We start from the raw sequence: 144,179 nt of genomic DNA on the forward strand, positions 1-144,179 counted from the left end.
CCAAAAAAAAGAATATTCATATCTTCTCTACAGCAAACGCTGCTGCAGAGAAGATATCAATGGCGGCTTCAGCACCAGATGCAGGGGACAGAGCTAAACTTTAGCGCTGTCTCCTGCACGGTGCGTGTGGTACCAAGTGGGCACACGGGTGGCACACGTGTGCCGCACGTGTGCCACACTGATGTGCCACAGAAACGCATGGGCACACGGACACGGATAATTCCGGTACCGATTTTTCCGGTACCGGAATTATCTGGACGTGTGGGACTGCCCTAAGCCACAGTATACCTGCACATGTATGGCATTACTGTTGTGGGGAGAACCCACTTAACAATTTTAATGGTGCATGTCTCCAGAAGCTCAGCTGGACACAATTTATTAGCCTTAAGCTGGCATATTTCCCATTTTCAAGCAGCAACACCAACTGCTTGCTTATTTCTGGAAAACACCTGTGTATTCAAAATAGTCCCTTCACCTGTGTACAAATTCATATAATGGTGTAATTTCCAAAAACAAGTCATTAGTGGGGGGTTTCTGCTGATCTGGTTTTTAGGAAGTGTGTAACTGGTGTTTTCAAACTATTTTAGGAAAATTTATATTCCAAAAATCAAATTGCACTCCTTTCTTCCGAATCCTGCCATGTGCAAAAACAGTAGTATTCAACAACATTTGCGGTATTGCCATGATTGGAATTGATTGGAACAAATTGCAGGTTCCATTTTTATCGACTACCTCTGATGAAACAAAAAAAAGCTGTGAATTAAACAACGTAGTGATAAAAATATTATATTTTCTTCACGCCTCAATTGACACTTGCGGTGTCAATATACTCACTATATCCTTAGATTAATTGAGCTCTGTAGTTTGTAAAATCTGGTCACTTTTGTGAAGTTCTGCTGATCATGTGCATCAAGGATTTTGTCAGTGTGGAATTACACCGATAATCCATTTCAGAAAAATCTACACCCCAAAATGGCGTTCTTTCTATTTGCATTGTGCTCAAGCAATACCTTCCAACCACACAGGTCTCTATTAAGGAGAAATTGTGTTACAATTTGTGATGTTAATTTTACTCCTACAACATATTGCACAAATTTATTGAATTGTCTCCGAGTTCAAGAGGTCAAGATGTTTGATACAATCGCAGATGAAATCCATGCAAAGTGTAATTTCCAAAAAGATTTCACTTGGGGGTTTCTGCTGTTTTGACACCTCAAGGGCTCTTCAATTGTGACATGGTGACCGCAGTCAATTTCAATCAAAATTGCACATCAAAAGTAGCAAATGTAAGGGTTTATTTAACTATGTTACCTTTGTAGAAATTAAACCTTTCGGGGCTAAAGTAACATTTTTGTGAAAAAAATTATTATTTTTTTTCATTTTTGATTCATTTATTCATTTATGCATTAATTCCAGTAAAGTAATTCCAGAAGGTTAACAAACTTTCTGAGTGTGATTTTGAATATTTTGAGAGCTGCAGTTTTAAACATGGGGTGTTGGTTGAGTGTTGTATGACATATAGGCCCCTAAAAGTCAATTCAAAAGGTAAGTAGTCCCTATAAAATTAAATTTTACACATTTTGTTAAAAACATGAAAAATATATTCTAAATGTTTAATCTTTCTAACATCCTATAAAAAAAAAACATTTCTGTAAAAGTTCTGATTAGTGATGAGCAAGTATACTCGTTATTTGGGTTTCCCCGAGCATGCTCGGGTGGTCTCTGAGTATTTGTGACTGCTCTGAGATTTCATTTTTGTCGCCGCAGTTGCATGATTTGCAGCTGCTAGACAGGCTGAATACATGTGGGAAATTCCTAACAAACAGGCAACCCCCTCATGTGTTCAGGCTGTCTAGCAGTCACAAATCATGCAGCTGCGGCAACGAAAACTAAATCTTTGAGCATGCCAAAATACTCAGAGACCACCCGAGCATGCTTGAGGAAACCCGAGTAACGAGTACACTTGCTCATCACTAGTTCTGATATTTTTATTATTAAATGCAATTCATAGTAACCTAAATTAACCCAACTTAACACAAACAAAAAGTACAATAAGGAATGAAAAACTGGCACTGATATAAACACTATCTTGAAACATTCCAAAGTAATTATCACAAAAATCGATGTGTTTCACAATTGAAAAACTTGGCCTGGTCAGGAAAATGAAATCTTCTGTATACATGGAGGGCTTGGGAAGGCACACATAATTTTCCTGGACACTCACAAACTCAAAGGTGCTGGGAAAAGTCTGTGGGGTAGATGGGGTAACAAGAAGGAGTGTTCTCCATTATAGTGATAATTTTGGCACGCATTTGCTCCTGATAAAATCAGGCATAGATTTTATTTTCTAACGTTAGGACAATCTAACCTGCGCCAAATTTATTATCAATGCGAATCATTTTATTTTCATAACTGCCTCAAAGATCTACCTTAACAACCTTTACACAAACTTTATTGTCTATCACCTGCTTTTATTTTTTTTTCTCTCTTACCAGGGTTTTTCAGATGTCTTCTCCAAGCAAAGAGCCTAAAAGAACCACATCAGCCCAGTCCAGATCCTCTGACCCTTGCAATGCCATGGAAGATACACCCTCGCAAGTAACTAAACCTAAAGGCAATCTTGCTTATAACGCTTAGTTTTTTAACTCTTTTCAAGTCAAACAGTTCATGCTTCTGTAAGAAGGCTTTTGGTCCTGTGGGTAGATGCTGTGTACTTAAAAAACATTAATGCTTCAATCTAGCTCAAGAGATTTCACACTAAGCATTTTTTTTTCTGCTGTCATTGCCTCATCTTGAAGGGGCCCTAAGGAAGTTAAACAACTGTCCTGAGTATCCTGGCCCCTGCTGTTTTCCCCTGGGTCCGTTGCCCTCAGTTGTGCTCCACATCAGGTTTTATAAATTGGAAGATAACAAACTGCATTACTGAGTTTAACTGCTGTTCTGTTGAACAATACCACTATCCTATATATTGTATAAAGAATCTGTGGGTAAACGCACACACAATAGGGTAACCCTATTTAAGGATGATAGAAAAAAGTAAAAAGGTACTGCTCATCTAGAGGATTACATGTGCTGTTTGGAATTCCATCTGCTGCTGCCTCATTGCTTGGGGATGCCTCCAGGTAAAAATTCTATGTATAGGGAAATAAAGGCACTTTGCAAATAGACATGTATTAAAATTAACTTTACCTTATATTGAATTTGACATGAAGAGACATAAAAGAAAAATAATTGCAGCTAGAATAAAATAAGGAAACAATGTAGTATATGTTGGTAAATAATCATGTTACCATAGATATTTTTTACTATGTGTCCTATATACTTTTTCTGTTTTATTTCTATGTAACACTCTATATTCCAAAAGTATTTTGTTATTTCTCTACAGACACAATTCCTATTGTCTTTTTCCTTTACTTCTATGATAAACAATGATTCTATTGTTTTTTATTTGTTGGTTGTTTTCTTCTCTTCTTCAGTCTCAAATTCTTTATTCTCTATATTCTCCTCTCCACATATTTAAACACTTGTGACAGAGTCACTGGCAAAGTACTGGAGTAGAAATATGTGTCACTTTGCTTTATAGCATCAGTAAGTTATAGCCAGAGTATTTTCCTCCAGCATTCTAAATTATTGTGAGGCTTAAAGGGACTCTGTCACCTGAATTTGGAGGGAACAATCTTCAGCCATGGAGGCGGGGTTTTTGATTCACCCTTTCCTTACCCGCTGGCTGCATGCTGGCTGCAATATTGGATTGAAGTTCATTCTCTGTCCTCCATAGTACACGCCTGCGCAAGGCAAGATTGCCCGTGCCCTCAACAATGCTGTTACTGGGAAATTCCACCTAACCATGGACACGTGGACAAGTGCTTGTGGGCAGGGATGGTACATCTCACTGACGGCACACTGGGTTAACATAGTGGAAGCCGGAACCCAATCAGACCTTGGGATGGAACACATCCTTTTGACGCCGATGATTGCGAGCCCTATGTCGATCAGAGTTGCCCCCACAGTTTACAGCTCCTGCACCTCCTTCTTCTCCTCCTCCTCAGCCTCCATCTCTGAAATGAGCACATCAGTCACAAGCTGAAAGCACTACAGCACTGCCTCTGCCAAGCAGCAACAGGCTATGCTGAAGCTAATCTGCTTAGGTGACAAACCGCACAATGCTGAAGAATTGTGGACAGCTCTGAAAGAGCAGTCAGATTTGAGGCTGACACCACTGAACCTATGAACCTACAGCCAAACATGGCCATGTGTGACAATGACTGGAACATGGTGGAGGCTCTGAGGTGAGCTCACATATTTACCATGCCTGGCCCATGTGCTTAACCTCATCGTTCAATGGTTTCTCAAAAGTTACCCGGAGCTGCCGGATCTGCTAGTGAAAATATGCCACCTGTGTGCCCATTTTAGAATGTCAGCTACAGCTTCAGCCGCCCTTGCCATGCTTCAGCAGCCTTTGCAGCTTCTGGCTCCAAGACTGGTGTGTGATGTCCCCACGTGCACAAATGCAAAAGAGGAAGACTTCAGGACAGCATTTGTGCACGTGGTGTCTGGTTAAAGACATTGATAACCCTGAGTGGGCTGATCCCCGCACTGATTCGAGTACTGCATGTAGTAATACCATTTTTGTTTTGCTGTTTTACCCAGAGGGCCATGGTTATTTTGGTGCTTAAAACTTGATTTATGCTGTAGCTAATAAACCAAGCGTATGCTTAAAGATGCAGTGTTCCTATCACTACTTCCATGTGCAGCCAAGTGTGCTGATCTACCACACACTCCATTTGACAAAATATTATATTTTTCTCTAGTAAATTTCCTTTCAATCTCAAAATATCCACTGACTGCGGGACTAGAACCATCTCTATTATTATAATTTTAATTCATATCTTATCTTATTAACTTTCCTGTCAATTTCTTCCCACCTGAAACATCCCTCCATCGGTTCCCCTTTTCTCCTATTTCTCCTTTTCTGTTTTATAATCCTACTCTGCTTTTTTCCTCTAAACACTGTGGCTTTATCTGACAAAATGACACTTTTTTACCATTTTCTGCTACTACTCCTTCTCTCTGTACACTACTTTTACACATTTTTATTACTCTTCTTGCATTTTGTATTAACTAGGGTTGAGCGAAACGGGTCGTTCATTTTCAAAAGTCGCCGACTTTTGGCAAAGTCGGGTTTCATGAAACCCGACCCGACCCCTGTGCGGGGTCGGCCATGCGGTACGCGACTTTCTCGCCAAAGTCGCGTTTCAATGACGCGAAAAGCGCCATTTCTCAGCCAATGAAGGTGGACGCAGAGTGTGGGCAGCGTGATGACATAGGTCCTGGTCCCCACCATCTTATAGAAGGGCATTGCAGTGATTGGCTTGCTGTCCGCGGCGTCACAGGGGCTATAAAGGGGCGTTGCCGCCGACCGCCATCTTACTGCTGCTGATCTGAGCTTAGGGAGAGGTTGCTGCCGGTTCGTCAGAAGCAGGGATAGCGTTAAGCAGGGTCCATTAACCCCCAAACCGCTTGTGCTGTAGCGATTTCCACTGCCCAACACCACCTTCGGTGTGCAGGGATAGTGGAAGCTACAATTTTTTTTTTCCTCAGCGCTGTAGCTCATTGGGCTGCCCTAGAAGGCTCCCTGATAGCTGCATTGCTGTGTGTATGCCGCTGTGCAAACCAACTGCTTTTTTCAAAGCACAAATCCTCTTGTTCCTTCCTTTCTGCACAGCTATCTTTTTTGTTTGTCCACACTTTTTATTTAATTTGTGCATCAGTCCACTCCTTATTGCTGCCTGCCATACCTGGCTGAGATTACTGCAGGGAGATTGTAATTGTAGGACTGTCCCTGTTTTTTTTTTTTTTTTGTGGGAGATTAAGATTGGCATTTCTGCTAGCGTGCCATCCCTGTGTGTGCCATCTCTCACTCAGTGGGCCATAGAAAGCCTATTTATTTTTTTGGTTGATTTGGGTTCTAAATTCTACCTGAAAAAATCACTAAATCAATCAGTGGAGAAAAATATTGGCCTCTGGGCTTGTGTGCCACTCTTGACTCCTGTGTGTGCCATCTCTCACTCAGTGGGCCATAGAAAGCCTATTTATTTTTTTGGTTGATTTGGGTTCTAAAATCTACCTGAAAAAATCAATAAATCAATCAGTGGGAGAAAAATATTGGCTTCTGGGCTTGTGTGCCACTCCTGACTCCTGTGTGTGCCATCTCTCACTCAGTGGGCCATAGAAAGCCTATTTATTTTTTTGCTTGATTTGGGTTCTAAATTCTACCTGAAAAAATCACTAAATCAATCAGTGGGAGATAAATATTGGCCTCTGGGCTTGTGTGCCACTCCTGACTCCTGTGTGTGCCATCTCTCACTCAGTGGGCCATAGAAAGCCTATTTATTTTTTTGCTTGATTTGGGTTCTAAATTGTACATGAAAAAATCACTAAATCAATCAGTGGGAGATAAATATTGGCCTCTGGGCTTGTGTGCCACTCCTGACTCCTGTGTGTGCCATCTCTCACTCAGTGGGCCATAGAAAGCCTATTTTTTTTTTCTTATTTGGTTTCTAAATTCTCCCTGAAAAAAATCATTTTATTTTATTTGGTTTCTAAATTCTTCCTGAAAAAATCATTTTATTTTATTTTGTTTCTAAAGTCTCCCTGAAAAAAAAAAAATCAGTGGGAGATTAATATTGCCCTTTCTGCTTGTGTGCCAGTCTTGACTCCTGGGTGTGCCATCTCTCTCTCTCTCTCTCTCAAATAGTGGGCCATAGAAAGCCTATTTATTTTTTGGCTTGATTTGGGTTCTAAATTCTACCTGAAAAAATCACTAAATCAATCAGTGGGAGATAAATATTGGCCTCTGGGCTTGTGTGCCACTCCTGACTTCTGTGTGTGCCATCTCTCACTCAGTGGGCCATAGAAAGCCCATTTATTTTTTTGCTTGATTTGGGTTCTAAATTCTACCTGAAAAAATCACTAAATCAATCAGTGGGAGATAAATATTGGCCTCTGGGCTTGTGTGCCACTCCTGACTCCTGTGTGTGCCATCTCTCACTCAGTGGGCCATAGAAAGCCTATTTTTTTTCTTATTTGGTTTCTAAATTCTCCCTGAAAAAAATCATTTTATTTTATTTGGTTTCTAAATTCTTCCTGAAAAAATCATTTTATTTTATTTTGTTTCTAAAGTCTCCCTGAAAAAAAAAAAAAAAAAATCAGTGGGAGATTAATATTGCCCTTTCTGCTTGTGTGCCAGTCTTGACTCCTGGGTGTGCCATCTCTCTCTCTCTCTCAAATAGTGGGCCATAGAAAGCCTATTTATTTTTTTGCTTGATTTGGGTTCTAAATTCTACCTGAAAAAATCACTAAATCAATCAGTGGGAGAAAAATATTGGCCTCTGGGCTTGTGTGCCACTCCTGACTCCTGTGTGTGCCATCTCTCACTCAGTGGGCCATAGAAAGCCTATTTTTTTTCTTATTTGGTTTCTAAATTCTCCCTGAAAAAAATCATTTTATTTTATTTGGTTTCTAAATTCTTCCTAAAAAAATCATTTTATTTTATTTTGTTTCTAAAGTCTCCCTGAAAAAAAAAAAATATCAGTGGGAGATTAATATTGCCCCTTCTGCTTGTGTGCCAGTCTTGACTCCTGGGTGTGCCATCTCTCTCTCAAATAGTGGGCCATAGAAAGCCTATTTATTTTTTTGCTTGATTTGGGTTCTAAATTCTACCTGAAAAAATCACTAAATCAATCAGTGGGAGATAAATATTGGCCTCTGGGCTTGTGTGCCACTCCTGACTCCTGTGTGTGCCATCTCTCACTCAGTGGGCCATAGAAAGCCTATTTTTTTTCTTATTTGGTTTCTAAATTCTCCCTGAAAAAAATCATTTTATTTTATTTGGTTTCTAAATTCTTCCTGAAAAAAATCATTTTATTTTATTTTGTTTCTAAAGTCTCCCTGAAAAAAAAAAATAAAAAAAATGGGAGATTAATATTGACATTTGTGCTTGAGTGACAGTCCTGAGTGTGTGGCATCTCTGTGATTTGGTGCCACAGAAAACAGAGTGTGTAACATTGTGCCTGATTTTCCTTGCGGTCTCACCAACCTGTAAAGGGATATCGAAATCATACTGAAGTTATAGCTCACCGTGTAAGTTGTTTGACAGCAACAAATAAAGTTACTTTGGTTAAGTTTTTACAACAATGAGGAAGTCTGGTGCAAGAGGTCGTGGCCGTGGGCGTTCATTGTCAGCTGGTAATGATGGTAGTGGTAGTGGAGCATCAGGTGGTCGTGGGAAAAAAAATATTCCACCTAAGTCTGGAGCTGTGGAGCCAGGTTCGTCGTCTGGCTACACAAGGCCACGAACGCTCTCTTTTCTGGGAGTAGGAAAACCGCTTTTAAAGCCGGAGCAACAACAGCAAGTTTTGGCTTACCTTGCAGACTCAGCCTCTAGCTCTTTTGCCTCCTCTTCTGAAACTGGTAAATGTAAAAGCAGCGCGTCGTTTGTGGATGTTCACGGTCAGGGACAAGTCGCTTCCTTGTCCTCTTCAGCAAAAACAACAACAAGAGAGAAGGATGCAGCAGGCGACACAACGGGTTACTCCATGGAGCTCTTTACACATACCGTCCCTGGCTTAGAAAGTGAAACAGTTAACAGGCCATGCCCATTACAAGTAAATTCTGACATGGAGTGCACTGATGCACAGCCACAGCCAGACTACTATGCTGGTCCTTTGACTCAGACCACAACATTGCCCTCTCAGGGTACTGATCCACAATCAGACCCTGATGAGACTATGTTGCCCCATCACGAACGCTATACCACCGACCGACACGGTGACACAGACGAAGTTGCACACGAGCTAGAAGAGGAGGTAATAGATGACCCAGTTGTTGACCCCGATTGGCAGCCATTGGGGGAACAGGGTGCAGGCGGCAGTAGTTCTGAAGCGGAGGTGGAGGAGGGGCCGCAGCAGGCATCAACATCGCAACAGGTTCCATCTGCCGGGCCCGTATCTGGCCCAAAACGCGTGGCAAAGCCAAAACCTGTTGGAGGACAGCGTGGCCATCCGGTTAAAGCTCAGTCTGCAATCCCTGAAAAGGGATCCGATGCTAGGAAGAGTGCAGTCTGGCATTTTTTTTAAACAACATCCAATTGATCAGCGCAAAGTCATCTGTCAAAAATGTTCAACTAGCTTAAGCAGAGGTCAGAATCTGAAAAGTCTCAATACAAGTTGCATGCATAGACATTTAACCACCATGCATTTTCAAGCCTGGACTAACTACCAAACGTCCCTTAAGGTTGTAGCACCCTCGGCCAATGAAGCTAGTCAGCAACGCAACATCCCTTCCGTCACTGTAAGGCCACCATTTTCCGCACCATCGGCAGTATCTGTGCAGGTTTCTTTGCCAGCCAAAAGCAGTCAGGGTCAGGGAATCACCAGTTTTGTAGGAGGAAATATTGCATCTAGGGCACTGGCGGAAACAATACCGTCTCCAACCGTCTCTCAGTCTGCCATGTCCACCGGCACACCCGCTAGTTCCACGATCTCCAGCTCTCCAGTCCAGCTCACCCTACGAGACTCTGGTTAGAAAAAGGAAGTACTTATCCTCGCATCCGCGTACACAGGGTTTTAACGCCCACATAGCTAGACTAATCTCGTTAGAGATGATGCCCTACCGGTTAGTTGAAAGTGAAGCTTTCAAAGCCCTGATGGAGTATGCTGAACCACGCTACGAGCTACCCAGTCGACCCTTTTTTTCCAGAAAAGCCATCCCTGCACCAGCATGTTAAACAGCGCATCGTCCATGCACTCAGGCAATCTGTGAGTACAAAGGTGCACCTGACTACAGATGCATGGACCAGTAGGCATGGCCAGGGACGTTACGTGTCCATCACGGCACACTGGGTGAATGTGGTGGATGCAGGGTCCACAAGGGACATCATTTTCGGGACAGTTGTGCCTAGCCCACGGTCTAGGAAACAGTTGGCTGTAGGCGTTCGCACCCCCTCCTCCTCCTCCTCGTCCTCCTGCAGAAGCGAGAGCTCTTCCACAGACCGCAGTCGCCCAACCACTCCATCGGCAGCTGACACTGTTGCACAACAGTTGTCCCATTATGGGCCAGCTACTGGCAAGCGTCAGCAGGCTGTATTGGCTATGAAGTGTTTGGGCGACAACAGACACACCGCAGAAGTTCTGTCCGAGTTCTTGCAGCAAGAAACGCAGTCGTGGCTGGGCACAGTAGATCTTGAGGCAGCCAAGGTAGTGAGTGATAACGGAAGGAATTTCATGGCTGCCATCTCCCTTTCCCAACTGAAACACATTCCTTGCCTGGCTCACACCTTAAACCTGGTGATGCAGTGCTTATTGAAAACTTATCCTGGGTTCTCCGACCTGCTCCTCAAAGTGCGTGGAATTTGCTCACATATCCGCCGTTCGCCCGTACACTCCAGCCGTATGCAGACCTATCAGCGGTCTTTGAACCTTCCCCAGCATCGCCTAATCATAGACGTTGCAACAAGGTGGAACTCAACACTGCACATGCTTCAGAGACTGTGCGAACAGAGGCGGGCTGTTATGTTTTTGTGGGAGGATACACATACACGGGCAGGCAGTAGGATGGCAGACATGGAGTTGTCAGGTGTGCAGTGGTCGAAGATACAAGACATGTGTCAAGTCCTTCAGTGTTTTGAGGAATGCACACGGCTGGTTAGTGCAGACAATGCCATAATAAGCATGAGCATCCCCCTAATGTGTCTGCTGATGCAAAGTTTGACGCACATAAAGGATCAGGCGTCTGCACCAGAGGAAGAGGAAAGCCTTGATGACAGTCAGCCATTGTCTGGTCAGGGCAGTGTACAGGACGAGGTAGTGGGCGAAGAGGAGGTGGAGGACGAGGAGGATGATGGGGATGAGTATATTTTTAATGAGGAAGCTTTCCCGAGGGCACTGGAAATTGGTTGCGTGGCAAGGCCGGGTTCTGGTTTTTTGAGGGACACAAGTGACGTAGATTTGCCTGAAACTGCCCCTCAACCAATCACAACCGCAGATTTGACAACTGGAACTTTGGCCCACATGGCGGATTATGCCTTACGTATCCTCAAAAGGGACACACGCATTACGAAAATGATGAACGATGACGATTACTGGTTGGCCTGCCTCCTTGATCCTCGCTATAAAGGCAAATTGCTAAATATTGTGCCACATGAGAACTTGGAACTAATATTAGCAACCAAACAATCAACTCTTGTTGACCGTTTGCTTCAGGCATTCCCAGCACACAGCGCCCGTGATCATTCTCACACGAGCTCCAGGGGGCAGTAGAACAGGAGTGTTAGGAGTGCACACATCAGAAGTGGCGTTGGACAGAGGGGTTTTCTGACCAGGTTGTGGAGTGATTTTGCTATGACCACAGACAGGACAGGTACTGCTGCATCAATTGAAAGTGACAGGAGACAACATTTGTCCAGTATGGTTACAAACTATTTTTCATCCCTTATCGATGTTCTCCCTCAACCGTCATTCCCATTTGATTACTGGGCATCCAAATTAGACACCTGGCCAGAATTGGCAGAATATACATTGCAGGAGCTTGCTTGCCCGGCAGCTAGTGTCCTATCAGAAAGAGTATTCAGTGCTGCAGGTTCAATATTAACCGAAAAAAGGACTCGTCTGGCTACCAAAAATGTTGATGATCTAACATTCATTAAAATGAACCACAACTGGATTTCGAATTCTTTTGCCCCACCTTGCCCGGCCGACACCAAGCTTTCCTATGAAAAGCTCTTGCCTGTGGACTACTGTGAATTACTTTTCTAATGTCTTAATTTGCTGCAGCTGATTGTCCATCATACGACATGTTTACACCTCCCTAAATGGCCAAACTCCCCACACGGGGCCGTGGTATCGCGACTTGGCGCAAGCACCCGTGAGAGTGCTGTTTGTCTGAAGAGGTGGGTGTGCCCGCTTTTGGTCGACAGCACTGCCACTGGGTCCCTCATAGTGCAATAAAGTGTCTCTGGCGGTGGTGGTGCGCACCCAACGTCAGACACACTGTTGTAACATGAGGGGCCCTGGGCCTGTACCGCCGGCCACAACAGAGTTCACCCACCCCCAGGTCAAACATTGCTCTACCACTTCCACAGTTATCTCTCACACTTCCACCAATGTTTAGTCTATGTGCTGACATCCTTCCATTCCTGCCACTGACAATACCATTGTGTTGACATGTATGATGGTACTTAACATAGTCAGGGGCAGTGTCCTCTATTTACCACAGTAAATACTTTGCGCTAAATTAGTAGGTCTGAAACTACGCAGAGGATCCCACTCCTGTACCTAATGATTGCACCCTTTAGTGTTTTCGTTTTGTTTTAATGCGAGACATTCACATTTATTTATTGTTTTGGACTACTAACTGGCAGACACTCATTACAGTTGGCCTCCGCTGACCAGACCACTGCTGCCCATGTACCCCTGGAACCAATTTTAAATTGCCTACAGCCAGCCCAATTTTATTATTTTAGGCCTTCGAAGCCTGTCTGCGGTCCCTCCTTCCACTAGGCCTCCACTGACCAGACCACTGCTGCCCGTGTACCCCTGGAACCAATTTTAAATTGCCTACAGCCAGCCCAATTTATTATGATAGGCCTTCGAAGCCTGTCTGCGGTCCCTCCTTCCACTAGGCCTCCATTGACCTGTCTACTGCTGCCCGTGTACCCCTGGAACCAATTTTAAATTGCCTACAGCTAGCCCAATTTATTATGTTAGGCCTTCGAAGCCTGTCTGCGGTCCCTCCTTCCACTAGGCCTCCACTGACCTGTCTACTGCTGCCCGTGTACCCCTGGAACCAATTATAAAGTGCCTACAGCCTGTCCAATTTTATTATGTTAGGCCTTCGAAGCCTGTCTGCGGCCCGTTCTTTCTACTACTACTACACTGACCAGACCACTGCTGCCTGTGTACCCCTGGAACCTATTTAAAAGTGCTTACAACCCAATATTTTTTTATGTTAGGCCTTCGAAGCCTGTCTGCGGCCCGTTCTTTCTACTACTACTACACTGACCAGTCTACTGCTGCCCGTGAACCCCTGGAACCTATTTAAAAGTGCCTACAGCCCAATATTTTTTTATGTTAGGCCTTCGAAGCCTATCTGCGGCCCGTTCTTTCTACTACTACTACACTGACCAGTCTACTGCTGCCCGTGTACCCCTGGAACCAATGTTAAAGTGCCTACAGACCAATATTTTTTTATGTTAGGCCTTCGAAGCCTGTCTGCGGCCCGTTCTTTCTACTACTACTACACTGACCAGTCTACTGCTGCCCGTGTACCCCTGGAACCTATTTAAAAGTGCCTACAGCCCAATATTTTTTTATGTTAGGCCTTCGAAGCCTGTCTGCAGCCCGTTCTTTCTACTACTACTACACTGACCAGACCACTGCTGCCCGTGTACCCCTGGAACCTATTTTTAATTGCATAGAGCATCCTTTTTTTAATAGTAGGCGTACAAAGTCTGTCTGCGGTCCACTATTGAAATTGTCCTCCACTGCCCAGAGCAATGCTGCCTGTGTACCCCTGTAACCTTTTTTAAGCTGCAGTGAGCCACATTTTTGGTTTAAGGCCTACTACCTGTGTCTGTCTGCGCCACTCAATACAGCTGTGTTCCTTTGAAAAAAGCTGAGCGTCAATAGTCTTGTTTTCAGCCTCTAGGAATTTTAAAACTGCATTGGGGCTACAACTTTGGTAGGGCCTACTAAAGGTGTCTGCCGCCCCAAGGTGTGCCCCAGGTTTCGTCCACATTGCTTCGATCTTCCTACTCTCGTTTAGTAGTTGTTGGAAACTACACTGCATTAGGCCTACAAATTTGGTATGGGGTGTAGAGAGACGGTGTGTTCCACTCCAAGGTGTTCCCCAGGTTTCCTCTCCATTGCTTCAATCTTAATGCTCTCGTTTAGTAGTTGTTGGAAACTACACTGCATTAGGCCTACAAATTGGGTATGGGGTGTAGAGAGACGGTGTGTTACACTCCAAGGAGTTCCCCAGATTTCCTCTCCATTGCTTCAATCTTAATGCTCTCGTTTAGTAGTTGTTGGAAACTACACTGCATTAGGCCTACAAATTTGGTATGGGGTGTAGAGACGGTGTGTTCCACTCCAAGGTGTTCCCCAGGTTTCCTCTCCATTGCTTCAATCTTAATGCTCTCGTTTAGTAGTTGTTGGAAACTACACTGCATTAGGCCGACAAATTGGGTATGGGGTGTAGAGACGGTGTGTTCCACTCCAAGGTGTTCCCCAGGTTTCCTCTCCATTGCTTCAATCTTAATGCTCTCGTTTAGTAGTTGTTGGAAACTACACTGCATTAGGCCTACAAATTGGGTATGGGGTGTAGAGAGACGGTGTTTTCCACTCCAAGGTGTTCCCCAGGTTTCCTCTCCATTGCTTCAATCTTAATGCTCTCGTTTAGTAGTTGTTGGAAACTACACTGCATTAGGCCTACAAATTTGGTATGGGGTGTAGAGAGACGGTGTGTTCCACTCCAAGGTGTTCCCCAGGTTTCCTCTCCATTGCTTCAATCTTAATGCTCTCGTTTAGTAGTTGTTGGAAACTACACTGCATTAGGCCTACAAATTGGGTATGGGGTGTAGAGAGACGGTGTGTTACACTCCAAGGAGTTCCCCAGATTTCCTCTCCATTGCTTCAATCTTAATGCTCTCGTTTAGTAGTTGTTGGAAACTACACTGCATTAGGCCTACAAATTTGGTATGGGGTGTAGAGACGGTGTGTTCCACTCCAAGGTGTTCCCCAGGTTTCCTCTCCATTGCTTCAATCTTAATGCTCTCGTTTAGTAGTTGTTGGAAACTACACTGCATTAGGCCGACAAATTGGGTATGGGGTGTAGAGACGGTGTGTTCCACTCCAAGGTGTTCCCCAGGTTTCCTCTCCATTGCTTCAATCTTAATGCTCTCGTTTAGTAGTTGTTGGAAACTACACTGCATTAGGCCTACAAATTGGGTATGGGGTGTAGAGAGACGGTGTGTTCCACTCCAAGGTGTTCCCCAGGTTTCCTCTCCATTGCTTCAATCTTAATGCTCTCGTTTAGTAGTTGTTGGAAACTACACTGCATTAGGCCTACAAATTGGGTATGGGGTGTAGAGAGACGGTGTGTTACACTCCAAGGTGTTCCCCAAGTTTCCTCTCCATTGCTTCAATCTTAATGCTCTCGTTTAGTAGTTGTTGGAAACTACACTGCATTAGGCCTACAAATTGGGTATGGGGTGTAGAGAGACGGTGTGTTACACTCCAAGGTGTTCCCCAGGTTTCCTCACCATTGCTTCAATCTCAATGCTCTCGTTTAGTAGTTGTTGGAAACTACACTGCATTAGGCCTACAAATTTGGTATGGGGTGTAGAGACGGTGTGTTCCACTCCAAGGTGTTCCCCAGGTTTCCTCTCCATTGCTTCAATCTTAATGCTCTCGTTTAGTAGTTGTTGGAAACTACACTGCATTAGGCCGACAAATTGGGTATGGGGTGTAGAGACGGTGTGTTCCACTCCAAGGTGTTCCCCAGGTTTCCTCTCCATTGCTTCAATCTTAATGCTCTCGTGTAGTAGTTGTTGGAAACTACACTGCATTAGGCCTACAAATTGGGTATGGGGTGTAGAGAGACGGTGTGTTACACTCCAAGGTGTTCCCCAGGTTTCCTCTCCATTGCTTCAATCTTAATGCTCTCGTTTAGTAGTTGTTGGAAACTACACTGCATTAGGCCTACAAATTGGGTATGGGGTGTAGAGAGACGGTGTGTTACACTCCAAGGTGTTCCCCAGGTTTCCTCTCCATTGCTTCAATCTTAATGCTCTCGTTTAGTAGTTGTTGGAAACTACACTGCATTAGGCCTACAAATTGGGTATGGGGTGTAGAGAGACGGTGTGTTACACTCCAAGGTGTTCCCCAGGTTTCCTCTCCATTGCTTCAATCCTAATGCTCTCGTTTAGTAGTTGTTGGAAACTACACTGCATTAGGCCTACAAATTTGGTATGGGGTGTAGAGACGGTGTGTTCCACTCCAAGGTGTTCCCCAGGTTTCCTCTCCATTGCTTCAATCTTAATGCTCTCGTTTAGTAGTTGTTGGAAACTACACTGCATTAGGCCTACAAATTGGGTATGGGGTGTGAAGACGGTGTCTTCCACTCCAAGGTGTTCTCCAGGTTGCCTTTCCTGAGCTTCTATCTTCAGGCTCTTGTTAAATAGTGGTTAAATGGAACAACTGCATTTGGCGTACTAGTTGGTTTGGAGCCTACTAACAGTGTCTGCCGCTCCTTGCTGTTCTCCTGGTTTCCTGTCCTGAAATTCCATTTTCAGGCTCTCGTTAAGTAGTTGTTAATGTTAGACTGCATTTGGCCTACTAGTTGGGTTGGGGCCTACTATCGGTGTTTGCCACTCCTTGCTGTTCTCCTCCACTGAACAAAGCTGTGCCGCCTGTTTTCTACGGTTGCCAATTTTGAACTGCATTTCGACTACTTACTGATTTGGGCCTATTCTCTGTGTCAGCCTCTCTGTTGTGAATTCAGTGGCCAAGCTCCCTCCTGTGGTCGTGAGTGGTACTTCGGCTGGTTCTGTCTATGAGCTTCCTTTGGTGGATGAGAGTGGTACTGCGGCTTCTGAGTTTCCTTCCTCAGGTGATGAGGTTAAGTCGTTAGGTGCTGCTCTATTTAACTCCACCTAGTGCTTTGATCCTGGCCTCCAGTCAATGTTCTAGTATTGGTCTTGCTTCCTCCTGGATCGTTCCTGTGGCCTGTCTATCCTGCATAAGCTAAGTTTTGCTTGTGTTATTTTTGTTTGCTATTTTTTCTGTCCAGCTTGCTATATTGGTTTTTCTTGCTTGCTGGAAGCTCTGGGACGCAGAGGGAGCACCTCCGTACCGTTAGTCGGTGCGGAGGGTCTTTTTGCCCCCTCTGTGTGGTTGTTTGTAGGGTTTTGTGTTGACCGCAAAGCAATCTTTCCTATCTTCGGTCTGTTCAGTAAGTTGGGCCTCACTTTGCTAAATCTATTTCATCTCTGCGTTTGTATTTTCATCTCAACTCACAGTCATTATATGTGGGGGGCTGCCTTTTCCTTTGGGGTATTTCTCTGAGGCAAGGTAGGCTTATTTTTCTTTCTTAGGGCTAGCTAGTTTCTCAGGCTGTGCTCGAGGCGCATAGGACTGTTCAGGAGCGCTCCACGGCTACCTTTAGTGTGGTTGGATAGGGTTAGGGATTGCGGTCAGCAGAGTTCCCACGTCTCAGAGCTCGTCCTATGTTTTTGGTAATTGTCAGGTCACTTTGTGTGCTCTGAACTTCAAGGTCCATTGTGGTTCTGAATGACCTGTTCATAACACCTCTCATTCCAGTTGTCCTCCACTGCAATGCCCCCTGGTTACTCCTGTGTTACCAATTTTGAACTGCATTTAGCCAACTTTATTCTTTGGGCCTATATCTGTGTTTCCTCCTCATCCTGCCCATTGCCCAGCCAGTGATAGATGAGTCTGCTGGTACATTGACCCATAACGCAACATTCCCCGTGCACGCTACACAACAAGATTGTGACCCTGCTGAAAGTCGGGTTCCTCTTCCCGCATACCATACCACCTTACACGGGGACAAAGAGGAAGGTGCAGATGAAAGTGCAGGTTCCTTCATCAGGTGGGGGGAGGAATACTAGTTGGCGACGTCACTGGCACAGGGCCTCTCATAGTACGCAAAAGTGTTGCTGCCGGTGGGAGGCGCCCCCGCCGTGCAAACACACCGCCGTACTTTGAGGGGCCCTGTGCCAGAGCCAATGCCAACGAGTGGGCCCCCCCTGCTTGCTCAGGATCACAGCACTTGGAAAGTTGAAATACTTACCTCTCCCTGCTCCACTGCCGTGACGTGGTCCAGATTTCCTGGGCCCACTAATTACTTGAACCAGCCCTACCCCCCACAACTTTAGCCAAATGACCCCCAATTTCAAATACCTTCCAATTATTATAAGGTAAATTACGATTGACAAGCTTCTGTAACAAGAATGGATGTTTTTGCCATTACAATGGGCAGTGTAGGTGTTTTCCTGGCCTCCACTCACTGCCGACTATGCTCCCCCATTGACTTGCATTGGGTTTCGTGTTTCGGTCGATACCCGACTTTTCGCGATAATCGGCCGATTCCACTCGACTCGACTTCTAAGATAGTCGGGTTTCGCGAAACACGGCTCGACTCTAAAAAGGTCAAGGTCGCTCAACCCTAGTATTAACTACTACTTTAAATGGTTCATTAGGAACTTTGTTTCCTACCAACTTACAAACATGTTTTTCCATTACTATTTTTATTTATTTTTGTACTCACCCCTAAATGGGCAGTCTGAACAAAAGAATCATTATTGAACTACCTTGCAGAAAGAGACTCTTTTCCATCCCCAGCTTTTATTCCTCACATTGAGACAGTTTTCTGTATAGCTACTGTTCACATGTGTGTCCACACACCTTGCTCTGCTTCATCAGTGCTACCTACTATGCTTGTCTGTGTTCCATACTGCAAACTCTGCTGTCCTGTTCTTTGCTGTTAAAAATGTTGTCTGTTGAAATATACTCCACTGCACTATCACCTATGGAATGTGCTGCTTACCCTGACCTATGTCTTAAGTCACTAGTTGAGCTCATTGTAGCAATCTTGTGGAGCACATTTCATTGCTGAGAAAAGCAGCTATTAGTAGGAAAATTGTTGTCATGTAAGAATGTACTTGGTTTGTAACAAAGTTTAGATCCCTGATGAAGGAAAGCATTCTTTCCGAAATGCATAGAAATGGATTGGTCCTCCCTGCTCTCCGTATTGTCGACAATCAGCAAACACCGAGTGGTCCCACATGATCTTCTACGTGATGCTAGGTCTTGTCCTGGCCATTGCTCACCACGAGGAGACAGAGACCAGTATCGGCACCTGAGATTCACTAGAGACCGCCGGACAAATCCGTGGCATGCATCATTGAGAAGGAAGTAGTGGCATCGTCGTCACAGGAGCGCCACGCCAGGTAACAGTGGCATTCACACAGCAGATTTCCAACCAAGCTAATCTGTCTCAAGAGTGCCACATCACCTTCCTAGTAGAAGCTCTGCCACCAGCCAGGGCAGCTTCTATGTGTTAATCTACAACAATCACAAGCATATTTCAGAAGTGACATTATGAGGATTTTCACCAAGGACCATGAGGGTCCCGAATTATAAAGGAGTGGGAACTTTTACACTAAGACTCTATTAATAACTTGTGGACTTTTTATAAGACTTTCATAGCACTGCTGATTTTACTTCATTGTCCTATTGTCTTTGTCCTATATGAGTATGTTTTTATTGAAGGTCTTCTAGCAATTTTTTCTAGGTGGCCATTAACCCTTTTTGGCTGTTTGACTGCATAAATATATATATATTTTTCCATCCACAGCTGGGCATGGTGCAACAACAAAATTGGGCAAAGTGCAATTATCTTATGGGCATAGTGCAATTTGCTTGTGTTTTCCCTGTGCTGACAGTTTTACTTATTACCCCCAGTAAACACATTTTTTTCTTCTAGCTCTCATTTAGCTCATACTTTTTACCAAATATTGGCTTATTCTACTGTTAACATTGTGGATACACATTTTTTCCTACAGGTTTCATTCTGCCCAAATTTATTACTAGAAAGTTTAGATAGATGTAATGAGTTAAAGCAACATCCACTTAAATTCTTGAAAAAAAGTGTTCAAAGCAGATCATTTTTCAAAGCATCACACTGCTTCCACTGGCTTTCCTTAGATCATCCTACTGTGAAAAGTAGAAACATTTTTGTGCAACCGGGAATTGCAACTTTTAGCATTTTCACATCAGTTTGAGTCAGTTCCACTAAAATGGATGGAGCTGGGGTGTAGACAGCGTGGGCAATTGCATGACATTAGGGTATCCGTGAGTCATAGTAGCTTAGATGTTAACTTAACTTTCTCGCCAACCAACCCCCTTTCTCCAAACTCTTTTCCAAGTACCTGTTGTGGTGACCATTGTTGAATAAAAAACTTTACACTGAAATTGGATTAAATGGCCACAGCAGCCTTTTATTAACATTTAACAAAACGATTTAACAATAAAGTCCAAAAAGGGGTGTGTGGTCCTCGAAGCCCCAAACGCCTAATCGTAAGTATCCAACAGCCCACCGTGGCCCCAGGTCAAGTCTTACCCCCAGCCGCTAAGTACCAGATCGGGGGCAGATGATAACCAACCTGTCAAAACAATAAACAATTGACGGATCCCTTGATTAACCCTTCCATAGGATTGAACAGACCCCGTCCAACCGAAATTCCTTAGGGGAGTCAAGGACCTCATGAGATCCCCCCCTGCCAATCCACCATTTCCATTTCCACCAACTTCGAGGACCTTCCCCCCATGCCACACTGCCATAACATGATAATGAAGTTTGCTAGCAAAGTGTACATACCCAACCAAATCGACTCTAGCTATCTCAACCTCCACATCAGCATGATCTAAACTGTAACTAAAAAAAAGACAAGCTGTTTCTGTCTGGTGAGTACCTGACTGGTTGACTCACCGATATGGCTACCCCCCTTTATAAGCCCGCCTTTTTCAAATTCCTCCATCCCCTCCCAATCAGTGACCTCATCACCCTGCATTCACATTAACCCCCTATTTACCCTCTGCACAAAATGCTCCTTATTATCCCACGTCTCCTTGTCATGTCGGCCTCCACTTGAAGGGCCGGTCGCCCAGTACGCCCTCACTTGACCTTGCAAATCAGCAATTTCATAAAAAATTATGGCATTTTGAATTCCAGAAGTATTACTTTCTGACTAGATTAGCATTTCTGGCACAACGTACAAGGGCACATGACACATGAGCTTGGCGATGTGTACTTTGGAAAGACAGGCATAGCACAAGGGTGAGTTACACCAGTCTTGATGATTTGGCCGCATTGTCTTTAAGAAATGTCTATTTGCTGTCTAATATATTCTTCCACTTGACTGGTGCCATAGTTGTAAAAATCGTAATGTTATACACAACGGTTTTACTCTTATAGCTAATCAGTTTATCTTGATATGCATTGATTTCTGCTCTGCAGGTTGTTCTGATGAGTTGAGATTTTTAAATCATATCTATATTTGTTGAATATGTAATAGAATAATATGTAATATTTTTTACTCCTTGTGTAAGAATTGCAGTTATTTTAAATGTCAAAACCATTTTCTAGATTTTCATCTTTTGAAATCATTACAGCTGTTATAATGAAAAATAATCTATGATATTCAGAAATATTGAGAAGCTGCCAATCATGGTAAAATTGGATAAATTAATTTGATTCTTTTGTGTTTACTTGCATTCTTTTAAGGGAAAATGCATTTGCGATAAGACTTAATACTTTTTCAAAGTGACATTTTATTTATTGAATGAGTCTATTATAGTAACAGTTATTTCTGTCCTTTATCATAAGTTAGTTGGATGCACATTTCAGTCAGAATTTAATTAATGCATATAAAAGAATTTTGCTTTTAATAACAGCTTAGCTTTACTATGTAAAACACTAATTATAATTAAGCAAAGTAGTAGAATTAATTTTCTTTATTCTCGGGCCGTTGTTTGAATTGTAGACATTTAGGCATAAATTTAAAGGTAAATGCTACAATTTAATAGCTTATACAAGCTATCTTGATTACCCCGTATTTATGTTGCACAACACATAATAGAACAATATACACAATTAAAAACGTTTTAATGTTTTTTGGTCCCTAATAAGTTGAAGTCCACAGAAACATTATGAAGACTTTTTTTCATAATATAACCAGGTATCTAAAGTATTTTTTTTATAGTAGCAGAATTTTAATGACTCATCAGCATAATGTGATTTTGCACAAAAAGCATTTGCTTAAAATATAGATGTATTTTGTTTTTCAAGAAACAACTATGCTTTTGCAGATGGACTGGGCTTGGATTTGCAACTTGTTCCATTCAACTATTTTTGGAAATAAATCCAGATTGCTTCATTCTACTTCTAGACAATCCCTTATGAAGACTGCTACAGGCCATTGACACCAATAGACCATTTGCTTTAGTGGTGACTTAAGTCACATTGTATCGCTTTTGTATGACTTGAAACACTCAAGGTTACAAGTATGCTCTCCAATCTTCCTCTTATAGTGACTCTTTAAACATCCTCCCTCAATAATTTTTGGTGTTCATGCTGATTATTCTGCATTCTCTACAATTTCATGGCTGTGCGCATGGGGACAAGGACTACTGTGAAAATGAGGAGGGCCACTGTTTATTACATACACAGGGTGGGTGGAGGATGGTTTTATTTATAGTTTGAACTGGAAATAGACAGTAAAGATAGCAAAATTAGTAAAAACAAAATTGATTGAGAAAGATTTCTGATATTTATCCCAAACAGGACTACTAATCCCAAGAACAGGGCAAATTTCCATTAAAGAGCAGTCCCAAAAACAAATTACACTTTATTTAATAGATCGCAGAATGAAATTAAATTCCACAATTAGATTGGGGAAAAAATGGTTCTGTGCTGGGTTAGTTTTATAAATGTGCCCCTGCTGTGTACTGCATAATGAATGTGTCATGGTTAGGACATGGTTAACGTTCTGTTCTCTCAGGGTTAATGTTGTTGGCCTCTCTTTCAAGATCTGAGGAGTACTTATACTCACTCCAAATTGAGTTTTTCTGTCAGCTATACGTTCTGCTTTAGTCTGTGTGCTTGACCCCTGGAGTGTGTGCTCGGTTTGCATTGTGTTTCTCTTGCTCTCCATGCATTACTCTGTTTGTTATTCTGGATTATTGAACTCTGTCTTCACTTCTGACTACCCCCCTGTCTCTCCCCTTTGGTACCTCATGATCACCTGGTTCCGATCTTTGCTTGTTTGATAACTCTGATAACTCTAGTGTTTATCCCTTCTCTGTACCCCAGTGCCTGGCTCAGCCCCCTGACCTCCTCCCGCTCTGTCACATGTTTCAGGTCCTGTTGGCATTTAGATCAACTCCTTTGCTGCTGTGTGCAGCTCTCCCCACAGCATTAATACCCGGGAGCTGTGAGAGACTGTTTCTGATGGTGCTGGAACATGGTCTGATCATGCGACATCTCCAGTCCAGAGGAGGAAGTGCAAGAGATTATATAGATATTACAGGATGGGATTACAGCTGCTCGTTTCTGTAAGGAATACTATTTCCCTACCTGCTGGGGTGTACAAAAGTCATAAAACACGAGGTTCTTTTGGAATTCCATGTGCGGGTGAACTTGAAGCAATATAGAATTCCCGAGGTCCGGTGAGAGCTGATCTCCAAGGTAGTAAAGCGAATGCTGAATCTTGGTGTCATTGAGGAATCCAAGTGTAGGTAGTCTAGCCCAATTATCCTGGTTCTAAAACCAGATGGTGTACAGAGGTTCTGTAACTATTATAGGAAGCTGAGTGAAGTCTCCAAGTTCAACACATATCTGATGCTGTGTGTCGATGAGCTAATCAAGAGACTTGGGCCGGCAAAGTACATTACCATTTTGGAATTAATGAAGGGATATTGGCAAATCTGCATGTCACAAGAAGCCAAAGAGAAGACAGATTTCTCTACACTCGATGGATGCTTACAATTCATCTGTACGCAGTTTGATCTGCAGAGACCCTGGCCCCCTTCCAGAGGGCCATGGACCAGATCGACATACCCCATAAGAATTATGCCATGGCATACCTAGATGATATTGTAGTCTTCAGCCTGGAATGGAGAAGTCATCTGCAAAAGTTGCAGGTGGTGTTTGATGCTCTGAAGAACGTGAGGTTTTCTATAAATCTAAAATAATTGAGCCAGGGGGAAAGAAGAGGCCAAATACCGAGGATATGTATCAGGTAGAGGTGAGACCAAGCTCCGGTTCAGTAAAGTGGCCACAAAAAAAATGGCTAGGACCACTCTCAAAGAAGCAAGTTAGTACCTTCCTGGAAATCGTGGAGTACTACAGGAGATTCCTCCCAAACTTTACCATGATGACTGTTATGGACCTAGTGGTTAGGAGCACCCGGAACGACATGATGGTTAAACTCACACAGGACAAGCTCTGGGAAGTGGGAGCTCTGCTGACCGCAACCACTAATCCTATCACACAACTAGAAATAGCCGTGGAGCGTACCTAACACGACCTAGATGCCTCTTCACAGCCTAAGAGCTAACTAGCCCTAAAGATAGAAAATAAAGCCTACCTTGCCTCAGAGAAATTCCCCAAAGGAAAAGGCAGCCCCCCACATATATTGACTGTGAGTTAAGATGAAAGTCACAAACACAGAAATGAAACAGGTTTCAGCAAAGGGAGGCCAGACTTACTAAACAGACTGAGGATAGGAAAGGTATCTTTGCGGTCAGCACAAAAAACTTCAAAAGACCACGCAGAGTGTGCAAAAAGACCTCCGCACCGACTCACGGTGCGGAGGTGCCACTCTGCATCCCAGAGCTTCCAGCTAGCAAGACAAAATCATGATAGCCAACTGGACAAGGAAACAACGAACAAATAATAATTAGCAGGGACTTAGCTTCTGCTGGAGTAGACAGGTCACCAGAAAGATCCAAGAGCGAACTGAACCAGTACAAGAACATTGACAGCTGGCATGGAGTAACGATCTGAGTGGAGTTAAATAGAACAGCCAGCCAAAGAATAAACTACGTCACCTGTGGAAGGAACCTCAGAAGCAGCAGGTCCACTCACAGCCACCAGAGGGAGTCCATGGACAGAACTCGCCGAAGTACCATTCATGACCACGGGAGGGAGTTCGAAAACAGAATTCACAACAGTACCCCCCCTTGAGGAGGGGTCACCGAACCCTCACCAGAGCCCCCAGGCTGATCAGATGAGCCAAATGAAAGGCACAAACTAGATCGGCAGCATGAACATCAGAGGCAAAAACCCAGGAATTATCTTCCTGACCATAACCCTTCCACTTGACCAGGTACTGGAGTTTCCGTCTCGAAACACGAGAATCCAAAATCTTCTCCACTACATACTCCAACTCCCCCTCGACCAACACCGGGGCAGGAGGATCAACGGAGGGAACCATAGGCGCCACGTATCTCCGTAATAACGACCTATGGAACACATTATAGATGGCAAAAGAAGCCGGAAGGGCCAAACGAAATGACACAGGATTGAGAACCTCAGAAATCTTATATGGACCAATGAAACGAGGCTTAAACTTAGGAGAGGAAACCTTCATAGGAACATGACGAGATGACAACCAAACCAAATCCCCAACACGAAGTCAGCGACCAACACAGCGCCGGCGGTTAGCAAAACGTTGAGCCTTCTCCTGGGACAATGTCAAATTGTCCACCACATGAGTCCAAATCTGCTGCAACCTGTCCACCACCGTATCCACACCAGGACAGTCCGAAGGCTCAACCTGCCCTGAAGAGAAACGAGGATGGAAACCAGAATTACAGAAAAAAGGCGAAACCAAAGTAGCCGAGCTGGCCCGATTATTAAGGGCGAACTCAGCCAAAAGCAAGAAGGACACCCAATCATCCTGATCAGCAGAAACAAAGCATCTCAGATATGTCTCCAAAGTCTGATTAGTTCGTTCGGTTTGGCCATTTGTCTGAGGATGGAAAGCCGAAGAAAAAGACAAATCAATGCCCATCTTAGCACAAAAGGACCGCCAAAACCTCGAAACAAACTGGGAACCTCTGTCTGAGACGATGTTCTCCGGAATGCCATGCAAACAAACCACATGCTGGAAAAACAATGGCACCAAATCAGAGGAGGAAGGCAATTTAGACAAGGGTACCAAATGAACCATCTTTGTTATGACCTGGTTGTCAGGACAATAATGGACCTGGTGGTTAAGAGCACACGGAATGACCTGATAGTTACTGATAATAAGGACAAGCTCTGGGACGTGGGAACTCTGCTGACCGCAATCCCTAAACCTATCAAACACACTAGAAATAGCCGTGGATTGCGCCTAACGCTCCCTATGCAACTCGGCACAGCCTAAGAAACTAGCTAGCCCTGAAGATAGAAAAATAAAGCCTACCTTGCCTCAGAGAAATTCCCCAAAGGAAAAGGCAGCCCCCCACATATAATGACTGTGAGTAAAGATGAAAATACAAACACAGAGACGAAATAGATTTAGCAAAGTGAGGCCCGACTTACTGAACAGACTGAGGATAGGAAAGGTTACTTTGCGGTCAGCACAAAAACCTACAAAAAGACCACGCAGAGGGCGCAAAAAGACCCTCCGCACCGACTCACGGTGCGGAGGTGCTCCCTCTGCGTCCCAGAGCTTCCAGCAAGCAAGACAACAAATTAAATAGCAAGCTGGACAGAAAAATAGCAAACCAAAGAAATACAAGCTGGAACTTAGCTTCTGAAGGGAAGACAGGTCACAAGAACGATCCAGGAGTGAACAGACCAATACTGGAACATTGACAGGTGGCATGGAGCAAAGATCTAAGTGGAGTTAAATAGAGCAGCAGCTAACGAATTAACCTCGTCACCTGTGAAACTCAGAAACACCCACCAGAGGAAGTCCATGGACAGAACCAGCCGAAGTACCACTCATGACCACAGGAGGGAGCCCGACAACAGAATTCACAACACATCTTAGAGAAGCGATCACAAACCACCCAAATGACCGACATCCTTTGAGAGACAGGGAGATCTGAAATAAAATCCATGGAAATATGCGTCCAGGGCCTCTTCGGGAGCGGCAAGGGCAAAAGCAAACCACTGGCACGAGAACAGCAGGGCTTAGCCCGAGCACAAGTCCCACAGGACTGCACAAAAGAATGCACATCCCGTGACAAAGAAGGCCACCAAAAGGATCTAGCCACCAAATCTCTGGTACCAAAGATTCCAGGATGACCCGCCAACACCGAACAATGAACCTCAGAGATAACTCTACTAGTCCATCTATCAGTGACAAACAGTTTCTCCGCTGGACAACGGTCAGGTCTATCAGCCTGAAACTTCTGCAGCACACGCCGCAAATCAGGGGAGATGGCAGACAAAATTACCCCCTCTTTGAGAATACCCGCCGGCTCAGGAACACCCGGAGAGTCAGGGACAAAACTCCTTGACAGGGCATCAGCCTTCACATTCTTAGAGCCCGGAAGGTACGAAACCACAAAATCGAAACGGGAGAAAAACAGCGACCATCGAGCCTGTCTAGGATTCAACCGTTTGGCAGACTCGAGATAAGTCAAATTCTTTTGATCCGTCAAGACCACCACGCGATGCTTGGCTCCTTCAAGACAATGTCGCCACTCCTCGAATGCCCACTTCATGGCCAACAACTCTCGATTGCCAACATCATAATTGCACTCAGCAGGCGAGAATTTTCTAGAAAAGAAGGCGCATGGTTTCATCACCGAGCCATAAGAACTTCTTTGCGACAAAACAGCCCCTGCTCCAATCTCAGAAGCATCAACCTCAACCTGAAACGGGAGTGAAACATCTGGCTGGCACAACACAGGGGCAGAAGAAAAACAATGCTTCAACTCCTGAAAAGCCTCTACAGCCGCCGAGGACCAATTGACCACATCAGCACCTTTGTTGGTCAAATCAGTCAACGGTTTAGCAACACTATAAAAATTAGCGATGAAGCGACGGTAAAAATTAGCAAAGCCCAGGAACTTCTGCAGGCTCTTCACAGATGTCGGCTGAGTCCAATCATAAATGGCCTGAACTTTAACAGGGTCCATCTCGAAAGTAGAAGGGGAAAAAATGAAACTCAAAAATGAAACCTTCTGAACCCCAAAGAGACATTTCGACCTCTTCACAAACAAGGAATTCGCACGAAGGACCTGGAACACCATTCTGACCTGCTTCACATGAGATTCCCAATCATCCGAAAAGACCAAAATATCATCCAAATATACAATCATGAATCTATCCAGGTACTCTCGGAAGATGTCATGCATAAAGGACTGAAACACAGATGGAGCATTAGAAAGCCCGAATGGCATAACCAGGTACTCAAAATGGCCCTCAGGCATATTAAATGCTGTTTTCCATTCATCGCCCTGTTTAATCCGCACAAGATTATACGCCCCTCGAAGATCTATCTTGGTGAACCAACTAGCCCCCTTAATCCGAGCAACCAAATCAGACAGCAGCGGCAAAGGGTATTGAAATTTGACTGTGATCTTATTAAGAAGGCGGTAATCAATACAAGGTCTAAAAGAACCATCCTTCTTGGCCACAAAAAAGAACCCTGCTCCCAACGGTGATGACGACGGGCGAATATGACCTTTCTCCAAGGATTCCTTTATATAACTCCGCATAGCGGCGTGCTCAGGCACAGATAAATTAAACAGTCAGCCCTTAGGAAACTTACTACCAGGAATCAAATTAATAGCACAATCGCAATCCCTATGAGAAGGTAAGGCACCGGATTTGGGCTCTTCAAATACATCCCGGTAATCTGACAAAAACTCAGGGACTTCAGAAGGAGTAGAAGGTGAAATTGACAGCAATGGAACATCACCATGTACCCCCTGACAACCCCAGCTGGACAAAGACATAGATTTCCAATCCATTACTGGATTATGGACCTGTAGCCATGGCAACCCCAAAACGACCACATCATGCAGATTATGCAACACCAAAAAGCGAATATCCTCCTGATGTGCAGGAGCCATGCACATGGTCAATTGAGTCCAGTACTGACGCTTATTCTTGGCCAAAGGCATAGCATCAATTCCTCTCAATGGAATAGGATACTGCAAGGGCTCTAAGAAAAAACTACAGCGCCTGGCAAACTCCAAGTCCATCAAATTCAGGGCAGCGCCTGAATCCACAAATGCCATAACAGAATAGGACGACAGAGAGCAAATCAGAGTAGCGGACAAAAGAAATTTAGACTGTACCGTACCAATGGTGGCAGACCTAGCGAACCGCTTAGTGCGCTTAGGACAATCGGAGATAGCATGAGTGGAATCACCACAGTAAAAACACAGCCCATTCCGACGTCTGTTTTCTTGCCGTTCAGCTCTGGTCAAAGTCCTATCACATTGCATAGGCTCAGGCCTATGCTCAGAGAATACCGCCAAATGGTGCACAGCTTTGCGCTCACGCAAGCGCCGATCGATCCGAATGGCCAAGGACATAGACTCATTCAGACCAGCAGGAGTGGGAAATCCCACCATGACATCCTTAAGGGCTTCAGAAAGACCCCTTCTGAAAATTGCCGCCATGGCACACTCATTCCACTGAGTAAGCACAGACCACTTTCTAAACTTCTGACAGTACACCTCCGCTTCATCCTGACCCTGACACAAAGCCAGCAAGATTTTCTCTGCCTGATCCATTGAATTTGGTTCATCATAAAGCAATCAAAGTGCCAGAAAAAACACATCTACATCACGCAATGCAGGCTCTCCTGGCGCAAGGGAAAATGCCCAGTCTTGAGGGTCACCACGCAACAAAGAAATAATGATTTTTACTTGTTGAACGGGGTCACCAGAGGAGCGGGGTTTCAAAGCTAGAAACAGTTTACAATTATTTTTGAAATTCAGGAGTTTAGATCTATCCCCAGAAAACAAATCAGGAATTGGAATTCTAGGCTCTAACATCGGATTCTGAACCACAAAATCTTGAATGTTTTGTACCCTTGCAGTGAGATGATCCACACAAAAGGACAGACCTTGAATGTCCATATCTACACCTGTGTCCAGAACCACCCAGAGGTTAAGTGGAAAAGAAAGACAAAAAACACTGCAGAGAAAAAAAAATGGTCTCAGAACTTCTCTTATCCCTCTATTGAGATGCATTAATACTTTGGGCCAGCTGTACTGTTATGGACCTGGTGGTTAGGAGCTCCCTGAACGACCTGATGGTTAAACTCAAACAGGACAAGCTCTGGGAAGTGGGAGCTCTGCTGACCGCAACCCCTAATCCTATCACACAACTAGAAATAGCCGTGGAGCGTACCTAACATGACCTAGACGCCACTTTACAGCTTAAGAGCTAACTAGCCCTAAAGATAGAAAATAAAGCCTACCTTGCCTCAGAGAAATTACCCAAAGGAAAAGGCAGCCCCCCACATATATTGACTGTGAGTTAAGATGAAAGTCACAAACACAGAAATGAAACAGGTTTCAGCAAAGGGAGGCCAGACTTACTAAACAGACTGAGGATAGGAAAGGTATCTTTGCGGTCAGCACAAAAAACTTCAAAAGACCACGCAGAGTGTGCAAAAAGACCTCCGCACCGACTCACGAAGCGGAGGTGCCACTCTGCATCCCAGAGCTTCCAGCTAGCAAGACAAAATCATGATAGCCAACTGGACAAGGAAACAACAAACAAATAATAACTAGCAGGGACTTAGCTTCTGCTGGAGTAGACAGGTCACCAGAAAGATCCAAGAGCGAACTGAACCAGTACAAGAACATTGACAGCTGGCATGGAGTAACGATCTGAGTGGAGTTAAATAGAACAGCCAGCCAAAGAATAAACTACGTCACCTGTGGAAGGAACCTCAGAAGCAGCAGGTCCACTCACAGCCACCAGAGGGAGTCCATGGACAGAACTCGCCGAAGTACCATTCATGACCACAGGAGGGAGTTCGAAAACAGAATTCACAACAGATGACCACACCCCTGACCAACCTCTTTAAGGGGACGAAATCACCTATGGCCAAAAGGGCTACGGAGGTGAAGATGACCTTTCATTTATATGGAAATGGTTCCTGTGTTACCTCACCACACACCTAAGTGAGTAGCATTCCCACAGCCTCTAACCAAGTAATCCTGTTTTCAACTACATTTGTGGACCCTAATAGTGGGTATAGGGGAAACCTCAGCCAAAGACCATGTTGTTACTGCAAATAAATCTCTATACAATGACCAACAATGTTATCACCACCATACAATGACCATATAGTGGAAGATACCAGTCCTGCAGAACATGTGAGAGATTACAGTGCAGTTATAGAAAGAGACTTATAGCTGATGTTCTATCTGATGGACTGGTTCAGTTTTCCAATCTTTTCTATCTGTATTCAATATGAAAGGGATTGGAAATCCAGCGAGGCATATGTGGTAAAATTCGGAAAAAAATATAGTAACATAGTAACATAGTTAGTAAGGCCGAAAAAAGACATTTGTCCATCCAGTTCAGCCTATATTCCATCATAATAAATCCCCAGATCTACGTCCTTCTACAGAACCTAATAATTGTATGATATAATATTGTTCTGCTCCAGGAAGACATCCAGGCCTCTCTTGAACCCCTCGACTGAGTTCGCCAAATGTATTATCAAAAATGAGTTCGCCAAATGTATTATCAAAAATGAATAACATTAACCCCTTAATCCCATATGACGTACTATCCCATCGAGGTGACCTGGGACTTAATCCCAGTGATGGGATGGTACGTCATATGCGATTGGCCACGCTCACGGGGGGAGCGCGGCCGATCGCGGACGGGTGTCAGCTGATTATCTTGAGCTGACATCCGACCCTATGTGCCAGGAGCGGTCACGGACCACTCCTGGCACATTAACCCCAGAATACTGCGATCAAACATGATCGCAGCATTCCGGTGGTACAGGGAAGCATCGCACAGGGAGGGGGTTCCCTGCGGGAATCCCTGAGACCCTCGATACAAGGCAATGTGCTCACCTTGTACTGAGCATCTCCTCCCTGCAGGCCCTGGATCCAAAATGGCCACGGTGGTATATCCAGGTCCTGCAGGGAGGTGGCTTACCAGCGCATGCTCAGAGCAAGCGCTGATAAGCCTGCAGCCCTGCATGTCAGATCGCTGATCTGACACAGTGCTCTGGAAAGTGTCAGATTGTTGAGGGAGGATCTAAAGTGATCCTTCACAGTTGACTCAGTGATTTCCAAATTAATCTAAAGGGCGTTGCCGGCAACTGAGAATGACCAGACGGAGACTCGTGCCTCTGTGTGGGGGATCGAGCAGATCTCTGGGCCCCTGTTTATTGTCTGACTTTTCATAGTCATAGAAATTATACTTCAACCAATCAGCATAAGAACACGTTCACAGTTCTTAACCTATAAGAATACAGGAAAAACTTAACCCATGAGGATACAGGAAAAATGGAAACTACAGATTTAGTCATGTCTTTTTGGCATAGAAAAACATATTAACAGATGCCTCAGTCTTGTATAGCGATACCCCCACGAGTCTCTTATCTGGCTCACTCGAGTTAGAATACTCAAGGTCTTTATACCAATTATGAACCATAGATTAGCTGAATAACGAAATGTTATCTTCGTGAGAAACAGGACAGTTATTTCATAGCAGCCGTAACCTTCTACCTAAGTAAATAACAGAATTTATCTTTAACCAACAACAAAATGGAGTCAAAGCACAAAATGGAGAATCTTTCATAATTTGTTCCTTCACATTCCCCCCTCAATAAATTTTGTTAACTAATGTCCAGCATCAGAGGTACTATCCCAAGCTATAAGCTCGAGGGGTACTGGTCTTCACATGACTGGTGCCATGTTACCAGCCATGGCTGTTGCGGCGTACCCGTCCCCCCTGTATACTAGAATTTATGAATAACAGTTATTGATAACAGTGGTTGGGATTTTTTGAAGATAGCCATGCGCTTGGCTTCAACATCTTCATCAGGTAACTTTGTAAAATCGGTGTAGAGAAGAGCAGAGGTGGCAACACTTTTGGTTTCATCATTAGTTGTCTTAGTGCAGAATTTCCTGATACATACAGAAATACACCAAAAAACAAGTTTTAGTATTACATACATGACAAGGATAAAGGCAGCATTATGTAACAAACTTTGTAAGATTCCAGCTATCCAGCCGCAAATCCCTCAAACCAATTGGCTGGATTAAGAAAGGAGAAGGTGTCTACCCACCAACTGTCCTTATTACGGTCATTGTCTTTATCATATTAATCTCTGAGTCTTTGAATATCTTCTAACTTATGTGAATACTGGCAGCCATCTTAAATACAGTTAAATTTGCATTAGCAAACATAAGGGGAAAAACTTATTGTTTCACAGCATAAGAATATATAAAAGTACAAAAGAGTATAAAGATATATATTTTCAACTTGACAACCCCCCCTAAACACTAAGTTTTCCCTAAAAAGAAAGATCCTTCGAGACTGTCCATGTGATGGGGAAAGGGGAGGTGGATTTCTTCATCCAGATACCTCAGAAGCTCTCCCCTTGTGAGAGGCCTCCAGGCAGCTGAACCCTTCACTAGCTTCACATGGAGTTCTCCCGCTGTCCATAAACTAAATCTCTTAGCATCATTTGAGAGTAAAGGGTATTGTCTAACTTCTTGAGGGGGACGTACTTGGGGATCTCCCCTGGATCAGTGCCATCATACTCTGGTGAGTCTACTTCTTGGTTGAGGAAGGTGCCAGTCGGAGTTGCCTCAGTGATAACCTTTTTATACAGGGGAATAACACAACAGAGGATTATCGATCCAACTACAAGAAGGGCAATCAGTACTAGACAAGCTTGTTGAAAGAATCCTTTGAGCCCACCCAACCAGCCGGAAAAGAAAGATGTGTCTACTCCAACATTAGTTTTTAATTCTGCTGCTAACCCATTTATCTTTTTAAGGGCTATCATGGTCTTTCCATTTACCCCAGAGTTCTGAGGGATATAGGTACAACATTCCTCTCCCACCATCCCACAGACTCCTCCTTTCTCAGCCAAAATCATATCAAGGGCTAGTCGGTTTTGGAGGGTCATTCTAGTGTTAGGGCCCAACTCCTCAACTATACCTTGGAAAGCATCACAGGTAAAATTGACAAACCTTTGTTCACTGTAATATATGTAATTGGTCCAATCAACATTTTTATTAATCTGCACCTGTGGGATTATAGAAGCAAAGCTAGCATAGATCTAGTTCTGGGCTTTAAATTGGTCAGGCACCCCCCTTGGCACTCCAATGCCATCGACATATACTAATGGATTTACTTCATAACTCATATGGAGCTGATCGAGACTTCTCCTCTTTCTGGTATATTCATCAGGTGTCTCCGGATCCCAAGGTAAAATCTTGAACTGCATAGCTAGTTTAACAAGGGTACATTGACCTGTCCAGGCATTAGGCAACCTAGGACGGAGCTTACCATCTCCACATAACCAATAAATGTCGTACATATACTGTGTATGATTAGCTAGCAAGTCAGTATCCAGGGAACTGTTCTCTTTGCAGAAACCTGTCTCGAAGACCCCTACTGGTGTACCTGTAGTGTCGTGGGTATTATAGCAGGTATAATTATCAGCTAAAACGGTTATCCCCCCTGGGACCTTTAGGTTAGGTGCTTCATGAATTAGTGGGACATAATCTGAGCAATCAGTGGGCTTTAAACCCTTCAACAGATTCATAACACAGGCAGTGGTATTAACCCCTTCACCCCCGGAGCTTTTTCCGCTTTTTCATTTTCGTTTTTTGCTCCCCTCCTTCCCAGAGCCATAACTTTTTTATTCTTCCGTCAATATGGCCATGTGAGGGCTTATTTTTTGCGGGACGAGATGTACTTTTGAACGATTCCATTGATTTTACCATGCCATGTAACAGAAAACGGGAAAAAAATTCCAAGTGTGATGAAATTGCAAAAAAAGTGCAATCTCACACTTGTTTTTTGTTTGGCTTTTTTGCTAGGTTCACTAAATGCTAAAACTAACCTGCCATTATGATTCTCCAGGTCATTACGAGTTCATAGACACCAAACATGTCTAGGTTATTTTTTATCTAAGTGGTGAAAAAATTTTCCAAATTTTGGTAAAAAAAAAAAAAAAAAATTGCACGATTTTCCGATACCCGTAGCGTCTCCAATTTTCGCGATCTGGGGTCAGGTGAGGGCTTATTTTTTGCGTGCCGAGCTGGCGTTTTTAATGATACCATTTTGGTGTAGATACGTTCTTTTGATCGCCCGTTATTGCATTTTAATGCAATGTTGCGGCGACCAAAAAAATGTAATTTTGGCGTTTTGATTTTTTTTCTCGCTACGTCATTTAGCGGTCAGGTTAATCCTTTGTTTTTATTGATAGATCGGGCGATTCTGAACGCGGCGATACCAAATAGGTGTATGTTTGATTTTTTTTTAATTGTTTTATTTTGATTGGGGCGAAAGGGGGGTGATTTGAACTTTTATATATTTTTAATTTTTTTTATATTTTTAATCACTTTTTTTTTTTAATTTTAGCATGCTTCAATAGCCTCCATGGGAGGCTAGAAGCATGCATAACTTGATCGGCTCTGCTACATAGAGGTGAAGTACAGATCACCTCTATGTAGCAGAAATGCAGGGTTGCTTTGAACGCCGACCACAGGGTGGCGCTCAAAGCAATCGGCCATCAACAACCATAGAGGTCTCAAGGAGACCTCTGGTTGTTATGGCGATGCACTGCTGACCCCCGATCATGTGACGGGGGTCAGCAGTGCGAGCATTTCCGGCCGCGCGGCCGGGAGCGCTAGTTAAATGCCGCTGTCAGCTGACAGCTGACATGTCGCGGCTTTGAGGTGGGCTCACCGCCGGAGCCCACCTCAAAGCAGGGGATCTGCCAGCTGACGTACTATTCCGTCAGCTGGCAGAAAGGGGTTAAGTATATCCAATATATCCCCAAATTTGATCATCTGGATAATCTGTGGCCCTAAGCAATTTATCCCACATTTGTGTAATCATAGGGTAAATGAAAATAGAACTGACAATTTTATTGGCTATACCCATCTGTACTATTAATCTTTCATGATATTGTACAAACTTATTATTCAAGGATGTTGTGGAATTTAGGCTGTCCCATTCGGTTACCAATATTATTATATGGAAATACGAAAAACCAAAACATCATGTCCCCTTATTTGCCATTAGTCTGTTTGACCAGCTTGCACTGCGATACATGGATCCACGAAGGCCTTCCTTCCAGCTTTACTGACATAGGAGTAATGAGGAGGACTTGGTAGGGACCGTCATACAAGGGTTCTAGTCCGTGTTTTCTGACATAGCTTTTCACGACCATAAAACCACCAGGCTTCAAATTATAACCAATATCGGTTTCTGCTGAATCTGGAAGGAAAGAGGAAACTAAAACATAGGTGTTAGCAACGTTTTTACTAAGCTGAATAACATTTTGAACAGCACGGTCAGTTTCTTCTGACAACTACTGAGACTGAAAATTTACAACTGAGAACCTAGCACCAAACAATATCTCATATGGGGACAGGCCATGTTTTGCAATAGGGGTAGTACGAATGTGTAAGAGCCCTGGCCATGGAGCCGTAGTCTCCTGCATCATTTTGGTCAATTGTCCCTTCAGTGTGCCGTTCAGCCTCTTAACTTTCCCACTAGATTGTGGATGGTACGGAATATGGACAGCTACAGTGGATCCAAGCATTGTCAGAGCCTCCTGATACACATGAGCCTTGGTCACTTTCAACAACTTCTGGAACACCATATCTGCATATAACTTCCATCACCAGTTTCTTTGCTGTGGTGTTTGCAGTCACGTTGGTAACGGGGAATGCTTCTGGCCAATTGGAGAACATATCGACAACCACCAGACAATATTCATACCATCAGACTTAGGCAACGTGATGTGGTCCACTTGGAGCCTTTGGAAAGGATAGTCGGGCTTAGCAAGATGCTTTGGGGGTACACGTTGAAGTTGACCGGGATTGCAGGTCTGACAGATACCTCGATGTGTGGGCCCATGCGCCCACGTGGCAATAGCAGGGTACATCCGCTTAGGGAGACACACAAGTTGGTCCTTTTTCCAGAGACCATTGTCCATACGTGCTCCATCAGCTTCCACTGCTTTACTTCTTCCTTTGGAAACATTCTCTGCATCGTCATTAAGCGGTCTCGCGGGGTCCGGCAGAAAACCTCAGTCTGGCATAGATCATCAGGTTCCTGTAGAGTCAGTGTTTCTTGTAACTGTTTACGCTGAGAGCGTGTGGTCACCATAGCTGGTATGGGCGGTTCAACGGGTAGAAGAGCAGCAGCTTTTGCTTGCATATCCGCAAAGGCGTTACCAACAGTCTGTGGACTGTTCCTAGGACCGTGCTCCTTAACTTTGATAATGGCCACCTGGGTAGGTAATTTGATTGAGTCCATAAGGGTTTTAACAGCTTCAGCATTCTTCACTGGAGTCCCGGCAGTAGTAACAAACCCTCGATTGGCCCATAGGGCTCCGAAATCATGAGCAATACCAAATGCATACTGTGAGTCCGTGTATATATTAGCCCGCCTGTCTTTGGCCAGAACACATGCAGTAGACAGATCCTGAAGTTTTGCTTCTTGTCCTGACAGGGAGGGAGGGAGGGAGTGCAGCTCCGTGCAATACAGTATCTTCTGTAGTAACAGCTTATCCAGTGTGGAATCTGCCAAAATCATCACCATATCTTGAACAGTCATTCAGGGCATTGTAGAGAGGTAGCATTATGCGGGATGCGTCCGGTATCCACTAACAACAATAAGTACATAGTCCAAGAAAACGCTGGAGCTCAGTCTCATCCTTTGTAGCTGACGGCTATTTTTCTTTCTTCTGTGAGGTGTCTGGCACCCTGAAGGAGACAGTGACCTAAAAATATCACTTGACCAAGGCAGAACCGAAGTTTCGAGGCCGAAACCCGACAGTTCAGATCTGCCAGATACTTGTGAAAACTAACAGTGGCAACAATGGCTTCCTACTCTGTCTGTGCACACAACAAAAAACAAAAAATTACCCACATACTGAAGCAGCGTGACATAAGGATATTCTAACTGCCAGGGTTAGAGACACTATCTCCCCCCCCCTTTTTTTTTTTTTTTTTTACAAACTGATTGGGAAAGGGCGTGTAAGATACACATCTCATTATACTCATCTGCATAGGGGTTATATAACGTAAATACCATTTGACCATCATCTTGAAATTATATTCTGGAGCGGAACTGTGATAATAAATCTGTCCCCAGTAAATTTACCGGACATGAGGGAGAGATTACAAACTGAGCAGTAACTTCAGGGAAAGGTCCCACAGGGATAGGTTTTGTAAGAGTATGTTTATTGGGTCTGCCATCTACTCCAATTAAAACAAGCTCTTGATCCGAGAATTGAATAGGGATATTCGTAGGTACATCTGATGACTTGATTATAGAGTTGGCCGCCCCAGTGTCTACCATAAACTTAACAAGAGTGTCCCCGACAGGAAGCGTGACAGATGAGCATGCCCCAGGTTTGGTGGAGAACATTGTGATGGCAGACCCTGGTTGGCCACCCCTTCAGTATGGGCGATTATCAGGATTTTGAGGTTGTCCGTAACTAGAGTATCCCCTAGAGTTTCCAGTATTCAGATTGCGACTGGAAGGGGGAACTTGAGGGTAGCATCTGTCAGCAGGGGTGTGACAATCTGTCTGAAAGTGATCGAGTCGGCCACAGCGCCAGCACTGCAAGCGAGAACTGGTGTGGCGGGGCTGGGGAGCGAGATTCCCAGACATAGGGTTAAAATAGATATTGGAGCGTAAGACTGGATTTGTGTAAGGGAGGGGGGCTGGAGCTGAAGTCTTCTGCTTGGGCCACTGATAAGGAACGAGCTGGGAGCTGTGTCCTTGCAGCTGTGGGGGGGGAAGCTGACAGTGGGGGGGGGGGGGCTAGAGAGCGCAGCTGCTGATACAGAATGGGTAAGTTCTTCTGGAAACTTTGTACTACTTTTTTTTTTTTTTTTCAATGCATCGTCCAGAATGGAAGTCTCAGTATCGGGTCTCATTGACATTATTGCCTCTTCCAATTCAGATTTAAGGCCGGACATCAAAGCTACTGCAAAAAGGTGTGAATGGGCTTTATTATACAGTGAAAACCCCAAATCTTTAAGTACTACCATAAGACGCCCATAGAACTTCTCGGCAGTCTCCCCCTTGTCCTGTGTGACATCTGTGAGGGAGGTAGCTTGGTCCGCTAATCTATCTTGTGCCCAAACCTTTAAAGCATTACAGAAATCAACATCACTCTCATAGGTTCCCCCTCAATAATTGGAAAATACCCCTCCCCAGCCTTCACATGGAGTAAGTGTAACAGATCTCTCCAGGGAGTGGAATAAATCTCTCGATTCGCTGCTATTTGTCTATAGAAAACCATGGGGGATATTTCTGAATCGGGTAACTAAAGTAGGAGGGGGTGGATACTCATAACCACTAGCAATACTAAGCATACCAGGGACTGGTGCTGGCGGTGGCTGATAATAAGTGCCGTCAGCGTTTAGCAAGGGAAAGGTGGGGGCTACAACTCCGGGTCTTTTTGCTCCACAATTGTAACAGAACTCTCTTCACTGAGAATTAGTAACTCCGCATACATCACAAATCCACCCGGCAGGATTATAGGGTGGGGGTGCACTAAGTTTTGACAACCCAGAATATATTGGTGCTGTGGGATTGAGGGGCACGGAGCTTACAGTCGGGAGGAGAGGCTTGATTTCCTGGGGAGGGACCATATCATCTAACAGGGAGCCCCCCTGTTTCAGATTATTATTTTTTAATTATTTGGCTTTCTAACACATTACCCTCAATCACTTTCTCAATTCCTTCCTGCACCACAAAACATTCAGCCACTTTCTCAGTCTTTGTCATAGTAGTAGACAGCTTCCCTTTTTCAACGTAACAAAAACAAATCCGAATTCACTTTCTCTGTTAATCCTTAATTTGCTATATATCAACCACTCAACTTGAAGCAGGTGAATCTTTTACCAATCTTTCAATCACTTACACTGATAACCAAACAATCTCTTACATGTTTTCTTCTAAAATAGGCACAATTCTTTCACTTTCAAATTCCAACTTGAACTTACGATATTTCTTTCTAATTCAATACAACATTGTACTATTGCACATACTACACAACACAAGGATAGAAAATTCCGAGAGGACGCAGCGACTCGCTCCCTCCATACCAGAAACACAGAACAGATAAGAACATCACAGCATTCCTCAACACAAAAGAAAGCAATAGCGCAGATGTTTGACCCCTCCCATTCCAAATTTCACACAGAGACGGAATACAGCAGTTCTCAGACTTAATTAATTTCTACAAAACCTTCATTACACAATTCATATAAAAAACCAGACCACCTTAGAAAAACCAATGATTGAGAATATTTTCCTCATATTTGGGCTAACAGTATCAGATTCAGCACACAAATTCAAAGTCTTCTCTTACTTCCATGGAAACATGATTCTCCTTTAGAGCTAAATATCCTTACCTAGTTGTGCACAATACCGAGAGGCCTTTACGGTTTGTTCCACTGGGTCTCTCTGTCCCCCACTGGGACAACCCAAAAACGCGGTACTCAGTGAAAGGAGGAGGGAGTCTTAAACTTCCCTCCAATAACTCTGGATATATATATACTGTATACTTCTATATATTCCTGAGTTACGTATCCTACCCAATCTTCGATCACCTCACCGCACCTGATTCTAACAATGATCAGGAATTCAGGATATTTTGACTATAAAGAGAATTACATCACTGGTCAATCCGGGGTGTCCGTCCCTTATGAGGTACGGTTCGAGCACTGGGCTCCCAACGGAACTACACCTCTATATGATTCCACCCAAAAATCACCCACCATCGGGGACAAACCTCAGATCCTCTTTGCAGCAACAAACACAGGAAAACCACACCAAACGGTCAGTCTGGACAGTATAACTGCCAACTTACCGTGGTTGTTGTGGGGGATGATCAGTCCCAATTTTCCAGTGCCCGTGTCCGCTCCGAGGGTCCTTTGTCTGGTTGTCCTCCGGGGGCAGAGGCGTTCCTGGTTGGGGCCCCACGTTTCGGGCGCCAAGCTGTTGAGGAAGGATCTAAAGTGATCCTTCACGGTTGACTCAGTGATTTCCAAATTAATCTAAAGGGCGTTGCCGGCAACTGAGAATGACCAGACGGAGACTCGTGCCTCTGTGTGGGGGATCGAGCAGATCTTTGGGCCCCTGTTTATTGTCCGACTTTTCATAGTCATAGAAATTATACTTCAACCAATCAGCATAAGAACATGTTCACAGTTCTTAACCTATAAGAATACAGGAAAAACTTAACCCATGAGGATACAGGAAAAATGGAAACTACAGATTTAATCATGTCTTTTTGGCATAGAAAAACATATTAACAGATGCCTCAGTCTTGTATAGCGATACCCCCACGAGTCTCTTATCTGGCTCACTCGAGTTAGAATACTCAAGGTCTTTATACCAATTATGAACCATAGATTAGCTGAATAACAAAATGTTATCTTCGTGAGAAACAGGACAGTTATTTCATAGCAGCTGTAACCTTCTACCTAAGTAAATAACAGAATTTATCTTTAACCAACAACAAAATGGAGTCAAAGCACAAAATGGAGAATCTTTCATAATTTGCTCCTTCACAAGATCAGCAATCTGACCCTATAAAGTGATGCACCCCTGGGGCAATGTTAAAAAGTAAAAAAAAATTATAATGCAAAAAACAACACTTTATTATCATACCGCCGAGCAAAAAGTGGAATAACACGTGATCAAAAAGACGGAAATAAATAACCATGGTACCGCTGAAAACGTCATCTCATCCCGCAAAAAACGAGCCACCATACAGCGTAATCAGCGAAAAAATAAAAAGTTATAGTCCTCAGAATAAAGCGATGCAAAAATAATTATTTTTTCTATAAAATAGTTTTTATCATATCAAAGCGCCAAAACATAAAAAAATGATATTAATGAGGAATCACTGTAATCATACTGACCCCAAAAATAAAACTGCTTTATCAATTTTACCAAACGTGGAATGGTATAAATGCCCCTCCAAAAGAAATTCATGAATAGCTGGTTTTTGGTCATTCTGCCTCACAAAAATCGGAATAAAAAGCGATCAAAAATGTCACGTGTCCGAAAATGTTTCCAAAAAAAACGGCAACTCGTCCTGCAAAAAACAAGACCTCACATGACTCTGTGGACCAAAATATTGAAAAATTATAGCTCTTTAAAAAAGTTTTTTAGTATGACAGCTGCCAATCATAAAAATCCGCTAAAAAAACGCTATAAAAGTAAATCAAACCCCACTTCATCACCCCCTTAGTTAGGGAAAAATAATAAAATTAAATAAATGTATTTATTTCCATTTTCACATTAGGGCTAGGTTTAGGGTGAGGGCTAGGGTTAGGGCTAGGGTTAGGGCTAGGGCTGAGGTTAGGGCTAGGGTTCGGGTTAGGGCTAGGGTTAGGGTTAGGGCTAAGGCTAGGGTTAGGGCTAGGGTTAGGGCAATGGTTAGGGTTAGGGCTAGGGTTAGGGTTAGGGTTGGGGCTAGGATTAGGGTTAGGGTTAAGGCTAGGGTTAGGGTTGGGACTAGGGTTAGGGTTTCAGTTAGAATTGGGGGTTTCCATTGTTTAGGCTCATCAGGGGCTCTCCAAATGCGACATGGCGTCCGATCTCAATTCCAGCCAATTCTACGTTGTAAAAGTAAAACAGTGTTCCTTCCATTTCGAGCTCTCCCGTGTGCCCAAACAGGGGTTTACCCCAACATATGGGGTATCAGTGTACTCAGGACAAATTGGACAACAACTTTTGGAGTACAATTTCTCCTGTTACCCTTGGGAAAATACAAAACTGGGGGCTAAAAAATTATTTTTGTGGGAAAAAATAATTTTTATTTTCACGGCTCTGCGTTATAGACTGTAGTGAAACACTTGGGGGTTCAAAACTCTCACAACACATCTAGATAAGGTCCATAGGGGGTCTAATTTCCAAAATTGTGTCACTTTTGGGGGGTTTCAATGTTTAGGCACATCAGGGGCTCTCCAAGCACAACATGGCGTCCCATCTCAATTCCTGTCAATTTTGCATTGAAAAGTCAAATGGCGCTCCTTCCCTTCCGAGCTTTGCCATATGCTCCAACAGTGGTTAACCCCCACATATGGGGTATCAGCGTACTCAGGACAAATTGCACAACAATGGTTGGGGTCCCATATTTTCTCTTACCCTTGGGAAAAAAATAAAAAATTGGGGGTGAAAATCATTTTTGAGAAAAAATACGATTTTTTATTTTTACGGCTCTACATTATAAAGTTCTGTGAAGCACTTGGTGGGTCAAAGTGCTCACCACACATCTAAATAAGTTCCTTAGGGGGGTCTACTTTCCAAAATGGTGTCACTTGTGGGGTGTTTCAATGTTTAGGCACATCAGGGGCTCTCAAAACGCAATATGGCGTCCCATCTCAATTCCTGTCAATTTTACATTGAAAAGTCAAATGGTGTTCCTTCCCTTCCGAGCTCTGCCATGCACCCAAACAGTGGTTTATCCCCACATATGGGATATCAGCATACTCAGGACAAATTGTACAACACCATTTGGGGTCCTTTTTTTCCTGATACTCTTGGTAAAATAAAACAAATTGGAGCTGAATTTTATTTTGTGTGAAAAAAAGTTAAATGTTCATTTCTATGTAAACATTCCAAAAATTCCTCTGAAACACCGGAAGTGTTAATAAACTTCTTGAATGTGGTTTTAAGCAACTTGAGGGGTGAAATTTTTAGAATGGTGTCTCACTTGGTTATTTTCTATCATATAGACCCCTCAAAATGACTTCAAATGAGATGTGATCCCGAAAAAAAAATAGTGTTGTAAAAATGAGAAATTGCTGGTCAACTTTTAACCCTTATACCTCCCTAAGAAAAAAAAATTTCGTTCCAAAATTGTGCTGATGTAAAGTAGAGGTGTGGGAAATGTTACGTAATAAATATTTTTTGCGACATATCTCTGTGATTTAAGGGCATAATAATTCAAAGTTGGAAAATTGCAAAATTTTCTAAATTTTCACCAAATTTCCATTTTTTTCACAAATAAATGCAAGACTTATCAAAGAAATTTTACCTCTGTAATGAAGTACCATATGTCACGAGAAAACATTGTCAGAATAATCAGGATCCATTGAAGCGTTCCAGAGTTATAACCTCATAAAGGTGCAGGGTGTTCCCCAGCCTAAAACAACCGTATTGTGCTTTGCACGCCAATACAGGTGAGAATGGAAGTCAAAGTGGGTGGGTCCCTCTGAGTTAGGGACTGGAAAAACTGACAAGGGGTTGAATAGCTATGTTAATGCTCTTACTTAATTTAGATGCTTCTCTAATGAAGAACTAGTTACAAACAACTCCCTAATGTTGCTGTTTTATGCTTAGAACAACAAATGTACTATAACTTTTCCTCTGCTGCCAGGTCCATCTCTATCTAAACTATGTTACACACTGTTAGGTGTTGAGTTCCCGCCTCTGCACAGGGGGAATTTCGAACCATCTCTGCTGCGGTCTCCCATTCTTTTCCAGCCGCAGTGGAGTCTGCTCAGCGCGGATGTCAGTCCCAGCGTCTTGGTCAGTCTCACTCCATGCATAGGGTTACTGCTGCTTTTCCAGCTTCTGCCATTGAAGCCAGTGCTGGGCAGCGGCGAGCAGACGCTTCTGGGGCTAAGTCCTACTTTGCACACATTAAGCATGCCCAGGGCAAGATCTCTCAGTGGAGATCTAGGGTCACATGCTCAGGTACTGCAGCGACTTCCATTGGTCCTTCTCACGGAAGGTCCTGCAGGTATTAGGATTAAGTTCTGCTTTGCACAGTGAGCATGCCCAGGGCAAGATCTCTCAGTGGAGATCTAGGGTCACATGCTCTGGTACTGCAGCAATTCCATTGGTCCTTCTTTGAAGGGTCCTGTACGTGCTGCAGCTATTTAAGGCTCGCATGTTCGCGGAAAGTGTATGTTTGCTATCTAGCGCCCGACTTATCCAACAGCACGTTACACACTAAAATGGCATCTAGTTGCTGTGTCTGCCAGTGCGGCGCCATTTGCTTTCACAGCGCTTTCCTGACCCAAGCCTGGGTGGTTAGTGGTGTCCACCAGTGCGGCACCGCACGCACTCTCGTGCATTCCTTTGTTATTATTTTTGGTTATGCTGACACCCCAGTTGCGGTGTCGACCGCAAGTAGTCTTCACAGACTCAGATCCCAAGTTTTTGGACTGAGCTCGGAGACTCCTTGCTTGTGCTCTTGTGTGCGGTACCGCGGCCCTGTGACTTAACAGGGTTCGCTTCTTTCACACAGGGTGAAGTTAACCCGTGTGTATTCACATTGTACTGCCATATAGTCCGTCATTACTTGGCAGCAGGTTCCATCTCTGCATGGTGGACCCTGGGCTGCAAACGCACCTTATTCTACCTATCTTATTATTTGGTGCGTTCCACTAGCCCTAACATTACACTAGCACCAGGGTCTGGCTAGTAATGATGGACAAACAGCAATCCTTGCGGTACATCCAGCAGCTGGAGGGTAGGTTGGCGGCTCTCGAGCGCACAACCTCAGCTGTGGAAGTAACCACAGTTGCTGTTCAAGCTGCTAGCGTGGCTGCAGCAACTTTGTCCACTGCCACCCCTGTACCGACTCTATCATGCCTCCCGCTGCCAGAAAAATTTTCTGGTGATAGTAAGTCCTGTAGGGGTTTTGTGAGTCAGTGCTCTATACATCCCGAGCTTCTGGCCTCTCGTTTCCCTACCGAGCGGGCAACGGTGGGGTTTGTAGTGTCTCTCCTGTCAGGGCGTTAGAGTGGGCTACGCCGCTGTGGGAACGTGGCGATTATGTGGTGCAGAGTGCTCCGTTTTTCCTGAGCACTCTGAAACAGGTCTTTTTAGGACCTCATGTCACCCATGATACAGTGCTCCAACTTTTGGCATTGACTCTGGGTTTGTCCTTGGTCAGCCATTTTGCCGTCCACTTCCGCACCCTAGCATCTGAGCTGGAGTGGTCAGATAAAGCCCTAATTCCGATATTTTGGAGGGGGCTGGCTGACCACGTGAAGGACGCCCTGGCCACAAGGGAGATTCCCGCCACACTGGAGGAGTTAATAGCTGTGTCCACTCGTATTGACCTCCGTTTTCACGAGCGGAGGTTAGAGCGAGCCCAGTGTAGGCAGAGGTTTCGGCTGGCTCCCACCTTCGCCAAGCCTTTGGAATCTCCAGTCCAGGCTCCTGAGTCACATGAGGCCATGGAAGTGTCATGAGCGGGATCTAAGTCCCGGACTGCTCGTGCATTCCAGGTTTGTCATGTTTGCCAGCAGTCAGGACATCTTGCCACCAGATGTTCCCAGCGGTTGAGGAAACGTCAGCGTCTAGTGGTAGTAGGTGGAGGTACACTAGACACGGCGACGTTTGCCTCCAAATTGTCCTTTAAGGGGACAATAACAATAGGCTCATTCACTCACTCGGTAGAGCTCTGCGTGGATTCTGGGGCGGAGGGCAATTTTATGTCTCCTGCCTTCGCCCAACGCCATGCAATACCCCTGGTTATGCTAGCTCAACCAGTAACGATACGAGTGGTGAATGGATTGACACTGCCCTCACAGATAACACACCAGACCATCCATTTTACTCTGTCCATGTCGCCATCCCATCAGGAGATTATATCTCTGCTCGTCATTCCTGAGGGAATTGATGAGGTCCTGTTGGGAATACCTTGGCTGCGGTACCACTCTCCTTATATCGAGTGGTCCTCAGGCAGAATTCTGGGATGGGGTGAATCTTGTGGGGGTAGGTGTCAGAGGGAGTGCGTTCAGGTTGCTACTACAGAGGTACCCGCAGATTTATCCTCTCTCCCCAAGCAATATTGGTCTTATGCAGACGTTTTCTCCAAAAAGGCGGCAGAGACCCTTCCGTCCCATTGCCCCTATGACTGTCCTATTGATCTCTTGCCTGGTGCTGAGCCTCCCCGGGGTCGAGTTTATCCGTTATCTCTCCCAGAGATGGAGGCAATGTCACAGTACATCCAGGAAAATCTGGCAAGAGGATTCATTAGGAAGTCAGTGTCACCTGCTGGGGCAGGGTTCTTCTTCATGCAGAAGAAGAATGGGGAATTGCGTCCATGCATAGGTTACAGGGGTCTTAACGCCATCACCGTTAAGAATAAGTATCCTTTGCCCTTGATATCTGAGCTCTTTGATAGGCTTCGGTGAGCAAGGGTATTTACTAAATTAGATCTGCGGGGTGCTTACAACGTGATTCGCATCCGTGAGGGGGACGAATGGAAGACGGCTTTTAGCACCAGGGATGGGCACCATGAATATCTGGTGATGCCCTTCGGGCTCTGTAATGCCCTGGCCGTTTTCCAAGACTTTGTGAACGACATCTTCCGGGATATGCTCTCCACCTCGGTCATAGTCTATCTGGATGATATTTTCATCTATTCTCCAGATATTGACTCCCACCGGAGGGATGTTTGCAAAGTCTTCGACCTCCTATGGGCAAACTCCCTCTACGCCAAGTTGGAGAAGTGTATGTTCGAGCAGGAGTCCTTACCATTCCTGGGCTATATCATCTCCGCCCAGGGATTGGCTATGGATCCTGCCAAACTACAGGCTGTGATGGACTGGCAGGAACCCCATTCTCTTAAAGCGGTGCAGTGCTTTATAGGGTTCATAAACTATTATCGCCAGTTCATTCTGCACTTCTCAACGTTGGTAGCTCCCTTGGTTGCCCTTACCAAGAAGGGGGCAAATCCCAAATTGTGGTCTGTGGAGGTCTCCAAGGCCTTTAACTCCATAAAGTCACACTTCACTAGCGCTCCCATCCTACATCGCCCCGATGTAGATAAGCCATTTATCATGGAGGTGGATGCCTCATCTGTTGGTGCTGGAGCAGTCCTCTTCCAAAAGGATGCTCAAGGTCAGAAGCATCCTTGCTTCTTCTTTTCTAAGACCTTCTCACCAGCAGAGAGGAATTATTCCATCAGGGACAGGGAGTTGCTAGCCATGAAGTTGGCTTTCTCGGAGTGGAGACATCTCTTGGAGGGAGCTCGTTTTCCCTTCCAAGTCTTCACAGATCACAAAAATTTGGTGTACCTGCAGACAGCCCAGCGGTTAAATTCTCACCAGGCCAGAGGGTCCTTGTTCTTCTCCTGGTTTCATTTCACCCTCCATTTTCTTTCTGGGGAGAAGAACATTCAGGCCGACGCTCTCTCTCGCTCCGTTGTGTCATCTGTGGAGGAGGAAGAGGAGCCTCGGCTTATTGTTCCTTCAGAGAGCCTGAGAACAGTGGCTCCAGTTTTGCTAGGGTCTGTGCCCCTAGGCAAGACTTTCGTTCCATCTAATTTGCGACCGGAGGTTCTCTCTTGGGCTCACTCATCCATGGTGGGTGGACACTTTGGGACCAAGAGGACATCTGAGCTCTTGGTGAGGATGTACTGGTGGCCGCATATGGCTCGTGACATCATAGACTATGTTCGGGCATGTGTCTCCTGCGCCAAGAACAAGTCTCCTTGGCAACGGCCAGCTGGGTTGCTTTACCCCATGCCGGTGGTGGACAGGCCCTGGGAAATGGTCGGGATGGATTTTGTGGTGGGCTTACCCAAGTCTCGTAACTGCACCATTATCTGGGTGATCACCGACCATTTTTCCAAAATGGTGCACTTGGTGCCTCTTCCACGGCTACCTTCTGCACGGGCTCTGGCTGTGTTGTTCATCAAGCATATCTTTCGCCTACACGGTATGTCAGACCACATTGTTAGTGACCGGGGTCCCCAGTTTGCATCTCGATTCTGGAGAGAGCTTTGTCGTCTGCTCAGTATTGAGTTGAATCTCTCTTCGGCATATCATCCTGAGACGAATGGGCTGGTAGAGAGGGCCAACCAGACCCTGGTCTCATATTTGCGACATCCTTGCTACCGTGGGCAGAGTTTGCGCTTAAAAACGCCGTAGCCGACTCCACCGGTCAGACTCCATTCCTCCTAAATTACGTCCAGCATCCGCGTGTCCCTGTGCCCATGCCCGTGTCTTCCGCTGACTCCAGGGTGGCAGACCGGTCTGTGGAGGCACGGGACATTTGGGACCGCACTCAGGATGCCATTTGGGCCTCCAAGGAGAGAATGAGGTCCTCCGCCGATGCTCATCGGCGCCCCACTCCGACCTTTGCTCCTGGCGACTTAGTGTGGCTCTCCGCCTGTAACATCAGGCTGCGTGTTGAGTCCACTAAGTTTGCACCTCGCTACTTGGGTCCCTTCAAGGTCCTCAAACAGGTTAATCCTGTGGTCTACCGTCTGGCCCTTCCTCCACGCCTGGGTATCACCGACACCTTTCATGTGTCCCTCTTGAAACCCGTAAACATGTCCCGGTTTTCCGAGTCATCTGCCAGGATATCGGGTTCGTCTACGGACGATTACGAGGTGAACGCTATTTTGGGGTGCAAGGTGGTACGTGGCAAAAAATTCTATTTGGTGCATTGAAAGGGTTATAGCCCAGAGGACAGTTCCTGGGAGCCTGCTGAACACATTCGAGCTCCACTGCTCATTGCTGCCTTCGAGCGTAGCGAGGTCCAAGGGGGGGGGTGCCCTAGGGGAGGGTAATGTTAGGTGTCGAGTTCCCGCCTCTGCAAAGGGGGAATCTCGAACCATCTCTGCTGCGGTCTCCCACTCTACTCCAGCGCAGACGTCGGTCCCAGCGTCTTGCTCAGTCTCACTCTGTGCATAGGGTTACTGCTGCTTTTCCAGCTTCTGCCATTGAAGCCAGTGCTGGGCAGCGGCGAGCAGACGCTTCTGGGGCTAAGTCCTACTTTGCACACACTGAGCATGCCCAGGGCAAGATCTCTCAGTGGAGATCTAGGGTCACATGCTCAGGTACTGCAGCGACTTCCATTGGTCCTTCTCACGGAAGGTCCTACAGGTATTAGGACTAAGTTCTGCTTTGCACACTGAGCATGCCCAGGGCAAGATCTCTCAGTGGAGATCTAGGGTCACATGCTCTGGTACTGCAGCAATTCCATTGGTCCTTATTTGAAGGGTGCTGTACGTGCTGCAGCTATTTAAGGCTCGCATGGCCACACGGCCATGCGCTAGTGTACATTTGTAAACGTGTGTGTGTTGTGAGTGAAAGTCGCTCTTTAAATAACCATCCCTATTGGATGTCTGTTCGCGGAAGGTGTATGTTTGCTATCTAGCGCCCGACTTATCCAACAGCACGTTACACACTAATACAGCGTCTAGTTGCTGTGTCCGCCAGTGCGGCGCTGTTCGCTTTCACAGAGCTTTCCTGACCCAAGCCTGGGTGGTTAGTGGTGTCCGCCAGTGCGGCACCGCACGCACTCTCGTGCAATCCTTTGTTATTATTTTTGGTTATCCTGACACCCCAGTTGCGGTGTCGACCGCAAGTAGTCTTCACAGACTCAGATCCCAAGTCTTTGGACTAAGCTCGGAGACTCCTTGCTTGTGCTTTTGTGTGCGGTACCGCGGCCCTGTGACTTAACAGGGTTCGCTTCTTTCACACAGGGTGAAGTTAACCCGTGTGTATTCACATTGTACCACCATATAGTCAGTCATTTCTTGGCAGCAGGTTCCATCTCTGCACGGTGGACCCCGGGCTGCGAACGCACCTTATTCTACTTATCTTATTATCTGGTGCATTCCGCTAGCCCTAACACACACTATATTCCTGGCACTTTTTTTTCTTAAAGTACTCATAAAAAATATGCAGTTTGCATAATAAATACAGTTAAGTGAAAGTGTTTTCCCATTCCTGATTTCCTATTGTTTTGCATGTTTGTCACATTTAAATGTTTCAGATGACCAAAAAAAAAAATATTAGAAACAGATAACACAAGTAAATATAAAATGCAGTTTTTAATTGAAAGTTTTTATCATTAAGAAAAGAGAAAGCCAAACCTACAGAGCCCTGTGTGAAAGTGATTCCCCCCAATTATACCATAAATTAACTGTGGTTTATGACATCTTTCGGAAGCTATGTTCAAATTCACAAGCCACAACCAGTCCTGATTTCTGTAACACCTGCTCTCAATGAAGAAATCACTTAAATTGGACCTTCCTGGCAAAGTGAAGTACAGTCAGGGCCAAAAGAATTGACACCCCTGCAATTCTGTCAGATAATACTCATTTTCGTCCAGAAAATGATTGCAAACACAAATTATTTGGTATTATTATCTTCATTTAATTTGTCTTAAATGAAAAAACACAAAAGAGAATGAAGCAAAACATTAATCATTTCACACAAAACTCCCAAAATGGGCCAGACAAAAGTATTGGCCCCCTCAGCCTAATACTTGGTTGCACAACCTTTAGCCAAAATAACTGCGACCAACCGCTTCCGGTAACCATCAATGAGTTTACAATACTCTGCTGGAATTTTAGACCTTTGAAGAATCTTTGGCAAACTGCTCCAGGTCCCTGATATTTGAAGGGTGCCTTCTCCAAACTGCCATTTTTAGATCTCTCCACAGGTGTTCTATGGGATTCAGGTCTGGACTCATTGCTGGCCACCTTAGAAGACTCCAGTGCTTTCTTTCAAACCATTTTCTAGTGCTTTTTGAAGTGTGTTTTGGGTCATTGTCCTGCTGGAAGACCCGTGACCTCTGAGGGAGACCCAGCTTTCTCACACTGGGCCCTACATTATGCTGCAAAATTTGTTGGTAGTCTTCAGACTTCATAAAGCCATGCACACGGTCAAGCAGTCCAGTGCCAGAGGCAGCAAAGCAACCCCAAAACATCAGGGAACCTCCGCCATGTTTGACTGTAGGGACCGTGTTCTTTTCTTTGAATGCCTCTTTTTTTTCTCCTGTAAAATCTATGTTGATGACTTTGCCCAAAAAGCTCTACTTTTGTCTCATATGACCAGAGAACATTCTTCCAAAACTTTTTAGGCTTTTTCAGGTAAGTTTTGGCAAACTCCAGCCTGGCTTTTTTATGTCTCGGGGTAAGAAGTGGGGTCTTCCTGGATCTACTACCATACAGTCCCTTTTCATTCAGACACCGACGGATAGTACGGGTTGACACTCTTGTACCCTCGGACTGCAGGGCAGCTTGAACTTGTTTGGATGTTAGTCGAGGTTCTTTATCCAACATCCGCACAATCTTGCGTTGAAATCTCTTGTCAATTTTTCTTTTCCGTCCACATCTAGGGAGGTTAGCCACAGTGCCCTGGGCTTTAACCCCTTTACCCCCAAGGGTGGTTTGCACGTTAATGACCGGGCCAATTTTTACAATTCTGACCACTGTCCCTTTATGAGGTTATAACTCTGGAACGCTTCAATGGATCCTGGTGATTCTGACATTGTTTTCTCGTGACATATTGTACTTCATGACAATGGTAAAAATTATTTGATATAACCTGCGTTTATTTGTGAAAAAAACGGAAATTTGGCGAAAATTATGAAAATTTCGCAATTTTCCAACTTTGAATTTTTATGCAATTAAATCACAGAGATATGTCACACAAAATACTTAATAAGTAACATTTCCCACATGTCTACTTTACATCAGCACAATTTTGGAACCAAAATTTTTTTTTGTTAGGGAGTTATAAGGGTTAAAAGTTGACCAGCAATTTCTCATTTCTACAACACCATTTTATTTTAGGGACCACATCTCATTTGAAGTCATTTTGAGGGGTCTATATGATAGAAAATACCCAAGTGTGACACCATTCTAAAAACTACACCCCTCAAGGTGCTCAAAACCATATTCAAGAAGTTTATTAACCCTTCTGGTGCTTCACAGGAATTTTTTGAATGTTTAAATAAAAATGAACATTTAACTTTTTTTCACAAAAAATGTAATTCAGCTCCAATTTGTTTTATTTTACCAAGGGTAACAGGAGAAAATGGACCCCAAACATTGTTGTACAATTTGTCCTGAGTATGCCAATACCCCACATGTGGGGGTAAACCACTGTTTGGGCGCATGGCAGAGCTCGGAAGCGAAGGAGTGCCATTTGACTTTTCAATGCAAAATTGACTGGAATTGAGATGGGACGCCATGTTTCGTTTGGAGAGCCCCTGATGTGGCTAAACATTGAAACCCCCCACAAGTGACACCATTTTGGAAAGTAGACCCCCTAAGGAACTTATCTAGAGGTGTGGTGAGCACTTTGACCCAACAAGTGCTTCACAGAAGTTTATAATGTAGAACCGTAAAAATAAAAAATTATATTTTTTCACAAAAATTATCTTTTCGCCCCCAATTTTTTATTTTCCCAAGGGTAAGAGAAGAAATTGGACCCCAAAAGTTGTTGTACAATTTGTCCTGAGTACGCTGATAGCCCATATGTGGGGGTAAACCACTGTTTGGGCGGATGGGAGAGCTCGGAAGGGAAGGAGCGCCGTTTGACTTTTCAATGCAAAATTGACAGGAATTGAGATGGGACGCTATGTTGCGTTTGAAGAGCCACTGATGTGCCTAAACATTGAAACCCCCCACAAATGACACCATTTTGGAAAGTAGACCCCCTAAGGAACTTATCTAGAGGTGTGGTGAGCACTTTGACCCACCAAGTGCTTCACAGAAGTTTATAATGCAGAGCCGTAAAAATAAAACAAAATTTTTTTCCCACAAAAATTATTTTTTTAGCCCCCAGTTTTGTATTTTCCTGAGGGTAACAGGAGAAATTGGACCCCAAAATTTGTTGCCCAATTTGTCCTGAGTGCGCTGATACCCCATATGTGGGGGGGAACCACTGTTTGGGCGCATGGGAGGGCTCGGAAGGGAAGGAGCTCCATTTGGAATGAGGACTTAGATGGAATGGTCTGCAGGTGTCACATTGCATTTGCAGAGCCCCTAATGTACCTAAACAGTAGAAACCTCCCACAAGTGACACCATTTTGGAAACTAGACCACCTAAGGAACTCATCTAGATGTGTTGTGATAGCTTTGAACCCCCAAGTGTTTCACTACAGTTTGTAACGCAGAGCCGTGAAAATTAAAAAAAAAAATCTTTCCCCCCAAAATTATTTTTTAGCCCCCAGTTTTGTATTTTCCCGAGGGTAAGAGGAGAAATTCGACCCCAAAAGTTGTTGTCCAATTTGTCCTGAGTGCGCTGATACCCCATATGTGGGGGGGAACCACTGTTTGGGCGCATGGGAGGGCTCGGAAGGGAAGGAGCTCCATTTGGAATGAGGACTTAGATGGAATGGTCTGCAGGTGTCACATTGCATTTGCAGAGCCCCTAATGTACCTAAACAGTAGAAACCTCCCACAAGTGACACCATTTTGGAAACTAGACCCCCTAAGGAACTCATCTAGATGTGTTGTGATAGCTTTGAACCCCCAAGTGTTTCACTACAGTTTGTAACGCAGAGCCGTGAAAATTAAAAAAAAAAATCTTTCCCCCCAAAATTATTTTTTAGCCCCCAGTTTTGTATTTTCCCGAGGGTAAGAGGAGAAATTCGACCCCAAAAGTTGTTGTCCAATTTGTCCTGAGTACGCTGATACCCCGTATGTTGGGGGAAACCAACGTTTGAGCGCATGGCAGAGCTCGGAAGGGAAGGAGCGCCATTTGGAATGCAGACTTAGATGGAATGGTCTGCAGACGTCACATTGCGTTTGCAGAACCCCTAATGTACCTAAACAGTAGAAACCCCCCACAAGTGACCCCATATTGGAAACTAGACCCCCAAGGGAACTAATCTAGATGTGTTGTGAGAACTTTGAACCCCCAAGTGTTTCACTACAGTTTATAACGCAGAGCCGTGAAAATAAAAAATCTTTTTTTTTCCCACAAAAAATATGTTTTAGCCCCGAGTTTTGTATTTTCCCAAGGGTAGCAGGAGAAATTAGACCCCAAAAGTTGTTGTCCTATTTGTCCTGAGTACGCTGATACCCCATATGTTGGGGTAAACCCCTGTTTGGGCACACGGGAGAGCTCGGAAGGGAAGAAGCACTGTTTTACTTTTTCAACGCAGAATTGGCTGGAATTGAGATCGGACGCCATGTCGCGTTTGGAGAGCCCCTGATGTGCCTAAACAGTGGAAACCCCCCAATTATAACTGAAACCCTAATCCAAACACATCCCTAACCCTAATCCCAACAGTAACCCTAACCACACCTCTAACCCTGACACACCCCTAACCCTAATCCCAACCCTATTCCCAACCGTAAATGTAATCTAAACCCTAACTGTAACTTTAGCCCCAACCCAAACTGTAGCCCTAGCCCTAACCCTAGCCCTAACCCTAGCCCTAACCCTAGCCCTAACCCTAACCCTAGCCCTAACCCTAGCCCTAACCCTAACCCTAGCCCTAACCCTAGCCCTAACCCTAGCCCTAACCCTAGCCCTAGCCCTAACCCTAGCCCTAACCCTAGCCCTAACCCTAGCCCTAACTCTAACCCTAGCCCTAATGGGAAAATGGAAATAAATACATTTTTTTAATTTTTCCCTAACTAAGGGGGTGATGAAGGGGGGTTTGATTTACTTTTATAGCGGGTTTTTTAGCGGATTTTTATGATTGGCAGCCGTCACACACTGAAAGACGCTTTTTATTGCAAAAAATATTTTTTGCGTTACCACATTTTGAGAGCTATAATTTTTCTATATTCTGGTCCACAGAGTCATGTGAGGTCTTGGTTTTTGCGGGACGAGTTGATGTTTTTATTGGTAACATTTTCGGGCACGTGACATTTTTTGATCGCTTTTTATTCCGATTTTTGTGAGGCAGAATGACCAAAAACCAGCTATTCATGAATTTCTTTTGGGGGAGGCGTTTATACCGTTCCGCGTTTGGTAAAATTGATGAAGCAGTTTTATTCTTCGGGTCAGTACGATTACAGCGACACCTCATTTATATCATTTTTTTATTTTTTGGCGCTTTTATACGATAAAAACTATTTTATAGAAAAAATAATTATTTTTGCATCGCTTTATTCTCAGGACTATAACTTTTTTATTTTTTTGCTGATGATGCTGTATGGCGGCTCGTTTTTTGCGGGACAAGATGACGTTTTCAGCGGTACCATGGTTAGTTATATCTGTCTTTTTGATCGCGTGTTATTCCACTTTTTGTTCGGCGGTATGATAATAAAGCGTTGTTTTTTGCCTCGTTTTTTTTTTTTTTTTCCTTACGGTGTTTACTGAAGGGGTTAACTAGTGGGCCAGTTTTATAGGTCGGGCCGTTACGGACGCGGCGATACTAAATATGTGTACTTTTATTGTTTTTTTTTTTTTATTTAGATAAAGAAATGTATTTATGGGAATAATTTTTTTTTTTTTTTTTCATTATTTTGGAATATTTTTTTTTATTTTTTTTTACACATTTGAAATTTTTTTTTTTTACTTTTTTACTTTGTCCCAGGGGGGACATCACAGATCAGTGATCTGACAGTTTGCACAGCACTCTGTCAGATCACTGATCTGATAGGAGTGCAGGCTGCTTCACAGTGCCTGCTCTGAGCAGGCTCTGTGAAGCCACCTCCCTCCCTGCAGGACCCGGATCCGCGGCCATCTTGGATCCGGGGCTGGAGGGAGCAGGGAGGGAGGTGAGACCCTCGCAGCAACGCGATCACATCGCGTTGCTGCGGGGGGCTCAGGGAAGCCCGCAGGGAGCCCCCTCCCTGCGCGGTGCTTCCCTGTACCGCCGGCACATCGCGATCATCTTTGATCGCGGTGTGCCAGGGGTTAATGTGCCGGGGGCGGTCCGTGACCGCTCCTGGCACATAGTGCCGGATGTCAGCTGCGATAAACAGCTGACACCCGGCCGCGATCGGCGGCGCTCCCCCCGTGAGCGCTGCCGATCGCATATGACGTACTATTGCGTCCTTGGGAAGTAAAGCCCACCCCACATGGACGCAATAGTACGTCTAATGGCAGAAAGGGGTTAAACTTCTTGATGACACTGCGCACAGTAGACACAGGAACATTCAGGTCTTTGGAGATGGACTTGTAGACTTGAGATTGCTCATGCTTCCTCACAATTTGGTTTCTCAAGTCCTCAGACAGTTCTTTGGTCTTCTTTCTTTTCTCCATGCTCAATGTGGTACACACAAGGACACAGGACAGCATTTAAGTCAGCTTTAATCCATGTCAACTGGCTGCAAGTGTGATTTAGTTATTGTCAACACCTGTGCCACAGGTAGGTTACAGGTGCTGTTAATTACACAAATTAGAGAAGCATCACATGATTTTTCGAACAGTGCCAATATTTTTGTCCACCCTTTTATGTTTGGTGTGGAATTATATCCAATTTGGCTTCAGGACAATTATTTTTGTGATTTTTCCTTTAAGACAAATTAAATGAAGATAATAATATCATATAATTTGTGTTTGCAATCATTTTCAGGAAGAAAATGAGTATTATCTGACAGAATGGCAGGGGTGTCAATACTTTTGGCCATGACTGTAGATCAAACGATTCCTCAAAAGCTATACATCGTGCCAAGATACAAATAAATTCTGGAACAAATGAGAAACAAAGTAATTGTGATCTCAGTCTGGAAAAGTTATAAAGCCATCTCTAAAGCTTTGGGACTCCAGTGAGAGCTATTATCGACAATTGTTGAAAACATGGAACAATATTGAACTTTCCCAGGAATGGCCAGGCAATCAAATTTACCCCAAGAGGGCAGGGACGATTCATCAAAGAGATCACAAAAGACCTCACTGTAACATTCCAAAAAACTGCGGGCCTCACGTGCCTCTGTTAAGTTCAGTGTTCATGACTCCATCAGAAGAAAGAGACTGGGCAAAAATTACCTGCATGGCAGAGTTCCAATGCAAAAACCACTGCTTAGAAAAAGAAAATAAAGGCTTGTCTCAGTTTTGCTAGAAATCATCTTGATGATCCCCAAGACTTTTCAGAGAATACTCTGTGGGCTGACCAGACAAAAACTGAACTTTTTGGAATGTGTATGTCCAAATACACCTGGCTTAGAAGTAACACAGAATTTCAGAATTTCATAAAAGGAACATCTTACCAACAGTAAAATATTGGGCTGGTAGTGTGATGGTCTGTGGCTGTTTTTGCTGCATCAGGTCCTGGAAGACTTGCTGTGGTAAATGGAACCATGAATTCTGCTGTCTACCAAAAAATCTTGAAGGAGAATATTCAGCCATCTATTCGTGACCTTAAGCTGAAGCGCACTTGGTTTACGCAACAGGACAATGATCCAAACACACCAGCAAGTCCACCTCTGTATGGCATAAGAAAAACAAAGCTAAAACTTTCGAGAGGCCTATTCAAAGTCCTATCATTAATTCGATTGAGATGTTGTGGGATGATCTTTGAAAGGTGGTTCATGCTTGGAAACCCTTCAATGTTGCTGAATTGCAACAATTCTGCAAATATAAGTGGGCCAAAATTCCAAAATGTCCAACCAGCTATTAGGATTAGGAGGCTATTACTTTTTTACACAGGATCCTGTGGGTTTGGCTTTCTCTTTCCCTAAATAATAAAGACCTTAATTTAATGGGAACCTTTCAGCAGAATTGTGCACAGTAATCTACACACAGTGTGAGGTCGGCACCGTCATACTGATCACAATGATATCTTGCTTGATGAAATCTGTCTTGCGGTTGTTCTTTAATCTTTATTTTCAGTTTGAAGTTAATGAGATTCTCGTGCCCTATGGTGGGATTGGTATATGTGGTGCTCTGATTAGATATTCATAATGCAGTCTGCTGAAAGGACACTGCTCCCTCAGTGACCTGCCCCCTAGTTTGCATAATGAATATCTGTATATCCTTAACAAAAAAAACCTTATGCAGCCATGGCACCTGCTCTGCAGCAAAATCACATGTTCTGTATGCCAATAACAATTTTTTCAGGTTATTCAGCTAGAGGAAAAAAACTTAGTTTGAAAATGGCTCAGAGATACCCGAGAGCTGCTACTGCACAGGTATGGGCGTCGCCATCCTGGAGGAGGAATTTTTTTCTACTTCTCCAGTAAGATGATGCCATCAGTGCATTCGCCGTAGCAACTACCGGATCACAGCAGCAGACATCGACAGCAGCTACTGCATATGCGTGGTGGGCGCCTTTAACAAATTGATTTTTTTTCCTCTAACTGAATAACTTGAAAAGAAAGTGTATTACTGGCACACAAGAGGTGCAATTTTGCTGCACAGCAGGTGCCACAGCTGGCACCTGCCTGCAGAAGGTTTTTTTTTTAAAGTATATACAAATATTCATTATGCAAACTAGGGGGCAGATCACAGAGGGAGCAGTGACCTGTCAGCAGGCTGCATTATGAATACCTAATCAGAGCACCATATTCAGTCCCTCCCTCCACCCCCACCTTAGGACAAGAGCATACCATTAACTACAACGTGAAAATAAAGATTAAAGAAACAACCACAAGACAGATTTCATCAACTAAGTTATCATTTTAATCAGTTTAACAGCGCCAACCTGACAGTGTGTAGGTTACTGTGCACAATCCTGCTGACAGGTTCCCTTTAAAAACTGCATTTTGTGTTAATACAAGTAATCTTTGTCTAATATTTTAAATTTATTTGCTCATCTGAAACATTTAAGTGTGACAAACATGCAAAAGAATAGGAAATCAGGCATTTCCAAAATCACTTTTTCATATTACTGTATTGCTTCTGTGCATATTACTGCAATTTTTATTTTCTTGGAATTATAGAAACTCATAGACATATCAATGCTGGAGTCCTGAATTTAGAGATTTACTAGAAAATTGTTCTGAACCTTTTACCTTGTCTAACAAAAATGTGGAATTCGAACATGATGGGCTGTCTGACACTGTAATTTAAAATGACAATGGGAAGTGATCTGTATGATTTCCTTGCTTGTGATATTCCCCTTGGACCTAGTCATTGCAAGATCATCTCTTCAGGCTGTCATGTTCTGCAAGGTGTGAAACAGAGATTATGGAAGGGTCAGAATGTTTTTACAGCAGGTCAAGCACTTGAAATAGTCAATAAAAGAGCCCAAATTGACATCAATTAGTCTTTTTTTGCAAGAATAAAAAATATAATGAAGGTTTACATGTGGGAAAAAATACATTACAACAGCTAAATGAAAACTATTTCTTATGAAAAAGTATCCTATTAAATTATCATTTTAATTCTTTGATTTATATAATCAATGTGATCGTGGTCCTCAAAAAAAATTAGAAAACAAATATGTTACTGAATTTCGTTTTTCTAGCTGTTATCCCAACCCCCCAACCCAAGATTTCTGCCTGTCACTTAAATGGGTTGATCATTGTCTGGTTAGTTATAAAAACATAAGCTGTAATCATTGCAATGTGATCTAAATGAGCTTTAAATCTGTATGACCAGCATATGATGAAGATAAGATGTTGTCAACTGTGAGTAAAAAGAAAAAAGTTCCAATTAAATGACAGAAAGCAGAGATCTTAAATACTATGTGGCTTTCATATGGAAAATATATGTCAGCACTGGTATAAGCATATGTGCAGGGGTCTGGAGCCGAGTTCTCTCTCAATCAATTGAATTTGGTTATATTGCATTTGTCAGCTGAGCTCTGATTACCACTGTCGATCTCTGAACTATTGCTGGTGTGCACACACAAACTCCTAGCACAATGCGATCATGTGACATTGATGGTTTTCCATGAGAGCCAGGGTCACAGATTGAGTTTCATAGGCGATCGAGATTTACACTTCAGATCTATTCACTGTACACATAACCCACCAGAAAACACCATTGAAAGGAATCTGTCAGCAAGGTTTCACACACACCCAAAACTATCTGAATGTTCTTGAAGCGCTTTCAAAGATGATACATTTGCATGGCTAGGCCTTTCCTCCATTAATCAGAAGCCAACATTTGAATAATGTGCAAATGAAGTCCTAGATTTCATGAGTGGTTATGCTTGAAATGCATAGACCCGGGTCCATTAACCCTTAAAGACAGCCGATACGCCTTTTAACGGAGGCAGTTAAGGGTACTTAATGCCTCAGCATCGCTTTTTAACGGCGCTGAGAAATAAGTATAAGGCATTTAAACTGAGCAGCTCCCAGTTCCCTCACATGCCGCAGCAGCAGGGCGCAGGAGCGCCGCTCATCCAGCACCCTCCCTTTACGTCACTACAAGCCTCAGGAGCGCTGCCCGCACGGGTCATCCAGCTATACACAGGCCCACTACGGATGTCACAGCCTCTGTGTGCCACTATCGCTTTGCATTGCAAAACAGCATATTCCCAGCCTGTTCCAGGTTAAGCGACAGCTTATATACCAAGGGACTTGTCCTCCTACCCTATGCCTGCCACCTACATATGTATCCTAGCGTGCATCAATTAACCCCATGAATAAGGCCCGGGAGGGTCGAAAAGTTGGGTTTCTATCTGCACTTTTTGTTTCCTTTTTGTGGCAACCTGTTTTGTGAACACAATAAGCTTGTTATATATTTGCATCATACCAGCTTCAAGTGTGCGGTAATTTTTGATATTGGAGAAATAAGTATATAGCGCCCCCCAGTGTCAGAATTTCTCCAGGTCGAAGGTAGCTAAGAACCCAGAGAACATGATTCGGGTCAGTTTTTACTGACTCCATTGTTGCGATCGCCGTTATTAATGGTTTAAAGGTAAGCGCAAAAAAAGGTCTGATTTTCCATTTAATTTCTCTTTCTTCTGATGTGATCGCACGTCAGAGGAGAGAGAAATAGAGTATCCAAACCCTCCCCCCGACCCCCTGATACCTCTGAAGTCCCTGAATCTCCCATGAAGTTCCCAGAGCCGCCGGTGTCTTCTTCTGGGAAAAAATGGCGGGCACATGCGCAGTGTGCCTGCCAAGATCTACTGACCAGCACCCAGCAACAATAGGAAATTTTTCCTATTCATTCATTTTGATCATTGTGATAGACTATCACGGTGATCAAAATGATACAAATCTTAAATCAAACCCCTCTCTATCATCCCCTTAGTTAGATAAAAATAATAAAATAAATGTATTTAGTTCCATTTTTCCATTAAGATTAGAGTTGAGCTAAAGTGAGTTGGGCTAACGTGAGTTGGGCTAAAGTTAGGTTTAGGGTTGGGCTAAAGTTAGGGATAGGTTTGGGATAGGGTTAGAGTTGGGCTAAAATTATGGAAGAGCTAGGGTTAGGTTTGTGGTTATGGTTGGAATTATGTTTAGGGTTGGGATTATGGTTAGGGGTGTGATAGTGTTAGGTTTGTTGTTAGGGTTATGGTTAGGGCTGGGATTAGAGATAGGGGTGTGTTGGGGTTAAGGTTGTGGTTAGGGCTATGGTTAGGGTTGGGATTAGGGTCAGGGGTGTGTTGGAAGTTGGTTCCAATATAATTTTTTTGTGAAAAAAGTAATTTTTTTTTCCTTTCACATTGCTTTAGCTCTCGTAAAGCACCTGAAGGGTTCATAAACTTCTTGAATATGGTTTTGCACACCTTGAGGGGTGCAGTTTTTAGAATGGTGTCACTTTTGGGTATTTTCTGTTTTATTGACTTGCCTTGGAAGCATCGTTGAAAAGCAATGTCTGACTTTCATTTGTTCATTTTCATAGATCTTTTATTTATTATTATTTTTGTCAGATTCAAGTAATTTCTGTGACCATTGAGGGAATTGCTGTCATAAAATGAGGATTTCCAGCAATTTTGACCACATGTGTTTACAACCAGGTTTAGTAGTGTGTGATAATGTCCATAACCTGGTGGCAGCTGTGATGCTTGGAAAGCTCAGACATAAAAAAAGAGTATTGGTAGTTTATCCGGTTAGACCCATGCTACAATGAGAACATTGCATCTCTCTTTCCTTAGGCAGAGAATTCTTCTAAAATAGTGCTATACTAACAGGCCAATGTAAAATCTATGTTGGAAAAATTCCCATCAGACAATGCTAGCTGCAGGGGGAAAGCTTTGTTGCCCAACCAAGGGGAAGAGGCTAGTGAAATACACACCAGGTACAGCAGAGAAAAAGTTACACTGTCAAAGACCTGGGTCTCATATATACAGTTTATATGTTTTCCTTGAAACTTGGTTTCACTTACTTTATTTATTTCTGTTTAGAAACAGTATTGTTTTGTGGGCTTATGTCCAAATATAAAATTGCAAATAAAGCATGAATGTATTTCTACAATTTGCTTGAAGCATTGTAAAGATTATTTTATTTGCATTCTGCAAAGTGCAAAATGCTCAGAGCTTTTCTCAACAATGCTTCTCTTCATTAAGCAAATGTAATTTCATTGTTTAAAGTTCAGAACTTTTCTGTATCTGAGATGGTATAATTTGACTTTCTTCCTAAATATTATTTTATTCTAGCGCTTGATTACTTTTCATGCTTTTTTAGTAGAATCTCTGCTCATTCTTTAAAACAGAAGAAGAAGCTTTTATGCAGATCATTTCTTTTAACATACTGTAACTCTTATTTTGCATTGTAACATAGTAACATAGTTTGCAAGGTGAAAAAAGACATTTGTCCATCCAGTTCAGTCTATATTTTGTCAGAATAAATCCTCAGATCTACGTCCTTCTAAAGAATCTAATAACTGTAAGAAACAATATTATTACTCTCCAGGAAGACATCCAGGCCTCTCTTGAACCCCTTGACTGAGTTCGCTATCACCACCTCCTCAGGCAAGGAATTCCAGATTCTCACTGCCCTAACAGTAAAGAATCCTCTTCTATGTTGGTGGAAAAACCTTCTCTCCTCCAGATGCAGAGAATGCCCCCTTGTGACCGTGACCATCCTTGGTATAAACAGATCCTCGGAGAGATATTTGCATTGTCTACTTATAAACTTACAAATGGTTATTATATCGCCCCTCATTCTTCTTTTTTCTAGACTAAATAATCCTAATTTTGCTAATCTCTCTGGGTATTGTAGTTCCCCCATCCCCTTTATTAATTTTGTTGCCCTCCTTTGTACTCGCTCTAGTTCCATTATATGCTTTCTGAGCGCCGGCGCCCAAAACTGTACACAGTGCTCCATGTGCTGTCTAACCAGCAATTTCTAAAGAAACCGTATAATCCTCTCATCATGTGTATCCAGACCTCTTTTACTGCACCTCATTATCCTGTTTGCCTTGGCAGCCACTGCCTGGCACCGGCTGCTCCAGGTAAGTTTATCATTAACTAGGATCCCCAAGTCCTTCTCCTTGTCAGATTTACCCAGTGGCTTCCCGTTCAGTGTGTAATGGTGATATTGATTCCTTCTTCCCATGTGTTTAACCTTACATTTTTCATTGTTAAAGCGCATCTCCCACCCTTCGGCCCAAGTTTCCAAGTTACCCAGATCCATCTGTAGTAGAATTTTATGTTTTGATCTTGACAGAGATGAGAAAATTGGCTTTTCTTTCAGCAGTTGTATTGGGCAGCCATATATATGATGAACAGCCTCTCCACTGTTGCAGTTTTGATCTAGCTTAATCCACTTGAATCATTCATGTTGATGGAACTGAGTCATCTAAATCTGCATGGGCTCCTCAAAGTATTAGGTATATATGTTTTAGATGAAGATGCTGAGACAATGCTGCAATTCAGTTTGTGTTTACACAACTGCCTATCGAGACGAATTTTGAAAGTCAGGATATATGAATTGAACAAATATTTCCTTCATTTAGTAAATCCAGTATGGAACTGTTGGCGATGGGCCTGGTCATTCTACGGTGAGTCTGTAGCCCAGTACATTATTTTGCTGCAATATGTCGCTTTTGTCATAAAATTGCTAATTTACTTTCTAAAAAACTACTCAGCCAGAGTTGTCGAATAGAAGTTCTAAGGCCTAAAAAAAATTACCATGGAGATTTTTGGAGAATCAGGGATAGTGAAATAGCCCAACTTTTGTCTGCAGCAGGTGAATGATAAATCCCACACATTGACCTTCAAAACCTGAAAAATGCGAGCAAAGAATAAAAATCTTTATGGTAATCTGAAAATCAGTCAAGCAGGCTAACATTGGGTTTATAAATAATCAAGTAAGTTGTTGAAGTAGCTTAGGCCTGAACTGAAGCCACTTTTGCAAAATCCTGTACTAGCAGGGCTTGGTTTTGCACTTAATCTACCACAGCCTGGAAGTGATCCATTAAGGTCAAATATAGTATAATGCTGGGCAGCTTTAATAATTGCTACCTTGGACATGCTTTGTGCTAATCACTTTATTTTTGAGATCTCAGGGATTGCCACACCTTCACTTTTTAAAACCTGTACAGGGATCTGAACTTACACAAGCACCCCTGGTTTGGGTCAACAAAGTCAGCTGGTGATGCAGGGAGGCAGGAGTGGCCAGGTCACTGGATCAAACCAAGAGGGCAGCACAAACTCAGAAGACAGGAGAATGATCAGTAAATGTGCTGATGTCAAAACAAGAAAGAAATAGAAAATACAGGAGCTGAGAAGCAAAAGCAAACCAAAGCAACAAATAAAAGGACTGTTAGCATACAAAATAATTCAAATCAAGTACAGGCACTTGGTGAATCATGGCATTGAAAAAAATGTAAGTACACCTTCCCACCTGCTTTTTTTCCATCTATTTCCACCCTTTTTTGACTTTTTCAAGCTATAGCTGTCATTTAAAGGCAAGGGGGGGGGGGGGTAGATGGAGAGGGAAAAACGCAGTTGGACATGTAAACTTAAATGTTTGGCCATGATATACCAAGCATGTCTGCTTGGTTTCAACAGTCATTCTGTGCTGGCAAAGTCTTTTTTTCTATATTTGGTGGATCACCTGTAGTAGGGTATAGTGCTGTCCAATTAGCCAAATAAGGAAGCTCATTACTCCAGCTTGACAGCTCACACGCACATTTTGTCAGACTGGAACAGACTATAAGTTCAAGTTACTCTACTTCTCTGCTGCATAAAGCCAATGCCATCCAGCACGGTGGTGCAGTGGTTAGCACTGCAGCCTTGCAGCGCTGGAGTCCTGGGTTCAAACCCCACCAAGGACAACATCTGCAAAGAGTTTGTATGTTCTCTCCGTGTTTGTGTGGGTTTCCTCCGGGCACTCCGGTTTCCTCCCACATTCCGAAGACAAACTGATAGGGAATTTAGATTGTGAGCCCCATTGGGGACAGTGATGATAATGTGTGCAATCTGTAAAGCGCTGCGGAATATGTTAGCGCTATATAAAAATAAAGATTATTATTATCCAGAGCTTTGGGTTCTGCTGTCTCAACTATTAACAGAACCAACCACTGAATGAATACAATGGCACCTTATGACATAAGCAGATGTCACAATAGCAGAACCCAGAGTAAATTTTATAAACTCCCTATGCACAGTATAATGTCCCCACAGCTCCCTGTAAACAGCATGAAGTTTATCAGGGCTAACGCACAGTATAATGCTCACTACTGCCTCCAATAGATGTGATGACTCCACCAGTCCCTTATACACAGTATTATGGACCCATATCTCAATTCCACACAATATGATACAGTGGAGAAAAAAAGTATTTAGTCAGCCACCAAATGTGCAAGATCTCCCACTTAAAACATGAGAGATGCCTGTAATTGACATCAGAGGTAGACCACAACTATGAAAGTCAAAATGAGAAAACAAATCCAAAAAATCACTTTGTCTGATTTGGCAAGATTTATTTTGCAAATTATGGTGGATAAAAAGTATTTGGTCACCTAATGCAAACATGGAAGATTTCTGGCTCTCATAGACCTGTAACTTCTTCTTTAAGAGGCTCCTCTGTCCTCAACTCATTACCTATAGTAATGGCACCTGTTTGAACTTGTTATCAGTGTAAAAGACACCTCTACACATCCTCAAACAGTCACACTCCAACTCCACTATGAAATGGAACCGGGAGAAGAACAGGGACCATCTGGCCTGGCCAGAATTTAGTCGCTGGGCTGTCTGTAGATATACCAAATTCTTGTGGTCTGTGAAAACTGGGAAGGGAAAGTGAGCCCCCTCCAACAGATGTCTCCACTCTGAGAAAGCCAACTCCATGGCTAGCAACTCCCTGTCCCCAATGGAATAATTCCTCTCCGCTGGTGAGAAGGTCTTGGAAAAGAAGAAGCAAGGATGCTTCCGACCTTGAGCATCCTTTTGGAAGAGGACTGTTCTAGCACCAACGGATGAGGCATCCAACTCCATTATAAACGGCTTTTCTACATCAGGGAAATGTAAGATGGGAGCGCTAGCGAAGTGTGACTTAATGGAGTGAAATACCTTGGAGACCTCCTCCGACCACAATTTGGGATTGGCTCCATTCTTGGTGAGGGCAACCAAGGGAGTTACCACAGTTGAGAAGTGTGGAATGAACTGGCAATAGTAATTAATGATACCCATAAAGTGCTGCACAGCTTTAAGAGAATGGGGTTCCTGCCAGTCCATCACAGCCTGTAGTTTGGCAGGATTCCTAGCCAATCCCTGGGCAGAGATGATATAGCCAAGGAAAGGCAAGGACTCCTGCTCAAACACACTCTTCTCCAACTTAGCGTAAAGGGCGTTAGCCCAGAAGAGGTCAAAGACTGCAAACATATATCCGGTCAAAGTCAATATCTGGAGAGTAGGTGAGAATATCATCCAGATAGACTACGACCAAGGTGGTGAGCATATCCCGGAAGATGTCGATCACAAAGTCATCAAAGTCATGGAAAACGGCTGGGGCATTACAGAGCCCGAAGGGTATCACCAGATATTCATAGTGCCCATCCCTGGTGTTAAAAGCCGTCTTCTATTCGTCACCCTCACGGATTCGAATCAGGTTGTAAGCACCCCACAGATCTAATTTAGTAAATACCCTTGCTCCCTGTAGCCTATCAAAGAGCTCAGATATCAGGGGTAGTGGGTACTTATTCTTAACGATGATGGCGTTAAGACCCCTTTAGTCTAGGCATGGACATAGTTCTCCATTCTTCTTCTGCAAGAAGAAGAATCCAGCCCCTGAAGGTGACACTGACTTCCTAATGAATCTGCTTGCCTGATTCTCTCGGATATACTGGGACATTGCCTCTATCTCTTTAAGAAACAATGGATAGACTCGACCCCGGGGAGGCTCTGCACCAGGCAAGAGGTCAATAGGACAATCATAGGGATGGTTAGGCGGAAGAGTCTCCACAGCCCTTTTGGAAAACATGTCCGCATAGGGCCAATAGTGCTTGGGGAGAGAGGAAAGATCTGCGGGTACCTCTGTTGTAGCAACCTGAACGCACTCCCTCTGACATCTACCCTCACAGGATTTACTCCATCCCAGAATTCTCCACGAGGACCACTCTATATGAGGAGAGTGGTAGCGTAGCCATGGTATCCCCAACAGGACCTCATCAATTCCCTCAGGAATGACTAATAGGGAAATAAGCTCCTGATGAGACGGAGACATGGAAAGAGTGAATGGAATGGTTTGGGGTGTAATCTGTGAGGGTAGTGTCGACCTATTTACCACTCGAATGGTCACAGGCTTGGCGAGCATCACCAGGGATATTGCGTGTCATTTGGCGAAGCAGAAGACATAAGATTGCCCTCTGCCCCAGAATCCACGCTAAGCTCTACCATAAGAGTGGATGAGCCTATTGCAATTGTTCCCTTGAAGGACAATTTGGAGGAAAACATCGCCGTGTCTAGTGTACCTCCTCCAACTACCACGTAGACGCTGGCATTTTCCCGACCACTGAGAACACTTGAAGGCAAGGTGTCCTGACTGCCAGCAAACATGACAGACCTTAAGTGCACGAGCGGTCCGGGACTTAGATCCCGCTCGTGACACCTCCATGGCCTCATGTGACTCAAACGCCTGGACCGGAGATTCCAGAAGTTTGGCGACGGTGGGAGCCAGCCAAAACCTCTGTCTACACTGGACTCGCTCCAACCTTTGCTCGGCAAAACGAAGGTTGATGCGAGTTGATACAGCTATGAGCTCCTCCAGTGTGGCAGGAATCTCCCTAGTGGTCAAATTGTCCTTCACATGGTCAGCCAGCCCCCTCCAAAATACCGGGAGGAGGGCTTTATCTGGCCACTCCACCTCAGAGGCTAAAGTCTGGAAATGGATGGCAAAATGGCTGACCATGGACGAAAACTGAGTCAATGTCAGCAGTTGGAGCGCCTTATCATGGGTGACTTGAGGTCCTGAAAAGACCTGTTTCAGAGTGCTCAAAAACCGAGGAGCACTCTGCACCACCTGAGCGTTGCGCTCCCACAGCGGCGTAGCCCACTCCAATGTCCTGTCCGACAGAAGAGAAATTATGAATCCCACCTTTGCCTGCTCTGTGGGAAAACGTGCAGCCAGGAGCTCGAGATGTATACAACACTGGCTCACGAAACCCCTACAGGATTTACTGTCACCAGAGTATTTCTCTGGCAGCGGGAGGTGGGATAAGGTCGGAACAGAGGTGGCAGTGGGTAAAGCTGCTGCAGCCACGCTAGCAGCCTGATCAGCTATTGCGGTAAAATCCACAGCTGAGGTTGCATGCTCAAGAGCCGCCAACCTGCCCTCCAGCTGCTGGATGTACCGCTGCAGTCACTGTTAGTCTGCCATTACTTATCCAGACCCTGGCGCTAGCATACTGTTAGGGCCAGCGGAATGCACCGAGCATATTTAGGTAGCTACAAGATGCATTTGCAGCCCAGGGTCCACCATGCAGGGACACCTGCTGCAAAGTAATGGCGGATAGACTATAAGCTCACACGTGGGTTAAGCTTCACCCCATGTGAACTGGAAGCGATCTCTGTTACCTCACAGAGTCATGCTGTACACAAACTATTATCCTGACTAGTGTTGCGCTTGCTCTGGAACTCTTCTGTGCCAACCGCACACATGAAGGAGCCAGATGCAAAGCCAAAGCTAATTGCCCCCACTGATGCTAGCTGCCTGCCTAAGTGTACAGCCCCAGAACTAAACAGACTTACACCACATGTGACTGAGTGGTAGAGTATCCACTGGCATTAGCCAAACACATTTGATACTAGAGCATGGCTGTGTGGCCATTCGAACCTTTTATAGTTGCAGCTCTTCAGGAACTTCCTGGTGGACCAATAGGAGCTGCTACAGGACCTGAGCATGTGACCCCCGACCTCCAATGGGAGGTCCTCCTGTGGGCATGCTCAGTGTGTGAAAAGCAGGACTTAGTCCCAGAAAAAGTCTGCTCGCTGCTGACCTGTGCTGGCTACAGAAGCAGAGCCTGGAAAGGCAGCAGTAACCATCCGCACAGTATCAGGCTGAGCCAGACGCTGGGACCAACATCTCCGCTGAGCAGGCTCCACTGTGGCTGGAGGAGAATGGAAGACAGCAGCAGACATGGTTTGAGATTCCACCTGTGCAGCGGCAGGACCTCGACACCTAACAGTGGCATCATCATGCTTTGGGGCTGATCCATGTACATGAAGGAATCATGACATTTTATGTGAAAACCTCCTTCCATCAGCAAGGGCATTGCAGATGAAACATGGATGGATCTTTCAGCATGATAATGATCCCAAGAAGACCACTAAGGCAATTAAGGAGTTGCTTCGTAAGAAGAATATGAAGGTCCTGGAGCGGCATAGCCAGTCTCCAGATCTCAGCCCCATAGAAAACCTTTGGAGGGAGATTTAAGTCCGTGTTGCCCAGTGACTGGCCCAAAACATCACTGCTCTAGAGGAGATCTGCCTGGAGGAATGTGCCAACATGCCACCAACGGTGTGTGCCAACCTTTTGAAGACTTACAGAAAACGTTTGATCTCTGTCATTGCCAAGAAAGGACATGTAACAAAATATTGAGATGAACTTTTGTTAATGATCAAATACTTATTTTCCACCATAATTTTCAAGATAAATCTTGCCGAATCAGACAAGGTGATATTCTACCTATAATGTCAATTACAGGCCTCTCTCATTTTTTTAAGTGGGAGAACTTGAACAATTGGTGGTTGACTAAATACTTTTTTCCCCACTGTACCTTCACAGCTTCTCTGCATACCGTTATATGTCCCCACAGTTTCCTATGCACAACATATTGAAATTAGAGCTGTCCATACACAGTGTAATGCCCCCAAAGCTCCCATAACTCAGTTTGAATGACCTTGCAACTTCCACTTGATTCCCTGTCCATCACAGCTTCCACCTCCTTTCTAGCTCATATAAGCAAGTGCAGCGATTATATATTCCAGTGATGTTATCTCGCCTCCTTTGTTACGACACTAAAAATTTGTAAGCTACAGCAGCCTCTGGAGTATAGCTTACTACAGTGTTCCTCAACTCCAGTCCTCAATGTCCAACTGCAGATCTTTGTTTTAGGATTTCATAGTATTGCACAGCACCTTAATAACAGATTCAATCATTTAAAATTGATGGGACTACAACCTATTGCTAAAATATGGCACTTTTATCACCATTAGAAAGGAGGGGCAGTGCATACTCCGTCCACTGCAGCAATAATTTTATATCAGACTGCCACACTGCTGCTTTTGACTTTCTCGATCATGTTCTATAGACAAAATATGGTGTCCAGTTCTGGGCACAACATTTTAAAAAAGACATAATATCTGAAGGGATGTCACAGTGCTGCTGCATTTACCCAGGAATAAAAGTGCCCTGTTTTGATGATTGTTGGAGGTTAAAATAATTTGACTATCATCAATCTAAAAGGTTGATAATGTGTGTTGACAATTTCTACCTACTCGAATACTTTTTAACCTAAAACAGTAAAAAAAATCATAGTATCTTGATGGAATAATATATGTCAAAGTCAAAATACTCTTGTAATGCTATTTTGAAGGCAAAGGGAGGTCACACCAAATATTAATTTGCATTAGATATATCTTTTGTTCAGTCAGTTTGCATTTTGTTAGTTGATTAAAAAAAAACAACCACCTGAGTTTTCTTTGAGCAGTCACTTTATGATGATAGTTTAGACTCCCTTTAATGAATAGAAATGTAGGCCCTCACATTTAACACTAAATGTTTTATATCCATCTATTATTATAGCTATCTGTCAGGTTACCTTTCCTTGCATAGTCACGTGTAAAGTTGAAATTCATTCATATTTCTAAAAAAATCTAATGGTGCACTTCAAAGAGAATCATCCTAGCAACAAATGGGTAGAACAGAATATTATATCTAGTTATTTTCTCTGAGAGCTGTTTTTCAGTTAATGTTCTCCATTTAGGAGAGACAGGCATCAGAGCCCTCAAAATATATGAAAATCTCAAGTACAGCTTCAAAATCAGCCCGGGTCTTCAGTACATGCAGATCATATAATCATAATACAATACAAGCAGAATTTGGCTGAGCTTTAGCTCCATATTTATGCTAAATTAGTATATCTTGTAATTCTAACAATTATCTTCCGTTTTCCTGAAGTCTTTTATTTCTTTCTTTAAAAAAAATGCAAAAAAAAAACTGGTAATGTGATTTGTTTTTTTAATTTGTGTTGTTCTGTAATTACATATACAGTATACAGCATATAAAAGTGCAGAATCTAATGTATCCAATTAAAGATGTGTGCACTCTTTCACTTTGAATGAGCTAAATCAGCCAGCACTGCTAATACGGTTAGCCTCTGTTCATTTACATTGCTGCTGCATCATCATCATCATTGCATCAGGCTTAGTTTCTTAAGCCTGATTGAACTCAAAGGATTAGACTTAATGACAAAATTCATGGAAAAATGCATCAATTGCGATGATCGAATCTTCCGAAATTTGAAATAGTAAATTTTATAGGCAAATTCAGTTCATATTGAAGTTGTTTAGTATGAATTGAATGTTCCTTCTTACACTCTGGTAAATGAAGGTAAATGGTGCTGTCAGACTTAATATATCAATTTCCATTCTCTAGAAGATATGTAAAGTTCTGAAAGAAGATGAACAATCCTACCAAAATTCAATCTTGGTAGAATTTCTTAAATGTGATTAGCAAATTTGATTTGCATTGAATTCATTCCATACAAATCAAATAAGCCCTATATGATATTAAACAGCCGTTTATTATCCTCTGAGATATCCAGTGCCCACAGCATGATATTGTGTTGAGTCATAAATGGGTTAAAATCAAAAAGAAATCCATACACCTGTAAAATTCTGTCCCTCAGTGGACAGCCAGAGATGCAAAACCAGGCAGGGATATTCTGTATGGAGTAGTATGTTGGGCCATTATACTGTATGGAGCACTATGTGGGGCCATTATACTGTATAGAAGAAAATGCATGGCCCATTATACTGTATAGAGGACTATTTGGAGCCAATTATACTGTAAGGAGGACTTTGTGGGGCCATTATACTGTATGGAGGGCTGTGTGGTGATTACAATTGGGCAATCATACCCACTTTGCCAAGTGGATTAGGGGGGTACACTATGGCCATCATACCTTGCATGTGGAGAGTACTGTGGGGTGTCTTACTGAGTTTTGGGGGTACTTTTGTTGGAATCATATTTTATTATCTGTATCATTCAAAGTTTCTATTAGAGATGAGCGAGAACTAAAATGCTTGGATGATCATTGCTCAATCTGAGCAATTTGTAATGCTCGCATGTTTGTTTTGAGTAACAAGTAAAATGGGAGTTAATGTGAAATCCGAGTATTTTCCCGGCACACCCTACAAGGAGGTCAAAGGTGGGGGGCAGTGAAAATATTGCAATAGATGAAAAATCTGCTGAATGGAAGGAGAACAGCATCGGAAAAACCCTTGGAAGCATCTCAAAATCCCAAATGGCTGCTGAGAACAATGGTGTCACACTTTTACTCCACTTTAAGGACTGACAATATAACATTCAGAATCGCCGAGAAACATTATTTCCTGTATAATGACTTGTAATAATAATACACTAGGTAGGCAAATTTTAAATTTTTCCAAAAAAATTGGAAATTTCAGTGTAATTTATGAAAGAAGCAAGAACTGAAAAAAATTTGATGGAAGGGACTCAGATACACCTTGTATTAGGTGTTGGGAGCTGCATGCTGCAGGGGTGCTGCACTCGGCTGCATGGTGTAGCTGGAAACTGTAGGAACTGCTGCCGTAATGTCCAGCATTGGTGGTGGATAGTTTACTTGCGCTGCATTCAGCTGTTGGTATCCAAGTTCATGTGGTATGGTCCCAATCAGCCAACAGCAATCTGGCCACTTCTTCCCAGAGTCATCGAATCAATCCTGAGTCTGAATGCTGACAATCACGGGTGTCACACAATGCTACTTGCTCTTGCACAAGAGGAATGAGTTTGTCATTGTCAATCTTGGGTTTGCCTTCCTCACGTCGTGGAGCCTATAGATGAAAAAACTATATATATATATATATATATATATATCATATAGTTTTAAAGAAAACGGAAAACAAATTAATTTACACCTCTGATAGTGAAAAAACTACTTACACGCCATCTTTTCTCCTATGGAAATTGAGCACGACGACCCTGAGAAGATTCATTTCCACTCGACTGCTCCTGCTCTTCTGCACTGGAAGGTTCCTGTGAAGAAAATACATGTTTACCACATGTGTAATGTTGACAGTCAATACATACTCATCAGTATATCAAATGTGATTACATAATCAGTGTCATGTCCACGCTTGGAAGTAGTCTTCACTGGAGGACATGTTGGAAAAGCAGGCAGCAGTCAAGTGAAACACTACAGAAAAGAACAGATAAGAAAAATTGAAGTTGTTAAAAGAGCCAACAACAATGTAGAAAAATAAATAAATAAAAATAAAAACACAATGGACACAATACTTACATTACAGACCATAGTCCAACAGCACAGCAGTCAGGCAGCACTGAACTGTGACAGCAGCACAGCACCAGGACAGCAGCACAAAACCAGGACAGCAGCACAACACCGGGAAAGCAGCACCGCGCAGTCTACAAGAAGCAGAAAGAAAAACATAAGACACAAAGTGACAAAGAGTGTGAGACTGGGCAGAGTGTGAGATTGGGCCGAGCAACATAGTAATTGAAACGTACAGACACTCATACTTACATTATGTAGCAGCTGCAAGGGCAAGTACCACACCACCGGACTGGAGAAATCAGGGCCAGTACCACAACACCGGACAGGAGATATCAGGACTAGTACCACACCACCGGACAGGAGAAATCAGGACTAGTACCACACCACCGGACAGGAGAAATCAGGGCCAGTACCACACAATCGGACTGGAGAAAACCATGACAGTACCACACCACCAGACAGGAGCACCGTATAGTCTACAAGGAGCAGAAAGTCTTCCAATAAAAAAACCTTTGTCCTGTATTTCAACAACGTGCTGTGGATATGGTTACAGAGGGCAGGATAGTTGCAAGACGAACTGGTTAGGTTAATGGACTATGGCCTTTTAGCGTGGTATACACTTCAACGGGTCCAGAAATCAGGACCAGTACAACACCATCGGACAGGTTAAATCAGGGCCAGTACCACACCACCACACAGGAGAAATCAGGGTTAGTACCACACCACCGGACAGGAGAAATCCGTGACAGGAGCATCACACAGTCTATGAGGAACAGAAAGCAAAACATAAGACACAAAGTGATGAAGTGTGTGAGACTGAGCAGAGTGTGAGACTGGGCAGAGCAACATAGTAATTGAAAAGTAAAACCCTTATTCTTATATTATGTAGCAGCTGCAAGGGCCAGTACCACACCACCGGACAGGAGAAATCAGGGTTAGTACCACACCACCGGACAGGAGAAATCAGGGCCAGTACCACACCACTGGACAGGAGAAATCCGTGACAGGAGCACACCACTGGACAGGAGAAATCCGTGACAGGAGCACACCACTGGACAGGAGAAATCCGTGACAGGAGCACACCACTGGACAGGAGAAATTTGTGACAGGAGCAATCCCAGACAGCAGCACTGCACAGTCTACAAGGAAAAAAAAGCAAAACATAAGTACAGAGTACAGACTGCAGTGAGACAGACAGACATTTTTAAAGCTTCTATACTTACATACAGAGTCTTGAGATAGCATCCAGAGTCTTGAGAGTAATGGACTTCCAGTGTCCACACCCCCTTTTATACAGCTGGGAAATTGGAGGTGGTGAACCATTTCCTGGACATGTGCAGTCCTAAGTACGCAAGTGCATTGAAGGCATGCATACGCATGTCCTTGCGTACCAATGCATTCCCAAAGACAGTAATGCATTGTTGTGACGCACTCATCCGCATGCATATGCCTGCGCATATTTGATGCGGCAAAAAATGCAACATGTTGCATTAGACGGGTGTGGAGAAACAATGCATGCAGACAAATCTGCACCCAAACTGAGGAAAATGCATGTCCCTGCGTACACAATGTTAAAGATAGGTACGCAGGATGCATGCGGATCTATGCAGATCTGTACGCAGGCATACGCTTCACACAGAGACACTAATGTGAACCTGGCTTAAATGGGATTTAGTCAGCAGTGGGGTGCCCGAGGGGTCTGTGCTAGGACTGATTTTTTTTTAACCTCTTTATTAATGACCGTTTGAATGGGATTTAGAGTAAAGTGTCAGTCTGTGCTGATGACATTAAACTGTGTAGGATATTAAATTCTGACCTTTATACAATTTTGCAAAATGATCTCGATAAGATGTCTGAATGGGAAAACACTTGGCAAATGAGGTTTAATGTAGATAAATGTAGAGTAATGTACCTGTGAAGGAGTAATCCTATTGCTGCATATACATTAAAAGGGAGCATACTTGGGACTATAGAACAGGAGAAGGTCTTGGGTAGTCTTGTTACAAGTAAGCTGAGCAGTAGTACTCAATGTCAAGCAGCAGCTGCAAAAGCAAACAAGATTTTAGGATGTATAAAAACAGAGATAAAATCCTGCAATCCAAACGTATTGTTACCCCTTTATAAATCGCTTGTGAGGCCACATCTAGAGTATGGGATACAGTTTTGGGCTCCACATTTAAAAAAAGGACATTCAGAAATTATAGTCAGTTCAAAGGTGGGCAACTAGATAATTACAAGGGATGGAAGGCCTCTCATATGAAGACAGGTAGAAAAATTTAATGTAATTTTATGTAAAAATATATGTGTGGTCAGTAGGGTTGAGCGAAACAGGTCGGCCATTTTCAGAAGTCGCCGACTTTTGGCAAAGTCGGGTTTCATGAAACCCGACCCGACCCCTGTGTGGGGTCGGCCATGAAGTCGGCGATCTTCTGAATCTGGTATCGGAATTCCGATCCTGAGTTCCGATATGTTTGCAATATCGGAAATCGGTATCGGAATCCATATTTAAGTGTAAAATAAAGAATTAAAACAAAAAATATCGCTATACGTACCCTCTGACCTAATAGGAATATACTCACCCTCGGACGCGCCCTGCTTTCCGGCAGCCTACCTTCCTAAGAATCAGCGCTTGCAGGACCTTCCGGTGACGTCGTGGCTTGTGATTGGTCGCGCGAGCGGTCACATGGGCGGTCGCGCGACCAATCACAAGCCGCGATGTCACCGCAAGGTCCTGCAAGCGCTGATTCGAAGGAAGGAAGGTTCCCGGTTAGTACCAGGGCGCGTCCGAGGGTGAGTATAGCGATATTTTTTATTTTAATTCTTTATTTTACACTTAAATATGGATCGCAGGGCCTGAAGGAGAGTTTCCTCTCCTTGAGACCCTTGGAACCATTGGAAACCCAATGCACTGCATTGGGTTTCGAGTTTCGGCCGACCCCGACTTTTTTATAGGATCGACCGATTTCACTCGACCCAACTTTTGAAAAAGTCAGGTTTCGTGAAACCCGACCCGATCCTATAAAAGTAAAAGTCGCTCAACCCTAGTGGTCAGTACAAATAACTGGGGCATGACTTATTACTTCCAAGGACCATACCAAGGACAAGGGGGCACTCATAACGGGTGGAAAAAAGGTAATTCTAAATAGGAAAGAATTCTATACAGTTAGAGCAGTCAGACTGTGGAATGCACTGCCACAAGAGGAAGTAATTGCTTTTAAAAAAGGGCTGGATGAGTTCCTCAATACACATAATATTGCGGGTTAATTTAGTGAAAAAATCAACTATTAGTGGAGAAAGGTTGAAGTGTATGGACCTAGGTCTTTTTTCAGCCTATGTAACTATGTAACTACTTGTATTTAACCATTACCTCTCTTGATTTTGTTTAAATACAGTATGATACATTTGTATCCCTGCTGCTTTAAGATATGAATTCTCCTGAAACATCTATTTTAGTAAATACTTGCATTCTTCTTAACATAAAAAATTAGAGCATATTTACCTACTACAATTTTTTTATGTAATGCAAACTGACCCGCAGAGTGTGTTTGAAATCCGCAACATGACAATTTCTCTTGCAAATGCATTGAGTTTTATTTTCCTCATAAAATCGTGACAGATGCAGAAAATCCGCTTGCAATGTATGCATAAGCGTTTTAATTTGGGAAACACACTAAAAATGCATGTAGTTTGGACATGACTGTATCAATAAAGTTTTGTCAAAGCCAAATACCAGGAAGTATCAAAAACTAAACAGCTTTGTTTAAAACATGACATACCAAAAAGAGACAAAAACCGTAAAGTGAAAACGCAGTGAAAATACTTGTAAATAATGCGCTTAAAAATACAATGAAAAAAAAAACACATGTAACGTAATTTACCTAATCGGTGATGAAATGCTGCCGAAAATCTGCAACATCAAGAACTCACCAAATAATAATTATAACATTGACATTGAATGCTGAATTTATTCATTCATTATTGTATACAGTTATATCAATGAATTTATTCTAAATATGTATTGGTATTGAATCGATTTGCATCAAACTTCCAAATTATATAATGTTATGTAAGTCACACTCCTTATATTTCGTAAAAATGCTTGGATGGTCAGTTCTGCTTTCCCTTCAATAGTATTGCAATGACTTCGACTTCTGTACTATTTTTACTTTGTAAGAGCATGAAACATTATTTCTATTTTTGGGTGAAGTTGTTGCTGCCAATTTCATAAAGTAATGATGGTATACAACGGCTCAGCTTCATGACAATTATTCATTGACAATGACAATGATATACAGTACAAAGAGTAAAAAACATTGTGTCAGTGAGAGGGTGTCTGAAAAATTATTAAACATGAATCATCCATGGGTACCTACTCAGAAGTAATTAGTGAAATGTAATTAGCATCTAATTATACTTTATGATAAATGAATATGCTTTGAATAATTTCTATTATCCTAAGACAACAGAAGACCTCTGGTAATTGGTGGGTACAGCTAAAACAATGCAGCATCTTTTGTTAATTTGTAATTAGATTGGATTTATGCATACAGAATTTTCTTTGAAAAGGAACATTTGTTTGTTATGGTTGCAAGATACTATAGAAGAAAATCAAAGAGCCCAACTAACCAACCTAACATAGTCTCTGTATGCTTATGTTTGTAAAAAAAAAATCATCCATAATGTACTGAAGCCTGTTTTACAGGAGAGACATAAATCTTGAGCTGTGAATGTGTTTTATTATTAGTTTTCTTACTACATTTAGACATTGACTTTGAGAAGGAGGTGACACTATGCTCATTATAGTAACACTAATAAGTAACTATACCGTAGCATTCTTTGGTGATGATGAATCATACAATATATTACTGTTATAACGTTTATTTATTTCACATTTTTGTAGCTAATTTACTAAATTACTTAGCAGAGCATGATAGCAATGCTGCATTACCAACTAAGCGGAGACAATATTGCATGCCTAAGAATATACACATCATAAGCAAATTATACAAATATAACATTGATGGATATTACAGGTAAGCAGATCTTTTGAAATTCTAATTTGCCAGCGTTGCTGAATAACATCACCGCAGATCTCAACAGTGCAAAGCTTTTAATTGGCCCAAAATTAAGTGCTTAGCATTCTGAGAACTCCTAGTATTGTATTGAACCCTCGTTCGTGAAAAAAAAAAGCCATATTTATATCCAAATTCTCTCCTATCTGTGGGAAAACTGATGGAAACCGGTGGTAACCCAAAGCCTATTTTAGAACAAACTGCAGTATCAGACTTTTAGACTTAGGCTAGCTAATCTCAATATTATTAAATAATTGCAAATAATTGCCAAGGCTTTTCAACAAGCCATCCAAACATATTCCCCTTTTTAAGGGTGCAGGAATAGACTAGCTGTTTTCAACTTGAAGAACCAGTAGTGGTCAACAAGCCTTTAAAAAATTGGCACAATTTTGGGAGCTGTTTTAGGTTTGCGTATCCTTGCTGCAAATCTGGCAGCACTTTGGCACACCAACCTTTTCTGGGAAAGATCCTGATACCACAGTCCCTACTTAAACAAATGAGTAAATAAAATACCTGTTAGCCTGAAAAACAGAAGCAAAAATAACAAAAACTAAACACCTGGAGAAAAGGTGTATGTATGCTCTGGCTTAATGGGCAGAGAAGCTGATGACAAAGCACAGGCTCAAGGGTTTGAACCCAGACACATGACACCATGTTAGAACAGTTAAAATGAGGAGACAGTTTCCTGAGCAAAGCCACCATTTTTCTCACACAGGAATATTTCTGAAATTAATGTTGCACAATTAGCTCCAGGTTATGTGTAATGCAGGGAGGATGATTTACTTTTCCTTACCTAAAAGCAGACAAAATGTTCTGGAAATTTTCATCTATGACAATTCCCAGCTATAGTTCACAGGAAGCTAAACAGCATCAGATCTACCACTTGATGAACGCCAGCAATTCCTGTTCATGTACATCCAACATGAGTGAGGAAAAAGCGAGGTCATGGTGGAAGCCGGCATAGGCTTGGTGCTTGAGGTGTACGTGGGGTAGGTGGAGATGTTACTGAAACCTCTACTGAATAAACACCAGCTCATCCCATCCAAAGATAACTGATAGCTTCTGTTACTGGATGGGCTACTTCACTACTCCCTTTCATTGTCAGTCGCATAGCGGTACGGTTTGTAGATGTGGGCCAGAAATAGCATGTGCTCCAGTGGATGGCAAGTGCTGTATCTAGTGGCTTCTCCTACTCTACCTTCACCTTAACATCACTCACAATACAGTCCTCAGAGATGGCAACCCAATTAACGCAACCCCCAGACGAAGCTAACGCGAAACGTGCGTTGGGGCTCATAACAGCACGTGCAGGTTATGTATCACTCTCATTTCTTTATAATTGTATGTATGTAATATGGGGTACGGTTCAGTGGTGAACCTTATATGCAGCAGCATGGTATGACCAGCACTATCTTCATGTAGTTGTTGCTCAGGACTTCCTAATATGGCCTCTCTAGGACTTTTTCTATGGTGGACACGGACCAATATGCACTTTGCAGAGATATAGCACGTAGCACTTTTCTGGTCTCTACCTTTGGATCAGTCCTATAAACCTTACACCAAATGTGAAGTGACTTTTGCTCTGTGCAATAACCTCATTTATTCCCCTGTATACACAGTAATCTCAGAGACATGTAGTGATATGTTATACTGTACCTACATCTGCTGTTTATTTGCATGTGCATCTCCATTTGTAACTACTAAGGAATATAGATTTGTTAATTTTTAAATGATTATTTAAAATAAAGTTCTTTGGAATATATTCATGAAAATCGCTTCCCTTCAAAAAAATTCTTTGGATTTCTATGGCTTTTTTGGAAGTGTCATATAGACAGGCCGGATTTCTTCTTCTAGGATAATCTAACTTTGTTTCCTGCTGCATCACAACTTTCCAACCGCCCAACTGACTGTGGGGAACCACAGATGAGCGAGTCTACCGAGCTGTACACATGTTCTATTCCATAGGCATCACTGGTCTGCTCCGAAGATTCACAGATTCGAGGAGGAAAGCATCTGCATGCAGCTGAGTAGTTCAGTAGAGGAGGAAGAAGACAATCAGGTTATGTTTCAGCTTCCGGCATAAACAGTGAGTGATGCAAACATGTCAAGCACTGAATTCTCAGCCACAACCCTGGCTGCAGCCAGCAGTAGTCTGCAGTTCGCAGGGGCAGTAAAGGTTGCCTAGCCTGGTCCTTTTTTGAGACCACTAAGATTGACTCAACTCAGATTGTCTGCCAACTTTGCTAAAAATTACTTAGTAGAGGCAAGAATGCCAATATTTTGACTACAACATGCATGAAGCGGCACATGCACAATCAACATGTGTTAGCCTGGGGATCTCACTGTGGCACAGATGGGCCTCACCAACCACAGGCAGCCCCAGCATCTGCTGCTTCTTTCTACTCCATCATCGTGACAAGTGTTCTCACACTGGACTCCATTCACTGAACTTTCACTTGTTTCAACTAGAGTCGGGGTGAGTGACAGCCCTTAAGCTGTTATGGAAGTAGACATGACTACTGTTTTTGACCGATCTCAAACACAGCGCACACTACATCTTTCTAAATTCACCATAACATCTCTTCCTGCACCTCATTCACAGTCCATCAGTTTGTCATGTACACACTACTCCACCCATTCTCAGCACAGAAGGCAGCCTTCGGTCCAGCAGTTGTGGTCATGTAAAAGAATTTTTCCTCCTACACAAGCCAAAGCTAAGAGCTTGAAATTCACCATCTCCAATCTGTTCGCCACAGAAATGTTGTCTTTCCGCTGGTGGATACAGATGGTTTCTGAAAGCTGATGGCCGTCACAGTACTTCAGTACCAGTTGCCTAGTCGCCATTACGTCTCTAAGAAAGATGTGCCTGTGCTACACCAGCGTGCCGCAGACAGCATCACTAATTCCCTGATAAAATCTATGTCTGCCAGGGTGCACCAAGACCGACAGGCCTGCACTTTCTTTCAGTGAACTACCACTGTTACTATACTTAAATTTTTATAACAATAGTAGTCAAAGAAGCTAATATTTGTGACACCTGAGTGTGGCTGAGCAGAAAAGCCGTTGGAGCTACTGAATGAGTTATCAGGGCTCCCATCAGAGCAGGCTTTATCTGGTCCCTCATCACCTAGTTAGTGATGAGTGAATGTGCTCGCCACTACTCGTTACTCACCCGAGTATTACTAATTCCGGGATTACTCGGCGGGAGGTCAGGTCTCCGCCCTGCAATTCTGGCACTCTTTAGAGCACCAATGACAATGCAGGGATTGTCAGCCATGCACTGGAATGCTGCAACCATTTTTGTTGCTGTATTACAGTGATTGGCTGGCCGCACAGTGTCATCAGGTCTATAAGAGACCTGGCACCGCCCTGCTCGCCACACTCTGCTCTGGACTTAGCGAGTCTAGGGAGAGCCTCTGCTAAGATAGGGTCAGAATCGTCTTGTTAATAGTTAGTTTAGGTCTGCAACTGTTCGTTCCACAACTCCTGAGAAACCAATAGTCCTTTTTACGGCTAATTTCGGAGTCCCGAGATTGCAGCGCTAAGTAGGCAGGGGAGTCTATGTGTGCATATCCACATCAGTGCAAGGCCTGCAGGCACTATATGTGAGTACATAGCTCTCACTGCATACCTCCAAAAGCTCCATTACTGTCTGCTGCTGCTTATTTAATACTAGATGGTGGCCCGATTCTAACGCATCGGGTATTCTAGAATATGCATGTCCACGTAGTATATTGCCCAGCGACGTAGTATATTGCCCATCCATGTAGTATATGGCCCAGTCACGTAGTATATTGCCCTGCGACGTAGTATATTGCCCAGCCACATAGTATATTGCCCAGTCACATAGTATATTGCCCAGACACATAGTATATTGCCCAGTCACGTAGTATATTGCCCCGCTACATAGTATATTGCCCAGTTATGTAGTATATTGCCCAGCCACAAAGTATATAGCAGAGCCACGTAGTATATTGCCCAGCCACGTAGTATATTGCCCAGCCACGTAGTATATTGTCCAGTCACATAGTATATTGCCCAGCCATGTAGTATATTGCCCCGCCACGTAGTATATTGCCCAGTGACGTAGTATATTGCCCAGCCACAAAGTATATAGCAGAGCCACGTAGTATATTGCCCAGCCACGTAGTATATTGTCCAGCTACATAGTATATTGCCCAGCCACGTAGTATATTGTCCAGCAAAGAGCCAAGTAGTATAGAGACTTAAAAAAAAATAAACATATACTCACCTTCCGAAGGCTCGTTGAAGTCATGCTATATTCACCATCCGCCGCCTTTTCCGCTCCTCGCGACGCTCCCGGGACCACTCCATTGCAAGCGCCAGCTTCCGGTCCCAGGGCTGGTGTGAGCAGGACCTATGATGACGTCGCGGTCACATGACCGTGACATCACGGCAGGTCCTTGTCGCACACCAGCCCTGGGACCGGAAGCTGCCGCTTGCAATGGAGTGGTCCCGGGAGCGTCGCGAGGAGCGGAAAAGGCGGCGGATGGTGAGTATAGCAGGTTTTTTTTTTTAATATTATTTTTAACATGACATATTTTTACTATTGATGCTGCATAGGAAGCATCAATAGTAAATAGTTGGGGACATACAGGGTTAATAGCAGCGGTAATGGAGTGCGTTACACCGCGGGCCGTTACCGCTGCCATTAACCCTGTGTGAGCGGTGAGTGGAGGGGATTATGGAGCGGGCGCCGGGCAGTGAGAGCAGGGGAGTAGGGGAGGGACTAATCGGACTGTGCCCGTCGCTGATTGGTCGTGGCAGCCATGACAGGCAGCTGCCGAGACCAATCAGTGAATGAATAACCGAGACAGAAGGACAGACAGACGGAAGTGACCCTTAGACAATTATATAGTAGATATAACTAGCTATAGTTTTCTGTGGCATTTTTTTTCCTTCACCTGATACCTGTTCCTTTTATTAGAAAGCAAACCATAGCCCCCGTATTTTAACATTTATTTGCTGGTCCACGCTTCCTACTGCAGCCAGGTTATTGAAATCTAAGAATGTGCAAATCTACCTTTTTTTGTCCCAGACACCAGATGTGAGTGCACCAAAGAATCTTTTTTATGTGTGTGTGTCATAGCCAACGTGTTGACACAATTTAGTTGTGCCCAAAAAAATCAAGGTCACATTTAGATCAGTCTGTTATCTGAGGCTGATGGCTGGTGTATCGGTGGTGCAAAAATTGTAGTTTCGCAGGCATATGTATCATAGTTCTGTGTGCTGCTAGCCTTGTTTCACTCCTTTTTTTATTTTAAAAATTTTTCAAACCCCCCCAAAAAATTATACAGTCTGTTATGTCAGGCTGAGGTCTGTTGTATCTGTGGTGGAAAAATGGTAGCTTTGCAGGCATAAGTTACATAGTTCTGTCTGCTAGCCTTGTTGTACTCATTTTTATTTTTTTTCCAAATATCACATACAAGAGAAAAAAATTATACAGTCTGTTATCTGTGACTGTGGCCTGGTGTATCGTGGTGGAAAAATTATAGTTTTGCAGGCATACATATCATAATTCTGTGTGCTAGCCTTGTTCCACTCTTTTTAAAAAAAAAAAAAAAAATTTCTCTAACCCCCCCCCCCAAAAAAAAAAAAAAAATATATATATATATATATATAGTATGTTATTTCACGTTGAGGCCTGTTGTATCTGTGGTGGAAAAATCATAGCTTCTTAGGCATAAGTTGCATAGTTCTGTCTGCTAGCCTTGTTCCACTTTTTGTTTTTTAAATTCTCCAATCCCCCCCAAAAAATGTATACAGTCTGTTATTTCAAGCTGAGGCCTGTTCGTATTCATAAGTTGCTTAGTTCTGTCTGCTAGACATGCTGTACTCATTTTTAATTTTTTGCCAAATTTCACATACAAGAGAAAAAAAAATGATACAGTCTGTTATCTGTGGCTGTGGCCTGGTGTATCGGTGGAGGAAAAATCGTAGTTTCGCAGGCATATGTATCATAGTTCTGTGTGCTAGTGTTGTTCTCCTTTTTCTTTTTTTCAAAAATTCACCCCCCCAAATAAACTTTTATACAATCTGTTCTGTTAGGCTGAGGCCTGGTGTATCTATGTTTGAAAAATCGTAGCTTCACAGGCATAAGGTTCATAGTTCTGTTTGCTAGCCTTGTTACACTCTTTTTTTTAGCTTAAAAATTCTCCAAGCCCTCCCAAAAATTTATACACTCTGTTATGTAAGGCTGAGACCTTGTGTATCTGTGGTGGAAAAATCGTAGCTTCGCAGGCATAAATTTCATAGTTCTGTCTGCTAGCGTTGTTGTACTCATTTTTAATTTTTTGCCCAATTTCACATACAAGAGAAAAAAAATTATACAGTCTGTTATCTGTGGCTGCGGCCTGGTGTATCAGTGGTGGAAAAATTGAAGTTTCACAGGCATACGTATCATACTTCTGTGTGCTAGCCTTGTTCTCCCAAAAAAGAAAAAAACATTTATACAGTCTGTTCTGTCAGACTGAGGCCTGGTGTATCTGTGCTTGAAAAATTGTAGCTTCGCAGGCATAAGTTTCATTCTCTAAAAAACCCAAAAAATATATACAGTCTTTTATGTCAGGCTGCGGCCTGTTGTATCTGTGGTGGAAAATTCGTACCATTGAAGGCATACTGATTAGATATAATTTTACTCCAAATAAATACATTTCTGTGGAGCTTTTGAAATACTTCAGTAGTCCATTTAAAATGGTCAAGGCAAGGGGCAAGGGACAGGGAAGTGGACGTGAAGCTGATGGTGCATGCAGAGAACGAGGCCGTGGCCAAGCTGAAAGTGGTCCACGGCAAAGACCTACATGTTCGCGCTCGACTTTCCTGTCCCAGTTTCTAGGGGACAGCAGCACACCACTATTGAAGCTAGAGCAGTGTGAAATGGTTGTTGGTTGGATATCAGATATTGCTTCCAGTCACTTAGCCACTATTACCACCACCATGTCTTCCACATGGTCAAGTCTGAGTAGCCGTGATTGTGGACTGGATATTACTCACCATGATCCCCCACCATTCCAAGTGCTCTGAGACAACTGATCCCACACTTGGACACTCCAAAGACATGTTGAGTTTTCCCTTTAAAAATTCTGGACTCTCGGCCAGTCAACTTGAATTGGGGCCAGATGAGATCGCATGTAGCAATGCCCAAACATTTGAACAGCCACGGTCACACAAAGGTGATGATGGAAAAGTGTCACAAGAGGTGGACGATGATGAGACACAATTGCCAGAAAGTCAGGGGGAGGAGCAGGGTGCGGATTTGTAAGACGAGATGGTGGATGACATAGTGACGGACCCAACCTGGCAGAAGGACATGCAGGAGGACATGCAGAGCGAGGACAGCAGCACACATGGGGAAGGAGGCATATCACCCCAACAGGCAGGAAGAAGCAGTGTAGTTATTCTACCTATATACAGCACTATTTTGCATTAAAAATAAAAATAAAAATACAGGCCACATATTTGGCAGTGTGGTATTTCCGTGACAGGTCTCATATATCTGTTTGCTCCAAGTTTGGGCATTTTAGGCTGGTTTTCCACTGTTTTTGTTGTCTGTTACTCTAGTTATATACAGCACTATTTTGCAGACCCCCCTAAAATACAGGCCACATATTTGGCAGTGTGGCCTGTAACATCATTGTGCAGTTTGTCATCCAAGCATATTCGTTTCAGTACAGCCGTTTGCGGCTTGGCTGAGGCAGTTCTGCAGTGCTTCCAGCTTGTGACTGATGTGTTACTTTCAGAGATGGAGGCTGAAGAGGACACGAAGGAGGAGGAGGTGCAGGAGCTGTAGACTGTGGGGCAACCCAGATTGACGTAGGGCCCGCCATACTCAGGGTTGAGAGGACATGCACCATCCCAACGTCGGACTGGGTCTCGGCTTCCACTATGTTAACCCAGTGTGCCATTAGTGAGTTGTATTATCCTTGACCACAAGCACTTGTCCACGTGCCGGTGGTTAGGTGGACTTTCCCAATAACAGCATTGTGGAGGGCATGGGTAATGTTGTGGGACACGTGCCTGTGTAATGCCAGGACAGCACACTGGTACAAATAGTCCTGCATGTTTGGGGCCTCGCAGTGATCCTCGACTCTGCCCTCTCTTTCAAGGTGCATATCCAATCCCTTGCCTCCTCCTGCCCACTACAACTCAAAAACATTTCCAGGATACATACATTCCAAGAAACTGCAAAAATGTTTGTGCACACCCTCATGATCTTCCGCCTCCACTATTGTAACCTTCTACTCTCTGGCCTCCCCTCTAGCACTCTTGAACCACTCCAATCTATCCTAAAGTCTGATGCCTGAGTAACCCAAAAGTCCCTCTGTTATTCCCCAGCCTCTCCTCTCTGCCAGGCCCTTCACTGCCTTCCAATTGTCCAGAAGCTACAGTTCAAAACCCTAACTATGACATACAAAGCCTTCCACAACCTGTCTCCATACAACTGTAACATGGTCTCCAATGTCCGACTGGGTCACGGCTTCCTCTACGCTAACCCAGCATGCCGTCAGCGAGATGTACCGTCCCTGCAAACAAGCACTTTCAACATGTCCATGGTTAGGTGCACTTTCCCTGTAAAAGCATTGTTGAGGGCCCGGGTATTGTTGTGGGACATGTCCTTGCTTGTGTAATGTTGTGACAGCAAAATTGTGGCTGCTGGGTAACGAGTACCATGTGATGGTCACCGCCATCAGGTTGCTGAAAGCTTAGGTCTCACACGGGCCTAAAATGCAAAATTTCGAGCGAAAGCAGACGAGAAATGTGTGACTTTAGTACTGTGGAGTTGGCTGCGTATTTCCGCTTGCGTTCCAAGGACTGAGGTATGGACAACTGAATGCTGCGCTGGGACAAGTACATGGATATGCTTGTTGATGGTGCTAGTTGAGTTTGCATGCAACTGCAGATGCAGGGCATGAGGCATCTTTTCATGCACCAGGGGATTGGATTGCACACACAACATCAGAAGAAGCAGAGTTATCATTGGCAGACACTGTTCATGGAGTCTTGTGTTCAACCAACAAAGTTGGGTGCTTTGCTGCCATGTGCCTGATCATGCTTGTGGTGGTCAGGCTGGTAGTTTTGCTAACCCTCCTGATGCAGGCATGGCCGGTGGTGCAAATGGCCTTTTTGGGGTTTTCAAATGGATTATAGTAAAAGGTGGTTTAGTAGTGGAGCACCAGGAGGTAGACCCAGAGAGGGAAGAGGGAAGAAAAGGTGCAGAGTCCCCTGCAGCTTCCAGCTGAACATCTCCAGTGGAGGACGGGATAGCAGGGAAAATGAAGATCGGTCTCAGGAGCGCAGAAAGAAGACAGGCAGGGGCCCACCTGATGAAGATGGATTTATCCTTTGAAAAGCGTGATTCAAATACAACCTGGTGTTCGAGTCTTCTTTCTGCGCTCCTGAGACTGATCTTCATTTTCACTGTTTTTGGGGTTATCGGCACAGTCTTTAAAAAACAGGCTGTTACAGGGACATTTAGTGTCTCCCTCTCCCACACCACCTCCTCACCTCGACCCTGGTCTTTCGGTGTTCCCCAAAGCTCAATTCTAGGACCTCTACTCTTCTCCATCTAAACCTTCGGCTTGGGCACCTGATGTAATGGCACGGTTTGCAATATCATCAGTACACCGATGACATGCAGATCTACCTATCTGTACCTGATATCACCTCCTTACTGATCAAAATCACACTTCTTCCCGCTATTTCATCCTTCTTTTCTGCTCGTTTTCAAAAAGTGGACATGAACAAAACAGAATACATCATCTTTCAAACATCTCATGCTAAATAGACATGAGAAATGTATATGCATCACTCGGCACCACTTTAGTAAGAGTGAACATTTGCCCAAGAGAAAATGATTTTCCAAACATTCATGGTCTTTTTTGCACATTTTTTGCAGCTGTGATCTTTATCTTCTTGGCGTGGATGTGGTAAGTTTCAAAGTCATCATCAATACCATCATGGTCCATATCTTGTAAAGAGGAAATCTGGTGTTTCCCAGGGTCGTGGCTATCTACGTTTAGTGGCATTCCTTTAACAGTGTTCGATACATTAGAACAAATAATTTTCGACTGTGACATTTGGATATTAATGATAATATGTATGGGTGAAGATGATGAAGCTTGTGCCATGGGTGTGTTTATAGTTATGGACGGTGCACTCCTCTTTAAACTTAGTTTTTCACAAGCATCCATCAGTTTGTTTGGTTTTCCTCCAACACTGATCTGCTTTCTCTAATTCAGAATCTCATGAACATGTGGCACTTTGCCCTTTCTGGTAATTGGTTGTGGCTAAACGACTAATCATTGTAGGCTGTATCCTGGATCTCATACCTCCCATAGCCACAGTTGTGTACCTTTTCTTTCCTGTCATCACCATGCCTTTTTTCCTGTTCACTTCATCCAACGATTCGTCCGCCATATTTTTACTAAAAATCTTCACTTTTCCAGCAGCAACTGTGTAGGAAACCACTTTACAGATTTGCAAGGTGCTTATTATGCCTGTAAACAATTTAAAAAAAAAAATAATCCCCCCCATGGGGAAATATTTGTCAGCCCATGCACTTAGTGTATGGGTATTACAAGTCTAGTATACCAGCACCTTTACATTGGGCCTACTTTTTAATGAGGCTCTCCTCCACATATCATTATTCTTCACCACTAGAACACCATGGTGAACGTGTTCTGTGCTGCTACAGCCATTCAACTTTTGGCAAGAGTGTCTACGATGCCCATAAAATATTTTTTTAAAATGTCACCCCCATGGGGAAATGTTTGTCAGCCCATACACTTAGTGTTTTGACATGAAAAGTCTAGGAGACAAACTCCTTTAAATTGGGCCTAGTTTTTAATGAGGCCTTCCTCCACCTCTCATCATTTTCCACCACTAGATCACCAGGGTTCACTTGTTCCGTGCTGCTACAGATAGTCAATTTTTTGGCAAGGGTGTCTCTGGTCCCCATTAAATATTTTTTAACAATGTAACCCCCATGGAGAAATGTTTGTCAGCCCATACACTTAGTGCATGGGCATTACAAGTCTAGGAGACCAGCTCCTTTGTAATGGGACAGTTTTTTTTATGAAACCCTCCTCCATTTTTCTTCCAAGGGGGATGCATGAAGAAACAGTATGGCAGGACCAACTGAAGAATGTGAAGTGGGTTTTCCTGTGGCCATCCAGTACCTGGGTTCCAAGGCTTATTGGGGTGCATATGACTTGATAGCAGGTCAGGCCTTGCAGGAAATGCATAAGAAAACAGTATGGCAGGACTGACTGAAGAATGTGAAGTGGCTTTTCCTGTGGCCATCCAGTACCAGTGGTTCAAAGGCTTATTGGGGTGCATATGACTGGATAGCAGGGCAGGCCTCGCAGGTAACACATAAGAAAATAGTATGGCAGGACCAACTGAAGAATGTGAAGTGGGTTTTCCTGTAGCCATCTAGTACCTGGGTTCAAAGGCTTTTTGGGGTGCACATAACTTAGTAGGAGGGCAGGCCTTGCATTCAATGCAACATTTTTTCAGGAAGCCCTCCTGTACCTCTTGTGAAAGGGGTATTGGGGTGCTTTGAAATTGTTGGCAGCCCAGCCACTCACTTCATAGGCAATAACAGCATAGGAGACCCACTGTTTAACACTAGAACTACCACAGGTTTCATAATACCTATAACTACCATTAGGGGTCATTTTGGCCCCCATTCAAAAGTACTGACTCTTGTGTAAAAATAACTTTTTTGTTGCCAACAAATTAAAGAACATTTTTTTTAACTTAGTAGGAACGGTGTTAAGATCAAGTACAGCATGCATTTTCTTTTACATGGTCATAGCATGAAGCTGAAGAATGATCTCCCATTTGCTAATTTTACTCCCAGTTGCTGTTTTATAGAGTATAGTTGCGTTTATAGCTGCTAAATCAAGTACATTACAAAACACCTGAACAGGCCATCAGCGGCTTCCAGATTTTGTGGTGTACTTTCGAGCCATCTGGTCTACTGTGTCCACTCCAACCTTTGTTTTATTGTAAAATTGTACCGTTTCCAATTTTTTTTTCTTGTCGTTTCCAACTGCTACATCTGGGTGAAGACTACTGAGCAAAATGACATTCTTATTTGGCTTACCTTGGTAAACTGTAAGAGTGATGTCACCATTCTTCATCAGAGTAGTCTCATATGTAGGGTTGAGCGAAACGGATCGGACAAATTAAAAAATCGACGACTTTCGGCAAGGTCGAGTTTCATGAAACCCAACCCGATCCTAGTGTGGGATCGGCCATGAGGTCGCCGATCTGCACGCAAAAGCCGCGTTTCATATGACGCTTTCAGCACCATTTTTCAGCCAATGAAGGAGGATGCAGAGTGTAGGCAGCGTGATGACATAGGTCTCGGTCCCCACCATCTTAGAGAAGGGCATTACAGTGATTGGCTTGCTTTCTGCGGCTTCACAGGGGCTATAAAGGGGCATGCACGCCGACCGCCATCTTACTTCTGCTGATCTGAGCATAGGGAGAGGTTGCTGCAGATTCATCAGAAGAAGGGATATAGTTAGGGAGGGAAGATTAACCCCCAAACTGCTTGTGCTGTAGCGATTTCCACTGTCCAACACGACCATTTTTTTACAGGGACAGTGGAGGCTATATTTTTGTGCATCAGCTCTGTAGCTTATTAGGCTGCCTTATAAGGCTCCCTGATAGCTGCATTGCTGTTTGCACGCTGCTGTGCAAACCAACTGCTTTTTTAAAAGCAAAAATCCTGTTGCTCCTTTCTACACAGTTATCTTGTTTATTTGTCCACATTTTTGTGTGCAGCAGTCCTTTTTATTGCTGACATACTTGTCCTGAGATCTTTGTAGGGAGATTGAAATTGTACTACAGTCCTTGTATTTTTTCATATATCTTACAGCCACTTTCTGCCACTTACATTGTGTTGTTTTATACACTGGACCTCAGTTTTGGTTCAGTCTCCCCCCAAAAAAGTGAGGTTCAATTTCTCGCAAAGTGGATATACTTGACTCCTGTTAGTTTGACGTATGTCAGCCAGCCAATTTCTGCCACTTAGATTGCGTTGTTATTTACATTGGGCCTGAGTTTTGGTTCAGTCTCCAAAAAAAAGGGAGATTCAAATTGTCACAAAGTGGATATACTTCAGTCCTGTTAGTTTGTCGTACATCGGCCAGCCACTTTCTGCCACTTACATTGTGTTATTTTACACTCCAGCCGTATGCTGAATTATCAGCGATCGCTGAATCTTCCCCAGCACCGCGTAATATTCGATGTTGCAAAAGGTGGAACTCCAAACTGCACATGGTTCAGAGGCTGTGCGAACAGAGGCGTGCTGTAATTAATTTGTGGGAGGATACACATACACGGGTAGGCACTTCAATGGCAGACATGGAGTTGTCTGGTGTGTAGTGGTCGAAGCTACAAGACCTCTATCAAGTCCTTCAGTGTTTTGAGGAATGCACACGGCTGGTAAGTGCAGACGATGCCATCTTAAGCATGAGCATCCCACTAATGCGTCTGCTGATGCAAAGTTAGATGCACATTAAGGAGCTGGGGTCTGCAGCCGAGGAGGAGGGAAGCCTTGATGACAGTCAGCCATTGTCTGCTCAGGGAACTCTCCTGGACGAGGTGGCAGATGCAGAGGAGGAGGAGGAGGATGATGGGGATGAATATTTATGGGAGGAGGATGCTTCTCAGGGGGCACTAGAAACTGGTGGCGTTGCGAGGTCAGGTACAGGGTTTTTGCGGGACACAAGTGATGTTGATTTGCAAGAAAGTGCTCCTCAACCCAGCACAAGCAGTGAATTGACACCTGGAACATTGGCCCACATGGCGGATTATGCCTTGCGTATCCTAAAAAGGGACCCCCGCATTATCAAAATGATGACCGATGATGATTACTGGTTGGCCTGCCTCCTTGATCCACGATATAAAGGAAAAATACAAAATAACATGCCACATGAGAACCTTGAGCAAATATTGGCTACCAAACAAGCAACTCTTGAAGACCGTTTGGTTCAGGTATTCCCAGCACACAGCGGCGGTGATGGTTCTCACATGAGCCGTAGGGGGCACCATGGCAGAAGTGTTAGAGGTGCACAAATCTGAAGTGGCGTTGGACAGAGGGGTTTTATGACCAGGTTGTGGAGTGATTTGCAATGACCACTGACACGACAGGTACTGCTGCATCGATTCAAAGTGACAGGAGACAGCATTTGTCCAGTATGGTTATGAACTACTATTCCTCCCTTATCGATGTTCTCCCTCACAGGTCATTCCCCTTTTATTACTGGGCATCTAAAATAGACACCTGGCCTGAATTGGCAGAATATGCATTACAGGAGCTCGCTTGCCCTGCTGCTAGTGTGCTATCAGAAAGAGTCTTCGGTGCTGCTGGTTCAATACTGACTGAAAAATGGACACGTCTGGCTACCCAGAATGTTGATGATCTAACCTTCATTAAAATGAACCAATCATGAATTTCAAATTATTTTGCCCCACCTCCCCCTGCTGACACGTAGCTTGCCTGAAAAATGTCTTGCTTTTGGCCTCCTCTTACTGGCTTCTCCAATTCCTCCATTTGCAGCTGCTGAATGTCCACCATAGGCCATTTTTATACCTCCCTAAGTGGACTGACTCCCCCCACAGGGCCGTAGTCACCACCTGGCGCAAGCACCCATGCGAGTGCCGTTTGCCTGGACAGGTGGGTGTGCCAACTCTTGGGCGATGGCACTAGAACAGGGTCCCTCACAGTACAATGAAGAGTCTCTGATGGTGGTGGTGCACAACCAACGTCAGACACACCGTCATAATATGAGGGGTCCTGTGCCAGTACCGCCGCCAACGAGAGAGTGTTCCCCCCTAGCTCGAACAGTGCTCTACCACTTGCAATACTTTAATAATCTCATATATCCATAGATAGTGCAAGACATACCTCAAATGCTTCATATCAAAACCACCTTTCCATAACAAAATACTATAGAAAAAAGAGGCTATCGCTGATAGTTTAAAAAGTACAACATTTATTGAAAAAGATAAAATGACAAACAACAGAAAAATTCTATTACTAAAATACGCTGGGAGCAACACGTGGCCGGGACAACAAAGTCCACAAAACCCATACAAAATATGGATGTAGTTACAATAGTGTAAACAGTATATTTGTCGTAGCAAGACAATAATCACTAGGCATCAAATGCAGGGCATTACTGGAAAAAAGGGGGAGAGATACGAAATTACAGCTCTAACTGGAGAGAGTACAATACCGTTAAACATATCCCCAAAGAGCACATATATCAATCCCGCTGCTAGCAATCTAGATGCAGGCCAGGTGTATAGACAGATTGGTATACCTCAAGCATGCCTGCTACAAAAGATTTCACATGCATAATCCCTGTCAATACCTGCCTCAATGTCCCTAACACTTGCAATACTTACCTCTCCCTGCTCCACCACTGTGTAGTCTGTGCTGTTAAATCCTTCAATGGCACTGCCAATACAAATTTGTTGAAATGATAGATGATAGTTAAAATATACAGGGACCCTGGCCTCCATTTATACCAGTTAATACTTTGTGCCTACTACCACTGTCTGCTACTCAGCAAAGGAGCCAACCCCTGTACCTAGCTATGCCACCTGTTTATTTATGAACAATTTTTTGGCAGACATTTAGCCCACTTTATTATTTGGGCCTACTAACTTAGCCTGCTATTCATTACAATTTTCCGACACTGAGCAAAGCATTGTCGCCTGTTTATTTATGAACAATTTTTTGGCAGACATTTAGCCCACTTTATTATTTGGGCCTACTAACTGTGTCTGCCACTCATTACAGTTTTCCTCCACTGAACAAAGCAATGCCGCCTGTTTAGTCCTGTTGCCAATTTTGAACTGCATTTAGCCTACTTTATTATTTGGGCCTACTAACTGTGTCTGCCATTCATTACAGTTTTCCTCCACTGAACAAAGCAATGCCGCCTGTTTAGTCCTGTTACCAATTTTGAACTGCATTTAGCCTACTTTATTATTTTGGGCCTATATCTGTGTTTCCTCCTCATCCTACCCATTGCCCAGCCACTGCTAGATGAGTCTGCTGGTGACCCAGACCACTACATTCCCCTTGCACTCTACACAGCCAGAATCTGACCCTGCTGAAAGTCAGGTTCCCCTTCCCGCATACTATACCACCTTACACGGGGACAAAGAGGAAGGTGCAGATGAAAGTGCAGGTTCCTTCATCAGGTGGGGGGGGGGCATACTCGTTGGCGACGTCACTGGCACAGGGCCCCTCATAGTACGCAAAAGTGTCTCTGCCTGTGGGAGGCGCCACCTGCCATCAAACACACCGCCATACTATGAGGGGCCCTTTGCCAGTGCCAACGAGTGGGCCCCCCTGCTTGCTCAGGATCACAGCACTTGCAAAGTTGAAATACTTACCTCTCCCTGCTCCACCGCCGTGACGTATTCCGCTTTCCTGGGCCCACGAAAATCTTGAGCCAGCCCTACCCCCCCACAACTTTAGCCAAATGACCCCAAGTTTTCAATGCCTAACTAATATTATAAATTAAATTAAGATTGACAAGCTTAAGTAATAAGAATTAATGTTTTTGGCATTAACATGGGCACTGTAGGTGTTTTCCTATTCTCCACTCACTGCTGACTTTGATTCCCCATTGACTTGGGTTTCGTGTTTCAGTCGGCCCCCGACTTTTCACACTAGTCGGTCGATTTCACCCGACCAGAATTTTGACAAAGTCAAAGAAACCCGACTCGATCCGTAAAAAGTAAAAGTTGCTCAACTCTATTCATATGTATTTGTTATTAGGAGACTTGCCTACTACTACTTTTATGTATGGGGTCAAATTGAGCCCATCAGTACTTATAGGTATGAATTGTAAAATCCGGGCCCCTGAAAAAGTTTCAATTCATTTTTGTGTCCTAAAATATACCCTACCATGAATAAATAAAAGTCACAAAAACTCAGAACTCATTTGTTAAAATTTTAGAAATTATAGGAAAAAGAAATAGCAAAAGGGTCAAAATGACCCCTCCGGTAGTTCTAGTGTAAATAATGGCCCCTTAAGAATATTAATGCCGCCTGATGCCCCTCTAAAAATACGCTTTGTGAGTTTAAGACTGAGTTCCTCATTCATAAATGAAACACACAGCACATTGCCAGCTAGGGTTGTTAAATGTTACAATGACATTTCCGAGTGAATGTATTTGTATTGGTTGAAAGCAATGTAAAAGTTTAAAAACGCATCAAAAATGCTGCATGTGAATATAGCCCAAGGGGTGGAGGAACATTTTGGTCTGGGGTTAATTATTTTGTCTTATGTACAAGTCATTACCCTGGAAAGGATGTAGCTTAACATATTTCCCAGCAAAATCCATTTTGGTTTCATTTTTGTATGTTTTTTTGGTGCACCTATAAAAAAGTGAAACTCTGTCAACATTTCTTACAGCTGTGACCTTGGAGTCAGAAATGCTTCCAGGGGCAATCCCCATGATGTTCCCATGTCATTTGAGCAGTGTTTCCATCATTTTCAGACGTCTTTAGACATTAAAATGACCCCCTGGGGGGATCACGGTAAAATTACTCTGGTTTCCCGTAGACTTACGAGTACATTGGGATCCTTGCTCGGGTCGAGTACCCGAGTATTCCAATATGCTTGACCCGAGCAATGAGCACCCGAGCATTTTAGTGCTCGCTCATTACTTTCAATAGCCTGATTTTGGATGTTTGTTGCTGGAACTTTATTGTTTGATTACCACAGCTGCTTTTTCCGAGCACTATCCTGGAGTCCACACCCAAAGCAACAGAAATTCATCTAATGATGAGCTAAATAACTTTTTTTTTCTATATTGAGTTATGCTCCAAAGTTTACATACCTCAGTAGAATTTTTTTGGTTTCGTGGCTTTTTTCAGATAATATGAATGATAACTCCGAAACTTTTTCTCCACTCATGGTTAGTGGCTTGCTGAAGCTATTTATTAACAAACTACTGTGTTTTCTCTTTTTAAATCATAATGACAACTCAAAATATCCAAATGACCCTGATCAAAAGTTCACAGACCCCATTTCTTAATACCATGTATTGCCCCCCTCTAACATGAATGACAGCTCAAAGTCTTTTGTTGTAGTTGTGGATGAGGTTCTTTATTTTCTCAAATGATAAAGCTGCTTATTCTTTTTGGCAAAAAGCCTCCAATTCCTTTAAATTCCTGAGCTGTCTGTCTAGCATGAACTGTGCAGTTGAGATCTCCCCAGATTAGCTCAATATATTGAGGTTAGGAGACTGATATGGCCATTCCAGAACTTTCACTTTGTTCTGCTGTAGCCAATGACAGGTTGACTTGGCTTTGTGTTTTGCATCGTTGTCATGTTGGAATATCGAAGTGCATCCCATGCGCAGCTTCAGGGCTGATGATTGCAAATGTGCCTCCAGAATTTGCTGAAATGTGCTGCATTAATTTTTCCTTCAACTTTGACCCAGTTTCCTGTGCCTTTGTAGCTCACACATCCCCAAAACATCAGCATTCCGCCTCTGTGCTTTACAGTTGGAATGGTGTGTTAGGGTTGGCGGAATGCACCGAATATATTTATTAAGTAAGATTGGTGCGTTCACCACCCGGGATCCACCGTGCAGGAAAAAACCTGCTGCTAAGTAAATGGCAGCACTATATGGCGGTACAATGCGATACACACACAGGTTAACTTCACCCTGTGTGAAGGAAGCGAACCTTGTTGTGTCACAGGGCCACAGTACCACACCAAGAGCACAAGCAAGGAGTCTCAGAACTCAATCCCAAGACACAGGATTTGAGTTCATATAGACCTCATGCACTCGACACCGCAACTGGAGTGTCAGAGTGACAGAAATAATAATAATAAAGATGCACGAGAGTGCGTGCGGTGCCGCACTGGCGGATGCCACTAACCACCCAGGCTTGGGTCAGGAAAGCGCTGTGAAAGCACATGGCGCCGCAATGGCGGTCACAGCAATTAGACGCTGTATTGTGTGTTACGTGCTGATGGCTAAGTCGGGCGCTAGATAGCAATCATCCACCTTTCACAAGCAGTCATACAATAGGGAGGGGATTTTAAAGAGCGACTTTCACTCACAACACACACACACGTTTACAAATGTTTACTAGCGCATGGCCGTGCGGTCATGCGAAGCTTATATAGCTGCAGCACATTCAGGACCTTTCAAAGAAGGACCAATGGAGTTGCAGCAGTACCTGAGCATGTGACCCTAGATCTCCATTGAGAGATCTTGCCCTGGGCATGCTCAGTGTGTGCAAAGCAGGACTTAGTCCTACCACCTACAGGACCTTCCAAGAAGAACCAATGGAAGTTGCTGCAGTACCTGAGCATGTGACCCTAGATCTCCACTGAGAGATCTTGCCCTGGGCATGCTCAGTGTGTGCAAAGCAGGACTTAGTCCCAGAAAAGCCTGCTCACTGCAGATCAGTGCAGGGTACAATAGCAGAGCCTGGAGAGGCAGTAACCCTTTGCACAGTACCAGTCTCAGCGAGATGCTGGGAGCGACGTCTCCGCTGAGCTTGCTCCACTGCGGCCGATGCAGAATGGGAGACCGCAGCAGACACGGATCGAGATTCCCCCTGTGCAGCAGAGGAAACTCGACTCCTAACATGGTGTTCCTTTCATTATAGGCCTTATTACCTCTCTACAAAATGTAACATTTATGGTTGTGGCCAAAAAGTTCAATTTTGATCTCATCACTCCAAATTATCTTGTTCCTGAAGTTTGAGGCTTGTCTCTGTGCTGTTTTGAGTACTGTAGGTGAGATACTTTGTGGCATTTGCGCAGTAATGGCTTTTTTCTGGTGACTTGACCACGCAGCACATTTTTTTTCAAGTGCCTCTTTATTGTGCATCTTGAAACAGCCACACCACTAGTTTTCAGAAAGTTCTGTATTTCAGCTGATGTTATTTCTGGGTTCTTCTTTGCATCCCGAACAATTTTCCTGGTAGTTGAGGACACATTTTTTTTTCGTCCACCTGACCGTGGTTTTGTTTTTACAGAGCCCCTGATTTTCCATTTGTTAATCACAGTTTGAACGCTGCTAACTGGCATTATCAATTCCTCGGATATCTTTTTGCGTCCCTCTCCTGTTTTATACAGTACAACTAACTTTTACTGTAGATCATTGACAATTCTTTTGCTTTCCCCATGACTCATAATCCAGAAACATCAGTGGCTGGTTGAAAGATGCAAGAATCTGTCAGGATCCCAGGAACTTATTCAGCTTTTATGCACACACACTGATTATAAGCAAACAGGTCACAAGCGAGGATGTTACCTTTAGTAGCCATTCAAACCCATTTGTGTCAAATTCTGTGCATGTCTTCAGGCCAAAATTATCATGGTATGTGAACTTTTGATCAGGGTCATTTGGATGTTTTGGGTTGTCATTATGATTTAAAAGAGGAAACACAGTAGTTTGACAATAAATGGCTTCACCCAACCTCTAACCATGAGTGGAGAAAAAGTTTTGGTGTTATCATTTATATTCTCTGAAAAAAGGCCAAGAAAGCAAAAATTCTGCCAGGGTATGTAAACTTTTGAGCACAACTGTAGATTGACAGCCTGTTGTGCAATGTGTGTGCAAAGTATGCTCTCAATCAGTGTGCAGGATTGATAACAGTATGTATTAAGCATAAACTGTAAGAGCGATCTGCAGTTTCCAGATGACTAAAAGCGAGCAGCAATAAGGAAAATATATCCTAACTTTTTAGTTACATATCCAGTAAGCCTACCAGACCAGATATGCACACCATTTACCTCCATATTACCACTCTTTATACAGCTAAATAACAATTTTGGAGATGACTGATTCTTTTTCCGGACTGGTAGAAAGTTCAAGGGTTGATGCAAATGGAAATCCATGGGAATTCTATATGAAAACTACTTTATAATGTTTTTCATCCTTTCTTGCATTTTTTCTGCCTATCTATCTATCTATCTATCTATCTATCTATCTATCTAATCTATTTATCTATATTATCTATCTATTTATCTATCTTCACTTTAAACTTTCTCTATGACAATTTTTTCTGTTGACAGATTATAACCATGCATGGAAAACAATTTTGATAATTTTTTGCAATGCCTTGCTTTAATTTAAGGTATTTATATACACATTACAAATACATGATATTAATTTTAATTGTGTTTAAATCTTATGTAAATAAATTAATGCATATGTATGGTATGTGCTAATGTTAATCAGTTGGGCTTACAAATATATTTATCAGAATTTTCATGGTGCTTCTCAAGAGCAATACTCTCTAAATTACGCATGCTGCTTTGTAGTTAGCATCTGCTAGAATTACCAAGAGAGCATTAAAAATAATTAAGCATGTGTGCATCTTTAAGACATTATACATGACCAGCTGTTTTATATTACCGCATTATTGTATTGCAATCTCTATTGTTAAAGGCAATTGTATGGAGCAAAGTTTATATGCTTTTGAAAATAACTATCTTAATAATACTAAATGTGGATTACTGATACGAAAAAATTTCATTTTGTTTATAAAAAATTTGTAGTTTTGCATAGAGATGAGAGTATAAGAAATAATCATCTCTACGCCAGATATGAAAACTGTATCTTCGATCAGTCCTCCCTTCCATTTCTGGGATGCATAGTTTCTGAGACCAGTCTGAAGATGGACCCCGAGAAGGTAGAAGGTATCCACCATCATGAAGTGGCAAGATCCAGATGGTCCAAAGGCTCTCCAGCAGTTTCTCGGGGTTTGCAAATTATTATCACCAATTTATTCTGCATTTTTCCCGGACTGCTCCTATTTGTGCTTAGACCTGCAAAGGAGCCAATCCTAAGGAATTGACTCCTAAAGCAGAAAATGCCTTTGTATCCTTCAAGCAGGCATTCTCATTGGCTCAGATGCTGCATCGCCCAAAGTATAAAAAGCAGTTCTTCCTGTAGGTGGATGCACCTTCCACAGGGGCCATGCTGGTCTCACTCAGAAGTCTTCATCCAGTCCTGTGGCTTTTTCTATAAACTCTTCTTGGCACCAGAATGTAATTACTCTGTTGGCGATAGAGAACTGCTCACGATACAGTTGGCTTCTGGAGGAGTGGCGGTACTTGCTGGAAGGAGCAACGCACCATGTGGAAATTTACACTTACCATAAGAATCTGGCTTATTTGCAGTCTGATCAGTGGCTTAACCCCCATCAAGCCAGATGGTCTTTGTTCTTCGTTCCCTTCAACTTCACACTCCACTTTTGGCTGGCTGATACAAACGTTAAGGTGGATGTGATCTCAATGTCCTTCCAGGCCATTGACTAGGAGGAGGAGCCTAAACATATCATCGAGCACTTCAAAATATTCACAGTGGCTCTGCTAGACTTATCTCATCTACATGCTGGTAAGACTTACATGGCTGAACTTGAAAGGAAGTGGCTCTTCTCTGAGACATTCTTCTAAGGTGGCAAGCCAATCCGGATAGAAGATGACAACTCTCCTTATCTCTCGGCACTATTGGTGGCCAATAGTGATGAGTGAGTACACTCTTTACTCAGGTTTCCCAGAGCATGCTTGGGTGGTGTCTGAGTATTTTGGCGTGCTCGGAGATTTAGTTTTCATCGCTGCAGCTGCATGATTTGCGACTGCTAGACAGGCTGAATATATGTGGGGATCCCCTAACAAATATCAACACCCCAAAGTGGCATTTGCTGTGGCTGTCACCTCCAATATTTCCGTTGCCGCTTCCCTTGTCAGGAACTTTATCTGAGACCTGGGAAGACACCAAAGCATCCTTGGTGAAATCCTCTGAACAGATGAAAAGACTTGTGGATAAGAGACGTCTGGCTGTGTTGAAGCCCAGGGAAAGCAGGAGGAGCAGACTTTAGTTATTGCCGCACACACAGCAAAGGAGCAGCTGACGATACTGAACCCCAATAACAGAGGAGCGACTGTTGACTGTGCAGACAGCACTTCCGGGCAACAACTGGTGGTGTTGAAGCCCAGGGAAAGCAGGAGAAGCAGACTTTAGTTATTGCCGCACACACAGCAGGGGAGCAGCTGACGTTACTGAATCCCAATAACAGAGGAGCGACTGTTGACCGTGCAGACAGCACGTCCGGGCAACAACTGGCGGTGTTGAAGCCCAGGGAAAGCAGGAGGAGCAGACTTTAAATATTGCCGCACACACAGCAGGGGACCAGCTGACGTTACTGAACCCCAATTACAGAGGAGCGACTGTTGACTGTGCAGACAGCACTTCTGGGCATCAACTAGCAGTGTTAAAGCCCAGGGAAAGCAGGAGGAGCAGACTTTAGTTATTGCCGCACACACAGCAGGGGAGCAGCTGACGTTACTGAACCCCGATAACAGAGGAGTGTCTCTTGACTGTGCAGACAGCACTTCCGGGCAACAACTGGCGGTGTTGCAGCCCAGGGAAAGCAGGAGGAGCAGACTTTAGTTATTGCTGCACACACAGCAGGGGAGAAGCTGATGTTACTGAACCCCAATAACAGATGAGCGACTGTTGACTGCAGACAGCACTTCCGGGCAACAACTGGCGGTGTTGAAGCAGAGGGAAAGAAGGAGGAGCAGACTTTAGTTATTGCCGTACACACAGCAGGGGAGCAGCTGACGTTACTGAACTCCAATTACAGAGGAGCGACTGTTGACTTTGCAGACAGCACTTCCGGGCAACAACTGGCGGTGTTGAAGCCCAGGGAAAGCAGGAGGAGCAGACTATAGTTATTGCCGTACACACAGCAGAGGAGCAGCTGATGTTACGGAACCCCAATAACAGAGGAGCGACTGTTAACTGTGCAGACAGCACTTCCGGGCAATAACTGACGGTGTTGAAGCCCAGGGAAAGCAGGAGGAGCAGACTTTAAATATTGCCGCACACACAGCAGGGGAGCAGCTGACGTTACTGAACCCCAATTACAGAGGAGCGACTGTTGACTGTGCAGACAGCACTTCTGGGCGACAACTGGCTGTGTTGAAGCCCAGGGAAAGCAGGAGGAGCAGACTTTAGTTATTGCCGCACACACAGCAGGGGAGCAGCTGACGTTACTGAACCCCAATAACAGAGGAGCGTCTCTTGACTGTGCAGACAGCACTTTCGGGCAACAACTGGCGGTGTAGAAGCCCAGGGAAAGCAGGAGGAGCAGACTTTAGTTATTGCTGCACACACAGCAGGGGAGAAGCTGATGTTACTGAACCTCAATAACAGAGGAGAGACTGTTGACTGCAGACAGCACTTCTGGGCAACAACTGGCAGTGTTGAAGCCCAGGGAAAGAAGGAGGAGCAGACTTTAGTTATTGCCGCACACACAGCAGGGGAGCAGCTGACGTTACTGAACTCCAATAACAGAGGAGCGACTGTTGACTTTGCAGACAGCACTTCCGGGCAACAACTGGTGGTGTTGAAGCCCAGGGAAAGCAGGAGGAGCAGACTATAGTTATTGCTGCACACACAGCAGGGGAGCAGCTGATGTTACGGAACCCCAATAACAGAGGAGCGACTGTTAACTGTGCAGACAGCACTTCCAGGCAACAACTGGCGGTGTTGAAGCCCAGGGAAAGCAGGAGGAGCAGACTTTAGTTCTTGCTGCACACACAGCAGGGGAGAAGCTGATGTTACTGAACCTCAATAACAGAGGAGAGACTGTTGACTGCAGACAGCACTTCCGGGCAACAACTGGCAGTGTTGAAGCCCAGGGAAAGAAGGAGGAGCAGACTTTAGTTATTGCCGCACACACAGCAGGGGAGCAGCTGACGTTACTGAACTCCAATAACAGAGGAGCGACTGTTGACTTTGCAGACAGCACTTCCGGGCAACAACTGGTGGTGTTGAAGCCCAGGGAAAGCAGGTGGAGCAGACTATAGTTATTGCTGCACACACAGCAGGGGAGCAGCTGATGTTACGGAACCCCAATAACAGAGGAGCGACTGTTAACTGTGCAGACAGCACTTCCAGGCAACAACTGGCGGTGTTGAAGCCCAGGGAAAGCAGGAGGAGCAGACTTTAGTTATTGCCACACACACAGCAGGGGAGCAGCTGTCGTTACTGAACCCCAATAACAGAGGAGCAACTGTTGACTGTGCAGACAGCACTTCTGGGCAACAACTGGCAATGTTGAAGCCTAGGGAAGCAGGAGGAGCAGACTTTAGTTATTACCGCACACATAGCAGGGGAACAGCTGACGTTACTGAACCCCAATAACAGAGGAGCGACTGTTGACTGTGCAGACAGCACTTCCGGGCAACAACTGGTGGTGTTGAAGCCCAGAGAAAGCAGGAGGAGCAGACTTTAGTTATTGCCGCACACACAGCAGGGGAACAGCTGACGTTATTGAAACCCAATAACACTGGGTCATGTGTTGACTGTGCAGATGGCACTTCTGAGCAGCATCTGGCGGTGTTGGAGCCCAAGGATTACAGTTCAGGTGGTAGAAACATGAAAACAACAGGAGACCTGCATACTTTTGCCAACCAATTATTTAATCTGGAAGAGGAAAAGTAAGCCTGTCAATGTTATCGGGGGATAGTCGCATGCGACGGTCTGTTAGAACACCACCTGCGGCACTAAAGATGTGTTCCGATAATACACTAGCAGCAGGGCAAGCCAACACCTCCAATGCATACTGGCTAAGCTCTGGCCATGTATCCAGCTTAGAGACCCAGAACTTGAAGAGGGAAGAGCCGTCTGGGAGTACACTGAGAGGGCAAGCCATGTAATCTGTCACCATCTGATGGAAACATTGCCCCCTGCTGACTGGAGCCATCTGTGATGGTGTAGACATTTGTGGCGGGCACACACAACTTTGCCACTGTTGGGCCATACTGGTCTTGCCTTGTGCTGAGGCACTGCTTATGCTCCCTTTTTGTGCTGAGCTTCCTCCACTGCCTTGATGCACAGAGCTGCTTTGTAAAGCACTAGCAGCACTGCTCTCGCTTGGACTGGAGAAGATGATGGACTGCACCAGTGTGTCTTGGTACTCCTGCATTTTACGCTCCCGGTTCAATGGTGTTATGAGGCTTTGAAAGTTGTCCCAGTAGCAAGGATATAGGAGGGTGTACACCCAATAATCAGCCGTGTTGAGAATGCGGGCGATGCGGCGGTCGTTTCTCAGGCACTGCAGCATGAAATCAACCATGTGCTGCAGACTGCTAACTGGCCAAGAAACGCTGTCCCCTGCTTGAGGCGTGACCTCTGCCTACCATGAGGAACAGGATGTGCCCACACTTCTAATCATTCCTCATTGGCTGAATTCTGGCTCTTTGAATTATGGGAACTTCCAATTCCGGTATCTGATATATCGAAAGTATTGGAACGCGGTATTGGAATTCCGATACCGCAAATATCGGCCGATATTGAAGAAAGAGAGGTGCAAAAAGCCATGGAGAGTCATGACACCAGCTGAAATATATCAGTAATCAGAAAGCAATACTGACACTTAGTGGAAAATATTAACAGTTCAACTTTTGGCCTATAAGAAGGCGTCTCATAACCAAATTTAATTGACTCATTTTCCACAGATGTCAATGTAAAAATGTAGACACATTTGAAATCAATTTTTTTTTTAGATGGACAATTAAGTTTTGTGTGAACTTTTTTGTCGATGGATTGCTGATGGATGTTTTCAAACAGATGATTACTGGACAAGTGAACAAAGCCTAAGTTGTTGGTTGCTGACTGATGGTTTACATGTACTGTAGGATGCATCCTTTTATACATCTTTAATTTTTAAAAATAGATAAGAAAAAAATGATGAGACATTGAAAAAATATACATTTTTTTCTAAGGTTTAAAATCAGAAATTAATGAATGTTCCTTAACAGATGTTTTCAAACGTTTTTATTGGTATTTTCAATTTTAAACAGGTAGAAATGAGAGAAAGGGGAAGGAAATAAACATAGGGTAGGGAAAAGGAAAGGAATCCCCAAGTGAAATGGGGAATGAAATATCAGGAATTAGAAAACAGACCATAAATTGGTAGCTTAAATATACTACATATATATGTCACTAACAAAGGGACGAAAATTAAATTAGTCTTGCGATGCAGTATAGTAAAAATAAGCATTAGCAGTAAAGAAAAATGTTGCTTAATAACTAGGCCCAAGAGAATAGACAAAAGTATACAAGTCAGAATTACAGTAGCCTATGCGATGAAGTAGAATAATAATAAGCATTTACAGTAAAGAAAAATGTTGCTTAAGAGCTGGGCCTAAAAGAGAAAACAACAATATACATGTCGGATTCAAAGTAGCCTAAGTATAGAGATATACTGTATGAATATGATGCCTACTTATAAACACAATAAGTGGAATATCAGATAACGTCGCTGAAAAGTCAATACTATATGATGCTCAGTAATATTAGTATACACGTTTTTTATAGCCTGTGAGATAAAAGTAGATTAAAGGTCGCATAATGTGTGATATAATGCCTGCCCAAGTCCCAGAGTGCACATGGCACCCCTAAGACCTAGTGGAGGAAAGTTCGGTTTTGATCCAAGAAACAAACAAGTAACGAAAAAAATTAAAAAAAAAAACTTTTAAAGTGGAATTAAGTTGTTACAGCTAGTCAACTAACAGATCTTTGTAGATTGTTCAACCAGAACAGTTACCCTTCAAGTTGTTGGTAGGGAACTGGATGTGGCTTCAGAGGAGTTGATTCCAATGCGTTTTAAAAATTCAATACCCTCGTCCGGAGAGGCAACATGAAATAAACCTGACGGAAGTCTCACCCGGAGGGTTGATGATCTTGTCCAGGAGTAAGAGAGGCCTGCACGCAGTAGTTCTCTTGTGGTATGCGAAAAAACTCTCCTGTTTTGGAGAGTGACTTTAGACAAATCCTTATAAAAAACCAGTTGCTTGTAAGGGGAAGAGAGAAATCTCAGATTTTTTGAGATACCTAAGAGCGCGTTCCTGACCCAATTTGGGTAAAAAGTAACAATGACGTCACATGATAAATCCCTGGGAAGCGTGGGTGGTCTGCGTATTCTGACAACCTTTTCTATCAGAGGGCCTTCGGTAGAGTTAGGAAATAAGTTAGAGATCATTGATGATACATAACTCTCCAACTGGGAAGCCTGAATTGAATCTGGTATACCCCTGATCTTAACGTTATTCTTCCTTCTAAAATCCTCAAAGTTGTTTAAATTGGCCTTTAGGAGATCCATTTTTTTCTGAATCCCCTCCAATAATTCTGAAGGCTTAGAGATTGCTTGAGATAAGTTTTGTTCGTTTTTTTCAAGTTTGTTTTTATATGCAAATGATTCTTGAGCAAGTGAAGTTCCAGTAGCTATGCTAGGGTTGATTGACTCAGTGACAGAGTTTACAGATTTTATTATCTCTTGGAAAAGCTTTTTTATAAAAGCTTGGGAAGCCTTTGAATTAAATGATTGTTTAGGATCACCACAAATATTCATAGTGGTCAAAAATGATTTGAGGAGATACACCATAAAACCCTCAGTTGGATAGTCATCAGATGCTGGGATCCCTTCCAATGTTAATAAAGCAGGGGAAGAGTTTTTAAAGCTGCGCTTTTTAGGCAATTTAGATCAGGGGTCCCCAACTCCAGTCCTCAAGGCCCACCAACAGATCATGTTTTCAGGATTTCCTTTGCATTGCACAGGTGATGCAATTATTACCTGGGCAAGACTAAGGAAATCCTGAAAACATGACATGTTGGTGGGCCTTGAGGACTGGAGTTGGGGACCCCTGATTTAGATGACTCACAGGAAGCCTCACTTGATGTAGAATATCCGGAATAATTATCCGTTTCATAGTCAGAGAAATTAAAGCCTTCACTATTCACAGATGACTCGTTTGATATTGAACGCTCTGATCCCTCTAAGGATCCATTACAGCTGTTAGATATATTAGTCATTACATCTTCTACTTCTTCCCCTTCCCCCTCCTGCTTTCTTCCTGTATCTCTGTTTCTATTAAAGTAAGTAATTAGGGACTCATAAAACTCAGAATTAAACCCAAGATCATCCATTATAATTTTTTGACTCCTAGATATTTCCCCTAGTGGTGTTTCATTGGGATTCTCTCTCTGCAGCTCTAAGATGTTATGGCAGGGGGGGCTTAAAACAGTAACATAGTAACATAGTAACATAGTTAGTAAGGCCGAAAAAAGACATTTGTCCATCCAGTTCAGCCTATATTCCATCATAATAAATAAATACCCAGATCTACGTCCTTCTACAGAACCTAATAATAATTGTATGATACAATATTGTTCTGCTCCAGGAAGACATCCAGGCCTCTCTTGAACCCCTCGACTGAGTTCGCCATCACCACCTCCTCAGGCAAGCAATTCCAGATTCTCACTGCCCTAACAGTAAAGAATCCTCTTCTATGTTGGTGGAAAAACCTTCTCTCCTCCAGACGCAAAGAATGCCCCCTTGTGCCCGTCACCTTCCTTGGTATAAACAGATCCTCAGCGAGATATTTGTATTGTCCCCTTATATACTTATACATGGTTATTAGATCGCCCCTCAGTCGTCTTTTTTCTAGACTAAATAATCCTAATTTCGCTAATCTATCTGGGTATTGTAGTTCTCCCATCCCCTTTATTAATTTTGTTGCCCTCCTTTGTACTCTCTCTAGTTCCATTATATCCTTCCTGAGCACCGGTGCCCAAAACTGGACACAGTACTCCATGTGCAGTCTAACTAGGGATTTGTACAGAGGCAGTATAATGCTCTCATCATGTGTATCCAGACCTCTTTTAATGCACCCCATGATCCTGTTTGCCTTGGCAGCTGCTGCCTGGCACTGGCTGCTCCAGGTAAGTTTATCATTAACTAGGATCCCCAAGTCCTTCTCCCTGTCAGATTTACCCAGTGGTTTTCCGTTCAGTGTGTAATGGTGATATTGATTCCCTCTTCCCATGTGTATAACCTTACATTTATCATTGTTAAACCTCATCTGCCACCTTTCAGCCCAAGTTTCCAACTTATCCAGATCCATCTGTAGCAGAATACTATCTTCTCTTGTATTAACTGCTTTACATAGTTTTGTATCATCTGTAAATATCGATATTTTACTGTGTAAACCTTCTACCAGATCATTAATGAATATGTTGAAGAGAACAGGTCCCAATACTGACCCCTGCGGTACCCCACTGGTCACAGCGACCCAGTTAGAGACTATACCATTTATAACCACCCTCTGCTTTCTATCACTAAGCCAGTTACTAACCCATTTACACACATTTTCCCCCAGACCAAGCATTCTCATTTTGTGTACCAACCTCTTGTGCGGCACGGTATCAAACGCTTTGGAAAAATCGAGATATACCACGTCCAATGACTCACCGTGGTCCAGCCTATAGCTTACCTCTACCTCAGTAGGGCTGTGCTGTAATTGTACTTCAGTAGTGTCGTGTTTCCCCTTAATGCTGGTAAACCCAGCTAAGCCCCCTGCAGTGCTATTGTAAGGAGATGACTGTTCATTTAAAATGGGGTAGTGCAGCACATTGCTTACCCACACAGAAGTTCCTTGATCCTCTCCATTCTCAAGTCCGTTTGTTTTATAATCCACTCCTGTAGTAGTAGCGCATTCTTCTTTATCCAGGTTCCCTTGGTTCAGCAACCTGTCGCTCCTTTCCATATGCAGCAGCGCTCCCTCTTGTAATTCCAGTGTGAAACTCCCCTGGGGCGACCCCGTTACCGCTTTCTCTGCATAGAGCGGCATTCCTTTCTGTGACCCCTGTTCAGCGGTCAGAGTCGCGGTCTCACTCCGGGTCCCGGCAGCTGTCAGTGTCTTCGGCACAAACTCCTGTGCCCTGTGGTTTAGGCTGCTCCTCCGTGCTTGGCTGGGCAGCTGCAGCTTGCCGGGCGCCTGTAAAGGATGAGTCATCTCTTTGTTTTCAGCTGTTGCTTGCTTCATCCCGGCGCCCAGTTCCACCACAGCTCCCTGCTTCTTTCTGCTGCCACTCACCAGTGACAGCACCGCTGGAAGGGGAGCTTTCTTGCTGGTCTGCACCCCGGAGATCAGCTTTACTCCAAGAGTCCTTGGTTTAGCTGGGGTCTGACAGGGTGTCGGCTTCAGCTGTGCAGATCCTCCATGCTTTCCTCCTTGCAGGGACAGCACTCCTCCAGAGCCACGGCTATGTTTCTGTCCTGGAGAAGGTTTTCTCTTCACAGGACTGGGTCCATTCTTCTTGGAGTCAGTTCCAGGCATGTTGATAGAGCTTTAGGACCCAAATAATCCACTTTTTGTAGCTTTTTGGTAGCTTGGATCTGGGAAATTACAGGAGCTCCTGTAAAGTAGGTCTGCTCCTGCTCCTGTGCAAACCACGCCCCCCGTTCCTTAACAGATGTATGATTTCTCAGAGCTGGCAGCAATTGATGATAGAGTTGTTTTGTCATGGTTGGTCCCTAGTCAAATACACATACAACATTTTTTTGTCTGGCTCTAAGAAATTAAACTTGACACAATAGGAGTATATGGGATAAGAAAAATGGGATAAATATATCAGACATGCACACATGTGAGCAGGTAAGCTTTTGTCAGCATAACCATTAAATAATGGTTTTATAGAAGTATGTTTATAAAAGTAAGAGTAAAACAAATAGTTAATCTCAAGATTTGAAAGATTATCTGTATTTCAAAAGGCAGAAATGCTAAGTATGTTAACAGTCTGTTCCAATACATGTCCATCAAAGTTTATTCATTGTGGATCTAAACAAAAAAAATGACACTTTGTGTATTAGCAGCCTTGGGGAAAAAAATTCTGCTAATTTACAGATAGCAATGAGCTAACAGTTGTCAAAATGCCTGGAAACAGACCAGCAGACTGTTGACTTAATTATGCCAGACAACAGAGCCAACATTTTAGAGATGTGAAAAATGGCAATTTTAACCCTACTTTGTTTGCTTTACACACTGCTTAAATCTGCTCAGATAAGTCATTAAGGCCATTAAAAATCTGTAGTTCTCTTTAAAAAAAATCCTGTTTTTATATCATCTGGTAATTTCCACAGCTTTGTTTGGGCGACAGCACAATTCCTTTTAATTGTATTAAAGGCGTCAAATAAACTCGCTTTATTTGCAGTGGATTCATGGGACTGAGATTACAACTGCTCCTGGCCATCTATTTTTCTCTTGTATGAGTGAGTAAAAAATCACTGTAAGAAAAGAACACATTTCAGAAACAAGTGCCCTGGTCTTCATAATGACAAAATAACAATTAAACTGCCGGCTGGCTTTAAGGTACCTTCACACTGAACGATATCGCTAGCGATCCGTGACGTTGCAGCGTCCTGGCTAGCGATATCGTTCAGTTTGACAGGCAGCAGCGATCAGGATCCTGCTGTGATGTCGTTGGTCACTGCAGAAAGTCCAGCACTTTATTTCGTCACTGGACTCCCTGCAGGCATCGCTGAATCGGCGTGTGTGACGATAACCACTGATAACCAACCAGTGTGTCACTGATAACCAGGGTAAACATCGAGTTACTAAGTGCAGGGCTGCGCATAGTAACCCGATGTTTACCCTGGTTACCAGCGTAAAAGTAAAAAACAAACAAACACTACATACTTACATTCCGCTGTCTGTCCCTGGCGCTGTGCTTCTCTGCACTGGCTGTGAGCGCCGGCCAGCCGGAAAGTACAGCGGTGACGTCACCGCTCTGCTTTCCGGCCGCTGTGCTCACAGTCAGTGCAGGAAAGCACTGCGCCGGGGACAGACAGCGGAAGGTAAGTATGTAGTGTTTGTTTTTTTTACTTTTACGATGGTAACCAGGGTAAACATCGGGTTACTAAGCACGGCCCTGCGCTTAGTAACCCCATGTTTACCCTGGTTACCGGCATCGTTGGTCGCTGGAGAGCTGTCTGTGTGACAGCTCTCCAGCGACCAAGCAGCGATGCTGCAGCTATCGACATCGTTATCGGTATCGCTGCAGCATCCCTGAGTGTGAAGGTACCTTTACTTAGTGACGGAGCCAAATTTTTGAAATCTATCCAGTGTCAATTTATGTGGTAATAACTCTGGAACTCTTCAACAAATTCCAGTGATTTTGAGAATGTTTTTTCATGACACATTATACTTTATGATAATGGTAAATTTAGGTTGATATGTTTTGTGCTTATTTATAAAAAATATCAGAAATTTGAGAAAAATGTTAAAAAATTAGCAATTTTCAAAATTTGAATGATTATCTCTTTAATCCAGATAGCCATACCACAGCAAAACATTAATAAATAACATTTCCAATGTGTGCTTTAAATCAGCACCATTTATAAAAGGTTCTTTTATATTGTTAGCATTTTAGGAGGTTTAAAATTGTAGCAGCAATTTTTCATTTTTTCAAGGAAATTGACAACATTTATTTTTTATGGACTAATCCATGTTTGAAGTTACTTTAGGGGTCCCATGTATTGGGAAACCCCCAAAAGTGATACCATTATAAAAACAGCACCCCCTGAAATATTGAAAACTGCAGTCAGGTAGTTTATTAACCCTTCAGGTGATTTCAGGAATTAATGCAAAGTGGCATGATAGTAATGAATAGATCATGAATTGCCATGGCAAACATCAGGACCACAAAATGATGATCTGAGGGCACCAATTGGGATAAAGAGGAAGCCCCCACATTCTGTTAACAATTTATAATGAAGTAGTCACCATTGACAGCAGCATCTAAGGGGTTAAACACATTTGGACGGTGCAAACACTCAGGGTGGCTTATACAGGAAATTGTCAGCTATAGTGTACAGCTGACAGATGCTGGATTGTCACCTGTATGGGGAGGCTATTCTCTAATATCTCAGGTCAGTTAAAAGACATATTAGCTAATAATGCTATTCTTATAAGGCAATCGGCCCACTGGTGGTCAGAGGGGGAGGTACCTATTTGGGTGGACCTGGAGACATCGTTAAACTCAGACAGATCACCAAAAGATATCATCCTCGATAAAATCATGAACATTAAAAGATTTCAATTCGTAACACACCCAGTTCTCTCTGCAACATGTTCGGCCTGGGATAGATTTTCAAAACCAAAAAGAGGCCCCCAAAGAATCCTCGCCTTAGCCAATATGCCAATTAAACTTATAGCATTATTTTTCAACCAATCAATTAGCCCTATTTGGTTTGACTCAGGAATTAAATTCCTCAAAGACATTCACGACGGGGAGAACTTTGTTTCCTTTTCCTCATTAAAAACCAAATTTAAAGTCCCTCCAATTTCCTTCACAGAATTCCAAATTATCAAGGAGTTTACACATTCATTTCTGGAGAAGAAGCCATACTTTTCCACTGCAGCAATAAATTTGCTCTCCAACATAGGGCATCCTATTTTCTGGAGCCACAAATATATTTATGATTGCTTCAACAAAGACACTGACATGGAAAAAAACCCCTCTATGATTAGATGGGAGAAAGATCTCCACATAAATTTTCAAGTAGAGGAGTGGGAAGAAGTAATCTCCAACGCATATGAAGCAACAATCTCCATGCCTCTAAAAGAATCGTTCTTCAAAACTATGACCAGATGGTACTTCACACCAGATAGAGTCCACCACATTGACGCAAAACAATCTCCAAATTGCTGGAGGAGTTGCGGTCAGGTGGGTCATTTGCTTCATGTGTTCTGGAGTTGCCCAAAAATCACTCCCCTATGGAAAAAGGTTGGAGACTTGGTTTCTAAGATTATTGGAAAAGATCTCGTACTCTCTCCCCAACTGACTCTTCTTTCATTAGAGATCTCTAAGATCCAATTTAGTCTCAGGCCGTTAGTCATCCACCTTTTCCTTGTCTCTAAAAATCTGTTGGCCTCTAAATGGAAATCAGAAGAAGTTCCAACTCTACAAAATATCATAGATTCCCTTATGCTCCATAGGTCCTACGAGGGCAAGTTTGCTAGAGTCACTGGCAATCTGAGGAGGTTCGACAGGAAATGGGCACGTTGGAATGAAATATTCCCTTAAACCCCGCACATATTTCATAATTTAGTACTTTATCGAATAGCTTGTTTAGGTACTACGATTTATATCCTTTTCATGTTCCGAATTATCTATTTGTTGTTACGGGTCATACTAATGTACCCACACAGAGCAGGTGCTATTTTCTCACTGAGCACCAGATTACTACATTTTGTTTATTAATATAAGTATATTGCCTAAAATGTTACCGCAAATATGTGAATTTATACATGTATGTAAATCTGCTCTTTTCCCCTACCGTTAGGGGTTTATTTTCTTTCCTCATTTTATCCCCTCCGCTTCCTCCCCTTCCTTTCCTGTTTTCTTTACCTTCCCAGTTAAAGGTAAAAGTCTAATAAAAATTATTGGAACAAAAGACATATTAGCTGTCATTAAGGGGTTAAAAAGTAACAATTAGAAGGAGTATAAATATATGTGGAGGGTTTCAAATAGAGATGAGCATATGGTTTGTAGTTCAAGATCAAATCTATCTTGAATTTTGCAAATCTATTGCTATTAGTTTAACCCCTTTGCCCCGAAGCCTGTTTTTAACTTCCTGACCAGGCCAATTTTTTCAATTCTGACCACTGTCACTTTATGAGGTCATAACTCTGAAACGCTTCAACGGATCCTGGTGATTCAGAGACTGTTTTCTCGTGACATATTGTACTTTATGATAGTGGTAAAATTTCTTCAATTTGACTTGCATTTATTTGTGAAAAAAACGGAAATTTGGAGAAAATTTTGCAATTTTTAAACTTTTAGTTTTTTTGCCCTTAAATTAGAGTCATATCATACAAAATAGTTAATAAATAACATTACTCACATGTCTGCTTTACATTAGCACAATTTTGGAAACATAATTTTTTTGTTAGAAATTTATAAGGGTTAAAAGTTGACCAGCGATTTCCCATTTTTACAACAAAATTTGCAAAACCATTTTTTTTAAGGGACCACCTCACACTTGAAGTCATTTTGAGGGGTCTATATGACAGAAAATGCCCAAAAGTGACAAATTTCCAAAAACTGCACCCCTCAAGTTACTCAAAACCACATTCAAAAAGTTTATTAACCCTTCAGGTGCTTCACAGGAATTTTTGGAATTTTTAAAAAAATTGAACATTTCACTTTTTCACAAAAGTTTTACTTCAGATCCAATTTGCTTTATTTTACCAAGGGTAACAGGAAAAATTGGACCACAAAATTCATTGTACAATTTGTCCTGAGTATGTTGATACCCCATATGTGAGGGTTAACGATTGTTTGGGCACATGGCAGAGCTCGGAAGGGAAGGAGCGCCATTTGACTTTCAATGCAAAATTTGCTGGAATTGAGATCGGACACGGTGTTGCGTTTGGAGAGCCTCTGATGTGCCTAAACAGTGGAAACCCCCACAAATGACACCTTTTGGAAAGTAGACACCCTAAGGAAATAATCTAGATGTGTGGTGAGCACTGTGAACCTCCAAGTGCTTCACATATTTTTATAATGTAGAGCCATAAAAAAATCATATTTTTTTCACAAAAAATGATCTTTTCGCCCCAAATTTTTTATTTTTCCAAGGGTAACAGGACAAATTGGATGCCAAATGTTGTTGTGCAATTTGTCCTGAGTACTTTGATACCTGGTGTGTGGGGGTAAACCACTGTTTGGGTGCATAGCAGAGCTCGGAAGGGAAGGAGCGCCATTTGACTTTTCAATGCAAAATTAGCTGGAATTGAGATCAGAACCCATGTCGCGTTTGGAGAGCCCCTGATGTGCATAAACAGTGGAAACCCCCCACAAGTGACGCCATTTTGGAAAGGAGACCCCTTAAGGAACTTATCTAGATTTGTGGTGAGCACTTTGAACCCCCAATTGTTTCACTAAAGTTTAGAATGTAGAGCCGTGAAAATTAAAAAATATTTTTTTTTCCACAAAATGATTTTTACCCCGCAATTATTTATTTTCCCAAGTGTAACAGGAGAAATCAGATCACAAAACTTGTTGTCCAATTTGTCCTGAGTATGCTGATACCCCATATGTGGGGGGAACCACCGTTTGTGCGCATGGCAGAGCTTGGAAGGGAAGGAGCACTGTTTTGGAATGCAGACTTTGATGGAATGGTCTGTGGGCGTCATGTTGCGTTTGCAGAGCTCCTGATGTACCTAAACAGTAGAAACTCCCACAAGTTACCTCATACTCGAAACTAGACCCTCAAGAAACTTATCTAGATGTGTTGTGAGAACTTTGAACCCCCAAGTGTTTTGCTAAAGTTTATAACACAGAGCCGTGAAAATAAAAAATATATTTTTTTCTAAAGAAATTATATTTTAGCCCTCAAATTTTAATTTTCCCAAGGGTAACAGGAGAAATTGGACCCCAAAAGTAGTTCTCCAATTTGTGTTGAGTACGCTGATACCTCATATGTGGGGGGGAGCACAGTTTGGGTGCACGGCAGAGCTCAGAAGGGAAAGAGCACCATTTGGAATGCATACTTAAATGGATTGGTCTGCAGCCGTAAAGTTTCATTTGCAGAGACCCTGATGTACCTAAACAGTAGAAACCCCCCACAAGTGACCCCATATTGGAAACTAGACCCCAAAGAAACTTATCTAGATGTGTTGTGAGAACTTTGAACCCCCAAGTGTTTCACTACAGTTTATAACACAGAGCCGTGAAAATAAAAATTCTTTTTTTCCACAAAAATTATATTTTAGCCCCCGGTTTAGTATTTTCCCAAGGGTAACAGGAGAAATTGGACCACAAAAGTGTTTGTCCAATTTGTCCTGAGTACACTAATATCTCATATGTCGGGGTAAACCCCTGTTTGGGCGCACGGGAGAGCTCGGAAAGAAAGGAACATTGTTTTACTTTTTCAAGCAAAATTGGCTGGAATTGAGATCGGATGCCATGTCGCATTTGAAGAGCCCCTGATGTGCCTAAACAATGGAAACCCCCCAAATCTAACTGAAAACCTAACCCAAACACTCCCCTAACCCTAATCCCAACCATAACTCTAACCACACCCCTAACCCTAATCCCAACCCTAATCCCAACCGTAAATGTAATCCAAACCCTAACTTTAGACCCAACCCTAACCCTAACTTTAGCCCCAAACCTAACCCTAAATTTAGCCCCAACCCTAACCCCAACCCTACCTTTAGCCCCAACCCTAACTTTACCCCTAACCCTAACTTTAGCTCCAACCCTAAGCCTAACCCTAACTTTAGCCCCAACCCTCACCCTAGCCCTAACTTTTGCCCTAACCCTAACCCTAATTTTAGCCCCAACCCTAACCCCAACCTTACCTTTAGCCCCAACCCTAACCCCAACTTTACCCCTAACCCTAACTTTAGCCCAAACCCTAACTCTAACCCTAACTTTAGCCCCAACCCTAACCTTACTTTAGCCCCAATCATAACCCTAATGGAAAAATGGAAATAAATACATTTTCTAAAATTGTATTTTTTTCCCTAACCAAGAGGGTGATGAAGGGGGTTTGATTTACTTTTATAGCTGATAGGAGTCGAGTTTCCTCTGCTGCACAGGGGGAATCTCGATCTGTCTCCGCTGCGGTCTCCCATTCTCCTCCAGCCGCAGTGGAATCTGCTCAGCAGGGACGTCGATCCCAGCGTCTCGCTCAGTCTGACTCTGTGCGAAGAGTTGCTGCTGCTTCTCCAGTCTCTGCCATTAAAGTCAGTGCTGGTCAGCAGCGAGCGGACTTCTCTGGGACTAAGTCCTTGTCTGCACGTACTGAGCATGCCCAGGGTAAGATCTCCCGTTGGAGATCGAGGGTCATGTGCTCAGGCTCTGCAGCACATTCCATTGGTCCTCTTGGCAGGTTTTGGAAGGGCAAAAGTGCTGTAGCCACTTCCTGTGCTGCAACTATATAAACTGCGCATGACCGCACGGCCATGTGCTAGTATTGTCTCATAATGTTATATGTGTGTGTGTAGATGAATGTATGTCGATGGATGAAAGCTCCTAAATATCCCTCCCTAGAGTTGTTGTCTGCTCGCGGATGTTGGTAGCTATCTAGCGCCCGACTAATCATCTGCACAATACACACATTACAGCGTCCTCTTGCTGTGTCCGCCTGTACGGCGCCGTGCGCTTGCCTTGCGCTTTCCATACCCAAGCCAGTGTGGTTGGTGGCGTCCGTCAGTGCGGCATTGCTCGCACTCCTGTGCATTTATATATTTATACTTAGTTTCCTTACACACCCAGTTGTGGTGAAGTGCCAGCGGGGGTCTAATCGGACTTCAATCCCAGTTGGGGTTAAGTACGCTGACTACTCGCTCGCGCTTTTGTTGCGGTACCGCGATCCTGTGACTCAACAGGATTGCTCCCTTCACGCTGGGTGAGGTTGAACCCACATGTATATACTTTAGTGTACCGCCATATACTCTGTATTTACTTGCAGCAGGTTTTCACCTGCACGGTGGACCCCGGACTGCGAACGCATCTATATCACCTTTCTTGGTGCGTTCCGCCAGTCCTAACAGAATACTAGCGCCAGGGTTTGGCTAGTAAATGATGGACGATCAGCGTTCACAGCGGTACATCCAGCAGCTGGAGGGAAGGTTGGCGGCTCTTGAGCGTTCAACTTCAGCTGTGGATGTCACTGCTGTCGCTGTTCAGGCTGCTAGTGTTGCTGCAGCCACCTTGTCCACTGCCGCTCCTGTCCCGACTCTAACTCGCCTCCCGCTTCCAGAGAAATTCTCTGGTGACAGTAAGTCTTGTAGGGGTTTCGTGAGTCAGTGCTCTATCCATCTCGAGCTTCTGGCCTCTCGTTTCCCTACAGAGCGGGCTAAGGTGGGATTTATAGTGTCTCTTCTGTCGGACAGAGCGTTGCAGTGGGCTACGCCGCTATGGGAGCGTAGCGATCATGTGGTGCAGAGTGCTCCGTTGTTTCTGAGCACTCTGAAACAGGTCTTTTTAGGACCTCGTGTCACCCATGATACGGCGCTCCAATTGTTGGCATTGACTCAGGGCTCGTCCTTGGTCAGTCAATTTGCCGTCCACTTCCGCACCTTAGCATCTGAGCTGGAGTGGTCGGATAAAGCCCTCATTCCAATATTTTGGAGGGGGCTGGCTGACCACGTTAAGGACGCCCTGGCCACTAGGGAGATTCCCGCCACACTGGAGGAATTAATTACTCTATCCACTCGTATTGATCTCCGTTTTCACGAGCGGAGGTTAGAGCGAGCCCAGTGTAGGCAGAAGTTTCGGCTGGCTCCCACCTTCGCCAAACCTTTGGAATCTCCAGACCAGGCTCCTGAGCCCTATGAGCCTGTGGTAGAGTCTCGAGCAGGATCTAAGTCCCGGACCGCTCGTGCACTCCAGATTTGTCATCTTTGCCAACAGTCTGGACATCTTGGCTCCAGATGTCTCCAGCGGTTGAGGAAACGTCAGCGTCTAGTGGTAGTTGGTGGAGGTGCACTAGACACGGCGACGTTTGCCTCCAAATTGTCCTTTAAGGGGACAATAACATTGGGCTCATCCTCTCACTCGGTGGAACTCTGCGTGGATTCTGGGGCGGAGGGCAATTTTATGTCTTCAGCCTTCGCCCAACGTCACGCAATTCCTCTGGTCATGCTATCTCAACCAGTAACGGTACGAGTGGTGAATGGGTCGACACTGCCCACACGGATTACACATCAAACTATCCCTTTTACTCTGTCCATGTCACCATCTCATCAGGAGATTATATCTCTACTCATCATTCCTGAGGGAATTGATGAGGTTCTCTTGGGGATACCTTGGTTACGGTACCACTCTCCTCACATCGAGTGGTCCTCAGGCAGAATTCTGGGATGGGGTGAATCTTGTGGGAACAGGTGTCATCGAGAGTGCGTTCAGGTTACTACTAGAGATGTACCCGCAGATCTCTCCTCTCTCCCCAAGCAATATTGGTCTTATGCAGACGTATTCTCCAAAAAGGCAGCGGAGACTCTTCCGCCCCATCGCCCCTATGACTGTCCTATTGATCTCTTGCCTGGTGCTGAGCCTCCCCGGGGTCGAGTCTATCCATTATCTCTCCCAGAAACGGAGGCAATGTCTCAGTACATACAAGAGAATCTGGCAAGAGGGTTCATCAGGAAGTCAGTGTCACCTGCTGGGGCAGGGTTCTTTTTCGTGCAGAAGAAGAATGGAGAACTACGTCCATGCATAGACTACAGGGGTCTTAATGCTATCACAGTTAAGAACAAGTACCCTTTGCCATTGATATCTGAGCTTTTCGATACACTTCGGGGAGCTAGAGTGTTTCCTAAACTAGATCTGCGGGGTGCTTATAACCTGATTCGCATCCGTGAGGGGGACGAGTGGAAAACGGCATTTAACACCAGAGATGGGCACTATGAGTATCTGGTGATGCCCTTCGGGCTCTGTAATGCACCTGCCGTTTTCCAAGACTTTGTCAACGACATCTTTCGGGATATGCTTTCCACCTCGGTTGTAGTCTATCTGGATGATATTCTCATCTTTTCTCCAGATATTGACTCCCACCGGAGAGATGTTGGCAGAGTCTTCGACCTCCTACGGGCAAACTCTCTTTATGCAAAGTTGGAGAAGTGTGTGTTTGAGCAGGAGTCCTTACCTTTCCTGGGCTATATCATCTCCGCCCAGGGATTGGCTATGGATCCTGCCAAACTACAGGCTGTGATGGACTGGTAAGAGCCCCATTCTCTTAAAGCGGTGCAGCGCTTTATGGGGTTCATAAACTATTACCGCCAGTTCATTCCCCACTTCTCAACTCTGGTAGCTCCCTTGGTAGCCCTCACCAAGAAGGGAGCGAATCCCAAATTGTGGTCGGAAGAGGTCTCCAAGGCCTTCACTTCTATTAAGTCCCACTTTGCTAGTGCTCCCATCTTACATCGTCCCGATGTGGATAAGCCATTCCTACTGGAGGTGGATGCCTCGTCCGTTGGTGCTGGAGCAGTCCTCTACCAAAAGGATGCTCAAGGTCGGAAGCATCCATGCTTCTTCTTCTCCAAGACCTTCACGCCAGCGGAGAGGAACTACTCCATCGGGGAAAGGGAGTTGCTAGCAATGAAGTTGGCCTTTTCGGAGTGGAGACACCTTCTGGAAGGTGCGCGGTTTCCCTTCCAAGTTTACACGGACCACAAAAATTTGGTCTATTTGCAGACAGCCCAGCGGCTAAATTCTCGCCAGGCCAGATGGTCCCTGTTCTTCTCCCGGTTCCACTTTTCCCTTCATTATCTCGCCGGGGAGAAGAATATCCGTGCTGACGCTCTCTCTCGCTCCCTTATGTCAACTGAGGAGGAGGAAGAGGAGCCTCGGCTTATTGTCCCTTCCGAGAGCCTGAGAACTGTGGCGCCGGTTTCGCTAGAGTCTGTGCCTCTGGGCAAGACTTTTGTGCCCATTAATTTGTGACCGGAGGTTCTCTCTTGGGCTCATTCGTCCAGGGTGGGTGGACACTTTGGGACAAAGAGGACATGTGAGCTACTGGCGAGGACGTACTGGTGGCCGCATATGGTCCGGGATGTCAGGGATTATGTTCTGGCGTGTGTCTCCTGCGCCAAAAATAAATCTCCGCGTCAAAGGCCAGCTGGTTTGCTCTATCCCTTGCCGGTGGCAGATAGGCCCTGGGAGATGGTCGGGATGGACTTTGTTGTGGGTTTGCCCAAGTCTCGCGGCTGTACCATCATTTGGGTCATCACCGATCATTTCTCAAAAATGGTGCATTTGGTGCCGCTGCCACGGTTACCTTCTGCACGGGCCTTGGCAGCGTTGTTCATTAGACATATCTTCCGCCTGCATGGTATGCCAGACAAAATTGTCAGTGACCGGGGTCCCCAGTTTGCGTCTCGGTTCTGGAGAGAGCTCTGTCGTCTTCTCAGTATTGAGTTGAATCTCTCTTCCGCTTATCATCCCGAGACGAATGGGTTGGTAGAGAGGGCCAACCAGACCTTGGTCACATATCTGCGACATTTTGTTTCAGCCAGGCAGGATGACTGGGCATCCTTGCTATCATGGGCAGAGTTTGCACTGAATAACGCCGTAGCCGACTCCACTGGACAAACCCCATTCCTCCTCAACTATGGTCAGCATCCACGGGTACCTGTGCCTATGCCCGTGTCTTCCGCCGACTCCAGGGTGGCAGACTGGGCTGTGGAGGCACGGGATATTTGGGACCGCACTCAGGATGCCATTCGGGCCTCTAAGGAGAGAATGAGGTCCTCCGCCGATGCTCATCGGCGCCCCGCTCCGACCTTTGCTCCTGGCGACTTGGTGTGGCTCTCCGCCCATAACATCAGGCTGCGAGTTGAGTCCACTAAATTTGCTCCTCGCTACTTGGGCCCATTCAAGGTCCTCGAGCAGGTTAATCCTGTGGTCTATCGTTTGGCCCTTCCGCCACGCTTGGGTATCACCGACACCTTTCATGTGTCCCTCTTGAAACCCGTGTATATGTCCCGGTTTTCCGAGTCATCTGCTGGGACATCGGGTTCGTCTACGGACGATTATGAGGTGAACGCTATTTTGGGGTGCAAGGTGGTGCGTGGTAAAAAATTTTATTTGGTAGACTGGAAGGGTTATGGCCCGAGGACAGGTCCTGGGAGCCTGTTGAGCACATTCGGGCTCCGCAGCTCATTGCTGCCTTCGAACGTAGTGAGGCCCAAGGAGGGGGGGGGCCATGTTAGGAGTCGAGTTTCCTCTGCTGCACAGGGGGAATCTCGATCCGTCTCCGCTGCGGTCTCCCATTCTCCTCCAGCCGCAGTGGAGTCTGCTCAGCAGGGACGTCGATCCCAGCGTCTCGCTCAGTCTGACTCTGTGCGAAGAGTTGCTGCTGCTTCTCCAGTCTCTGCCATTAAAGTCAGTGCTGGTCAGCAGCGAGCGGACTTCTCTGGGACTAAGTCCTTGTCTGCACGTACTGAGCATGCCCAGGGTAAGATCTCCCGTTGGAGATCGAGGGTCATGTGCTCAGGCTCTGCAGCACATTCCATTGGTCCTCTTGGCAGGTCTTGGAAGGGCAAAAGTGCTGTAGCCACTTCCTGTGCTGCAACTATATAAACTGCACATGACCGCACGGCCATGCGCTAGTATTGTCTCATAATGTTATATGTGTGTGTGTAGATGAATGTATGTCGATGCATGAAAGCTCCTAAATATCCCTCCCTAGAGTTGTTGTCTGCTCGTGGATGTTGGTAGCTATCTAGCGCCCGACTAATCATCTGCACGATACACACATTACAGCGTCCTCTTGCTGTGTCCGCCTGTACGGCGCCGTGCGCTTGCCTTGCGCTTTCCATACCCAAGCCAGTGTGGTTGGTGGCGTCCGTCAGTGCGGCATTGCTCGCACTCCTGTGCATTTATATATTTATACTTAGTTTCCTTACACACCCAGTTGTGGTGTAGTGCCAGCGGGGGTCTAATCGGACTTCAATCCCAGTTGGGGTTAAGTACGCTGACTACTCGCTCGCGCTTTAGGTGCGGTACCGCGATCCTGTGACTCAACAGGATTGCTCCCTTCACGCTGGGTGAGGTTGAACCCACGTGTATATACTTTAGTGTACCGCCATATAGTCTGTATTTACTTCCAGCAGGTTTTCACCTGCACGGTGGACCCCGGACTGCGAATGCATCTATATCACCTTTCTTGGTGCGTTCCGCCAGTCCTAACAATAGCTTTTTTGGGTGGATTTTTATGATTGGCAGCTGTCACACACTAAAAGACGCTTATTTATTACAAAAAATAGTTTTGCATCACCACATTTTGAGAGCTATAATTTATCAATATTTTGGCCCATAGAGTCATGTGAGGTCTGTTTGCGGGACGAGTTGACATTTTTATTGGTACCATTTTCGGGCACATGACATTTTTTAATCGCTTTTTATTCCAATATTTGGGAGGCAGAATGAACAAACAACAGCAAACCCTGAATTTCTTTTAGGGGGGCGTTTATACCGTTCCGTGTGTGGTAAAATTGATAAAGCAGCTTTATTCTTCGGGTCAGAACGATTACAGCGATACCTCATTTATATCTTTTTTTATGTTTTCGTGCTTTTACACAATAAAAACTATTTTATAAAAAAAAATAATAGTTTTTGCATCGCTTTATACTGAGAGCTATAACTTTTTTATTTTTCTGCTGATGATGCTGTATTTTCTGTTTTTGCAGGACAAGATGACGTTTTCAGCGTTACCATCGTTATTTATATCCGACTTTTTGATCACATTTTATTGCACTTTTTGTTTGGCAGTATGATGATAAAGCATTGTTTTTTGCCTTGTTTTTTTATCATTTACATAAATAAATAGATTTATTGGAAAATATTTTTTTTTTTAAATTTCTTTATTTGGGGATTTTTTTTATACATTCTATTTTTATTTTTTACACTTTATAACATTGTCCCAGGGTGGGACATCACTATATTTCATCAGATCGCTGATCTGACACTTTGCATAGCATTGTGTCAGATCAGTGATCTGAGAGGCCATGCAGGAGGCTTTCCGGTGCCTGCTCTGAGGAGGTGCCGGCAAGCCACCTCAGTGAAGGACCTGGAAGGAGCCCCGCTGCATTTTGGATCCAGGGACTCCTTCCAGAACACCGGAACAATGCAATCACATCGCGTTCTTCCGGTGGGAGAGTGCAGGGAGCCCCTGTCCCTACCCGATGCTCCTCTATGTTGCTGTCACTACTGACAACGGTATCAGAGGGGTTAAATGCCCATGACCGGCGCTAGCGCCAATTGTGGGCATTGCTGCGGGGTGTCAGCTGTCACATACAGCTGACACCCGCACACAATCACCGTGGTGCTCACTGTGAGAACGCTCGATTGTGCCACCGTACTAGTACTGCGGTTTGCAGGAACTCAGTTCCCGCAAAGCAGTACTAGTACGACGCATGTCCGGAAGGGGTTAAAGATAATCCAGCAAAATGGCTCTGAGAAAATGCTAAAGATGGCTAGAAGGCATTATAGAAGGCACAGTGAAGAAAAAACTGAAAAAATAACTGGACTGGTGTGGGTCTGCATGATGGTACAATTGAAAAAAAGGAGTACACTAGGAGCATATAGGTAATTTAAATAGAAGTGCTATTTTATTAAATATCATATAGTTAACATGAAGTAGAAAATTTACAACTACAAAATACAGTGAAGTACAATACTACAAGATGGAAGAAGAAAGAGTGGGTAACCCCCGGTGTGCACCGCCTAAGGAACCAACATGCATACCAGATAATGGGAGAAAAAATCTACTCCCAAAGAATCCATGTCACACTATCCATATAAGATGCCAGCCGGCGTAAAGTGACATGTAAATAACAAGAGATTCTTACCAATGCAGGGCACCAGAGCGGGGCACACCGGACGGGATCCACAGGTCAAAAAGAATCCCCGACGCGCGTTTCGCCCACAGATGGAATTGCTTTATCAAGGGGAGATGCCCGAAGGTATATCTGGCTTCCTTAAATGCCGCCGAACAAGGAACATGTGACCGATCACATGCTGTGGATCGGCCAATGGGTGCTGGGTGAGTCGGCGCATGCGTGCGCTACCCTCCGAGTCCAGCGTCCCGGAAGGCGTCATACCCCGCGCGGGCGCCAGGGAAAAGCAACCCAGAGCGCACGCGCGAGGCAAAGGAGACGCCGCCGCAACGGAGGACAAGGCAGAAGGCACAGCGCATGCGCACTCCCGCAAGTCTCCTGCCCGAAAAAAAGAGCCAGGGATCTACACAGCAAAGGTCCTGCTCCCAAACAAAAAACATCGGTGCGTGGGTGATATAATCAATAATATAAATTATGCAGCATCATAAACAAATATAAATAGCAAACGACCAATACATAACGTTGACATAGTTCCACAGTCATAATAGTGCCCATATCCTTGTATCAACAGTATAACACATAATAAATAAATGGCTTGGAGAACATGTTCATGTCGTTTTGCAGAAGATGATGACTGCAGCATAACAGATAAATCCCACTGGAATCGGCAGCGGTGTACATATAAAGGAATGCCAGAAGTTCGGACATCACTATATTAGAGAAAGAGGAAAATACAAAAAAGGTACACATGAATAAAAACACATAAAAACAATAAACACATAAAACCTGAGATCCCAGATGGGAACCCACTCAGGGGGGAGATGGTACGGGGGGGGGGCAAGGGATGAAAACGCCACTGGAGACAACGGAAAGCAACTATATACAAAGGATCAAGGGGCAAACACAGGATCAGTTGCCAGGGCACCAGGGGGACTAAAATACACTGTATAATAATCAGAGAAAGGAGGAGAAGCTTAAGGCCTCGTTGAGTCCTTTGGGTGTCATGGTATCAACCCTCACGATCCAACCAGCCTCGCGCTGAGCAAGGACCTTTTTATAATTCCCACCTCTAACTCCAAGGTGGATACTTTTGATGCCTCTGACCCGAAGAGTCCCCGTATCACAATCATGAAACTGCTTAAAATGGCGGGGGATTGTCTTCAGGTCAGAGGCCTCGTCCACCATCCTAGCAGCACGTATGTCCCTCACGTGTTCACGGACACGTATCCGTAACTCCCTAGATGTTAGTCCAATATAAATTAGGGAACATCCACATGTGGCATGATACACGACTAGTGTTGAGCGATACCTTCCGATATCGGAAAGTATCGGTATCGGATTGGATCGGCCGATATTCAAAAAATATCGGATATCGCCGATACCGATACCCGATCCCAATGCAAGTCAATGGGACCAAAATATCGGAATTAAAATAAACCCTTTCTTGCCTTGTAGGTTCATTCTACATGAAGGAAAACAACTAAGAATAATGCCGGATGTATTTGGGGAGGTGGCGGACACATTAAAGTCATAGAGGTTTATCCCAATCAAATAGAATAGCATGTTTTTTTTTTTTTTAAGACGTTCGGAGTGACAAAGATATTGACTATGTAAATTTTTTTTTATTTTGTCAGATATTGATGTTTCACTATTCCACGCCCTTCCCCTTCTTTTTTTTCTTTTTTTTTTTTTTCTTTTCCCACACTTTCATCTTCATCATCATCAGCATCTTTGACATCAACTTCTTCTTTACCTTATTCATCTTCTTCTTCATCCTTTACCTTTTTTTTTTGATTACATTCATCATATTCATTTTATTCAACTATTATTATTCTTCCTATTCTACATATTCTTTTTATTCCACTGTTATTATTCTTCCTATTCTACTTCTTCATCATAGTCTCATTTGTGACAGGCATTCCCGTAGTTGTTATCTATAAAAGTTGGAAGATTACACCTTCCGTTCTGCCAGTCACAAAAGTTACATTTGTCCGCGTTCAGTTTGGCCTGCAGCATCAGGCTTTATCCAGGGGCACCACGAGGAGGAACGGACTCACCCCCATACACTGCTTAGTCTTCTTCTGCATATAATTTAGATAATATCTTTTGCTCTGATATTAGGTCTTATGCTTAATGTTCTTCTGCTCTTTGTTCTGCAGCCTCTTGTTCTTCTGCTTCTCGGTCTTCCATGTCGTCGTCTCCAGGGTCGTCGTCTCCAGTGTCGTCATCTCCGCCGTCGTCGTCTCAGCCGTCGTCGTCTCCGCCGTCATCGTCTCCGCCTTTGTCGTCTCCGCCGTCGTCGTCGTCGTCGTCATCGGGGTGGTCTTCCGGGTCGTCGTCGTCGTCATCGGGGTGGTCTTCCGGGTCGTCGACTTTAGGGTCTTCAACTTGGAAATGTAGCAGAAGGTACAAGAAGGCTGAGAAAATGCCAAGAACCAGCTGATGGAACTGGAACTCGGATGGCTACCCGAAGGTTCAAGAGCCTATGGAACTACTGAGGACCAGCTGACGTTACTGGAACCCGGTTACTAAGCAGGAGGTACCCGTGCTAAAAAGCACTACCAAGGACCGCCTGACGTTGGCGGAACTCGGATACCCAGAAGGAGGCACCTAAGCCAAAGGCTCTGCCCGGAACCAGCTGACGGTACTGGAACCAGGATGGGGAGCAGAAGGTACAAGAGCAAAAGACACTGCCGAGAACCAGCTGACGGTACTGGAACCCGGATGGGTAGCCGAAGGTCCAAGAGCCAATGGAACTACCGAGGACCAGCTGACGTTACTGGAACCCGGTTACTAAGCAGGAGGTACCCGTGCCTGAAAGCACTACCAAGGACCACCTGACGTTGGTGGAACTTGGATACCCAGAAGGAGGCACCTAAGCCAAAGGCTCTGCCCGGAACCAGCTGACGGTACTGGAACCAGGATGGGGAGCAGAAGGTACAAGAGCAAAAGACACTGCCGAGAACCAGCTGATGGTGCTGGAACCAGGTGGTGGACCTGAAGGCCCACAGGAGAGGAGAGAACAGCGAGGCCGCGAGGCAGCCGCAGTTACCGAACCCCAACAGTCCTTCAGGGGGAGCTGGGCCTACTGGCACTACAGAACCAGCCTTGACTACCAGTTCACGCAGCCCACATAGGAAGCTCCTAAACTGGAGGCACCCTGGAGTTGGCTAACCCGACAGCACCACGACGGTTCAAGCATAGGCGTCTCAGTGAGCTTGACACAACCCGGAAACAGATGACGGTGCTGAGACCAGGCTTGGCACGAGGGAGTACCTGTGTCAAAAACACTGCCGAGAACCAGCTGGCGGTGCTGGAACCCAGATGCGTTGCCCCAGTGTGCAAGAGCCAATGGCACGACCGAGGACCAGCTGGCGGTGCTGGAACCCGGTTACTAAGCTGTAGGTGCCCGCACTTAAAAGCACTACCAAGGACCGCCTGACGTTGGCGGAACTCGGATACCCAGGAGGAGGCACCTAAGCCAAAGGCTCGGCCCGGAACCAGCTGACGGTGCTGGAACCAGGAGGTGGACCCGAAGGCCCACAGGAGAGGAGAGAACAGCTAGGCCGCGAGGCAGCCGCAGTTACCGAACCCCAACAGTCCTACAGGGGGAGCTGGGCCTACTGGCACTACAGAACCAGCCTTGACTACCAGTTCACGCAGCCCACATAGGAAGCTCCTAAACTGGAGGCACCCTGGAGTTGGCTAACCCGACAGCACCACGACGGGGCAAGCATAGGCGTCTCAGTGAGCTTGACACAACCCGGAAACAGCTGACGGTGCTGAGACCAGGCTTGGCACGAGGGAGTACCTGTGTCAAAAACACTGCTGAGAACCAGCTGGCGTTGCTGGAACCCAGATGCGTTGCCCCAGTGTGCAAGAGCCAATGGCACGACCGAGGACCAGCTGGCGGTGCTGGAGCCCGGTTACTAAGCTGTAGGTGCCCGCGCTTAAAAGCACTACCAAGGACCGCCTGACGTTGGCGGAACTCGGATACCCAGGAGGAGGCACTTGTGACACCCAAGAGACCGGGATACCCAGCACCGGACCAATGGGGTCTGTCTCTTGAGGGGGGTGTCACGGGTGGCTTGACCCAGTGCTGTGGCCTCAGGCAATGCACAGTGTAAAGGGTATCGTGAGGGAACAGGCACTTACTTGATCAGCAGCAGGTTCTCCCAGCGGTGATGATCCCAATCCTGGATAGATGGCTATTGTCCAAATGAAAGACTGAGGCACTGAAACGTTTAACCAGTTTACTTTAACAAAAATGGATTTACAACCAGTCCTGTCACCGGAGTCTGTATGGGAACTCTGAGTTACTTTGACCCTGCCGGGGTCTTCGCCTCTTATTGTACGCAATATCTGTGTGGCCCTGCTGCTGTATGTGAACTGGCTGCCGGCCCAATCTGTCCCCTCCGGGTCCTGGTTCGACGGGCAACCCGAGTCCTTTTATCGGCTTACCCCCTCCAGGAGTACCGCTGAACTCTGTGTCTGTTGCTGCGTCCGACCCTAGTGAAGCTGATATCAAATCACGTTTTTCCGGTTGCTGTATTATATGTAATGAATACAGCCACGGATCCGGTATCCGTCTTTGCGCCTGTTCTGGGTAGTTATTAATGCTACCCGGTTCTCACAATGTCCTTTTTCTCTATCCCTCTTCTCCTCAGGCCGGTGATTTAGGCCTGGTAACAGTCACAGGGCTGTTAGAGATTCAACTGTATGACCTCTCACTTTCAGCTCCTTAGCCCAACTGCCAGTTCTTCTCTCAGACCAGAATGGATCAAGGGGAGTCTCTGGAGCTCCCCCTTCTGGCCGGAGGTGGTAGTGCAGTCCTGCTATTTTAGTATTTGCATTTACTGTCAGTAACTATTTTTGTGGCAAATACCCCTAGGGGTGCCACATTCCCCCTTAGTTAAGAACAGTACTCCGGGACTGTGGGACAATAACATTTTGAAATAACAATTAATATGTACAGAGTCTTAAAAATGAAAAGTTACAAAAACCACTCGAGGAAACAAAAATATAGTTCTGTACAAAGTCACTTCAAATAGCGTCCATTAATACAGTTCTATCCTTGAAGGTATTAGGAAAGGCACTGTACTTAGTGTCCAGGAATTTAGTTCCATTTTTCCAACGGAGTTATCAATATGCCCAGGGGCTACAGCTGTCTCTTATTACCCCGGCCTGTTTCATCTCCCTCAGCATATCTTTTGCACATTGATAGTGAGCGGGCGGTATGGGTCTATATCTTTCTTTTATTGGGGGATGGTCACTGGTGGGGATTGTGTGTTCTACCCCTTCTATCCGTCCGAAGTCCAATGGGTGTTTACTGAAGACTTGTTCATATTCCGTCACTAGCCTATACACCCCTTGTTTTTGATGGGTAGGTGTTGAATTTATGCCCACGTGTAGCTGTTGGCACCAATCCTCCATTTCTCCATCTGAGCCATTGCCTTCCACCTGACAGGTTGGTTCTAAGGGCTCAATGGTTGTGATGGCATTGTTGTCAACAGTATATAGCTTTGCCATTGTAGCATACCTTGGCAAAGTGACCTCTTCCTCTCCACAGTTCAAAAGTCGTACCGGCACTCGTCCCCGGTGTACCTCGACTATCCCTCGTGCTGTGAGTATAGTGGGCCTGCTGTCGGTGTACACTGGTTCTATTAAGGCTTGATAATCTCGTCCCTTAGTACCAATGGCTGCTCTACACCATACCAGCATTTCTGTTTTTGGTGGGATTACAATAGATGTTGGATCACTTACCCTCACACTGCCGATTTCTCCACCTGCAACTTCTACCTGTTGCCTTAACATCAATACTTTTATTTCCCTCCGGAGAACTCTCTGCTGGCAGGATTGGGCAGTTTCAGCAATTTGCTGTAAGACAGAAATGACTTCGGAAAAGCAGTTCTCTAACACATTCATTCCTATCAATACAGTTGGTTCACAGTTCCGCCGGTCAACATCAACAACAATTATACCCTGTTTCTTCAATTCTACTTTACCAATCTTTATGGTCATCTCCCTGAATCCTAGTTTCGGTACCAACTTACCATTACTGGCCCATATATCTAGTTCAACATCAGAGGGCCCTTTATCAATATCTGCATCAGCCCAGTACCTCTTATAAAGGATATACGGTATAGATGAAATCTGGGAACCTGTGTCCAGCAAAGCGTTGAGGGGCATTCCGTCCAGCACGATAGGGATAATGGGTCATCCTCCGATGTACCTGTCGTGCCAGGGTGTTGGGCCTTGAAAGTTCATTCCTGCGAAGCGGCCCGCATTCCCAGGGGATTCCCGTTTAAATCACAATCTCGTGCAAAGTGGCCTGGCTGCTGGCAACGGCGGCAAATGGGCTGTCCATCCGGTTGGTAGCGGTCGCGGGGTCGTCCTCTCCATGTCGGGTATCTCCGGGGTCTCATCCATGGAACACCTTCTCTACGGTTTGACAACTCCAACTTGGGTCCTCTCATCTCCTGCATGGTTTTAGCCATTGAAGCAACAACATCAGTTAAAGAGTCAAGCTTTTGTTGAAGAGCCTCATTAGTACTGGGCCCCAGGGGCTTAGCAATGGCCCCGGACATAGCTGATGTCACTGGTACTCCATGTTGTTGAGGAGCCTCTGCCATGAGTTGCGCAGGATCCTGATCCCGAGGTGCCTCTGCCAGCTGGAGACGTATAACGCTCTCCTTTAATTGGGCAAATGTTAATTCAGGGTTCTTAAAAACAAGCATGCTCACATGCCCCCGGTGAGAAGGGGTGTAGAGTCCCTCAATAAATTGATCTCTTAGCAGTTTATCCGCTCCGGTGTTAAAAATGGGTTCAGCCAGTGTAAGTGATTTAAGGGCTTCCTGCAGGTTTAAGGCAAAGTCTCTCACGCCCTCATTAACTTTTTGTTTGCAATTAAAGAATCGTACTTTAGCTTTGCTGCTGGCAGTGGTTTCAAATGTAGCTTTTAATCCAGCAAATATGCGTTCAACAGTGCCTTTTAGATCAGCTGCCCATGCTGTGACTTCTCGCTTAGCATGGCCACTTAACTGCATCATCAGGAGACTAACACGCTGAACTTCACCCACAGGGAACATGTCAAAATGGGCCAGCATCTTTTCTCTGAAATCGTCAAGGGTATTAGGCTCACCTTCATACATTGGAAGCCATGGGCCACCCGGGGTATATGGAATCAGCACCGGCATGATGGGGGCGCCACTTCTTGCACCGCTGCGCTACCAGACTCTCTATCGACACTCTGTCTTTCAGCTGCATTAGCGTCGCCGGGTGCTGCGGCGTCTCCGTGCTGCGACATACTGTGCCCCCTTAGTTAATCCGGACCCTTCCGGTCCTCCGCTTCCGTCGGGATAGTGTAGATTCGTTCCGCTGTGCAGCAGGATCGATTTTCCCCTTGCTCTGATGTCAGAGCGCTCAGCTTGGTGCCGCCCACAATGACACGCCCCCTGCTGCTCCCACCCACCGCGCTCTGTAATGGCGGATTCTGAAGTTTTTCAGTTAGACTGGGGCTCAGGTGATGGCGTAGCTCAATTAACAGTCTCGTGCCTAACGGCTATGAAGTGATTACCTCAGGGGATGGCGGCCATCATTACTCCATTATAACCAATGGGGAAAAGTCACTTTCAATAGTTTTCAATGGAGAATGGATTTTTCTTTAATAAAGTCAATTTTCAAGATTTTTCATCCAAGTTTTCACAGTTTTGGGCTCCAATCACGGCACACAATACCCGGTATACGGGCTGGCTAGATCCTGTTCGTGACGCCAATTGTGACGCCCAAGAGACCGGGATACCCAGCACCGGACCAATGGGGTCTGTCTCTTGAGGGGGGTGTCACGGGTGGCTTGACCCGGTGCTGTGGCCTCAGGCAATGCACAGTGTAAAGGGTATCGTGAGGGAACAGGCACTTACTTGATCAGCAGCAGGTTCTCCCAGCGGTGATGATCCCAATCCTGGATAGATGGCTATTGTCCAAATGAAAGACTGAGGCACTGAAACGTTTAACCAGTTTACTTTAACAAAAAAGGATTTACAACCAGTCCTGTCACCGGAGTCTGTATGGGAACTCTGAGTTACTTTGACCCTGCCGGGGTCTTCGCCTCTTATTGTACGCAATATCTGTGTGGCCCTGCTGCTGTATGTGAACTGGCTGCCGGCCCAATCTGTCCCCTCCGGGTCCTGGTTCGACGGGCAACCCGAGTCCTTTTATCGGCTTACCCCCTCCAGGAGTACCGCTGAACTCTGTGTCTGTTGCTGCGTCCGACCCTAGTGAAGCTGATATCACCTCACGTTTTTCCGGTTGCTGTATTATATGTAATGAATACAGCCACGGATCCGGTATCCGTCTTTGCGCCTGTTCTGGGTAGTGATTAATGCTACCCGGTTCTCACAATGTCCTTTTTCTCTATCCCTCTTCTCCTCAGGCCGGTGATTTAGGCCTGGTAACAGTCACAGGGCTGTTAGAGATTCAACTGTATGACCTCTCACTTTCAGCTCCTTAGCCCAACTGCCAGTTCTTCTCTCAGACCAGAATGGATCAAGGGGAGTCTCTGGAGCTCCCCCTTCTGGCCGGAGGTGGTAGTGCAGTCTTGCTATTTTAGTATTTGCATTTACTGTCAGTAACTATTTTTGTGGCAAATACCCCTAGGGGTGCCACACACCTAAGCCAAAGGCTCGGCCCGGAACCAGCTGACGGTGCTGGAACCAGGAGGTGGACCCGAAGGCCCACAGGAGAGGAGAGAACAGCTAGGCCGTGAGGCAGCCGCAGTTACCGAACCCCAACAGTCCTACAGGGGGAGCTGGGCCTACTGGCACTACAGAACCAGCCTTGACTACCAGTTCACGCAGCCCACATAGGAAGCTCCTAAACTGGAGGCACCCTGGAGTTGGCTAACCCGACAGCACCACGACGGGGCAAGCATAGGCGTCTCAGTGAGCTTGACACAACCCGGAAACAGCTGACGGTGCTGAGACCAGGCTTGGCACGAGGGAGTACCTGTGTCAAGAACACTGCCGAGATCCAGCTGGCGTTGCTGGAACCCAGATGCGTTGCCCCAGTGTGCAAGAGCCAATGGCACGACCGAGGACCAGCTGGCGGTGCTGGAACCCGGTTACTAAGCTGTAGGTGCCCGCGCTTAAAAGCACTACCAAGGACCGCCTGACGTTGGCGGAACTCGGATACCCAGGAGGAGGCACATAAGCCAAAGGCTCGGCCCGGAACCAGCTGACGGTGCTGGAACCAGGAGGTGGACCCGAAGGCCCACAGGAGAGGAGAGAACAGCTAGGCCGCGAGGCAGCCGCAGTTACCGAACCCCAACAGTCCTACAGGGGGAGCTGGGCCTACTGGCACTACAGAACCAGCCTTGACCACCAGTTCACGCAGCCCACATAGGAAGCTCCTAAACTGGAGGCACCCTGGAGTTGGCTAACCCGACAGCACCACGACGGGGCAAGCATAGGCGTCTCAGTGAGCTTGACACAACCCGGAAACAGCTGACGGTGCTGAGACCAGGCTTGGCACGAGGGAGTACCTGTGTCAAAAACACTGCTGAGAACCAGCTGGCGTTGCTGGAACCCAGATGCGTTGCCCCAGTGTGCAAGAGCCAATGGCACGACCGAGGACCAGCTGGCGGTGCTGGAACCCGGTTACTAAGCTGTAGGTGCCCGCGCTTAAAAGCACTACCAAGGACCGCCTGACGTTGGCGGAACTCAGATACCCAGGAGGAGGCACCTAAGCCAAAGGCTCGGCCCGGAACCAGCTGACGGTGCTGGAATCAGGAGGTGGACCCGAAGGCCCACAGGAGAGGAGAGAACAGCTAGGCCGCGAGGCAGCCGCAGTTACCGAACCCCAACAGTCCTACAGGGGGAGCTGGGCCTACTGGCACTACAGAACCAGCCTTGACTACCAGTTCACGCAGCCCACATAGGAAGCTCCTAAACTGGAGGCACCCTGGAGTTGGCTAACCCGACAGCACCATGACGGGGCAAGCATAGGCGTCTCAGTGAGCTTGACACAACCCGGAAACAGCTGACGGTGCTGAGACCAGGCTTGGCACGAGGGAGTACCTGTGTCAAAAACACTGCCGAGAACCAGCTGGCGTTGCTGGAACCCAGATGCGTTGCCCCAGTGTGCAAGAGCCAATGGCACGACCGAGGACCAGCTGGCGGTGCTGGAACCCGGTTACTAAGCTGTAGGTGCCCGCGCTTAAAAGCACTACTAAGGACCGCCTGACGTTGGCGGAACTCGGATACCCAGGAGGAGGCACCTAAGCCAAAGGCTCGGCCCGGAACCAGCTGACGGTGCTGGAACCAGGAGGTGGACCCGAAGGCCCACAGGAGAGGAGAGAACAGCTAGGCCGCGAGGCAGCCGCAGTTACCGAACCCCAACAGTCCTACAGGGGGAGCTGGGCCTACTGGCACTACAGAACCAGCCTTGACTACCAGTTCACGCAGCCCACATAGGAAGCTCCTAAACTGGAGGCACCCTGGAGTTGGCTAACCCGACAGCACCACGACGGGGCAAGCATAGGCGTCTCAGTGAGCTTGACACAACCCGGAAACAGCTGACGGTGCTGAGACCAGGCTTGGCACGAGGGAGTACCTGTGTCAAGAACACTGCCGAGATCCAGCTGGCGTTGCTGGAACCCAGATGCGTTGCCCCAGTGTGCAAGAGCCAATGGCACGACCGAGGACCAGCTGGCGGTGCTGGAACCCGGTTACTAAGCTGTAGGTGCCCGCGCTTAAAAGCACTACCAAGGACCGCCTGACGTTGGCGGAACTCGGATACCCAGGAGGAGGCACATAAGCCAAAGGCTCGGCCCGGAACCAGCTGACGGTGCTGGAACCAGGAGGTGGACCCGAAGGCCCACAGGAGAGAAGAGAACAGCTAGGCCGCGAGGCAGCCGCAGTTACCGAACCCCAACAGTCCTACAGGGGGAGCTGGGCCTACTGGCACTACAGAACCAGCCTTGACCACCAGTTCACGCAGCCCACATAGGAAGCTCCTAAACTGGAGGCACCCTGGAGTTGGCTAACCCGACAGCACCACGACGGGGCAAGCATAGGCGTCTCAGTGAGCTTGACACAACCCGGAAACAGCTGACGGTGCTGAGACCAGGCTTGGCACGAGGGAGTACCTGTGTCAAAAACACTGCTGAGAACCAGCTGGCGTTGCTGGAACCCAGATGCGTTGCCCCAGTGTGCAAGAGCCAATGGCACGACCGAGGACCAGCTGGCGGTGCTGGAACCCGGTTACTAAGCTGTAGGTGCCCGCGCTTAAAAGCACTACCAAGGACCGCCTGACGTTGGCGGAACTCAGATACCCAGGAGGAGGCACCTAAGCCAAAGGCTCGGCCCGGAACCAGCTGACGGTGCTGGAATCAGGAGGTGGACCCGAAGGCCCACAGGAGAGGAGAGAACAGCTAGGCCGCGAGGCAGCCGCAGTTACCGAACCCCAACAGTCCTACAGGGGGAGCTGGGCCTACTGGCACTACAGAACCAGCCTTGACTACCAGTTCACGCAGCCCACATAGGAAGCTCCTAAACTGGAGGCACCCTGGAGTTGGCTAACCCGACAGCACCATGACGGGGCAAGCATAGGCGTCTCAGTGAGCTTGACACAACCCGGAAACAGCTGACGGTGCTGAGACCAGGCTTGGCACGAGGGAGTACCTGTGTCAAAAACACTGCCGAGAACCAGCTGGCGTTGCTGGAACCCAGATGCGTTGCCCCAGTGTGCAAGAGCCAATGGCACGACCGAGGACCAGCTGGCGGTGCTGGAACCCGGTTACTAAGCTGTAGGTGCCCGCGCTTAAAAGCACTACCAAGGACCGCCTGACGTTGGCGGAACTCGGATACCCAGGAGGAGGCACCTAAGCCAAAGGCTCGGCCCGGAACCAGCTGACGGTGCTGGAACCAGGAGGTGGACCCGAAGGCCCACAGGAGAGGAGAGAACAGCTAGGCCGCGAGGCAGCCGCAGTTACCGAACCCCAACAGTCCTACAGGGGGAGCTGGGCCTACTGGCACTACAGAACCAGCCTTGACTACCAGTTCACACAGCCCACATAGGAAGCTCCTAAACTGGAGGCACCCTGGAGTTGGCTAACCCGACAGCACCACGACGGGGCAAGCATAGGCGTCTCAGTGAGCTTGACACAACCCGGAAACAGCTGACGGTGCTGAGACCAGGCTTGGCACGAGGGAGTACCTGTGTCAAGAACACTGCCGAGAACCAGCTGGCGTTGCTGGAACCCAGATGCGTTGCCCCAGTGTGCAAGAGCCAATGGCACGACCGAGGACCAGCTGGCGGTGCTGGAACCCGGTTACTAAGCTGTAGGTGCCCGCGCTTAAAAGCACTACTAAGGACCGCCTGACGTTGGCGGAACTCGGATACCCAGGAGGAGGCACCTAAGCCAAAGGCTCGGCCCGGAACCAGCTGACGGTGCTGGAACCAGGAGGTGGACCCGAAGGCCCACAGGAGAGGAGAGAACAGCTAGGCCGCGAGGCAGCCGCAGTTACCGAACCCCAACAGTCCTACAGGGGGAGCTGGGCCTACTGGCACTACAGAACCAGCCTTGACTACCAGTTCACGCAGCCCACATAGGAAGCTCCTAAACTGGAGGCACCCTGCAGTTGGCTAACCCGACCGCAACACGACGGGGCAAGCATAGGCGTCTCAGCGAGTTTGACACAACCCGTAAACAGCTGACGGTGCTGAAACCAGGTTTGGCACGAGGGAGTACCTGTGACAAAAACACTGCCGAGAACCAGCTGGCGGTGCTGGAACCCAGATGCGTTGCCTATTAAAGATTGTCTTCCTAGAGCCCCAACTAGCGGTGCTGGAGCAAAGGGTAAGCAGGGGGAGCAGAGTGTAGGCCGAAGCCTGCACTGGTGGCAGCTTTTGGTCGGTTGTGCCAGCGTGGCTTGTGCTGGACACGATGCCGGCTACACAGCAGGGGAACAGCTGGCGGTGCTGAACCCCACTAACACATTGGCTGGTGTTTTTCTCTGTGCAGCTAGCACTTCCAGGCTACAACTGGCGGTGTTATAGCCCAGGGTCAGCAGGAGGAGGAGAGGAGCAGAGTGTAGGCCGAAGCCTAGTTGAACCAATTTCAAAAGTAACCTTTAACACCCCCTCGGGTGTTGCAAGGTACAAGAGCCACACCTTGAACTGCATTAATGATGCACAAGTCAAAGGTTGCTCTCTTAATTTTGCTCCTTGCACATGCTGAATAAAACACGTACACTATTTAGCCCATTATACTGTCAAACAGTAGTGGAGGCGTGACTTGTCTTTTTAAGGAGACGCAGCACAGGTGTACAAATTTACACCTAGGTGCTGGGCGCAGATTCCTTACCGTTGTTATTTGCAGTACAGGAAACTGCGCTCTTGTGTTATCCCTTGGCAATACTCTGTTAGTGCAGGCCGTCTCATGACCTCATTTCATGTTGGCCGGTGCGGTTAACGATGGACATGAATCCCAGACCCACAGTGCCTTTTCCTAAAGTCACACTGCGGTGCTGGGATTCGTGGCCTTGTGCAGTAAATATGTTCGCCGCTCACACATGTCCTTACACCTGCTTCAGACTGGGCGGCCTCAGCTGATCCCTTATCGCATGCCGCGGCCATGAGGCCGCACAGTTTGAAGAAGGCGGAAGGAGGGGAGTGAAGACAGGGGAACATATGCACTGCTCGTGCCCATCAATCACACCCTCGCAGTCAAAATATATGAGACAACGAGGGGCGTTGTGTCGGGCAGGGCGGTCGCACAGGCACAGCCAGCCAACCAATGATGTCAGAAGACAGGCAGCGCTAACAATGGGGGTGCTGCGTGTCATTAGAAAGGAAAGTCACACCTCAGGGACAGTGGAATGGTCTCTAATGAGACACATTTTGTACGTGTTGAGTTCCACGTGGGCAAGGAGAAAAAAGTCAGCCACCTTGTACAAATGCAGCAGTACTGCTGTACAAGGTGGCTGTTATACATAGAAACACCTGGGGGTGGGGGGCAGGCTCCCTTCAATTTCAGTTCATGTGCCTGCGTGGCGTTTGCAGGTCACGTTGCAAGCTACACAGCAGGGGAACAGCTGGCGTTGCTGAACCCCACTGACACATTGACTGGTGTTTTTCTCTGTGCAGCTCGCATGTCCGGGCAAAAACTGGCGGTGTTAGAGCCCAGGGTCAGCAGGAGGAGGAGAGGAGCAGAGTGTAGGCCGAAGCCTGCACTGGTGGCAGCTTTTGGTCAGTTGTGCCAGCGTGGCTTGTGCTGGACACGATGCCGACTACACAGCAGGGGAACAGCTGGCGGTGCTGAACCCCACTAACACATTGACTGGTGTTTTTCTCTGTGCAGCTAGCAGTTCCAGGCAAAAACTAGCGGTGTTTGAGCCCAGGGTCAGCAGGAGAGGAGCAGAGTGTAGGCCGAAGCCTGCACTGGTGGCAGCTTTTGGTCAGTTGTGCCAGCGTGGCTTGTGCTGGACACGATGCCGACTACACAGCAGGGGAACAGCTGGCGGTGCTGAACCCCACTAACACATTGACTGGTGTTTCTCTCTGTGCAGCTAGAAGTTCCGGGCAAAAACTAGCGGTGTTTGAGCCCAGGGTCAGCAGGAGAGGAGCAGAGTGTAGGCCGAAGCCTAGTTGAACCAATTTCAAAGGTTACCTTTAACCCCCCCTCAGGTGTTGCAAGGTACAAGAGCCACACCTTGTGCAGCATTAATGCTGCACAAGTAAAAGGTTGCTCTATTTAATTTGCTCCTTGCACACGCTGAATAAAACACGTACACTATTTAGCCCACTATACTGTCAAACAGTAGTGGAGGCGTGACTTGTCTTTTTAAGGAGATGCAGCACAGGTGTCAAAATGTACACCTAGCTGCTGGGCGCAGATTCCTGAGCGTTGTTAGTTGCTGTACAGGAGTCTGCGCTATTGTGATCCCATGGCCATGCGCTGTGAGCGCTTCCTGTCTTCTGACCTCATTTCATGTCGGCCGTTGCGGTTAGCGATGGACATGAATCCCAGACCCACAGTGTGTTTTCAAAAAATCACACTGCGTGGCTGGGATTCGTGGCCTTGTGCAGTAAATAGGTTTGCCGCTCACACATGTCCTTACACCTGCTTCAGACTGGGCGGCCTCAGCTGATCCTTATCGCCTACCACGGCCAGGAGGCCGCACAGTCTGAAGAAGGCGGAAGGAGATGAGTTAAGACAGGCGAACATATGCACTGCTCGTGCCCATAAACCACACCCTCGCTGACAAAATAAATATGACAACGAGGGGCGTTGTTTCTAGCAGGGCGGATGCACAGGCGCAGCCAGCTAACCATGATGACAAAAGACGGGAAACGCTACCAAGGGGGGTGCTGCGTATCATTAGAAAGGAAAGTCACACCTCAGGGACAGTGGAATGGTCTCAATGAGACACATTTTGTACGTGTTGAGTTCAACGTGGGCAAGGAGAAAAAGTCAGCCACCTTGTACAAATGCAGCAGTACTGCTGTACTAGGTGGCTGTTATACATAGAAACACCTGGGGGGGTGGGGCCAGGTTCCCTTTAATTTCAGTTCATGTGCCTGCGTGGCGTTTGCAGGTCACGTTGCCGGCTACACAGCAGGGGAACAGCTGGCGGTGCTGAACCCCACTAACACATTGGCTGGTGTTTTTCTCTGTGCAGCTAGCACTTCCGGGCAAAAACTAGCGGTGTTTGAGCCCAGGGTCAGCAGGAGGAGGAGAGGAGCAGAGTGTAGGCCGAAGCCTGCACTGGTGGCAGCTTTTGTTCTGTTGTGCCAGCGTGGCTTGTGCTGGACACGTTGCCGACTACACAGCAGGGGAACAGCTGGCGGTACTGAACCCCACTGACACATCACCTAGTGTTTTTTCTGTGTAGACAACACTTCCAGGTGGCAACTGACAGTGTTGAAACCCAGGGAATCAAAGAGGAGCAGAGTGTAGGCCGAAGCCTGCAGTGGAGCAAGTTGAAAGGGAACCTTTAACCCCCCCCCCCAGGCATTTGTTGCTGAAAGAGCCATCTTGTACAGCAGTAATACTGCACATGGAAAATGGTGGCTCCGAAAATTATGCTCCTTGCAAACGCTGAAGTACACACTCATATAATGTGTCCCCTCACACCGTCAAACCATCCCGGAAGTGGGACTTTCCTTTGTAATGTGACACAGCACAGCCGTCATTCCAACCCCCTTTGGTGCCGGGCGCCACCTCCTCAACGTTGTTTGGTTCTGTCACGGAGCCCGCGCTGTAATGTTATCCCTTGGCCATGCACAGTTAGCGGTGGCCGTCTTCTGACATCATGTAGGTGTCAGGCTGGCAGTGCCTGTGCGTCCAAGCTGCCCGAGATCCAACCTTGCAGTGTCATCTAATGTAGTCCCACTGCGGGCCAGGGATCCATGGGCATGCGCAGTGCATATCATCGCCTCTCACTCACCTCCTTCCTGCTTCTTCAGACTGTGCGGCGTCACGGCCGTGGCATGCTATTAGGGATCAGCTGACGCCGCCTAGTCTGAAGAAGCGTGAAGAAGGGGAGTGAGAGGCTAGTAGATGCACTGCGCATGGCCATGGATACCAGGCCCACTGTGGGATCACATTAGACGACACTGCGAGGTGTGATTTCGGGCAGCGTGGACGCACAGGCGCAGCCAGGACGACAACAAATGATGTCAGAGGACGGGCAGCGCAAACTGTGCATGGCCAAGGGATAACATAACAGCGCAGGGTCCATGACGGAATCAAACAACGCTAAGGAGGCAGCGCACGGTGCCAAGGGGGTAGCAATGACGGCTGTGCTGCGTCACATTACAAAGGAAAGTCCCACCTCCGGGACGGTTGGTCGGTGTGAGGGGACACATTACATGAGTGTGTAGTTCAGCGTTTGCAAGGAGCATAATTTCAAGAGCGACCTTTCCCTTGTGCAGTATTAGTGCTGCACATGGTAGCTCTTTCAGTAACAAACGCCTGGGGGGGGGGGGACAGGTCCCCTTACATTTTAGTTGTGCCAGCGTGGCGGTCGCATGACACGTTGCCGGATACACAGCTGGGGATCAGCTGACGTTACTGAACCCCAATAACAGAGGAGCGACTGTTGACTGTGCAGACAGCACTTCCAGGCACCAACTGGCGGTGTTGGAGCCCAGGGACAGCAGGAGGAGCAGATTGGAGGTATTGCCGCACACACAGCTGGGGATCAGCTGACGTTACTGAACCCCAATAACAGAGGAGCGACTGTTGACTGTGCAGACAGCACTTCCAGGCACCAACTGGCGGTGTTAGAGCCCAGGGACAGCAGGAGGAGCAGATTGGAGGTATTGCCGCACACACAGCTGGGGATCAGCTGACATTACTGAACCCCAATAACAGAGGAGCGACTGTTGACTGTGCAGACAGCACTTCCAGGCACCAACTGGCGGTGTTGGAGCCCAGGGACAGCAGGAGGAGCAGATTGGAGGTATTGCCGCACACATAGCTGGGGATCAGCTGACGTTACTGAACCCCAATAACAGAGGAGCGACTGTTGACTGTGCAGACAACACTTCCAGGCAATAACTGGCGGTGTTAGAGCCCAGGGACAGCAGGAGGAGCAGATTGGAGGTATTGCCGCACACACAGCTGGGGATCAGCTGACGTTACTGAACCCCAATAACAGAGGAGCGACTGTTGACTGTGCACACAGCACTTCCAGGCACCAACTGGCGGTGTTAGAGCCCAGGGACAGCAGGAGGAGCAGAGGAACAGAGTGTAGGCCGAAGCCTGATTGTAGCAAGTTGAAAGGGAACCTTTAACCCCCCCCCAAGACGTTTGTAGCTGAAAGAGCCATCTTGTGCAGCACTAACGATGCAAAAGGAAAAGGTGGTTCTTTTAATTATGCTCCTTGCAAACACCGAAGTAAACACTAAAAATGTGTCCCCTTATACCGTTAAACCGTCCCGGAGGTGCGAATTTCCTTCGTAATGGGACACAGCACAGCTGACATTCCTATCCCCTTGGTGCCGTGCGCTGCCTCCTCAGCGTTGTTTTAAGCTGTCACGGAGCCTGCGCTGTTCTGTTAGCCCTTGGCCATGCCCAATTAGCGCTGCCTGTCTTCTGACATAATTTGGTGTCAGGCTGTCACTGCCTGTGCGTCCACGCTGCTCCAGATCCCACCTCGCAGTCTCGTCCAACGTAATCCCACTGCGGGCCTTGGAACCATGGACATGCACAGTGCATATCCTCGACTCTCACTCCCCTCCTTCCCTCTTCTTCAGACTGTGCGGTGTCACGGCCGTGGCATGCTATTAGGGATCAGCTGACGGCGCACAGTCTAAAGAAGGCGGAGGGAAATGAGCGAGAGCCCGAGGGGAAGATATGCACTGCGCATGCCCATGGATCCCAGGCCCGCAGTGTGACTCAATCAGAAGACACAGCGAGGCGGGATCTCGGGCAGCGCGGCCGCACAGGCGCAGCCAGCCTGACACCAAATTATGTCAGAAGACAGGCAGCGCAAATAGGGCATGCCCAAGGGATAACAGAACAGCGCAGGCTCCGTGACAGCTTAAAACAACGCTGAGGA

Source organism: Ranitomeya imitator, chromosome 3 (genome assembly GCF_032444005.1).
Source record: "Ranitomeya imitator isolate aRanImi1 chromosome 3, aRanImi1.pri, whole genome shotgun sequence".
In the NCBI taxonomy this organism is placed as follows: Eukaryota; Metazoa; Chordata; class Amphibia; order Anura; family Dendrobatidae; genus Ranitomeya; species Ranitomeya imitator.